The following is a 144,179-nucleotide window of genomic DNA, read 5'->3' as shown; positions in this document are numbered from 1 at the left end:
CCAAAAGTACTAGTAGATTAATCATACAATACTCATTAAAGGTTTAAATTATAGAAACAAATACTTGCTAAATACATGTTTGCTCTGACTGATTGCGCACGCGTATGAGCGCTTCCAATTTTTTTGGTCAGCTTTTAAAGGGATCCCGTAATTCTTTCTTAGATCCTTAAAACAAAAATCCTTGATTAAGCTCATGCTGCAATGATAATTATAAACCTTTAGGTCAGTCAGGAACCCCACGACTTTTACAAGCCGATCGCCTGTCTGATTATCAAAATATTTATGATTGAAAATCGAAATCAAATTTTGCGTTTGCCAAACGGTTCTCATAACACAACAGTCTATTGGGGGGAACGAGAATTGAAAAACCGGTCACTCAAAGGTTTTTACTTTTTTGAGGCACTTCTTGATCATTTTGAAGAGTAATTTTTTCTTCTTCAATATAACACCATATCCAGACACTGATAACACGTAGGGCAGTGCATCTCTGATTTAACATTGTTACACGATCTCTTTTAAGATAAAGGTGAGTTCTGGTCATGCGATTGCATTGTGAAAGAAAATTATTTTGTGGAATGGATCAGAAAAAGTTGATCATGTAAGTATTGGTGTGTACTGCAAGGTTCTGGGTCATCAAAATCTTAATAAATTTGGCCCAGTCTTGGTAAAGTAATAAGCACTGTACACAGAAAGATGTGTATGGGACTACACAAATTGTGTCGGGGGTTACCTGCCTTGACTTCCTTATCTTTCTATGCTCATTACTCAGCCAGTATACATTTTCTACTGGAATTGTTTGGCAAATGACATTTATTTGTAATCTTGAACATTCAGCGTAAGTTTCGTTTGATTCTGTGAGAAATTAATTTATTTTCTTTCTTTTACCAGAACTCAAGTATATATATATCTTTAACGATTCCGGAATTAGCGCAACCTCATTGGTTGTGCGCGTCAAAATTTGATTTTGCAATGACTACCATTGCAGATTTAACGATAATACTACTTTATGTATCATTTTTAATATATTAAGTACTTAATATTAGTTAATTTTGGTTATAATAACTAGTTGTCCAATTCCGATTCAAATACATTTTTTTTTCGGGAGAAAAGACCTATAAACATAACAATTAACTACTGAACAGCATATTTGCTCTGCAAATGAATTTAGAATGGGATTTTGTTGGTTTTTATTGTATTAGATTTTGGAATATGTTGCTGTTTTTCTTTCTGTAATTAAATGTCATCCTATGATAATCGATTACACATCCAACAAAAGTCGGCCGTGCATAATTATATGCACGACCGTCTAGTAGCCCTGCTAGCCAGACGGGGCTCCCGTAACCTAAGGGCGCTGATACCGAGGAAGTACCGCTCCTTGATTTTATGACGGATCAATGTACCATGATTCAGGTTAGATTGGACAGGTTTGAAAGGAACATGGAGACACAATTATTGGACAGTAAAAACCGCGTGATGCAATTGGAAGCTAAACTGACCGAAATGGTGGATTTTATAATATATATATATATATTATATTAATTCAGTGAGGAGATTGATCAGAAACCCGTTACACAAATCCTTTTTTTTTCAATGACAAATGACAAAAAACAGTGACAAAGCTGGTGATAACCAATCAGAAGCAAGGATTTCAGTAGCTTGTAACAAAAACTGTCATGTGACACTCATGACGAGTTTGGTGAAATGCCCCCTAGGTGACTTGGGAGTTGGAGAGGATCAATGTATACACAGCTCGGGTAAATTCGTTTGTTCTCGGGATCCGAGAGAGAGGCAGCCGGGGAGCGCACATTTTTTTTACACAACTGTTTAGCCATTTTCGCGAAAAAATTCCAAGAAGTGCTCTGGTGAAAGAGTCTAGGTCGTCAGCGCACGCACGTACACCCAGGGAAGGGAAGATGATAGAAAGGGGAAAACAAGGATAGTGGAGAGGATATGGAGAAAGAAAAACAAAGAAATACATAAGGAAAGAGAAGAGGATAAGTCAAAGGAAGAACATAAAAATACATAATTGAAGAGCTAAGAGGATCAGATATAGATTGAGGAAAGGGGAAATAGATAAAGAAGGAGAAATAAGGGAATGTGTCAGATTAAAACAAAGAAATAGATGACGAAGGAGAAAAGGATAGATTGAAGGAGAAACAAAGAAATACCTAAAACAAAAGAGAAGAGGTTAGAATAAAGGAGAACAAAATAAATACATAAGGAAAGAGAATGGGGGATAGTTGAAGGAAAAACAAAGAAATTAACGATGGAGAAAAAGGATAGATTGAAGAGAAAAAAAGAAATACATGACAAAAGAGAAGAGGATAGAGTGAAGGAGAACACAGAAATACATAATGAAAGAGAAGAGAGGATAGATTTAACCCGAAACAAATAACGAATATACACAAGTCATGTACAGCTCCAGCAATCCAACAAAACTGCTAAGGGTAATGCTAGACTCCGTCTCTAGTCGTTTGCACTGTATATTTGACTGAAATGGCTAAACAGTTGTGTAAAAAAAATGTGTCAGCCGGGGACAGCCAGATACGAGGAAAGTAAGGGCCAAGAGGGCAACGGGGAGTTATGGCGTGCGCCTGTATTCCAGTTTATAATGGAAGTTACAAATTGATTCAGCCGAGGACGCATGTTCGAAACTGAGTCATGTCTTTCGGATGGTGACGTTAAAAGTCGCCCCCCCCCCAGACGTAAAATATTCAAAACGCTGTTTTCACGAAGTGACGGTAGTGAAAAAAAATTGCATTCACTTTGCGTTACGATTTTCCTCACTACCGTCACTTCGTGAAAACAAGGACGAATTGATACACGTCTGTAAATAATCAATTGCACACACATACACAGGACCTAGGCATGTGCCTTGTGGGACGCCAGCATCATTCCTCTTCCAGATATCAGAGAGAAAGTGAACCATAATTAAAGATAAACTTTAGTACTGGTAATGCGATTGCATTGTGAAAGAAAGGTGTGGAAAGGATCAGAAACAGTTGATCATGTAGCATGTAATTATTGGTGTGCACTGCAAGGTTCTGGAGTCATCAAAACCATAATAAATTTGGCAGAGTCTTGGTAAAGTAACAATCACTTACACAGATAGATGTATATGGGACAACACACATGGTGTCGGGGCTAGTACTACCCGGATGTCCTTGTCTTTCTATGCTCATTACTCAGCCATTATACATTTTCTTCCAAAATTGTTTGGCACATGTCATTTATTTGTAATCTTGAACATTCAGTGTAAGTTTCGTTTGATTCTGAGAGAATTCATTTTCTATTTTTTTACCAGAACTGGAGATTATCTTTAAAGAACATACATTCATTATGGACGAAGATTAAGCGCACGACATTCAAATGTGTGCGTTTTCAAAATTGTTAATGTCTACTCGTTGTAGACCCATATGTGCAAATTACTTTATGGTGTCATTATTGTAATATAAAATAATATATATATAAGTTAATCTTGGTTAACCATTCATTCGATTGCTATAGGATTTTGTTTGTAAATGTTTTTAATTAAGGCTTTTTTGTATAGGTTACCCCCACTCATTACTATAATTTTAATAACAAAAATGAAAAAAAAAGAAATTGCAATTTACACTGTTTTGAACATTTTGAGAAAAAAAGTGCTGTTTTCTTTTCGTAATTTGTAAATATTTATAATGTCTACTCTCTTATAATCGATTACAGATATACGTAAAAGTAGATATTCATTGATTTTAAAAACTAACTTTATTTTCATTATTGCAAAGTTGAAAATGTGATTCGACAAGGTTATCAAAATTCAATGCTTGGAAACATTCGAAGTAATGATTATTATAAATTACAAAACGCTTAAATACAGCCCCGGCAAAGCACCTGAAGAGCTCTCCGAGCGCTGCTGAGATGTGTGAGATCCGTCACAGTATGGACATGACTTGCACAAGCAGACGATGCCACATGACATCTCACACATTTTCAGTGCCTGTGTTTTCATCTTCTCTTGAGTAATTTCTCTTACTTCTCTACCGTCAGGCTAAATGTATAAACTATTGCCTCACTCTAAACCCCGCTCATGTTTTTTTTTTTTTATGACAAATGCAGCGATACAAAAATAAAGGAATCTGTCGCTTGTAAAAAAAATAAGACGCCATTGTATATTCAGCTGCACACACCGGGGTATGTTCGGCGTTCCAAGAGGGAACAAATGCCGTCCTTAATATCATTCCGGGGGATTTACAATTTGAAAGTCTGGTTTCTTCGATTGTTAATTAACCCCTATCCTGTGTATTTTCAAGCAAAAGATGTTAGTTATCAGAATCGGGTCATATCCCCTTTTGAATGGTTTGTCATGCCATTACATTTATATACACTAAACTCATTATAATTGGAGAAATAATAGCTTTGCAATATTTATGTTCATTTATATTTTGTTCATTCTCTATGGGATGTCGTCTGCTTGGGCAGTGTTGGTCCATATAGTGACGTCATTAAACATCGTTATTTTTCCTGCGATTCTCTCGTATAGCTGTTACGGAGGTGGTTGCATTTGTATTTTTATAAATCCCCCGATATGTAGTTGACCTATAACTTGTACGATGGCCATCTGTTAGCTTACCAGTTCCTAGTGATACATCTGTTGGCATATTTGTGATTTTCTTTGAATTTCACCTTTAAATATTCTCGATTATAATGGTTATGGTTCTGATATTGATTCGCATATCTTTATAAGAGGCACCCTCGACGACGATCTGAAAGCCATGATAGGAAAAACAGCCCCACAAACATAGAAATGCCTATAGGGCTAGGGGTGATAGAAATTAAGATGACAGTAGAAGATATTATAAGGGAAAACGGATGTAAGGGCATATGAAACAACAACAACAACATAAGTCGAGGTAGAAAATTGTTTGGCAAATGACGTTTATTTGTAATCTTGAACATTCAGTGTAAGTTTCGTGTAAGTTGCGTTTGATTCTGTGAGAATTTATTTCCTTTTATTTACCAGAACTCACCTTTATCTTTATAGGTACTATGTCTCATTTTAGAGGCCCAAAAAATGAAAGGTTAAATTCCAACGGCATTTGAAAGATAATTATAATTTAGAACCTCCCTTAAAAAGTGGGGCTTGAAAATGTTTTCAAGTGGGAAAATAACTATTGGTTGTCAAATCGACTTAGGAGCTATAGAGCCAATAAGTAATAGTCTTGATTTTCAGACCATTGTACTGAATGGTCGTACGTTTTATGCTGCGCAAAGATTCAATCAGTTTAATTTTGGCCATTACAAGAAGTGGGTTATTGATGTAGACAAATTAATACTCATGTACCCTTTACAGCTAATTTTATGTATGTCATTACCAAAGAAGGAAAAAAAGCTAATCAGTCACTCAATAGTGTCTGCCAGTGAAGTTTACCATGTAAACGGGTTTCCTTGCATAATTTGAATATTATGACACTGATAATGTTTAAATTTCACAGATAGGACATACATGACATATTCATAATTCCTGCAAAGTTCAACAAAATTCGAGGTTGGCTGCAAAAGGGATATAGTACCTTTAAGATTTGGATAAGAGTTTGGGTTACAGTCTGGGTTCAGGAATATAGGGTGGTGGTCATGATTAGATTGAGATTGGGCTTCTGAGAAAGCTGTATAAGATGATGCAGCCATACGAGCTACGCGATTGATCTTCGACTCAGACTTAGCATTGACTGACCGTCCGCGCGTGCGTGATCTTGCAATTTTATTTGTAATCTATCTAACTCAAATATTTATCTTAAAGGTAATACAAAGTTTTGGGAAATTTTGAAATTGGGTGGAAAGTGATTCTTTACAATTTTGAAATATTTGGATGCCCCTGTGGATGTATTATAAGCACTAGAAAATTTAGCACCTAAAATACTTCTGCTTTCGAGAAAAATTGAATTAAAAATTTTGCCGGTGCTCCCGGTAAATTTTAATATATTTTCAAATAGCGCCTACCTACGGCCCTCCAATACTAGCTGCGACCATGAAAATCTCAGAATATGTAGGTGCAGATAATTATATAAGTTCCAAACGAGAATAGCTAATCGGTCGATTTTAGTCAAGAAACATTGTTTCTTAGTCTAATTATAATCTTGACCTTGAGAGGGAGGTATACAACATGAAGAGTGTATCATTAACAATTTCATAGCTTTAGAATAGATTTCAACCGCGACAACGATCACTGAATATTGTAGGATCGCATATGATTCCAATATGTTCATTTGAACCAAATTCATGACCCCATACCAAAGCTTTGATTACCTTTAAACGATTGAGGAATAAGTGCGCAACCTGGTATGTTGTGCACGACAAAATTAGATTATGCAATTAGTACTGTTGCACAATTCTGAGATACTACAGGAAAGAAATCATTAACAAATTATATCAAGTAAATTATATTATTTAATTTTGGTTATTATAACTAGTCATCCAATTCCGATTCATATACATTTTTTTCGGGAGAAAAGACCTCTATAAACATAACAATTACCCACAGATCAAAATATTTTTTCTAAAAATGAATTTAGAATGGGATTTTGTTGGTTCTTATTGTATTAGATTTTGGAATAAATTGCTGTTTTTCTTTCTGTAATTAAATGTCATCCTATGATAATCAATTACATATCCAACACAAATCGGCCGTGCATATTTAATATCCACGATCGTCTAAAAATAATTATATGCACGATCGTCTAAAAATAATTATATGCACGACCGTCTAGTAGCCCTGCTAGCCAGGCGGGGCCCCGTGGAACCTAAGTGCGCTGATGCCGAGGAAGTACCGCTCCTTGATTTTATGGCGGATCAATGTAGCATGATTCAGGATAGATTAGACAGGTGTAATGGGAACATGGATACAGGCGCGGATCCAGGGGGGGGGCCGAGCGGGCCTTGGCCCCCCCCCCCCCGCAAAAAAAAAAAAAAAAAAAAAAAAAAAGAGAAGAAAGGAAAAGAAGGGAAAGGGAAAAAGGAGAAAAAGGGAAAGAAAGAAGAGGAAGAAGGAGATCGGGGGGCCGAAAAGGCCTTGCCTCCCAGGCTGTTAACCCCACCCCCCCCCCAATCAAAAATAATAAGAGAGAAGGAAGGAAAGAGAAAGAAAAAAGGAAAAGAGGAGATACTGGCGTACTAATAGAGGGGGGGGGGGGGCTTGGGGGAAATCAAATTCAAACGTGGTTTATTTCTTATTCCACAACGGTGGATTACAAATAATGCTGAAATGACATAATTTCCGAAATTTTTCCTCACTTTTTAGTAAATTATACGTTTGTATGTGTTTGTTGGAAAATGACAAATTCCTAAATTTACAGCCAGGCAAAAAATATGATTCTTGGGATTCCTACATGTCAGGGCCCAAGTTACGGCGGGGATCGAGAGTCTCGAGCCCCCCCCCCCCCCACTTTTCTTGAAAAAGTATATTAAAGAGAAATAAAATAGAATGAGAGCAAGAAAGTAAGAATAGTTAACTGCCAGTGTTAACAAAATAATGAAGCATCAAAATATGCTCATCTGACCGTGATTAAATGCCTACAAAACCCCTAAGCTTCCAGGGGCTTTGCCCCCTGGATTCCATCTAGGGCCCTACGGCGGGCCCTTAGATGATCATCTGACGGTAATTTAATGCCTAAAACCCCTGATTTTCGGGGGCTCCGCCCCCTGGACCCCACACCAAATAGTGACCTGCCAGTGTCACAAAATAATAAGGTATACAAAAAAATATGCTCATCTGACCTTAATTAAACGCCTAAAACCCCTGAGCTTCTTGGGCCGGCTCCGCCTGAATGCTTATCTGACCGTAATTTATTGCCTTAAACCCCTGAGCTTGCGGGGTCGGACATAGCCTATAATCTAGGCGGAGTGCCGAGCTTTTTTCTTTGCTGCTAGACTAACCTTAAGCAGAACGTCTGATACGGCGAGACTACGAACCGTGAGCCGCGCACCGCCTATAATCACTGGTCTAGCTGAGAGGTTTTTTCGTACGAAAAACTGCCACGGATTCATGGTCGATAATAAAAAAAACAACGATTAAAGCTAGACCAGTGATTATAGGCGGTGAGCCGCTTCGCGACTCACGGTTCGTAGTCTCGCCGTATCAGACGTTCTGCTTAGGGTTAGTCTAGCAGCAAAGAAAAAAGCTCGGCACTCCGCCTAGATTATAGGCTAGGTCGGACAAGGTATCAAGATGTGTTTATCTGACCGCAGGCGCGTAGCCAGGGGGGGGGGGGGGGGCGCCCCCCCCCAATCGGAAGAGGACGTAGAAAGAAAAAGGAGCAGACAAAGAACATCTTTGAAATTCAGACAAGGATTAAGAGTATAGAGAACGGTACAACGCATCGTTTTCTTTCTCTAATAATAAAACTTCAAAGCCTCGCGCAGGAGGGGAGGGGGAGGGGGGGGGGGGGACTGAATTCAGACGAGGATTCAGAGGCGAGAACGGTAATACGAATCTTTAATGATTTAATGAAACGTAAAAGCTTCTGCGCTTCGTGCGGGATGGAGGGGGAACTAAATTCCGATGAGGATTATTTTCGAGAACGGTACAACGAATCGTCTTCTTCTCTCATGATTAAATGAAGATTAAAAGCTTCCGTGCTTCCCGCGGGAGGGGTGAACCTGAATTCAGACGAGGATTAAGAGTCGAGAACGGCACAATGAATCGTCTTCTTTCTCTAATGATTTAATGAAACGTAGAAGCTTCCGTGCTTCGCGCAGGAGGGGGGGGGACTGATTTTAGACAAGGATTAAGAGTCGAGAACTGTACAACGAATCGTTTTCTTCCTCTAATGATTTAATGAAACGTAAAAGCTTCCGCGCTTCGCGCGGGAAGAGGGGGGGGGGGGGTAACTGAAATCAGACGAGGATAAAGGGTCGAGAACGGTACAACGAATCGTCTTCTTTCTTTAATAGTTTAATAAAACGTCAAAGCTTCCGCGCTTCGCGCGGGGGAGGTACCTGAATTCAGACGAGGATTAAGAGTCGAGAACTCTACATCGAATCGTCTTCTTTCTCTAATAATTTAATAAATCTCAATTCAGACGAGAATTATTTTCGAGAACGGTACAACGAATCTTCTTCTTTCTCTAATAATATAATGAAACGTCAAAGCTTGGGAGGGGAAACTCGCCCCCCGACCCTGCACCGACCCCCCCCCCCCCGCATTACGTCACTGTTGGTCACCATTACGTACCTATATTTGGCTCGCATAATTTCAAATTTGGGCCCCCCCCCCCCCTAAGAAATCCTGGATCCGCGCCTGCATGGATACACAGTTACTGGACGATAAAAATTGCGTGGTGCAATTGGAAGCCAAACTGACTAAAATTGAGGATTCAATTACATTTAATGCGAATGAGACAGAACGATTAAAAGCAGAGGTGATACCAATATTCGACCCCAATTCATGGAGGAGAATAATCAGCAACCCGTTACACAATTTTTTTTTCAATGACAAATGACAATAATCAGTGACAAAGCTGTTGATCACCAATCAGAAGCAAGGATTTCAGTAGGTTATAATAAAAACTGTCTTTTAACGCTTCGTTGAATAGAATGTTAATCTTTCAACTCATGAAAATTTTCGCACTACTAAACGAATGTAGAGATACGCGCACGGCAGAGAGGTACGCAGTATGCATGTCAACAAAAATGCACGCCGGTGCCATATAACATCTATTGAATATCATGTGACCAACAATCCTCCAATCAAATATGACAAGGATCCACGTAGATGTTGTATAATATAGTTTATTAAGGTAAGGTAAGGTAATGTCAGTTTTTTTTTCTTCACCCTATGGCACACAACAGTTAAAAAAAAAAAAAGGGGGGGGGGGGGGTATCCTCCGATACTTTCACATAAAAACATTTTTTGGGGATGGGGGGGGGGGGGGGGGCGGAGTAACAGGGCGTAAGTGAACCACGGTAACGAACACACAATTACTATGTACGAGGATTTAGCGCACGACATTCAAAAGTGTGCGCGGTCAAAATTATTTATATTCGACTGTATTGCCGAATGACAACAAATGTAATTGAGATCGATAAGTAATATTTAATATCAAATAATATATATAAGTTTATCTTGGTTAACTATTCATTCGATTGCTATATAATTTTGTTATAATGTTATGAATTGAAACCTTTTTGTATAGGTTACCCCACTTGTCATTTCAATTTTAATTGAAGAAAAGAAAATGCAATTAACACTGTTTTGAACATTTTGAGAAAAAAATGCTGTTTTCTTTTCGTAATTCAAAATATTTATAATGTCTATTCTCTTATAATCGATTACACATATACTCTCGATTATAAAGGTTTTGGTTCTGATATTGATTCGCAAATCTTTATAAGAGGCGCCCTCGACGACGATATGACAGCCATGATAGGAAAAACAACCCCAACAGCGTAGAAATGCCTAGGGCTAGGGATGATACAAGTTAAGATGACAGTAGGAGATATTATAAGGGAAAACGGATATAAAGGAGTAAGAAACAGCAACAACAACATAATACTGCGGGCGGACACGGAACCAAAGTAAGACTTAGGCGCGGGCTGCAATTTTTGTAAACGTAGGATGGCAAGTGAAGGTCGACAGATAAGGCCTATGCAACGAATATGATCAGTAACAATAATAATAATATTCAGCTTTTATATAGCACTTAAAACATCTCGGAGAGGGTGAAGTTAGAAAAAAAAAGATTAAGGAAGAAATGTAGAAGAGGAGAGATAGAGAGAGAGAGATGGGTACAGTTACCAAATGTCATTATTTATCTGATCAACCTCTTGAGTTATGTTCCCTATGTAATATTAAGGTACAGAGTGATGAATTTCATTATGTTCTGGTGTGCCCAGCTTTCAATGAATTTCATGAGCAGTATGTTAAGAAATATTATTACAGTAGACCTAACGTTATCAAATTTCATCAGTTATTCAATGCAAATTCTGTTAAGCAGTTAAAGAACCTTTCCAAATTTTGCAAGTTCATTATGTCTAATTTTGGAAAATTTGTTTTGTCTATTTTAATATGTTAGAGTTATGGTTTAATGGGTTGTTGCCGTTTTAGTAGCATAGTGTATATGTATATAGTAGTGTTAGTACTGCCAGTTGTGATGTACATTATCATGTATTTTTTTTTTAAAGTAGACCCATATCCTAAAGCTTGCCTTCATTTGTTTGTTGTTCGCTGCCAAAGATTTTCTTGGTTTTAAAGATTTTCTGTGTGTGTTTAAAAAGAAATAAAAAAATCTAAATGAATATCATTGTTGAACATTATATATGTACTATTCAACTGTTTTTTTTCTTCCGTGCCCCAGAAGGGGCCGTTGAAGAAAAAAAAAATCACTGTCATTCTCAGTCTGAAACACATTCTATACAGGGAGATTTAGCGCACGATGTTCAATATTGTGCGCTGTCAAAATTGATCGTTATTCAAGAGTAAGAATATTCGTTAGGAATCTCGGAATTGTAATTTTGATCAAAAAAATAAATTGCAATTAATACTATTTTAAACATTTTGAGAACAAAATTGCCGTTTTCTTTTCGTAATTCAAAATATTTATAATGTCTACTCTCTTATAATCGATTACACGTATACTTTTTTTTTTTTATGGTCAGTTTTTATTCTTTTCTCTCTTGAAACAAATTATAATCATAGTAAAAATTACAATTATCATATGTAACGCTCACTGCAAATGTGATGACATTATAAATCAGTATAAATTTTTGTCGTACAAACGGCTTCAAAAGAAACTTACATAGTTAGTTCCTATACATCATATTTGAAACAAACTTTTGTTTTAACAATGTAGCAACTTATACTTCTTTTATACTGTTGTCCTGAGAGAAAAGTTTTCTTTTTTTGTTAACCCTACCCTACCCGACCTCTCCCTTATCCCGCTCCCCCCCCCCCTTAACCGGTGGACGACTGGCTCTGGGTTCCAATTGTTTGTCTAATACTCAGGTTTTCCCATTTAGAAAAATGAATAGTGAGAGTTCCCCTCATTGCTGCCAATTTCCTTTCTTCTACTTTATCCCCTATTATACTATTCTTTATTTTATTAAAAGAGGGTGGTTTTTTAAGTTCTCTATTTCTATAAATCAGATATTTAACAAGAATTGAAACATGATTCATTAATTGATATTTTCCTTTATTTCTCTCCTCTTTCCCATACAGAATTTCCTCCAAACTACAGTTATGTATTTCAAAGTCTAAAAATCTCGTGCACATTCCCCACACTGATTGTGCAAATTCACAAGTATAGAATAAATGTTTATATGTTTCTTCATCTTTTTCGCAAAATGAGCATAAGTTAGTCGAGACAAGACCAAAACGGAAGAGGTGATGGTTTGTATATAATATATTATGTATAAGTTTGAACTGAAACTCTCTTAATCGACTGTTAAGTGTACACTGTCTTAGTCTTAAAAATATGTTTTCTATTTCCTTACAGGAAAAACCATAGTTCCTTCCAATTCTCTCAAAAACCAAAGGTTTAAAATCATCTTTCTTTCTTAATTGTACATTAAAATCTTTCGATTATAATTTCGCAATTAAAAAAATAATGAATTGAAGTTATTGTAATAATATATAATAGAACTTGTCCACTCTCGTGCTATTATATATTATTACAATAACTTCGTTTCATTATTTCATTAATTTTTTTTTTTTTTTTTTTTTTTTTTTAAGGTCAGTTTTTATTCTTTTCTCTCTTGAAACAAATTATAATCATAGTACAAATTACAATCATCATATGTAACTCTCACTGCAAATGTGATGACATTATAAATCAGTATAAATTTTTGTCTTACAAACGGCTTCAAAAGAAACTTACATAGTTAGTTCCTATACATCATATTTGAAACAAAAATTCATATTTTCAAAGAAAACATATGCAGTTGTATAATCCAAATTTTTTTTGTTTTAACAATGTAGCAACTTATACTTCTTTTTATACTGTTGTCCTGAGAGAAAAGTTTCTCTTTTTGTTAACCCTACCCTACCCGACCTTTCCCTTATCCCCACCCCCCCCCCCCTCTTAACCGGTGGACGACTGGCTCTGGGTTCCAATTGTTTGTCTAATACTCAGGTTTTCCCATTTAGAAAAATGAATAGTGAGAGTTCCCCTCATTGCTGCCAATTTCCTTTCTTCTACTTTATCCCCTATTATACTATTCTTTATTTCATTAAAAGAGGGTGATTTTTTAAGTTCTCTATTTCTATAAATCAAATATTTAACAAGAATTAAAACATGATTCATTAATTGATATTTTCCTTTATTTCTCTCCTCTTTCCCATACAGAATTTCCTCCAAACTACAGTTATGTATTTCAAAGTCTAAAAATCTCGTGCACATTTCCCACACTGATTGTGCAAATTCACAAGTATAGAATAAATGTTTATATGTTTCTTCATCTTTTTCGCAAAATGAGCATAAGTTAGTCGAGACAAGACCAAAACGGAAGAGGTGATGGTTTGTATATAATATATTATGTATAAGTTTGAACTGAAACTCTCTTAATCGACTGTTAAGTGTACACTGTCTTAGTCTTAAAAATATGTTTTCTATTTCCTTACAGGAAAAACCATAGTTCCTTCCAATTCTCTCAAAAACCAAAGGTTTAAAATCATCTTTCTTTATTAATTGTACATAAATTTGTTTTGATTTTAAATCAGCTATATTAGTTGTTTTCTTCCCCAAAGTGAAATCAGTTCCAGAATTATTTTTTTCTTCTCCCTTTCTAAAATTATTTTTCCAACAAACTGGTAAACAGGCATAAAAGTGCTTGATCTTTTCAATTTGCAAAATTATAATCGAAAGAATTTACCGATTATATGTAATCGATTATAAGAGAGTAGACATTATAAATATTTTGAATTACGAAAAGAAAACAGCATTTTTTTCTCAAAATGTTTAAAACAGTGTAAATTTCAATTGTTTTTTTTGTTTTGGTTGTTAAAATTATAATGATGAGTGGGTTAACCTATACAAAAAAGACTTAATTAAAAACATTTTATTTTTTTTATTATATAGCAATCGAAAGAATAGTTAACCAAAATTAACTTATATAAATTATTTAATATTAAAATAATAACACCATGATATCATTTGAATATTAACGTCAGCAATGACTTAAAAATAATTTTGAACGCGCTGACTTTTGAATGTCGTGCGCTGAATCCTCGTACAGCATGCATGCTCGTTACTATGGTTCACTTTCGCACTGGAAGAGGATTCATGCTGGCGTCCCACAAGGCACATGCCTAGTCCCGTTGTATTCTTGGCCCTTAGTGACGATATAATGTGAGATTCTTCATCAGGGAGTCACTGGAAAAAAGTCGACGACATGTCCATTGCCGTCTCCCACGATGCACGCAACCAGCCACGTGATATCTCCCGTTCGCTATCCACTCTTAGACTAGAGGATAGGTGCAAAAACAATTTCGTTAAACTTAACCAAGAATGACGTTCAATCATGCGATTGTCCTTCAGTAAAGTCCGGCTAACCTATAGGTGTACTTATAGATAACGTCCCCCTGAATGAGGTTAACAGCGTGAAAAACCTCTGAGAAACCATTGCAGACACCTTAATGTGGAACGTACAGGTTTCGGATACGGTTTCTCGTGCTCACCGCTGCATTTTCAAGTTAAGATCCATGAAAACATTTGATCTCCCCACTAGCGACCTCGTTACAGTATACATAGGATTTGATGCTGCTTGTAAGTATCGGCTTGCATGGTGATGTAGATATACAGTAGGCTTGCGGGTGCACCGTGTGAGAGAGAGAGGGAGGATTGAGGGGTCCTGAAAAGGACTCTCGGTAATCTTTCTTGAGGGGTTTGTAGTCGCGAAAAGGACTGTTGGTATAGTCTTGAAAAAGACTGTTGGTTATCTTTCTTAGCTATAGTTCTAAGGAGAACTATAGCACTTGGAGAGGATGAGTGGCGGGAGTGGCTCGACGTTTCAAACAGGTTGACTCCTCAATCCTCCCTCTCTCTCACATGGTGCACCCGCAAGCCTACTGTATACATATGATTTGTTAGACCACTCTTTGAGTATGCCCGCCCTGCCTGGAACGGATCATTGACCAACGCCCAGACTAACAAGAACAAAAACGTGTTAATAAAAAAACGGGAACTAGGAGTTATCCTAAGACGTAATTACACATCCTATCCAAATGCCCTATCAGAGACCAAGCTTCAAACTAGCCATGCTCGCCGGGAAGAGCTATGTCTCAAGTTTGCACTACATTTTGACCAATCAAACTGGTTTGAACTAAACGTCTGTATAAGAAACACGCGGAAAACACGTATTTGTATAGAACCCAAGTTCAAAACAGATCGTTATAGGAAAAGCCCAGTCCCGTATCTAACCAGGTTAAGGCCCGGTCCCACTGCAGTTACGGATGCAAAGAGGATGTAAAACGTAAACAAATCTTGCCATCCTTTGAAAAACGCTATGCATCCGTTCTGTAGTCATTGCATACGTGTTTCATACGCTCTATCCGTCGAGCATCCGTCCACTGTGATTTCATCCGCGCAAAAAGTTTTGAGCTGCACAAAACTTTTAGAACGGATGAACTTCCGCCGTGTACGATGTAAATCCGTGACAAATACGAGCAACAAACGTTCTATGTCCGTTATCCTCCGTTAAACGTCCGCTGTTACTCTCTGCATCCTCTGGGCATCCTCGCAACTCACATCCGCTGCAGCTGAAAACGGAAAGAGGGAGGAAAGATAAGGTACATGGAACGTCTATACATCGTTAGTAGCACGGAAATAGAAAGGATGTAAGCGTATGCATCTCGTATATAAAGTATTCAAAGCTGTCATCCACTTCCATCCGCTTTCATCCGCTAGGCTTCCGATGAACATCCGTTTAACATCCCCGCTACATACTACCCACGTCCGTTATTTTCCGTTCTGTTTTCGCAAATTTTCGCAAATTTTGTCCATTTCTGGAGCGGATGAAAACGGATGGAGCCACCCTCGAAATTTTGCTCGTCCGCTGTGTCCTTTATGCATACGTTTTGTGTCCGTCGGCCAGTGGGACCGGGCCATTACTGAACAATGCATAAATTCCCCTGATTCCTGCCCGATTCCACAACTCTTATTCAGATTGCACGCCTTCTCCTGATTTAGTGGTACCGCACTTAGGTACACGTGTTCCCATGTATATTTTATCTCCTCTATATTCAAAGTTTTGCGCATCGATTTTGTTATTATCTTAGTCATGTTCAATTGATAAATTTTACTGTTTTTCTCTGTAAAGGAAACTTTGTAATTTACTCTGAAATTTCTAATCGCTGTTCCTTTGTCGTCTTACTTTCATCATAATTCTTCTTATATCCACGTCTTACAAGTTCCATTCGTTCCTCTCATCCCCCCCAAATCACTCTCTTTCTCTATCTCTCCTCTTCTGCATTTCTTCCGTACTCTTTTTTTTCTTCTAACTTCACCCTCTCCGAGATGTATTTAGTGCTATATAAAAGCTGAATATTATTATCATTATTGATCATATTTGTTGCAAAGGCCTTATCTGTCGACCTTCACTTGCCATCCTACGTTTAAAAAAAATTGCAGCCCGCGCCCAAGTCTTACTTTGGTTCCGTGTCCGCTGGCAGTATTATGTTGTTGTTGTTGTTGTTTCTTACTCCTTTATATCCGTTTTCCCTTATAATATCTCCTACTGTCATCTTAACTTGTATCATCCCTAGCCCTAGGCATTTCTACGTTGTTGGGGTTGTTTTTTCCTATCATGCCTGTCAGATCGTCGTTGAGGGCGCCGTCTTATAAAGATTTGCGAATCAAAAGTCTTTTTTTTTTTTAAATTATCGTCGCATCGTCTTAATAAACTCTTTGCAACTGACATAAAAAGCATGCCGTAACAAACTATAACTCTTATAACGCCTTAATTTTATTTCAAATATCTTATCTTATCTTATGTAAGGTTAAACTCTTAATACGCCCCCCCCCCCTCACCCTAAGATCTCGGCCGTGAAACGGCCGATCGCTGCGAAAATTTGCACGCATGTCAAGTAAAGTGTATAAAATACTATGGTAGATTTTGTTGTTGTTGAAAAATCACTCATTGCATATTTATGGTAAATTATGCAAATAAGGTCATAACATTCACCTTTTTACACATAAACCATATATTTTTTTATGTTTAAGCATTCTTTTGCACTACATGTATTTTTTTTTTAGACCATTTAACACAATACTAAGACCAAAAAAGGGAAGAGCTAGGTTATTCCTTATGTTATCTCTTGTTTTGATAATTTCTTATGCATTTCATTGTTTTTTAACTCATGTATTTTATTGGTTTTGTTGTTATATTTCATTTTTAACTACAATTCAACTATTTTGACTCCCAAAACAAACACCTAAACTTTAAACAAGACCCAATAAACAATGTTTTATGTCTTTTTAGGAAAAATGACATTTCCATATGTTTTGTACACAAATCAAGAAAATGAGCGATTTTCGGGCTGACATGCAAAAACAAAAGGTCAGGTGACTTAACTGTACGAACGATTTTCAAAAAAATTGTTTTAAAAGATGTGCAAGACTTGAAAACATAGTCAGCGAGCGGCGCGCCGCTCGCTGACTTTGGTTTTTCAAGTCTTGCGCATCTTTTAAAACATTTTTTTTTGCGAGCTTCCGTAGCTTGTTATGTATGGAGGTGAGTTCATACTGGAATCTGGGCTCGATTGAGTAGGAACAAAATAAGACGCTCCCGGGATAGGCGCTAAACAGGGGATTAAAACAGAGTGTGAGCAAAGCCTATTAAAACAAGTTTGTACGGGGCTAAGGATAGTACGGTGGGGGGTGAGCGATGTACGGGTTAAGCAAAACAAATGTGAAAAGAGAAAGATTGCGCACGCTCATGATCATGTGAGCATGCATGCACATTTTCTCAGTTAATATTTAAGCGTTAGGGGAAAAAGCGCACGACCTACGATGGCTGTGCGCTGCCAAAATTGGATAAATTTATTTTATGGAACTTCTGAAGCTGGAAGATGGATGGACGAACATAGGTACAATATTAATATATAAAATAATTAACATCAGTTAATTTTGGTTATTACAAGTAGTTATCCAATTTTTTCCTTCAAATACACATTTTCTTTTTGAAAAATATCCACTAGCATACAAATCACCCACTCGTCGTATATTTTTGGGGTAAATTATTTTAGAATGGGATTTTAAGGTTTTTATTGTATTAAATTTTGGAATATCTTGCTGTTTTTCTTTCTGTAATTAAATGTCAGCCTCATGTAATCGATTACATATAGACATAACGTGCACGCCCGTCTGTCTACAAGTTATCGGGTAAACACCCGAATGGTGTCTTTAAGACTTTTTTTCCTTTCCATTCACTCATATTTATCATTGTGCGCTGGGAAACCAGGATCTACACACAAGGCAATTTTAAATCAAACATAAAATTAGATAGGCCTAGATATTTGATGTTGTAATAATATATATGAAAGAGTTTTCTCAACTTTTGTGCTGTAAAATGATTGTAGTTTGGTTTCAATTGAGCATTCTTGTAGCGACTTTTGAAATATAAAAGATATAAGGTTGCTTGGACATGCTTGTTGGGTCAGTTGCATAGAATTTATTACAACAATGCGATGGCAATTTTTTTTTATTTATAGAAAATCTAAACCTGCAAACGCACACTGAAAATAAGTCGTACTCGGGTGCGGGCCTATTTTTTTTTGTAAACGTAGGATGGCAATATACGAGCTATACGATTGCTCTTCTACTCAGACTGGTCGCAGACTGACCGTGCGCGCATGCGTGATCTTGCATGTCCATTTGTATTTGTAATCTTATCTTTGAAAATATGGCGCACAACGTTCAAAACATTGCGCGCGGTCAAAATTTGTCTAATTTTAATCCTTAGATATAGATATGTTGTGAAGTGCTAATATGAGGGATCTATCATTAATATATAAATTAATTAATATTAGTTTATTTTGGTTAACTAGTTATCCGATTTCTATTCAAATATGTATTTGTCTTTTAGAATAGAACAAGTTTGCATAGATTAATCCACTCATCACTATTTATGCGTTGCAAATAATTTAAAAATTATATTTAAAGTTTCAATTATTGTATTCAATTTTGGAAGCATTTGCTGTTTTTCTTTCTGTAATTTGACGTCACGCTCTGATAATCGATCACAATTATGCACGATTTCTTTCATATGTGCCTATCGCTGCATAATTATGTGCATTTTTATCAATTTGGAATTGCCCAAACTAATTTGTGTTGCCTTTGCAAAAAGGAAAAGGAGACACAATTATCGGCATTTTTTTGTGTTAATTAGTCCAAATAGTTAGAGAGGAGGAAAGGAAGGGAGAGTTTTTTTTTTTTTGGGGGGGGGGTTAAAGAAATATTTTTCTTGAAAATTCTTGTAGCGACTTTTGAAATTTAAGAGATAGCAGAGGGCGTTACACAATTTTTTTTGGTTCGTGAAATAATGAAATACTGAGTGTCAAATTTGAAAGTACAAACAAGTTAAATGACAAAATCACATTTGTTCGATCAAAATCGGGTTAAAGACGAACTGAAATATCCATACATAATATACGATTTCTAATATTTGTGGTGCCCCACAAATATTCGATGATTAGAACTAGCCGTTGAAAAAAACGAGATAGCGCCTTATACATTTTATTCCAGCCAATGCCGATGTTGGCTTTTTCGTGTTGGTTAAAATACGCACAACAGCCGGCCCGTGTATTGTTATCATAAGTTAAATAACGGTCTCCGTATTTTTCTGAAAGTGGAGCTGAATTGGTATGATCGTATTGGCTTAATTTCACACATTTGGGGTTCTAAAATTTACCTTCGTAGCAATTTTAGGTCCTAAAAGAGCACGATAAATACGATAAATAAGAAAAACAGCAATAACCATGTACTTTGAAGGCATTTGCGGTCTGAAACAAAAACTCAACTATTCCTTTAAAGAGAAGGTTGGGTTCTGGGAAGAGGTGAGAAATAATTTGTGGGCGCTATCAATGTATTATGCAAGTGTGGAAGAACATCAGATAAAAAGATGTTCACTCAAAGGCATGACTCTTCAAATGCCTTAATATTCTAAATATGGCATGTAACATCATAACAATCGGAGGCGGATTTCTATGCCACATGTTCGTGTAGTCCCATATACATCTTTCTGTATAAAGTGCTTGTAACTGTCCTAATACCTAATACCGGGCCATATTTCTTATCATTTTGATGACTCCAGAACCTTGCAGGAGACACCAATACTTTAATGCTAAATGATCAACCTTTTCTCTTCGATTTTACAACGTTTCTTTCACAATGCAATCGTATGACCAGAACTCAACTTTATCTTTAAACTTTAAATATAAAAGTTATAAGGTTTGCATGCTGCAATAAAAATGACTGTCTATATCTCTCAGTAATTACTTTTGGAAGTCTAATCCTACAAAACAGTTCTTCTTCTTCTCCTTGATTTGTTTTTGTTTGGCAATCAGTCACAGTTGACTTTTTTTGCCACACACTATTTTATGAATTATTTATATAATATGTACAATTTCATGTCATAAATGACTATTTTTTAGGATTCTTTCTCTTTCCATCCTCTTTCCTTCCTCTTTTTTTCTTTTTAGACTCTATAACTTTTTTTTTTAGAGAAAATTCAATAAATTAATAATTTTGGAAAGAGACGACGGCCTAGCAAGTTGTGAATGAAAAACGCCTATAAACTAAAACTAAACGTACGTACTTGTGTTTACGCGCACGTGCGCGTTCAAATATCACCTCACGTATGCACATGTGTACTTCGCACCTACCCCCACCCTTTTCAAAATGCCATCTTACCGTATGGTTTCGAGAGTGGTCTCTGACCAAGTCGCTCTGCGGAATAAAATTAGCCAGATTGAGGCTGTTTAAAAATAAGAGGTCTTGATTTAACCCTAACCCTAAACTTTCCCATAGGCTCAACACGCACCTAACCCCAATCTGTGCCGCAGAAAAAAAATAACGCATCCGGGGCTAAGGGTAGTAGAAGGTTAGAAGGTTGCCTCAAAAAAGTAAAAGTCTTTGAGTGACCGGTTTTACCATACTCGTTTTCCCCAATAGACTGTAGTGTTATGAAAACCGTCAGGCGAACGGTTTTCAAAATTTGTAATTCCAATCATAAATATCTTGATAATCAGACAGGCGATCGGCTTGTAAAAGTCATGGGGTTCCTGACTGACCTAAAGGTTTATAATTATCATTGCATCATGAGCTAAATCCAGAATTTCGTTTCAGAATCTGAGACAAAGTTACCGGATCCCTTTAAGAGAATAAGATTGCGCTCGCTTGAGATTGAGCATACATGTACGTTTTCTACTGCCTTTTTTTTTGGCGTTTGAGTTAAAAGCACACGACAGATAATGTCATGCGCTGTCAAAAGTATGTTCTAATTGTGTATTTATAATTGCCTTATTAGTAGAGAGCATTACTAACATATCGAATAATTAATACCATTTAATGTTGGTTATTATAAGTAGTTATCCAATTTGTTTTCGAATACATATTTTCTTTTAAAATAAAACCTACTAGCATAGAAATAACCCACTTATCTTTAAATTTATTATGTAAATAATTTGATAATGGGATTTTGTTGGTTTTTATTGTATTAAATTTTGGAATAACTTGCTGTTTTTCTTTCCTTAATTAAATGTCACCCTCTGATAATCGATTACACATGCACATAATATGCACGACCGTCTTAAAAGATATACAATGCACGACCGTCTAACTCTAATAGCCCTGTTAGCCGAGGAAGTACCGCTCCTTGATTTTATGACGGATCAATGTACCATGATTCAGGATAGATTGGACAGGTTTGAAAGGAACATGGAGACACAATTATTGGACACTAAAAAAAATCGTGATGCAAATGGAAACCAAACTGACATAATTATACCTCCAATTACATTTAAAGGCATCGTTTAGCAATGTTAAATCTGAGATGCATGGCCCTACGTGTTATCAGTGTTTGTGATATGATGTAATATTGAATCCCTAAACAAATTGCGCTTCAAAATTATCATGAAGTGCCTTAAAATAAGTGTAACTCATTGAGTGACCGGTTTTACCATACTCATTTTCCCCAATAGGACAGTTGTTCCATATCGAACAAACTTTTTCACTTAAAAAAACAAATGCCGATAATTGTGTCTCCATTTCCTTTTTGCAGAGGCAACACAAATTAGTTTGGGCAAATCCAAATTGATCCAAATGCACATAATTATGCAGCCATTATGTAAGTACATATTAAATCATGCACACATATGTAATCGATTATTAGAACATGGCATCAAATTACAGAAAGAATAACAGAAAAATGATTCTAAAATTTAATATAAAAAACAAAACTTAAATGTAATTTTTACATTATTTGCGACGCAGAGATAGTAATTAGTCGATTTTTTTTTTCATGCAAACATGCCTAAATTCAAAAGACAAATATATTTTTGAATCGAAATCGGATAACTAGTTAACCAAAATAAACTAATATTAATTAATTTTAAAGATAATGAGAGATTTATTACATGACTTACATTTCCATACATCTTACTAAAGATTAAAATTAGACAATTTTTACCGCGTACAATTTTTTGAACGTTGTACGCTATATTCTCAAAGATAAGATTACAAATGGACATGCAAGATCACGCATGCGCGCGGGTGCACGGTCAGTCAATGATTAGTCTGGGTTGAAGGGCAATCGTTTAGCTCATATACTGCGTAGCTCTCTTGGAAGATTTGCGTTTTAAGACATACAGGGTACGCCGCTCTAATGGGTCACTTTTTTTCACAAACAAATCTCTAAACAATGTCCCATTTAAAAGAAAAATATCTTTAAAATGAGTCCGTTTTTACAAATTTTCTAAAATAAATTGGCGGGTGTTTGCATAGAAAAAATATGAAAATTGTGAAAAATGGGCCTTTTTTCCTCGAGAAAAATGCCCCCACATTTCAAGAAAAATATTTCTTTAACTAAAACACCCAATCTACCCAAATAAAAACCTCTCCCTTCCTTTCCTTCTCTCTAACTATTTGGACTCATTAAAAAAAAAAATGCCGACAATTGTGCCTCCTTTTCCTTTTTGGAGAGGCAACACAAATTAATTTGTGCAATTCCAAATTGATAAAAATGCACATAAATATGCAGCCATAAGCACATATGAAAGAAATCGTGCATAATTGTAATCGATTATCAGAGCGTAACGTGAAATTACAGAAAGAAAAACAGCAAATGCTTCCAAAATTGAATACAATAATTGAAACTTTAAATATAATTTTTATATTATTTGCAACGCAAAGATAGTATTTAGTAGAGTATTTTTATGCAAACATGCCTAAATTTAAAAGACAAATATATATTTGAATAGAAATCGGATAACTAGTTAACCAAAATAAACTAATATTAGTTAATTTACAAATCATTGAGAGATTCCAATAGAGTAACACTTTCCCGCATCTTACCAAAGATTAAAATTGGACAAATTTTAACCGCGTACAATTTTTTTAAACGTTGTACGCCATATTCTCAAGGATCAGATTAAAAATACAAACGGACATGCAATATCAGGCACGCGCGCACGGTCAGTCCACGATCAGTCTGAGTTGAAGAGCAACCGTGTAGCTCGTATACTGCGTCTTATACAGCTTCCTCGGAAGATTTGCGTTTTAAAGCTTATCTGCCGTATACAGGAGGGATTAGACCGCTCTGCAAGGTCACTGGACAGGTGGTTATCTCATCAACTCAACTCTCAGTTAACATAAGAAAAAGAGGATCATGATGGGGGACCAATGGTCACCGATTAGTCATTGTTTGTTATATAGAGGGCGCAAGTAGCTACCAGTAGTGCAGTGGGCCTTTAATGGGTCACTTAAAACAAAAAATCTCTAAACCAACGTGTCCCATTTTAAATGGGTTTGTTTTTTCAAATTTTCTAAAATATTTTGGCGGGTGTTTGCATAGCGAAAATTGTGAAAAATGGGCCTTTTTTCGAGAAAAATGCCCCCATTATGAACCTTAGAAATGGGTAGAGGTTTCGAGGCTTGAGCGGCATACCCCCGTCCAAACTATATCTGAGACATTGTGGAAAGTGGGCCTTTAGTTCGAGAAGAGTCCCCCCAAATGACCCTTAAAAAATGGGTAGGGGTTTCGAGGCTTGAGTGGCATACCCCCGTCCAAACTACATCTGAACCCCCCACCCCCCCGCCCCCCCCCCCCACCTCCTGGGCGTAAATCTGCGAGCGCACACGGAACATAAGACGTACTCGGGTGCGTGCCGATGTTTTGTACAAGTGAAGATCGACGGATTAGGCCTATGCAACGAATGTAATCAAATGTGTTGCTCGCCAATATACCATTTATTGCGGTCCCATCCGTTATTATTCGTGACCAGTTTCCGACTTTGCCAGCATATCAACCCGAGTTCCTTATAACCAATTATACCCTTTTTTAATTATCAAATTTATTTCGAAGTTATATTACCTAGCGCTTTGTCTCGATTATTTTATTTTACGGCTTGTACTGCAAATTACTGATGAGCTGCTGATCGCTCATGATACTGGTTACTGTGCATACTGCCGTATCCCTACTGAATATTCACTCTATACAATGACTTTGTCCGGGCTAACGAACTGCAGTATGAACAGTACATGATGCCGTATCCAGTATGAACAGTACATGCTGCTGTATCCCTAATGAATATATTCACGCTATACAATGACTTAGTCCGGGCTAACGAACTGCAGTATGAACAGTACATGCTGCCGTACATGCTGCCGTATCCAGTATGAACAGTACATGCTGCTGTCCAATGACTTAGTCCGGGCTAACGAACTGCAGTATGAACAGTACTTGCTGCCGTACATGCTGTCGTATCCAGTATGAACAGTACATGCTGCTGTATCCCTAATGAATATATTCACGCTATACGGCAATGACTCAGTCTGGGCTAACGAACTGCAGTATGAACAGTACATGCTGCCGTATCCAGTATGATTATTCACGCTATACAATGACTTAGTCCGGGCTAACGAACTGCAGTATGAACAGTACATGATGCCGTATCCAGTATGAATATTCACGCTATACAATGACTTAGTCCCGGCTAACGAACTGCAGTATGAACAGTACATGCTGCCGTACATGCTGCCGTATCCAGTATGAACAGTACATGCTGCCGTATCCCTAATGAATATTCACGCTATACAATGACTTAGTCCGTGCTAACGAACTGCAGTATGAACAGCGTGAATGTTCTTATCCCGGGATAGGAGCTTAGTACGGAACTAAGAGAGCGTGTGTGAAAAGCCAAAAAGTCAGTCAGGGGGTGAACAAAACAAGTGTGAAAAGAGTATGATGACCTATACTTACGTGATCTTGCATTTAGGCCTACATTTTCTCTAGATACAATTTTACGATTGAGTACTTTAGGCACACGACCTACAAAGTTATGCGCCGTCAAAATTTATAATATTAAGTTATTTTATTTTGAAAACGAGTAATGTGTGCGGTATTATAAATATATCCAAAAATTAACACTAGTTAATTTTGGTTACTATAAGTAGTTATCCAATTTCTTTTCAACAACACATTTTGTTTTGGCAAAAAACCTATTTGCATAGAAATAACCTACTCATTATTATATTCATTATGCAAATTAATTAAGTATGGGATTTTGTTGGTTTTTATTGTATTCAATTTTGGAATATCTTGCTGTTTTTCTTTCAGTAATTAAATGTCACCCTCTGATAATCGATTACATATGCACATATCGTCCCTATTAATATGCACGACAGTCTACAAAAAATATATGCACGACGGTCTAATAGCCCTGCTAGCGTATAGGATAGCAAGTGAAGGCCGACGGAAAAGGCCTATGCGACGAATAAGATCAATATACGACCACCTCGTAATTATTGATGATCTACCGCGTGTCCACACAACAAATTGTTTATCCCGAAACTCTATAAACAACGTCGTATAACGAATATCATCGTAGACATTCCAGGGCGTCCACACACAAGAACCGTCGTGTAAAGAATCATCGTCTAAATTCCAGGGCGTCCACACACAAGAACCATTTTATACATTCCAGGGCCTCCACACTCACAAGAAAGTAATCCCGAAACTCTACAGTGAAACGTCGTATAGGTGCGCAGTTTGCTACTGCGGTCATGAAACGGAAGCGAAAATGAGAGATCAGGTCCCGCCCCCCCCCCCCCCCCCCCCCCACTCCGAGAACGAACGGACCGCATGCGTGTTGCCAAAATGTCCTTTTCGTAACAAAAGAAAAAGGTCGACCCGTATCGACTTTACACACCGGACTTTTGCTGAAAAGGGGGGGGGGGGGGTGCTGAAAAAGGCTCGTATACAAAAGAAAAAGGTCGAGCCGTATTGACTTTACACACCGGACTTTTGCTGAAAAGGGGGGTCGGTTGGAACACGCATATGCGTACCCTAAATAACACTGAGTGGGGGGCCGGGGATCAGGTCTCCTTTCGCGCGCGCTCACGTTAAGCCCCGCCCAGTTATACCGTTCTAGTTCGACCAGTTATATACTAGTTACGTCCACACACAACTCATTCCGTGAGTCTTTTGTCGAGTTCTAGTTCGAAACGATGCCCAGACCCACGTCCGTTATACGACGTATCGTTAGTAAGCGTATACACACACAATTTCAGCGTATAACTACCCCGAAACAGTATAGCTGTACGATCAGAGGCGGCGGAGCGACTTCCAAAGTGGGGGGCACCAACAAAAAGGGCACTTTTCGGGGAAAAAGGGCACCTAAAAGGGAAATCTCAAAGCGAAAATAAACAATTTTTAGACATTGGTATATACCCCTAAAATTTGATTACATTATCAAGGATGATTTCAATATTTGTTTCTCTTTATACATCGTATAGAATATTGCTTTTTAAAGCATCATAACTTGCAGTTGGGTGTGATGGTCGAAAAAATCATTTGCGAGCGAGGAAAAATATAAGATTTGTGAGGTCACAGTGCGAAAACTACATCTTATAAAGAGGAAAAAACCAATCCTCATCGGATTATAAAAAAGCACATTTTAATAACAGCAAAATGAAAAGACCTTTGATAAGTAACATAATTATAATATCTATAAATGTGAGCGAGCGTAGCGAGCGAGCTTTGGGAGATATTGCTCTTAGTCGCTTGAAATTAGGGGCACGTTTAATGATGAGAGGAAAGGGGGACAGCTATCGAAGGGATAAGACACTTATTAGAAAATAAAAGGAGCACGTGTCAAAGTACAAAGGGTTATTATCAGAGGTGAAAATGGGGCACTCACCAGGGATGAAAAGGCACTTATGAGAATGGAAATTGGGCATTTGTCGACGGAAAAGAGGCAACCATCAGATTTTGATAGGGGCAATTATGAAAAGGGGATAGGTTCCTCATAAGAAAGGAAAGGGGCACGTATCATTGTTAAAAAAGGTTAATTATCAGAGGTGAAAAGGGGCACTTATCGCACCTGAAAAGGGGCAAACACCATATATGAAAGAGGCACTTATGAGAATGAAAAAGGGGCACTAATAATAAAGGGAAATGTGCATTTGTTGAAAGAAAAGGAGCACCGATCAGATTTTGATAGGGGCATTTATTGGAGGTGAAAGGGGGCTTTTATGAAAAGCGGAAATTATGAAGAAAAAAGAGCATTTATTAGGAAGGAAAAGGGGCACGTGTCAAAATAAAAGGGGGTGTTATTAGAGATGAACAGAGCACTTATCAGGAGGAAAAGGGGGCACTTGTCAAAATAAAACGATTGTCTCTCAGAAATGAATAGGGTCATTTACCAGACATGAAAAGGAGCACTAGTAGGAGAATGAAAAAGGACTATTTTCATAGGTGAAAAGGGGCATTTATGAAAAGGCGAAGGGCGCTTTGTTAAATGGGGGCACTTATCATAAGGAAAAGGGGCACTTATTAGAAAGGAAAGGGGGCACATGTGAAAATATAAGGTGCGCTTATCCGAGTTAAAAAGAGGTAGTTATTAAAAGGGAAAGGGGCACTTCTCACAAAGGAAAAGGGGCAATTGTCAAAGTAAAAGGGGCACCTCTAAGATTTGAATAGGGCAATTAACAGAGGTGAAGGAGGCGCTTCTATAAGTGAAAAGGGGCGCTTCTCGTATCCGAAAAGAGGCACTTACTAGAGATTAAAAAGGGCACTTATGAGAATGGAAAATAGACACTTATTGCAAAAGAAACTGGCGATTTTGTCTGGGAAAAGAGGTACGTGTAAAAATAAAAGGGGCACATATCAGAGGTGGAAAGGAGAGGGGGCGCCTTTAAAAATTAACAGGGGCACATATCAAAGTAATAGGGGCACTCTTTATGTAAAAAGGGGCGCTTCTTACAAAGTTAAAGGGGCACTCTTTATGTAAAAAGGGGCGCTTCTTACAAAGTTAAAGGGGCACTTTTCCCATTGCAAAAGGGGCACTTTTGGGGTACTTGAAAAAGTGGGGGGGGGGGGGCACTGTGCCCCCTGCCCCCCCCCCCGGCTCCGCCGCCTCTGTGTACGATGAATTTGTTGTGTTTGGACACGGGGCTAGAATAATGTTAGGAGTAAAAATGTGATTTAAGATTTGGGTTAGAGTTCGGGTTACAGTCAGGGTTCAGGATTTTAGGGTTAAGAGTCATCGTTAGGATAGAGATTGGGCTTCCGAGAAAGCTATATAAGACCAGGGAGTTAGAATGGATGGAGAAACCGTCTCGAAAGATTTTTCCTGAGGGAAAGTTATTCAGGATTAGGCCCCCCCAAGAAAAAAAAAGTAATTGTCCTCGATCGTTCTTCCTGAATAGGGGCGGGCGGGCGGATTTTTCTTTCTTTTTTTCCATTTCATTTTTTTTCTTTATTTGGACTCTTTACTTCCTATTTGTTTTCATTTTTTGTTCAAATCATGAAGCCAATATTATTATTATTTATACACAAAAAGAATCCCAACACAAATCATGAATTTCCTTGGCAATATTCATTTTCATTTTAGCCGTTTCGGAGGTAGTTTTCGGCTATAGCGAGGCAGTTTTCGGCCGCATGTACAGAGTCAATAGGGAGCGCAGACGTGCGTCATTCGTTCCCCCGCTGATCTATAGCGCGTATCCCGTGCCAGAGCTCTTCGCGCCACGTCTTATTTTTTCGTACCATACGGTGCCCAGATTGAGCTCGCGGAGGAAACCTGCGCATGCGCCCATGGTATCCGTTAGGGTGGATAATAGGGTTATAAAAATCATGCAAACCGACCTTACATCAACCCATCGTTAGCTCAATCGGTAAGGACAATGTAAAAGAAAGTTGGAGTTGTGGGTTTGAATCTCAGTATTTATCCAGTTTTTTTTGCCTTTATAAATAGTGAGGCAAAGCAATAAATAATCAAAGTCTAATTGTATGTGAGCTCTTTGCAAGCTTCCGTAGCTTGTTATTTATTGAAATGAGTTCATACTGGAATCGGGGCTCGCTTGAGTACAAACAAAATAAGACGCTACCGGGATAGGCGCCTAGCAGGGGACTAAAACAGAGTATGTGAAGAGCCCGAAAAAATTAGTCTGGGGTTAAAGGTAACAAGGAGTTAAACAAGTATTATTATAGTAAGATTGCGCACACTTGTATGAGATAGCGTACATGTAACCCTACACTTTCCCTTGTCATCTTTCTTGCGATTAAGGATTTAGCACACGACCTTCAAAGTCGTGCGCTGTCAAAATTTCAATTTTTATTTTTATATAATTTTTTTCCTTTTGCAAAGAAATTGATAGCAAGAATTGAATATATGGAATAATTAATACTAGATAATTATGGTTATTACAAGTAGTTATCCGATTTCTTTTCAAATACATATTTTTCTTTTAAAATAAGACCTACTAGCATAGAAATAACCCACTCGTCTTTAAATTTATTTTGCAATTAATTTTAGAATAGGATTTTGTTCGTTTTCATTGCATTAAATTTTGGAATAACTTGCTATTTAAAAAAAAAATTAAATGTCACCCTCTAATAATCGATTACACATACACATAATATCTTTCTTTTTCTTAGGTGGCGCTCTTCAAAGTTTGATTTTTTAAATAATTTTTACAATTCAGTCCCATTCGTAAACTTTTGTGCTTTGTTGCTTATGTTTTCGGGCGTATTCAGAATACTAGTCTCCTTCTCGTAATATTTGTGATTCTCTTCTGGAATTTGGAGATCATCAAAATTTAATGTACAGTTGAGGTAAGTTGATATTGATGGAACTGATAACTTACTAGGCCTATAAACTTGCAAGATATAGACTTCTAAGTAACTTAGATCTACTGTCTTTACAGTTTAATCTAGATCTAGATTATTTTTTTTTTATGGTAAGTTTTTATTCTTTTCTCTCTTGAAACAAATTATAATCATAGTACAAATTACAATCATCATATGTAACGCTCACTGCAAATGTGATAACATTATAAATCAGTATAAATTTTTGTCTTACTAACGGCTTCAAAAGAAACTTACATAGTTAGTTCCTATACATCATATTTGAAACAAAAATTCATATTTTCAAAGAAAACATATGCAGTTGTATAATCCAAAAATTTTGTTTTAACAATGTAGAAACTTATACTTCTTTTATACTGTTGTCCTGAGAGAAAAGTTTTCTCTTTTTGTTAACCCTACCCTACCCGACCTCCACATATGTAATCGATTATCAGAGGGTGTTTTTAAATTACAAAAGGTAAATGACAAATGATTCCAAAATTGAAAAAAAATTATGAATAACAAAATCTGTTAATAAAATTATTTGCAATAAAAATCTTATCATGCAAATTATTATCTAAATTAAAAGACAAATCCACATACAAAGAAGAAATCGGATAATAAGTAACCAGAACTAACTAATATTATTTTTTTTATATAATAATAATACGTTCGCTTTAAAGGTAATACAAAGTTTTGGTATGGGGTCATGAATTTGGTTCAAATGAACATATTGGAAGCATATACGATCCTACAATATTCAGTGATCGTTGTCGCGGTCGGAATCGACTCTAAAGTTATGAAATTGTAAATAATAAACAATTTGTGTTAAATAGCTCCCTCACAAGGTCAAGATATTAATTAAGCTATAAAACAATGTTTATTGACTAAAATTGACTGATTAGCTTTTCTCGTTCGGAAATTATATACCACAACTACGTACTCTGAGATTTTCATGGTCGCAGCTACCATTGTACGGCCGTAGGAGCTATTTGAAATTTATCAAAATTTACCGGGAGCACCCGTAAATCTTTATATTCCATTTTTCTCGAAAGCAGAAGTGTTTTAGGGGCTAAAATTTCTGGTGTTTTTAATGCATCCACAGGGGCATCCAAATATATTAAAATTGTAAAGAATCACTATCCACCCATTTTTCAAAATTTCCCAAAACTTTGTAATACCTTTAAGTTATCTGAAAATTGCTATTTTTAGCATTAATCTTTAGACGCGCACAACTTCGAAAAGTAGTGCGTCAAATCGTCAATCCTACGAGATAGACATTAAAAAGAGGACAAACAGGCGTGCAAGCATGCAAGTGCGCGTGCTCATGCACAGTAAGTCTGCGTGTTAAAGGGATCGTTTAACAATGTTAAATCTGAGATACACGGCCCTACGTGTAATCAATGTCTGTGATATGGTGTAATATTGAAGCCCTCGAAAAATTGCCCTCCAAAATGATCAAGAAATGCCTCAAAAAAGTATAAAATCTTTGAGTGACCGGTTTTACCATACTCGCTTTCCCCAATAGACTGTAGTGTTATGAAACCGTCAGGCGAACGGTTTTCAAAATTTGTAATTCCAATCATAAATATCTTGATAATCAGACAGGCGATCGGCTTGTAAAAGTCATGGGGTTCCTGACTGACCTAAAGGTTTATAAGTATCATTGCATCATGAGCTAAATCCAGAATTTTATTTCAGAATCTGAGACAAAGATACCGGATCGCTTTAAAGAGACTTGCCCGTATCTCGAAACCCTAATGACATCGTCATCATAACCTTAAAACTAAATTCCTGAAACCTGAACGTTACCCGAACTCTACCCGGAATCTTAAATAACATTTCTACGACTGCATTATTCAAGAGCATCAATAATAAGAGATGGTGTTATGATTGATCATATTCGATGCATAGGCCTAATCCGTCGACCTCCTCTTGCCATCCTACGTTTAATAAAGTTGTGGCCCCCACCGAAGTCCGACTTAGGTTGCCTGTGCGCTCGCAGTTTAATGTTGTTGCTGTTTAATATCCATTAAATCCGTTTTCCCTTAAAACATCTCCTACTGTCATCTTAATTTCTATCACCTCTACGCATTTATATGCTGGTGGCGTTGTTTTTCCTATCATGGCTGTCAGATCGTCGTTGAGGGCGCCGTATTACAAATTTGCGTATCAATTTCAGAACCACAACTTTAAAAGAAGTCACTAGTAAGTTTCCATGTGCAGAAGGCCATAATTCGCAGCAAACTCGTACGCCATTCAAGAATCCCCCCTAATATCTCAGAGAATACTCGAGAGTCTTCGGGTGAGGGAAAAGCAAAGCATTACATAAGGTCTAATGGTCATAAAACTGAATGCTAACCCTGGTGATTGACAACACCTGTTATTTGGTAAACACCCGAACGTTGCCGAATTCCCCATGAGAGCCGACTACTGAGTGTCTTTAAGTAGCTGTGCGAAGAAATTTCACAAAATGGGCAAATTATACATGTAAGGAAAGCTATTATCTCATTGAGAACAGGAATCACATTCTGATATTGATTCGCAAATGATTTTTATAACACGGCGCCCTCGACGACGACCTGACAGCCATGATAGGATAAAAAACAACAACATAGAAATGCCCAGGGCAAGGGGTTATACAAATTAAGATGAAAGTAGGAGATATTTTAAGGGAAACGGATTTAAGGGGTATGAAACAACAACAACAACAACAACAACATAAAACTGCGAGTGCACATGGAACCTAGTCGGACTTCGGTGCGGGCCGCAATTTTATTAAACGTAGGGTGGCAAGTAAAGTTCGACGGAATTTGCCTATGCAAAGAATGTGATCAATCATATCACCATCTCGTAATTATTGATGCTCTTGAATGTAGTTGTAAAAATGTTATTCAAGATTCCGGGTCACGAGAGTTCGGGTTGTATTCAGGGTTCAGAATGTTGGTGGTTAGGGTTGTGATTTAGATTGGGCTTTCTAGTAAGCTTTATAAGACGATGCGGTATACGCATACGAGCAACACGATAACTTTTTAAAGCCCCACTGTCCTACTTGTAGCTACTTGCTCCCTCTATACAGTGTGAGTCAAAAAAAAGTTTACACCTAGAAAATTGCTAATTATTTAAAAAATCATACATGAACAGTGAATTATTATACATCTTATGAAAGAGTGTTTTATCCCAGATCAATTGGTATCATTTTTGTGAGGTATGTGTTCACGCTTGGATACGACTGAGCAGTAGACGCACAATATCAATACTTGCGCGTGTTCAAAATTAACGTAAAGTAGGCTAATGCCTGTACACATGACTCTGTTAGAAAACTTATTATTTATTTATTGGTCCATATAGTGACGTCATTAAAACATCGTTATTTTCCGGCGAATCTCTCGTATATCCCAGATGCTATAGAGGTGGTTGTATTTGTATTTTTATAAATCACCCGATATGTAGTTGACCTAAAACTTGTGCGATAGCCATCTGTTAGCTTACCAGTTTCTAGTGATACATTAATTGACAAATTTGTGATTTTCTTTGAATTTCCCCTTTAAGATTCGGGGTAGAGTTCGGGTTACATTTAGGGTTCAGGATTTTGTGTTAGGGATATGATTTAGATTGGGATTTCGAGTAAGCTTTATAAGACATTGCTTTTTTTTTTTTATAGAGCAGATCGACTGTGCAGGTGTACGTGTGCGCGCTTCCATTATTTTCATTATCTTCATTTTCACTCGATTGAGGAATCGACGCACAACTCAGTAGTTGTGCGCGTTCAAAATTAAATTTTCAGCTCGATTTTAGCCGCTGAAGATGATTGTACTGATGAATCATGAAATTATTATGTTAATGTAAAATAATTAATATTAGTTAGTTTTGGTTACTAGTTAACATTTTTCTATTCAAATATATATTTGTCTTTTAAACTTAGGCTTATTCGCATAGAAACATTCCACTCATTATTTGTATTTTTTATAATTTTTAATGACAATTTTTTCTTCTTTTTGATCAATTTTGAAATAATTTGCTGTTTTCCTTTCTGTAATTTATTGTCAACCTCTAATAATCGATAACAATAATGTGCAAACATAATGGTTGCATAATTCGTCGGTGTTTTCACGAGGTGACGGTAGTGAAAAAAAATTGTATTCACTTTGCGTTACGATTTTCCTCACTACCGTCACTTCGTGAAAACAAGGACGAATTATGTGAATTTGTATCAATTTGGAATTGCCCAAACTAATTTGTGTTGCCTCTTCAAAAAGGAAAAAGGAGACATATCGTCATTTATTTTTTAATGTGAAAAGTTCGTTCGATATGGAACAGATTTAATGATATATTTGACTTTATATCCATACGTTATCTATGTTTGGAGGAGATGCTTTTTGGAATAACATTAAAGGTACTATGTCCCTTTTGCAGACAACATCAAATTATGTAGAACTTTGCAGGAATTATGAATATGTCATGTATGACCTATCTGTGAAACTTAAACGTTAGCAGTGTCCTAATATTCAAATTATGCAAGAAAACCTGTTTATTTGCTAGACTTCACTGTCAGACACTATTGAGTGACTGACTGGCTTTTTTTCTTCTTTGGTAATAACATACATAACATGAGCTGTAAAGGGTACATGAGCATAACCAACTTCTTGTGATGGCCAAAATTAAACTGATTGAATCTTTGCCAGCATAAAACGTATGACCATTCGGTACAATGGTATGAAAATCAAGACTATTACTTATTGGCTCATAGCTCCTAAGTCGATTTGACTACTAATAGTCGTTATTTTCCCTCTTGAAGATATTTTCAAGCCCCACCCCTTTTTTAGGGAAGTTCTAAATTAGTATTATCCTTCAAATGCTGTTGGAATGTAACCTTTTCATTTTTATGGCCTGCAAATGGGACATAGTACCTTTAATTGATCAAGTTTCAGTTTTCTTTTTCATTTCCACAGAACAGTAATTTTGACAAGATATCAGATATACAATTCAATAATATAATTTATACAACACCTACGTGGATCCTTGTCATTTGATTGGAGGATTGTTGGTCACATGATATTCAATAGATGTTATATTGCACGGTCGTGCATTTTTGGTTATATGCAGACTGCGTACCTCTCAGCCGTGCGCGCGCGTATCCCTGCGTGTATCTGACGTGAAGGCAATCTGAATGTAATCGAGAAAGCTTGACTTCAACTTTAATTTATCTTTAATATAAGGAGTAAAGCATAATTTTTTGATTAACGGTCTATTAGATCTTCTTCGATGTTGTATAAAACAAATAATGAATGTTTTTCATTCGTTTAATATGCAAATATTTTCATTCGTTGAAAGATTAACGTTAATTATATTCAACTCGGCTGACGCCTCGTTTAATAGAATGTTAATCTTTCAACTCATGAAAATATTCGCACTATTGAACTCGTAACCATTCATTATTTGTATAATATTCTACATGTTTTAAAGTTATGAAATAGAAAGTATACATAAATATTCAGTATAATGTTTAAAAAAAAGTATTTTAAGATAAGCCTGTGGAAATGGAGGAATCCGCTGAAAAGCAGAGCTTGAAATATTGGATCTCTCAAAATAATGTGTACGTAAACGAGCAACACGATTACTTTTAAGCGCATATTTACGTGTGTGCGTGTGCTCTTCAATACTTTTTGTCTCTTCATTTTCATATGATTGAGAAATTGACGCACAATCTTAGTAGTTGAGCGCGTTCAAAATTTGTATTTAAGATTGAGATTCAATCTAATATTGCTAACAATTCAAATGTAAAATTTTGAATATACGAAATAATTAATATTAGTTACTTTTGGTTACTAGGTATCAGATTTCTATTCCAATATATATATTTGTCTTTTGAACAAAGACTTATGGCATAAAAATAACCAACTTTTTATTGGATTCGCACTGCAAATAATTTTCAATGACATTTTTTTTTTTCAATTTTGGAATCATTTGCTGTTTTTCTTTCTGTAATTTATTGTCAACCTCTGATAATCGATTATGTGCAAACATAATATTTGCATAATGTGCATTTGTATCCATTTGGAATTGCCCAAACTAATTTGTGTTGCCTCTTCAAAAAGGAAGAGGAGGTCGAAGGATTTTGCCTATGGAACGAATATGAACAATCATACCACCATCTCTAATGATGTATGCTCTTGAATTATGTAGTAGTAAAAATGTTTTCAAGATTTCGGGTAGAGTTCGGGCTACATTCAGGGGTCAGGGTTTTATTGTTAGGGTTATGATCGAGATTGAGATCGGTCTTCCGAGTAAGATCTATGAAATGATGCGGTATGCGTATATGAGGAGCATGATTGCTTTTTATTGCAGATTGTGTGTGCACGTGTACGTGTGTGCATTTCTATTCCCTGTGTCCTCTTCTTTTTCAAACGACTGAGAAATCGTCGCGCAATGTTAACAGTAGCAAGATTGAGCGTGTTCAAAATTTATTTAGAGTTTAGTTTTAACTGAACTCTGGCACTTGTCTTGAACAAACATTTTATAATTAAAAATTGAATAAAAATCTGATAATTAGTAACCAATACTTACTAATTTAGTAAGTATTGGTTACTAATTATCAGATTTTTATTCAAATATATATTTGTCTTTTAAACTTAGAGTTACTTGCATAGAAATAACCAACTCAATATATTGTTTTTGCTCTGCAAATAATTTCTATGACATTAAAACAAAAAATTGTTCAATTTTGAAATCTTTTGCTGTTTTTCTTTCTGTAATTTAATGTCAACCTCTCATAATCGATTACATCATTATGTGCATACAAGATAATTCGCAAATTCCAAGCAGACTAAATCCTAAACGAATGAAACTGTATTCAAACCTGCAAATACTAATTACTATTAGATCCACATCGGAAATAGAACCCCCAATATATATCAGATAATTGTTTATTAGAAAAATAATGACATCTCAAGAAGAAAACAAAATATTTGGAATAATCGAAATGCTCACATGAATGACTTAATAAGCAACTTGGAAATCTAGTTCCATGAATTCCAGAGATTTTTAGTCGATTTTACTATGTAACTTGTACGTGTAAACTCTGTGTATGTGTGCCTCTCGCTAGCGCCGCTCCGGCTCCCTGTCCCTCGTGTGACGTCACGATTCAGGACCCGTTTATTTCGCTTTCAAGCCAGGGTTGGAAGTTCTGAGAAGGGTCTTGGAAAATGCTTATTGAAGTGTTTAATTAATATTTACCCAACCTTAAATCAAATGATTCGTGTTCTCCGAGATACATAAGCTCTCCTTACATGTATAATTTGCCCATTTTGTGAAATTTATTCGCATAGCTACTTTAATGGATGTGGTTCTGATGTTGAATCGCAAATGATCTTCATAATATGGCGCCCTCGGCGACGATCTGATAGCCACGATGGGAAAAACAACAACATAGAAATGCCTAGGGCTAGGGGTTATTCAAAAATGAAATGAAAGTAGGAGATTTTTAAGGGGAAACGAATCGAAGGGGTATGAAACAACAACAACATAAAGCTGCGAGCGCACAGGAAACACAAGTCGCTAAGTCGGACTTCGGTGCAAGCCGAACTTTTATTAAACGTAGGATGGCAAATGAAATGAAGGTCGACGGATTATGCCTATGCAGCGAATGTGATCAATCATATCTTGTAATTATTCATACTCTTAAATAATTCAGTAGTAAAAATTTTATTTTAGATTCCAGGTAGAGTTCAGGTTACATTCAGTAATAATTATGATGACGATGACTTGTGATTGGGCTTTCGAGTAAGAAGTACAACACGGATGCGGTATGTGTACTCAAGCAACACGATTATTTCTTTGCGCAGATTTACGCGTACGCGTGTGCGCTGCGCTTGTACGAATATTTTTTTCTGTCATCTTCATTTCATTGAGGAATTGACGCACTACTTACAAAGGCGCCTTTTTTGGGGGGGGGGGGGGGGTACTTTTAACTCATGATTATATCTTCAAAACGGAAAGACATTTCTCATTCATATTCAGCATGATTAAGGTCGATATCCGTCCTGTCAATTTCAGGTCAATAAACGCGCGCGTATGCGTACGTCCGCGCGTCAGTGCGCGCGCAACATTTCAAAATGCTCCAAATCGTCTCAAATTAATTTTGGATACGTTTCAGGCCATTTTAAACATTTCATAAAAAATCGCCCAAAACACGCATTTTTACGCGTTTTCGTTCGTAGCGGCCGAACGAAAACTAATTCCTCCTAGTGCAAATTTTGACAGGATACTCCTCATTTTTTCCGACAATTTGATACCATGTTTATCTTTTTATGACCATTAATAACGGAATCAGCGTCCATTTAAAATACATGTCCCTACGCGCGAGATCTTGTAATACATAGCTTATATGGGCAAAAACATGTCTAAACGAAATACATTATAGCTCTTTGGGATGCATGGAGACCCCCAATTTTGTTTTCATATTTCGATAGAGTTTGAGTTGTAGATATAATTTTATGTCTCATTTGGTGTTTACGTATATCGTGATATCCTCATAATGGCCTTGGAACTTAAAATACGAATTTGCATATTATGACGTCATTATATGTATGGAAAATTGATTGTATCTCTGTAAATATTGATTAATTTACTTCCAAAATTAGATATGTTGTAGCTGAGACAATTTTCTACAAGATTAGTGCCCATTGTTTGTCATTTCGATGACGTCATCATGGTTAAAATTTCAATTAAAGGCGACATGTCAGAATTTTCTTAATTTAACCGTACAGTAATCTGGCTTGATACTGTTGATTAGCGCTGTCTGCCTAATTCTAAACTGCTTAAACAATCAAACGAATTATTTTGGTTAAAAAAAAACGTTCAAAGAGCAAATTTACGAGTTAACACAAAAACAAAATAAGTCATTTTTTTCTTTTTGTATTTTTATTGTTTATATTCCTTGTGTTCTATAATTCTTGTCATCACTATTCACATAAATTATGTGTTCTCAAGCATTCTCTGCTCATGTGGTTATATTCTAATGTTGACTTGGATTGCATTTTCTAATTCTACTTATTGACTTTTGATTCTACTACATGTATTTACATTTTTACCTAAACATCCACCCTTACATAACACAATGCTTTCACGTTGGTTTTTATTGTGCATATAGTCTATGTCTTTTACATTTTCATATTTACAATTCAGTGTTTACATCATAACAACTTATTAATCAACTTGAATTCCACTGCTTAGTATAATTAGTAGTAGAAGTAGTCAGGGGCAGATCTAGCTTTTTGCTTATTGGGGGGGGGGGGGAGGGGGCGGGTGAAAAAATATCGTCCACGAGGCGCATAGCGTCGAGGCGATTTTGTTGTTGTTGCTATTTTGAACCCCCGTAAATGATGTTTTCGTGGCATCTACTAACACAAGTCTACTGTGTTAGTGCCCATCACATTTTCACTTGGTAGCCAAAGGGGGGGGGGGGGTTAAACACCCTAAACCCCTCCCCGTAGATCCGCCCCTGGTAGTAGTAGTAGTAGGAAAATTGCTTTCAACCAACAATAACAGGGAATGACACTAGCAATCGACACAGACAAAAAGTACAGTAGAATAATTTTATAATAGTTTTCTTACCAGTATCTCAGAACACGAATAACATTAGGGTGATCACACTGCCTGTGCACAGAGTCTGCCCCGCGAACACACACATACAACAGCAGTCAGTTGGTAGAAACAGCAATTTTTGTAAATTTATTTAAAAAACACACAATATTTTAATTTTTTTAATTTCACATAATATATTTCAAGCATACCTTTAATTACAATTCTGTGTAGTTTCATTGTTATAGGTATGTGGGAAATATGTTAAATGATTTAATTAGAATATTGTCTTTTCAGCCATTGTGTGACATGGCCCGCTGATCGCCCATTGACTCGCGCTGCTATTCTGCGTGGTGAAAAAAATGCACCTCAATGTATAAAACTTCCCTACAAAAATGCAATATCCTCATGTGTTTCACTCATTGAATCAATTTTTTGTTTACACTCAAGGTAGCCACAACTGTACTGGAGTCACCAGTTTTTTTTCACTCTGAAATTCAGTCTCTGTGGAATGTTATGGCCTGTTGGATGGCTTCTTGGAAAATTGTTATAAATCTTCAAATCTGACATTTTCTGAAAAGAAAACTATACCGTGATGTAGCTGAAAGTCTGCAAATTCTTATCATTTTGATCGGTTTTTCTGAATAATTTGTGAAACACATGAGCAAATAGCTGTGACGGCGATCCAAGTAATTTCCATCGCCATATTTTATTGGCATTGCAAAAATATTTGGAATTTAATGTTAATATTAGGTGTAAATATGATCTATAAATATATGATTTAAAAAATGCCAACAAAATGAACAGTTTGACTTTCCTTTATATATAATTAGCTGAAATGACCTAATTTGTATATTTGATGAATATTCATGATTTTTTTTTCTTTAAATAAAATATATTTCCATACATGTCTGATATACATAGGTTTCACTGATGTATCATGTTCGGTTTTGATTTGATTACATATGCGCATATTGATTAGGCGGACTTAGTTATTTTTACAACTTTTTCATATCTGCAGATTCGCAAAAATGGCAAAAATGACTTATTTTGTTGGTTTCTGTTTTCAAAACGGTAATAGATATATGAATTTTCTTTTTTGTATTTTTTACCACAAAGATGATATTTTAGTGTCTGATAATTTAATTTATTATTTGTGTCCGGGAAAGTGCAGAATTAAGTTGTCAACTTTGTCAAATTTTGCCATTTGTGCCAATTATATCATTTCGGGCAGGTTTTTCGGTAATTTTGCGATTTAAAAAAAAATGGTATAAAATCACAACGCATTGATCGATTTCAATTCTGTTTCTTGTTTTTTGAAGCTTTCATAAAGCTTGATCATTTGCAACCATCAAATAACATGTGTTTGTTGTACTTATTTTTGGTGCGCTATTGGTACTATGTCCCTTTTGCAGCCAACCTCATATTCTGTAGAACTTTACAGGAATTGTGAATATGTCATGTATGTCCTATCTGTGAAATGTAAACGTTAGCAGTGTCCTAATATTCAAATTATGCAAGGAAACCCGTTTACTTGCTAGACTTTACTGTCAGACACTATTGAGTGACTGAATGGTAATAACATACATAAAATGAGCTGTAAAGGGTACATGCGCATTTGTCTACATCAATAACCCACTTCATGTGATGGCCAAAATAAAACTGATTGAATCTTTGCGCAGCATAAAACGTATGACAATTCGGTACAATGGTTTGAAAATCAAGACTATTACTTATTGGCTCTATAGCTCCTAAGTCGATTTGACAACTAAAAGTAGTTATTTTCACACTTGAAAACATTTTCAAGCCCCACCTTTTTTAGGGAAGTTCTAAATTAGTATTATCTTTCAAATGCCGTTGGAAGTTAACCTTTTCATTTTGTTGGCCTGCAAATGGGACGTTGTACCTTTAACATGATGGAATATGCTTTCGCGCTTTATGGCATACGTGTATATACATGACTCATCAAATTTTCCTTTGTTTTTAAACTTGCATCGAATCATTCAAAACATAATATTATATTACTAAAATCGTTATCATCAGACACCTCTGCAGAAGAAAAAAAATGCAATATTCGAAAATAAAAAATATATTATTTGTAGCTCCATGATGTAAGAGGTTTTTTTTAAATACATCAATCAAATTATTCAGAAACTGACAGTGCTTCAATGACGGAAGATCAGTATAATGAATCCATTTAAGGAAACTAGTCCCATACCCTGACTTTCACGTTTTGGTGGGACCTAAGGTCTTCAACTTTATTTACCCGAATTTATCAGACTTCTGCTAACCATGGTATTTCAAAGGGAATCTTTCTACTGATCGCTGATATCAAGGTTTTGGGGAATAACTCGAGTAGACATTGTGAAAACGAAGAAGGAGCGCAGGATGAAAATAAGCCATGATATATTTTGATAACTTTTTTGTCCTTATACTAATTACATTATTCAGAAAATAGCAATAGAAAACAAATTTCAATGAAGAGGATATTTGTATTCTATTTGGATATACGAGAGGAAGCGCCCAAGTCCATCAGCATAGATTTTCGTTCTCCAGTTTTTAAGATAAATGTTAATATTTCAGAATAATTGATACATGGACATGTATTATGTAATGAATTTTGCCCTTTCAAAATTATAAAAACCTTTTTTATAAATCAAAATTATTATGATGGACTTGGATCTATCCTCTTCTCATGTATTCAATTCTTAATCAGCCCAATTATACTTTATTTTGTTTTATCATAGTACCGTTGACATAATTTTTCTCTTCGGCATCATTCACTTCTTCGTAGTTAGCTTCTTGATCAGGTTCTTGGTAGGTATGAGGGTCGACAGTATCATCGTAGCTCTGATCATCGTTATTACAATCTTGGTAGGTATGGGTGATAGTATTTAAGTCTTGGTAGGTATGGGCGTCTGTCTGTGACTGATCAAATACAGGGTTCTCATACTGCGGAGACGAATCGGACTCCCTCACTTTAGACTTAGTAGTGGCTGATTCATTGCTGAAAAATAACAATATTAAAGCATATATAAATTGCATTAAAGTGGAAATTCAAAGAAAATCACAAATATGTCAACTAATGTATCACTAGAAACTGGTAAGCTAACAGATGACCATCGTACAAGTTTTAAGCCAACTTCATATCGGGTGATTTATAAAAAAATCAAATACTACGACCTCCATAGCATCTGGGATATACGAGAGATTCGCCAGAAAAATAACGATGTTTTAATGATGTCACATAATGGACTATTACTGCCCAAGCAGATGACATCCAATAAAGAATGAACATAATTGCAAAACCATTATTTCTCAAATTATAATGAGTTTAGTGTATATAAATGTGATGGCATTTCAAACCATTCAAAAGGGGATAAAAAAAAATCGTTTCTGATAACTAAAATATTTTGTTTGTAAATACACAGGATAGTGGTTAATTAACAATAAAAAAAAAAACAGAATTTCAAATTGAAAAAACCCGGAATGATATTAAGGACGGAATTTGTTCCCTCTTGAAACGCCGAACATACCGCGGTGTGTGCAGTTAAATATACAATGGCGTCTTATTTTGTTTACAAGCGACAGATTCCTTTATTTTTGTATCGCTGCATTTTTCATCAAAATAAAACTTTGCGCGGGGTTTAAAGTGAGGCAATAGATTATACAATTAGCTTGACGGTAGTGAAGTAAGAGAAAGAACTCGAGAGAAGATGAAAAAACAGGCACTGAAAATATGTGAGATGTCATGGGACATCGTCTGCTTGTGCAAATCATGTCCATCCTGTGATCTCACACATCTCAGCAGCGTTCGGAGAGCTCTACAGGTGCTATGTCGGGGCTGTATTTAAGCGTTTTGTTATTTATAATAATCATTACTTCAAATGTTTCAAAGCATTGCATTTTGATAACCTTGTCGAATCAAAATTTCAACTTTGCAATAATGAAAATAAAGTTAGTTTTTAAAATCAATGAGTATCTCCTTTAATGAAATACGTGATTTGAAAATCATCAACTCCCGATAAATAGGTATATAGAAACACGTCAACATGAGGTGTAGGAATTAGTGTGGTACTTTTGAAATACATGTAATTTACATAATAAGTATTTTAAACAGGTTGCCATTAAATTTGAAAAGCGTTATGCTTTGGAATACTTTGGACAACATTACAACAAAAGGAATTAAATAACTTAATATTTTTTGTGTATAAAGTACAATCTTAATTCAGCTTGTATTCTCATAACCATACGGTTTAAGCCCCTTGCGTGGAAGAATACGATGAGAATCGACTGATGAGAACGAAGGGTTAAGAACAAGGTAACTCTCTAACCTTCTTCGCTTGTAAAAGATGATGATGAGAACTATAACGACAACAACCACAAGAATAGTACCAACAGCGCTTCCTATTCCAATGAAAAAAATTGAAGAACCAGAAGTTGGTTCTGTTGGAGAAGAAACAGTAGGTGAAGAGGTTGTTGTGGGAACTAGGATGGTAGTGAAAAGAATGACATAAATTAGAAATACCAAGGTAGCATCACAGATAATGGTTAAATAATATATAAAGACCCTATGATTCGAAGTAAGCCGTTTGGAAAGTCTTTGCAGTCGTAATGAAAACAAATTGATACCATACCAGGTCCTGTTTGTGATTCTGTGCTTTGCGGAGAAGCTTGCGTATTAAAAGTGAATGGTGTCGTTAGCCTTATCTCTAAAAGAATGAAAAACAACGTTTAAATTTTAGGTTTAACACTAAAAATAATTCCTTAAATAGCAGGTGGGCTAGAGTGGCAAATTAAAAGAAACATCGAAACTAAAGTTGAGAAAAATATAGATAGGCAACTGTTTGAGGATTATAGAATCAGACATTATAGCTCTTGGTTACTACAAAGCCAACCCCCAGATGTAAATTTTAGAGAATTGAAGTATTCTAAAAGTCCATTTTATTTATTAGGCGTGCGTTTTTCAAAAAAAATCGAATGATTTATACGAATTAAATGTTGTGCCAAAATTACAAACTTTAAAACGAATCTTGGGAATATGGTCGATGAGAGACTTAAAACCATTGGGTAAAATTATTACTGTATACAAAATTGCCATTTCCCAACTTATTTTTATTTCATCAGTATTACCGAAACCCACTGAATTTATTACTTCATGAAGTTGAATCAATTAAATACTCTTTTATTTGGAATCGTGAATCAACCAGACAAGATAAATCAGAAAACAATTATAGCAGATTATAATGAAGGGGTTTGAAAATGTTACATTTACCGTCAACTATTATGGGACTCAGGGTCGCATGGGTAATGAGATTGTTAAATACAGAAAATAAAGGCAACTGAACACGTTTTTTAAATTTTATATGATGAAATTAGGTTATGATTTATTTTGAACTTGTAGTTTAAAAAGTAAAGTGCACTGAATTGATGAAAATTGAAAAAAAAAATTGGTAGCCTGGAGTGATGTTACTTTTCTTGAGAACCCAGGTGATCATTTTATTCATAATCAAATTATTTGAAATAACTTATGTATCATAATAAATGGGAACGTTTTTTAAAGTCTGATTGGATAAATAATGGCGTAATACAAATTAATCATTTATTACAATACGGTCTTTTTTTTTCATTATGATGAATCTGTGCATACATACCATATTTGATGTAATTTCATGGAGTTTTATTCTGTTACGAATGCTCCCATTTTCGAATATGAACCAGCATTAAAATTTAATTGGTACGTTGAAAAAGAAAACTAAAATATGTAAATTAATTCATAAATTGTGCATTTATAAAATAATTCAAGTTCCAATTCTTCACAAAGAAAGTGAAACTCAACATTATTGGGGCTATGGGTAGGGGGCAGTTCACATCGACACGGTTTTGATCCTGGGGCCTCACAGTTACGAGGCCATTGCTTTGCCACTGAACTATGACTGTACGCAGCGGGGGCTATGGGTAGGGGGCAGTTCCCACAAAAAAAAGCCAAATGCAATCAATTATCAATAATTCATTGCATTTCCCCCCGGCCCCCAACATAAAAAAGTCTTCTGTACGGCCATGCATCATGGCTGAAGGCATGGGCAAACAGAAGATTTTTTTCTGATGGGGACCGGGGGGAAATGCAATGAATTATTGATAATTGATTGCATTTTCTTTTCTTTTTTTTATTTGTGGGAACTGCCCCCTACCCTACCTCCCGCTGCGTACAGTCATGGTTCAGTGGCAAAGCAATGGCCTCGTAACTGTGAGGCCCCATGATCAAAACCGTGTCGATGTGCTATATTAATGCCCTTTTGTGGGGCATTAATCCTCATTACTGTCATTTATGACTTAAGGGCATAGGTCCCCTATTTAATAAGCATAGTAGCATACACGTGCTTAAGCAGTCACGCAAACCAAACACTGACAAATTATTATTCAATAAAATCTGAGAATGTATATTATTACCTAGATCTGTTAAGAATAAATCATTGTCAAAAAATTTCCATAAATTGGGGTAAAAAAAATATTCCAACTTTATGCGCATCAGTGTAATTACCATATGACAGGTACCAAGATGGTAATTTTGAGTATTAGGTGATTGTACGAGCGTAGATGACGAGATATAATTGTAATTTCAATGCTTAGTTTATTATTGTTACTTTCATCAATTTTTTAATTGATTTTATTATTATTATGTTTACTGTTATCATTATTAATATTATCATTAACTTTACCTTGAAGTTCACACATAGTGCCTGTGTAGCCAGGCGGACAGGAGCAGACGAATTCCGAATATTGATTAACATCGTCGCACGTTCCGCCATGTTCACATGGATCAGAATCGCATGGAAATACTGGCAAAGACATTGAAAATATATTACATTTTTGAAGTATTTTGTAAAAAAAATAGTGCTTTCATAATATCGGATCCAGCAATATTTTTCTTTGCAAAACACAAGATGTGTACATGTATTTCAAAAAGTTCAAGCAAGCAAGGAAAAAAAAAAGTAAATGATTTTTTTACAATTATTGTTTGTGAAATAAAGACTAAATGACATGAAACAATATAAAATCATCATAGTCATCATCATAATCATTACAATTATGTAATATCATTCTCACCAATGAGATGACAGATCGGACCAGCGAAGGAAGGAGGACAGATACACGTGAATCCTCCACCAGTCTGTTGACATGTGCCACCGCTCAGACAAGGGTTAGGATCGCAGGGGTTTACATCTAAATAAACAACAACAACAAATTGTATTAAGAGTAGTGATACTAATGAGAAGAATTATGCTTTGATAATAGCGACTACAGTATCGCATGGAAATACTGGCAAAGACATTGACAAAATATTACATTTTTAAAGTATTTTGTAAAAATATTGCTTTCATAATATCGGATCCAGCAATATTTTTCTTTGCAAAACACAAGATGTGTACATGTATTTCAAAGAGTTCAAGCAAGCAAGAAAAAAAAAGTAAATGAACTTTTTACAATTGTTTTTGTTATCATCGTTTGTGAAATAAAGACTAAATGACATGAAACGAAATAAAATCATCATAGTCATCGTCATAGTCATTACAATTATGTAATATCATTCTTACCAATGAGATGACAGATCGGACCAGCGAAGAGAGGAGGACAGATACACGTGAATCCTCCACCATTCTGTTGACATGTGCCACCGCTCAGACAAGGGTTAGGATCGCAGGGGTTTACATCTAAATAAACAACAACAACAACAACAACAAATTGTATTAAGAGTAGTGATAATAATGAGAAGAATTATGCTTTGATAATAGCGACTACAGTATTAGTTTTATAACAATAATAATAATTATAATTATAATTGTTTTAATTGTTTTAATTTTATAATTAAAATTTATATAAATGTAATATTATTATTATAACAACAATTACAGCAACAATAACAATAATAATTGCAATGATTGTATTAATCATAACAATAATTACAAAGATAACAATAATAACAACAGTTGGATTTTTACCGCATATTTCAAAGGATATGGTCTAAAAGCAAATTTAGATGAATTGCAGGGGTTATATTTTGAAGAAGTCTTGTGAAGTACTAAATATTAGAAATGCATGGGGTTTATTTTAAAGGTGTTGGGCAACGGATTGAAATGATTTGAAGCAAACCAGATATTTAGGGAGAACAGTTAACCCAGCCACGACCATTGCCCACATTTTGGGGTTCGGTTATGTTAAACAAAACTCTGCATTCAGGGTCTTTAGAATTTTAAGATTCTTGACCGAAAATGGTTTTTCAAATGTTGCTTAAAGCCAGGATATTTCATTGACGGAATAGTAGTATTAAAATCCCTAAATTACCACTATACTAAGAAGGAAATGTAAGTGGTACCAATTTAAAAAGTGACACAATATCCCCTAGAAATACTCGTCCTGAATATACAATTTGTGAAGATAATCCTGAAAATATGCAAAATTTTGAATGCTCCCCCCAAGTGTTTGAAATAAAACTACTTACTCTGAATGGTAGGTCCTTGGACCTTTACCCAAAATGTTTGATATGCTTGCACAAATGTAGCTCTGTAAAATAAAAGACATATACAAATGAATTATAAACATACAAATGAAATGAATGGGTCGTATACCAATCAAAATGCGTTTTATATGAACAAAAAAATAAAGATAATATGTTTTCAATATTTTGCTGCAAACTTGTCCCATCTGCTCTTCCTCTCGTCTTATTCTCGCTCTTTATTTACTCGTATCAATTTACATAGCGTAAACACCCTTCTAGCTCCTATCAGATGAATATTTGGTATAAAGCCTTACATGTTGTATGGAAGGTAAAGATCATTTTTGGAAACGCCCCCTCTCAAAAAATGAAACGGAAGCTCTTATTACCAATCATGTGAAAGAATATTGATATTGATTTATATATTTGGTAAATTATTATATCTAATTGGACCTGATAGATATCGCGCACGTATCGCGTAGTCCCATATACATCTTTCTGTGTACAGTGCTCGTAACAATACCAAGACTGGGCCAAATTTCTTATCATTTTGATGACACACCAATACTTATATGCTAGATGATCAACCTTTTCTGATCGATTCCACAACGTTTCTTTTACAGTGCAATCGCATGACCATAACTGGTCTTTATCTTTAACAAGACATCTATATATAACCCTAAATGATACATTAACCGGACATCATAAACTCTGGTATATGACGCTTACCCTAACCCTTACCCTAAATTCAAAACAATATAACTAATTAAACTAATGACTAATGCTTACTAATGATTACACCTATTGTTTCTCGCGAGGCCTTTAAGTTTCCACTGGCTGCAAACGAACGTAGAGGGCAGTAAGTATATTAGATGCTGCTTGTAAGTGTCGGCTTGCATGGTGATGTAGATACAGTAGGTTTGCGGTTGCACCATGTGTGTGAGAGAGAGAGAGAGGTTTGAAGTGTCCTGAAAAGGACTCTGACTCGGTAATCTTTCTTGGAGGAGTGTAGTCCTGAAAAGGACTGTTTGTTATCTTTCTTAGCATATAGTTCTCAGGAGAACTATAGCGCTTGGAGAGGATGAGTGGCTCGACGTTTCGAACAGGTTGACTATCCGTCGTCAGGATAGTCAACGGATAGTCAACCTGTTCGAAACGTCGAGCCACTCATCCTCTCCAAGCGCTATAGTTCTCCTGAGAACTATATGCTAAGAAAGATAACAAACAGTCCTTTTCAGGACTACACTCCTCCAAGAAAGATTACCGAGTCAGAGTCCTTTTCAGGACTCCTCAAACCTCTCTCTCTCTCACATCCATGGTGCAACCGCAAACCTACTGTATAGTAAGTATATTATTCAAATGCTCTGCTAATGACCATGTCTACTTAATGACTCACTTTTCACTACAAATGTCCGTCTAAAGACGCTGTAAGGGATATAGTATATTGTATGTAAATGTACTAAGTTTCTTATGATTTTCTCGAACTGTAATATTTGTTAATGCTTTTTAAACTCACACGACCTTGACATCAGATATTTTAGTTGTAGGCGCAGTCCACACAAACTCATTCGTCACACCTTTGACGGCATTGTTCCTATGCGTCACCACGTTGTTACTCGCTCCGTCACATGACCTGGCCTGGAAGTTCGTATCTGAGGCCGACACATTCCAAGACCCTACAATGCCATCATTGTCTACTTGCCTCATTTGCAAGAGGATTCCCTTAAAACCAGGAGAACCCGAAGCCGTGCTCATGGACACTGCAATTAAAAAGGACAACGTTCATTATTTCTTTAGTCCGGCTTGGCTTTGAGAATGCAACCACACATGTAAAAAAAAATATTTGTGTATGGTAATTGGGTACTACAGATTGTAAGGGAGGAGAGAGCCAACTTTCACTTTCTGATCATTCAGAAGAAAAACATAAATAGTTTACAAAACTGGTGAAAGTAAATAATATTTGCTACATCGAAGGTCATCACATCACACAGAGCCATGATGATAACTGTTAGACGGCTCTGATCATTTTAACTCAATTTATGTAATGGAGAATCAATTTTAGTTACTTCCTCGTTTAATCGATCTGTCCTCATTTAATGATACGAATTAAAAAATGCACTAGTAGTGGTCTTCACCACAGGAGAGAGAGAGAGAGAGAGGGAGAGAGATAGGGGGGGGGGGGGGCGAAAGAGAGAGAGAGACTCGATCCACATGCAGTTGTTATTCTATAATGATGATTATGTTGCAGAAGATTAATCACCTTTCTGTATCACCTTTGTATAGAGTATGTTTAAACCGTATGGGGGTATTTGGGAATCATGCTATCTCCGAAATTACTGTTACTAGGTTTCAGTGTTTGGTTTGTCCAATGCCTACCTGTGATTTGCTGACTGGCCGAGAATGTGCTCACATCAGCTGTCATAGTGTAGGGACTAGGACTAATCGAAGCTGGGATCTGATGACCAGGGAGCATGCTACTGCATATTTCAGGGTTGGTGGAGACCGGCGCCCCTGATGCCCGAGCCTCGGTGACATGCCCGTAAGATGCTACTAGCAAACAAATCAGGGCGAGCCTAGCCCATCTCGGGACGAAGCATTCATCTCCTCTCATCATTGCGTCGATGAAAGTGCCCTTTTTTTAAAGAAATAATACAGAATGTTCCCTTATTATCTGTCTCTCTATTTATTCGTATTTGATGGAGAAGATATTATTTTTTTATAGAACCATGTGAAGTCACATCATACAAAAAGTAATTGGAAAGTGAAAAGTGCTTTACATAATGATTTTAATAACTGGCATGTTGACTAGTTGCTTTCACTCACTCGAGTAAGGCAGGTAACAATAGAAGCAGAATGTCGCCTCGTCTGCAATAGGCAATAATACAAATCTTGAAGACAGTTGTGCAAAAGAGGTGAAACTGGGAGATTTATAAAATAGTAATAACTTGAAACAAAATACGAACCTTTTTCAGATATGTTCCTGGTTATCAATGAAGTGAAGACAAATTAAAAAGAACGTTACTCTCTGTGTTCCAGCGGATGAGATGGTGGTGCAAAATTGATACACATAAATAGCATGCGTTTTCGTATTTATCATAATAGCTGAATGCGAAATGTATTCATTCTCTCCTGTTATAATAACAGTGTTGAGAATGTAGTCTAAGTTCCAGAGTCTTTTCTCTAGCTTTGTTTTATATAATCATCAGAACCAACGGATAAAGGAGGAAGAAAGGTACTGCGTACCTTATTTCGTACCAATAAGTATTTTTATGCCAAGAAAAATATCATATCCACTTAATTGAATGCAAAAATGTGATATTTTTATTTTTTAAAGATAATATTCCAAATGGAATTAAACTAGCAGTGTGAACGAGAGAAAGAGTCATGCATAGCTGCCATGTCTACACAGATTGTATTGGAACCTGTGAAATATCTCACCCGTTTGATTGGGCTACCTACGGAGGTCATGGTTGTGATCTACTTTCTGTATTTTTCGCTTTGATTTGTTTCAGAACTTTGTGATGGTTCACTTTTTCCTAGAGCTATCTTTTCTCTGAGCTATTGTCTGTCATATTTCTTGAGGTGTGAATGGCCTTCCAAAGATATTGCGCAATTAATGACGTATCGGTAGACTCAGGATGTGGGTTGTGGTCAAAAAGAAGCCTCTAATACAGATTCCGATGTGATGGCTGATCTGAAAGAATTGCATATATCTTAATCACAGATGTTTGCAGATATTCATCATTTTTGGTTTGTACGTGTCTCTTTATTCGTCCCTCCCCTACTCTCACTCCCTCTCTTTCTCTCTCACTCATTCTCACTCTCTCTCTATCTCTCTCTTTCACTCTCTCCCTCTCTCCCTCTTCCCCCCCTCTCTCTCTCTATATATATATCTTTCTTCCTCTCTCTAATTCTCACGACAGCCCCTTTCGTTTCCTCTGTTTTATCATAATATCCAACAGAGCCATCAAAATAAAGATTTTATGCAAGACCACCAAATTCGTCCTCATGACGAATCAAATTTCTAGTTTGTTCCTATGATAACTTAAGATCGTTTGTGTTAATTTCTTTCAATTTTGGCACAGTTATAGGTCATTTGCATGAGACGTGAAAGGAACATTTTCAAGGTCATCAAATTATCGTGACGTCATCCAGGCGCCATTTTGTGAAATCACATTATCCATCATATCTTCATGATGCGTACTCAAAGTTCGTTCATATTCATATTACATATACTTCAGGTCAAGGGTCAACAGGTCATGTCATCAAAGGTCAAACAAAGGTCATGACGCGCGTAAACGCGCGGGTAAAAATTAAAAATTGCTCAAAATCACATAACTAATAAACGAGAGTACGAATCAGGTCATTAAAAGCAATTCAAAATTTTGCGCACTTATGCGCGCGCGTTTCCGCGCGTAATGGTATTTTGGAACATAGAATCGCCAAATTTTTCCATCATCATATTTTTCACATTTTCCCAAGCATTTTGATACCTTGTTCACCCTTTTCTGAGCATTGATAACGGAATGAGCGTCCGTTTAATATACATGTCCGTGCGTGCGAGCACTTGTAATACATAGCATATATGGGCAAAAAACATGCCTATACAAAATCCATTGTAGCTCTTTACGATGCAAGGTGACCCCAATTTTGTTTTCATAATGTTGATAGAGTATGAATCGGAGATATAATTTCATGTCTCATTGACCCTCAATTAACTCATGACGTCATCATAATGGCCTCCGAACTCAAAATTTCAATTTGCATATTATGACGTCTGCATATTTTAGGAAAATTGATTGTATCTCTGTAAATGTTGATCGATTTTCTTTCAAATTTTTATATGTTCTAGCTGAGACAATTCTCTACCACGTGTGATACACTGTCGCTCATAAAGGTGGAAAATATTTTTGTTTTATCCCAATTTATGGAATTATTTTCAAAATTATTTAAAAATAATAGATCTAGATAATAGTATACATTCTCAGATTTTATTGAATAATAATTTGCCAATGTGTGTTTTGCGTGACTGCTAGAGCATGTGTATGCTATTATGCTTATCAACTAGGGGACCTATGCCTTTAAGTCATAAATGACAGTAATGAGGATTAATGCCCCACAAAAGGGCACTTATATAGCACATCGACACGGTTTTGATCCTGGGGCCTCACAGTTACGAGGCCATTGCTTTGTCACTGAACCATGACTGTACGCAGCGGGGGCTAGGGTAGGGGGCAATTTCCATAAATTAAAAAAAAAAAAAAATGCAATAAATTTTCAATAATTTATTGCATTTTACCCCGGTTCCCAACATAAAAAAATATTTTGTGTGCCCATGCCTTGAGCCATAATGCATGGCCCTCCAGACGATTTTTTTAAAACGAATTGAGGGGGTATGAAACAACAACAGCATAAAGCTGCGAGTGCACAGGAAACACAAGTCGCTAAGTCGGACTTCGGTGCGGGCCGCAATTTTATTAAACGTAGGATGGCAAATGAAATGAATCGACGGATTATGCCTATGCAGCGAATGTGATCAATCATATCTCGTAATTATTCATGCTCTTGAAATAATTCAGTAGTAAAAATGTTATTTTAGATTCGAGGTAGAGTTCGGGTTACATTCAGGGTTCAGGTTGTTAGTAGGGACTTTTAGATTCTGCACGACGAGAACGCGGACTGCCCTTTCAAGGCAATGTGACGTCACTGCCAGAGCCTTAAAAGGACGTCACATTGCCTTAAAAGTGCAGTCCACGTTCTCGTCGTGCAGAATCTAAAAGTCTCTATTGTTAGGGTTATGATGACGATGACTTGAGATTGTGCTTCCGAGTAAGATATACAACATGGATGCGGTATGTGTACTCAAGCAACACGATTATTTCTTTGCGCAGATTTACGCGTACGCGTGTGCGCTTGTACGATTTTTTAATTTTTTTTATGTCATCTTCATTCCATTGAGGAATTGACGCACTATTCTCGATAGTTGTGCTTGGTTAAAAATGATGGTAATTTACTTTTAACCAATTTTCTGATAGCCCAGCGGGAAGCGTATCATGTTTATGTAAAATAATTAATTTGTGTGAATTTGGAATTTCACAAACTCGTTCGTTCGTTCGTGTCTCCTCAGATCAAGATAGTTATGTAAAGTTCCTTAACTAAAATTAAATTAAATTACATCAAGTTCTTCCATCGCTCGATTGCTGCAATGGCCGTTTCATTAACTTGAACAAGGGCCAGGTCTTCATCTGTGCATCCCGTTCCGCCGCACTGCAATTGTGGTCCATCGTCTGATTCTCTCCGCAGTCGCAGAGGGTATCTCCTTCATGGGCATAGCCCCATCTTGCCATATTGACCTTACACTGCCCCATTCTCGTCCGCATTCGATGTAGGCATTGCCACTCCGGCCACTTCAGGTTAAGTCCTTTGATGAGTACGGGCTGGGCTGATGGTAGAGGATTCTGTTCAGGTGGTGGGACAGAATCGAGGAAGCTGTTTCGGGATATAAGTCGTTTGTGGGGTTGTAAGTATCCGTATAGCATGTGTCTGTCATATGTCGCCTGCTTCATCCGTTCCTTTAGGCAGGTGTTAGTGCGCCTTTGGTTAGGAGATCCAATGCCAGCGAGGTGATATATCTCCTCAACTTATGTTGGTTTCAGGCAGCCTGTTATCTTTCGATATGTGTTATCGAGTGTGGTGTCAAGCTTCTTCACATGTGCTGATCTGCTCCAAACTGGGCAAGCATATTCTGTGGATGACATGCAGATGGCAACAGCTGCAGTTTGTACAGTTTTGGGGTCAGCGCCATAGTGTGAAGATGCTAGCTTCACGATGATGGCATTTCGAGATTCTACTTTACCTATTGTCTTCTCGATGTTTTTCTTAAAGGATAAAGTGCGATCGACTTTTACACCTAAATACACTGGATGCTCGCAGTGGTTTAGCTGCACATTGTTCCACTTTAGCTTCAGTTCTCTCTTTGCCTCCCTGTTCTTCAAGTGAAAAACACACACCTGAGTCTTGGATGGGTTTGCCCGTAGGTAGTTTGCTCTGTAGTATTCCGAAAGGCTTGCGAGCGCTGTGTTGAAATGAAGTTCAACCGCTTCGAAGGTACTATTGCTGGGCTGTGCAAACTAATCTGTGTTTACTCTTCAAAAAGAAACAGGAGACATATCGTCATTTGTACGATTATCTTTCTGTCATCTTCATTCTAGTGAGAAATTGACGCACAACTTTCAATGTTGTGCGCGTCCAAAATATATAGCTTATTATAGCCACGTTTATGTAATTTAACATAATGGAAGCGCATCATATTTATATTAAATAATTAATTTTAATTAGTTCTGGTTACTAGTTATCCGATTTCTATTCAAATATGAATTTGTCTTTTTGGTTGAAATAATAATTTGCATGATTAAATTTGTATTGCAAATAGTTTTAATATGAGATTTTGGTATTCATTATTTTTTCAATTTTTGGAATCATTATTCATTTTTCTTTTTGTAATTTAATGTCATCCTCTGATAATCGATTACACATGTGAATAAATATGAATTTTTGTTTCAAATATGATGTATAGGAACTAACTATGTAAGTTTCTTTTGAAGCCGTTTGTAAGACAAAAATTTATACTGATTTATAATGTCATCACATTTGCAGTGAGAGTTACATATGATGATTGTAATTTGTACTATGATTATAATTTGTTTCAAGAGAGAAAAGAATAAAAACTGACTATAAAAAAAAAAAAATTAAATTAAAAAAAAAAAAATACATAATCGTTCCATAATTATGTGCATTGTATCAATTTGGAATTTCACAAATTTGTGTTGCCTCTTCAAAAAGGAAGAGGAGACATATCGTAATTTGTTTTTTTAATTTGAAAAAGTTCGTTTTATATGGAACAGCTGTAATGATGTATTTGACTTTATATCCATACCTTATCTATGTTGGGAGGAGATGCTTTTGGGAATAAAAATAATAATAATAATAATATGACAAATTTATATAGCATTAATTGATCCAGGAAAGGAGCAATTGGTAAATCACTCTTTAAGTCTGGAAAAGTATTTGATTATCATGGGAAGAAAATGGAAAATGTGTCTCCTCTTTCTTTTTCCAAATTGTTACTAATGCACATAACTTTATGCAAACATTATGTATACATGTATGTATATGTATGCATGTGCGCTCGCAGTTTTACGTTGTTGTTGTTGTTTCATACCTCTTAAATTCCCAGTAGGATTGACGGTCTTTAAAATTTCTTTAGTCATTTCCTTATGATTGTGGATTTTGCGCACGGCCTTCAAAGTTGTGCGCCGACAAAATTAGTATCGTAGTTTACTACAGTCTTTCAAATATGTTGCGTTAATTTAGATCAAATAATGTATTATAACTATATATAATGAATAATATTAATACATTTTGGTTAACTAGTTATCCGATTTCTAATCGAATACATATTTGCCTTATGGATTCAAACTTATCAGTTAAAAATATTCCACTCATCATTAAATATGTATTGCAAATATTATTTTTTTTTTAAATTGTTATAGTAATAAGTTTTTGAATAATTTGCTTTTTTTCGTTATGTAATTTGAATGTCACCCTCTGATAATCGATTACGTATGTGCATAATATTGTGTTGTAGGTTGTGTTTTGTAGACAACTCATAATTTCAATTCTGTATAATAACATGTTGAGAAATATGAAACTCACTTTTTTTGTTTAGTATTCAGTCTTATTCTGAAAAAAGCAATGCTTGCATTAGTTTTGGGGATGAAATAACTGTTTTGTAGGGTTACATTTTCCTATATGGTTGAGATATGTTTTAGTCCTACACATTGTGAAATTATGAACGATAAATTATGTTGTATTTATGTTCGTTTATCAAATGATACAAAACTTAGGTATTATTATGTTGCGATTTTGTATAAACTATGTTATGTAAGAAAAAGAAATCGGAGTTTTGAGAAATGAAATCAATGAATACGAAAAAAGTCCAGCTGCCTGATTTTGTTTTCCACTTTTAAAATCTAAATCCGGTATGACGCGATAGACAAAGAAAGAGACGACGTTATGGCTTTAGAGCACGAGAGAGTAGAAAGTGGAGCGGCTGAGACTCGAACCTCGGACCTTGTGATCCTCGTCACGCATTTCAAGGGTCGAAAACGCACTCACGCACGACGCGCGCGCTAGGTTTAGAAAAACGCTATACCTCAAATAAGACTATATCCAAAAGACAAATATATATTTGAATAGAAATCAAATAAATAGTTCACCCAAATGAATTAATATTATTATTTCAATTTAAAAACAGACAAACCAATCAAAAGAAGTTTGAGCAAAATCGGATAACTAATAAGAAAGTTATGAATTTTTGAAAAGGTATGTAAAAGCCATGTATGCATGGTAAGCCATAATGCTATCGCATAATTTTGTCTCCGTTTCAGCGTTGAGGGCGTGTTATTTTCTCAGCTGCAAAGAGATTCGATCATACACAGTATGTCCTCCGCTGATTTGAGACGCGACATGGAAACAATCCAGGCAGTGGACAAAACACCAGTTTACGGTTGTATCAGTGCGCATGCGCAGACATGGGCGCCATTTCAAATGGTGAGTAAAGCAAATTATGCTGATATCACTGCCTGCGCGCTGCGTTGTGCGCGCATAATTTGCATGGGCGCAATCTTATTTTACGCATAAATACCACTGACCTCTAGGTCATTGGCTTTGTTTACTCGCCAATTAAAATGACGCACACAACTGTAAACTGGTGTATTAGGCCCTAATTCACAAACCCAGGCTTGTCGACAAACCTAGGTTTGTGTGCGTCGATCATATGACGCGTTTTTACGCTTTTTTACAGACCAAGGTTTGTAAAAACGCGTCGAAACGCCTCATATGACGCACGAAAACCTAGGTTTGTCGACAAACCTTCTTTGTGAATTCGGGCCTTAGTGTTTAGTATGACCTATAGGAAATTATTATTAAAGGAATCGTAAAAACAATAATTGTGACATTCATTCCCGGCGATAGCTCAGTCGGTAGAGCAGTGGTCTCGTAATCCGGTGACCCGGGTTCGAAACCAAGTCGATGCGCTAGTGCCCTTGGGTAAGGCATTAATCCTCATTACCAGGTCCCTCGGAGAGAACCTAAAGCCGTCGGCCGTCTGGTTGCTTACTAATACTAACATGCATTCATGCTTTCTTAGCAGTCAGGTAAAATAACCACCGCCACCCATACTAACGTTATTGTTACACAAAATCGAAAGTCAACCAAGCACCACCTAACTATAATCGGATGAATCGATTACATTTACATTTCTTCACGAATTAACCCCCAAAATAAAAGTTTTCATTCAATAAATAAAACTTTAGCACATGCGTTATCTTTATATCAGTGATAATTATTTTATAATAGTCATTGATATTTTAAAGCTAATTTTTATACCAATACAAAAAAGTTAACTCTAATTATCAAAGTTAACGTTTAAAATTATGTGTTTTTAATCTTATATGTATTATGAGATACTTGCACTTAGTGAATTATGTGTACGTCTAACTCGCGTACTCTCAATATCGACTAGGTCGGTTTTCAATTTTAGAACGGGTCTTTGTGCTCCCCGCGCAACGCCCCCTATCAAAATCTAAAGAGGATCAATCTGTATTTATTAATAAGCCTGTGTACTATGTTTATGTCACTAACATTCTTTTATAATTAACCGTTCTCGTATAGCGCATAACACATAGTATTAAAACATGTCACTATGCGCTCTAGAGAAAAATAAAACAGAATACAAAGACAAGATGTACTGAGTAACAGACAAAATGGATGAATTAAATGTTAAATAAGTGCGTCTTTAAAGCAATCTTAAACTTAACAATGGAGTCAATGTTTTTTTTAATGTTCCGGGAGATTGTTCCATAAAGTTATTGACGACGGAATGGATTTATTTTCATACAGGAATTGTATTAAAACGTATTTGCAACCATCATATTTAGGGTGTATGTAACTATGACTTAACATTTCTTTAGGATTGGAATAGAAATTTTGGAATTTTAGTACAAAGTAAAAAGGAGGGGGCTGTTGATACACGTCACATAAATACCAATTTGTGTTTGATTGATCGCAACTTCGAAGTATTTAACTTTCTAATTTGTAATCGGATTTTATTCAAACTTTCACTGACCTTTTCCTCTCATTCCTGCTTCTATAATTATGTGAAATCATTGGTCTGCTAGTAACAAGTGAATAAAACGATTCACAACAAGGAATGTGTGTTTTAAATTTGATTACATTACGAAAATGGTGTGTGTGTGTGAACATTTTCGCTGCTTGCAAAATTTATTTAAACACGTCACATGATATTTTATCAACTGTACAGTGTAAAACCAACTGTGACGAAATGAGCAAAGCTGGTGGTTTTTTTTTGTGTGTGTGTGAGAGAGTATTTATGTTTTGTAAGCAAAAGATTGAAACATACTTACACTTGTTCTGGGAGTGTGTACATGTTCAAAGGTTATGGCAGAATTAAGGTCTGTCGACTGGGTGGATATTCATATAGGGTTGTCCGGTTATTCCCCACGAATAAAGATATCTAATACAATTATTTTTGCAATGAAATATTGGATATATAATTGCAGGTGAAAGTCCGCAAAATTGTCTTTGGGTGATTTTCAAAAAGTACCGTTTAAATTGTAGCCCTCCTGCATCTAATGTTTGTTAATTATGCATTCAATATATTTGTTTAAATTTAATATATTTGTTTGATATCGTTTATTATCTGTATAAAATTATAAACACTTGAAATATTTTATCAAGCCATATTATGTTCATGAAAATGTATGATAAAAAAAGAAAAAAGATGCAGAAACCAATAAATCAAATCAAATCAAATCAAAATAATTAATTCAATTTGTGGGTATTCTGAGGAGGCTAGGAACAGTATGTGGTACATGTTTCGAAGTGTCATCAGGTGGTGTGTGTATGTCGTATGGTGGGGATGGGGGTAGTAGTGTGTGGATGTGGATGAGGGTGTTAAGAGTGTGTTTAACGGGGTAGGGGGTGGGGGAATAGACACACAATTATCTCAAGTTAACCTTAATATTCTTAATAATTTATTTGAAAATATTTTCTAAACAGTTTATGGAAATGTACTTTTGTTTTCCTTCTTATTGCAATTTATGTTTAATCCAAAATATCAATGTACAATGTATTCAGATTTGTTAAGAATGTTTTGTACAATATGTATTTGATTTAAAAGAAGAAAAAAAGTTATCTATGAAAAAAAAAGTATCAATCATATATGATTAATTATGTCTGGGGAGTGGGGACCGACCTTTATGCCACCATCAGACAGACGTGACTCAGTTTCGAACCGGGGTCCGCCTGAGTCAGTTTGTAGGCGAAGACAGAGAGCTGACCAAGTGTACGTACCGCTAGACCAACTCACATCTCCCATAGACGGTCTCACCATCTGAGATGCATGGCCCTAAGTGTTACCAGTGTCTGTGGTATGGTGTAAAATAAAAGCCCTAACAAATTGCGCTTGAAAATGACCATGCAGTGCCTCAAAGAAATAAAAATCTTTGAGTGACCGGTTTCACCATACTCTTTATCCCCAATAGACGGTAGTATTTATAAAAACCCGTTAGAAAAATGAAATTTCGATTTCCAATCATAAATATCTTGATAATCAGACAGGAGATCGGCTTGTAAAAGTCATGGAATTCCTGACTGACCTAAAGGTTTATAATTATGATTGCAGCATGAGCTAAATCCAGGATTTTGTTTCAGAATCAGAGGCAATGTTACCGAGTCACTTTAAAGTAATTTCCTGTTTCAATTTTCTTGTTATCCAATACAGTTACAGCAGTGGGGGCCCTTAGAATGCTCGCAATGCCAATTTGCAGAGCTAAGATGTCTAAACTGATCGGGCCGGACGAACAAGGTAAGAATTAAAGATGAAGTTGAGTTCTGGTCATGCGATTGCATTGTGAAAGAAACGGTGTGGAATCGACCAGAAAAGGTTGATCATCTAGCATATAAGAATTTGTGTGTATTGCAAGGTTCTGGAATCATCAAAATGATAAGAAATTGGCCACGTCTTGGTAAAGTTACAAACACTGTACACAGAAAGATGTATATGGGACTACACGAACAATTATTATTATCATTAATATAATGATCATCATGATCATCATCGTTACTACTATCATTATCATTATCATCATCTACTGTCATTCTTGTTACCATAGTTATCATTGTTATTATGATTATTGTTATTATAATCATCATCATCATCATCGACATTATATTTATATGTAAATACAAAACAAACACATTTTACATTTCATATGTATAAACAAATTAACAGAAAAAATCTTGCCAAAGAATGGAACTAGGCTCGGCTAGCACTGGTGCTAACTTCTTGTTCCCATTAACAACTTCACCTAAATATAGTAATATACATATTTACGTATACATCTTTTGTACGTTTAATAGTATGCATATGCATGTGTAAAAATATCGTTTTAAAACCATTACTTTTCAATCGACATTACTCTTATGTTATGTATACATGTATCAGTATTATTGTTTGCATTGTATGATTGTCATATGTACTGTCATTATTGTGATGTGTTGTTGTTAATAAATTCAAATTTAAATTCAAATTCGAATTCAAACATTATTATTATTTTACGTCCTTTCCTAGGGATCCTGTTCGCCTGCAGTGGATGCATTCAAAGCGTCGGGACGCTCCTCTCACCAGTGATCTTTAATGCCCTTTACCCTTTGACCTTAAACGTGTCATCTGGATTCGTCTTCGTTGTCATGGCAATGACCTTCATCATCCCTATCGTGATGACATTGTAAGTTTCATGAGAAGGTTCTTGTAAAGATGACATTCGTGAGGTGTTTTTTTTTTGCGTCAGGTTGGACGAATATCCTACGAAAAATGTGTTATGTGGCAGTTCGATTGTTTCGAATAAGAATAATAAAAGTACTACTACTACTTTTACAACTAATAATATATTAATATTAGTCATAATAATGATAACAATAATAATAATGATAATGATTTGATAACAATAATAGTAATATTGATAATAATAATACAAATATTACTAATAATATCAATAATGATATCAGTAATTATAGTAACAATAAAAATACTAATAACAATAATAGTATTAATAATAAAAACAGCTACTAATACTACCACTGACTTGTTCTATCTCTACAACAACAACAACAACAACAGCAACTAGGCTACTACTACTACTACTACTACTACTATTCATCCTGCTTTTCTACTCATCCTCCTCCTACTGCTTCTACTACCACATTAATATATACATTGATTGATAAATGATTGCTAAATCTTCCGTCTCATTTTTTTCTTTTATTTATCCCTCTCTCCACACAGTGCTCTCCAGATTGACGATAGAAGAACTGCCATTAGTTACATATCCGTGCAGAGCGAACCGACCATCGAGTAATAACCGACAGAAGAACTACTATTAGTTACGTATCCGTGCAGAGCGAACCGACCACCGAGTAATAACCGAGTAATCCTGAAGATCAAACCGACCACCGAGTAACCGTGCACCGACTTACCGATTAGTTACGTATCCGTGCAGAGTAAACAGACCACCGAGTAATAACCGAGTAACCGTGCATCGACTAACCGAAGGCTGACCCCACTGCTTTTACGATCCGTCTACGTTTTGAATTTCTAAGATATAAGAAGAAGCCTGCAAGGGGGGGGGGAGATCGATAATATAAAGTGCAATCGACAGAAGTGTTTAAAGGTAATACAAAGTTTTGGGAATTTTTGAAAATTGGGTGGATAGTGATTCTTTACAATTTTGATATATTTGGATGCCCCTGTAGATGTATTAGAAGCACTAGAAAAATTAGCCCCTGAAACACTTCTGCTTTCGAGAAATATTGAATATAAAAATTTACCGGTGCTCCCGGTAAATTTTGATAAATTTCAATTAGCGCCTACTGCCGTACAATGGTAGCTGCGACCTTGAAAATCTCAAAATAAGTAGATGTGATATATAATTTCCAAACGGGAATAGCTAATCGGTCGATTTTAGTCAAGAAACATCGTTGTATAGCTTAATTAATATCTTGACCTTGAGAGGGTGCTATACAACATTTTGAGTTTATTATTTACAATTTCATAACTTTAGACTCGATTTCAACTGCGACAACGTTCAGTGAATATTGTAGGATCGCATATGCTTCCAATATGTTCATTTGAACTAAATTCATGACCCAATACCAAAACTTTGTATTACCTTTAAGGTCACTATAGGTGTATTTGGTATTTGTTTTCCAAATCACGATATTAAAAAGAAAAAGAAACAGAATAGAAAAGTACTTATACAATCAAGAATATAGTAAATGGCTGGATGGCCCACTCAGATTTGCTAATATGACAAAACAGTACTTCCTTGTGGTTCAGAACTCAAATAAAAATCGAACTTTAACAATTAAAGTGGTAAAATTGAAGTCATCTAGAAAACACATCTAAAACTGTAATCACCCGCAACAGCTTCGGCAGAATAGGCATATCCCTTTACAACATAAAGCATAGGCCTAATTGAGTTGTTAGATTCAAATTTCTGAAAGGAAAATTCCAGTTATTATTTTGACAATTTAATATGTAAAGGTTAGTCATTGTATTGACGTGGTATTAAGACTTTACTCTGTAATTCTAAAATAGTTTGTGAGGATATACAAAAGAGGACGGAATTGCACTAGTTATTTCAATATCGTTCTTTGCGATCTTCATATCGTCGCACGGCTGGCAGAAGGGCGTTAGCTCGAATTTCAGGTCAAAAATCGATTTTTGATATTTCATGTCATTTAATAGAGTTTTCAAAGCTCTTTCAAATGATGTGATCGAGATGGCATAAAACGAAGTAAATGATTACGTAATCGACAATAGTAAAAGGGCGTTAGCACAAACTGTCAGATATCGCGCTAAGCAGAAGGGCGTAAGCCCTCTACGCCCTTTGCATATTAGGCGCGAGCGTAAATTTTGATCAAAGCAGAAGGGCGTTATCGCGAAGCTGACGTCTGCTAGGCCTGTGGTAAGCAAAATAACTGCTTCTTCTTTTAAATAACGTGTTGTAAATGTCAAATTATCTGGAAGATTTGATATATTTGGTCACACTGATTACATTATGATTAGGATCGTTAGAATATTTTGATTTTATCGGGTAAAAATGCGATGTATAATGATGATAATTAATACGTTGCCCCATGTATTGATTTATATGGTATCACGGGCAAGTAGAGTCATTACGCATTATCATTGACTCTCTGTGCTGGGGTGGATGTTGAGTGGCATTGACTCTATGCTTTGCTGGAGTGGGTTGCAATGGAAGCGCTCCCTTGAAGTTGAAGGCCTCCAAATATGAAGTAGATCTAGGTCTAGCAACTAGCATCAAGCCCCAAGTCAAGGGTGATTTTCGAAAGTGCGTTCCACGCAGTTACTAGCTGTCCCGAGGGAAAACGTCAGTTCCGGTAGAGTTGGGTGCGGGATGTGATGTTGTTTGTGTGAGGTTGTTCAGTTAGATCAAGATACATGTACAGTATGTAGGAGTAGTCGTCAATCTATAGATCTATGTGCCGTGATAATCATTTCACTGTTTTTTCGCTCATGGAAAGACGAGACAAGACAACAATTTGTAAAGACAGTGGTACGGATTGAAATTTGAAAGCATGCTTAGCGTAGATCTACAAAATTAGTTAAATAAATGCCAGATTGTTAGTAGTATACCGTATTCAGGTATTATTATACCAATTGCAACAGTGCAAGCAGATTCTAGACTCTAGAGGTCTAATACTTTTTATTGTTCAAATTAAATTTGCAAAAATGATAGTAGTCTACAGATATGAAAGGAGAATGGTTTGAATTTTGATACCTTTGTCTTTTAGTGGCTTTGTTCAAATTTAATCAAGGGCAATCTCAAATGATAGTTGCATGTCTAGAACTCAAGTTTCTACTTTCCGCTACAAGTATTGGGGACGGTCAATTGTAAAGTAGCTTGTAAGTTAGATTAGATCTACTTTCAGTCAAAATTAATGTAACCCTTTTGTTTCCCTCACTTTGTCAGGATTTGCACAGCTAGGCTACAGCATGGAGCAAACAAAAGAATTGCTTGTTCAGTGGAAAAAAGATGGCTCCAAAAACCGTGGTAGTGTATGGAGATATATTCAATGTCCCTGTAATCCAATAAAAGGGACAAAAGTCTTCATGCCTTGGAAAGGCAGGAGATGGGAGGGAGTTGTCCTGTCAGTGGATGATGAGTCTGAGGAAAGTGATGATGACAGCATACCAGATCAACCAAGGCTTGACGTTGGAGATGTCGGTGTCGGTGTCAGAATGACAGGTAATGTATAATACTATTGATGAAACAGTGTTGGCCTACATACTATTCTGTTTGGTTTGATAACAATATGACAGCAATCATTGAACTGAAATGCTATTCAGTATCCAGGGGCGTCTCCAAAGGGGGGGGGGGGACGCGACACCCCCCCCCCCACCTGTCAGGATATTGTCGGTAAAATTGCGCTGCCCTCGTGAAAAAAGAGAAAAGTGGGAGGGGAAAAAAGTGAGGGAAAGAAAAGAAAAACAAGAAAAGGAAAAGAGAGGAAAGAAAGGGAAAAAAAGAGAAGAAAGAAAGAGAAAAAAGAAAAAGAGGGAGGAGAGGAAAAAAGAGAAAAGAAGGAGAAGACAGAAACAAACAAAAAAGGGGGAAACAAAAGAAACGCGGGTGAAAGAGAGGAGAGAGAGGGGAGGTAAGAGCCTGAGAGAGGAGGAGTGGGAGTAAAAGAAAGAGGGGGTTGTTGGGTGGAGTCTCGTCGAGGGAGCAAGAAAGACATGAGTAAATATGTTACTGTGTCGGGTCAGCTGTGTCGGTATTCTTGCTCGATCCTCGTGTACTATATCAATGCAGAAGTTTGAAGTCGGTGAGGTTTATATTGTCGGTCGGCTACAAGTTTTTTTCCCTACGAAATGTGACTTTTTATCCGCTGCGATGACTTCGAGAGTGACTACGACTACAAAACTTGTATTTTCTAGAAGTTTCACTTTCCTATAATATCAGCTAAAGAAATCAGAGGTTTAAAATTTTCGGGGAAACTAAATTCAAACAAGGATAAAGAGTCAGCTATAGTACAACGAATCGTCTTCCTTTCTCTATATTTTGATGAAACGCCAAAAATTCTGCGCTTTGCGCGAGAGGGAAAACTTAATTTAGACGAGTCGAGAACGGTAGAACGAATCGTCCTCTTTATCTAATAATTTAAGGAAACGTCTAAGCTTCCGCGATTTGCGCGGGAGGGGGGACAACCGAATTTAGAAAAGGATTAAGAGTCGAGAATAGTACAACGAATCGTCTGCTTTTCTCATAATTTAAGGAAACATCAAAACTTCCGCGCAAAAGCGCAGGAGGAGGGAAACTGATTTCAGACAAATTAGGGTTAAGAGTCGTGAACGGTACAACAAATTGTCTGCTTTATCTAATAATGTAAAGCCCCACTGTCCTACCTGTAGCTACTTGCTCCCTCTTTATAGAAAACTTCCCCAATCGGTGCCTGTTGGTCCCCCATGATCCTCTTTTTCTTATGTTAGTTGAGAGTTAATGAAATAGCCACCTCTCAGTGACCTCGCTGTGTGGTCTAATCCCTTCTGGCCCAGTAGTATTGACGGTCTTTAAGGAAATGTCAAAGCTTCTGCGCTTCGCGCGAGAGTGGGAAACTGAATTCAGACAAATAGGTCTTATAAAGAGTAGAAAACGGTACAACAAATCATCTGCTTTCTCTAAAAAATTAAAGGAAACTTCAAAGCTTTCGCGCTTTGTGCGAGAGGGGGAAACTGAATTCAGACAAATAGGGCTTATTACGGAGTCGAAAACGGTACAACTAATCGTCTGTTTTCTCGAATAATTTAAGGGAACGTCTAAGCTTCCGCGCTTCGCGCGAGAGGGGAAAACTGAATTCAGATAAGGATTAAGAGTCGCAAACGCCGGGTACAACAAATCGTCTGCTTTCTCTATTAATTTAAGGAAATGTCAAAGCTTTCGCACTTCGCGTTAAAGGAGGAAACTGAATTCAGACAATTAGGGCTTATTAAGAGTAAAAAACGCCCAACTATTCGTCTTCTTTCTCTAATAATTTAATGAAACTTTAAAACTACCAAGCTTCACGCGAGCGGGGGAAACTTCATTCAAACAAGGATTAAGAGTCGAGCATATCAACGAATCGTCTACTTTCTCTAATAATTAAATGAAACATCAAAACTTCGGCGCTTCGCACGGGAGGGGGAGAACTGAATTCAGATAAGGATTAAGAGTCGAGAACAGTACACCGAATCGTCTGCTTTTCTCATAATTAAATGAAACGTCAAAGCTTCCGCGGAAGGTGGAGAAACTGAATTCAGACACGGATTAACAGTCGAGGATGGTACAATAAATTGTCATATTTTCTTAATAATTTAAGGAAACGTCTAAGCTTTCTAAGGCGTATCACCCACCCCCAATTAAAAATGATACGCTTGCCCACTACCGCCCCTCCCTAAAAAGTGCTACGGTGTGTCTGCGTGCTCCCAAATCCGTACGGAGGCGGTACTCACCACGTACCGATACCCAAATTTTGCACACGTTTTTGCACGTAGACAGCACGCACTTGCAAGTACGGCGGGATGTGACCACCGAATTAGTTGACGAAATAATTCGTATATTTATGTCGTCGAGGAAAATGACCATTTGCGCATACACAAGTACTATAGATAGTTCATATGATAAACAATTTAGATTTTTACCCCAGGTTTATAGGGTTAAATTTGTAGATATTGGGACATTTAATTTTGTCGGTAATTGGTGGCTAGTTTTGTCGGTAATCGTTGGCCTCTACACCCCCCCCCCCCCCCCCCACTGAAGAAGGTCTAGCGACGCCCCTGACAGTATCATGATTTCTAAATGAATATTTCTGAATTATTTTCATTGTAGACCATGGACCTCTACCAGATCAACCAAGGCTTGACGTTGGAGATGTCGGGTCACAATGACAGGTAATGTATGATACTATTGATGAAACAGTGTTGGCCTACATACTATTCTGTTTGGTTTGATAACAATATGACAGCAATCATTGAACTGAAATGCTATACAGTATCATGATTTCTAAATGAATATTTCTGAACAATTTTCATTGTACATCATGGACCTATACGAGATCAACCGAGTGTCGGTAGGCTTTATGATGGAGATGTAAAGCAATGAAAAGTAATGTCACGAAGAAACATTGTTGGCTTACATACTTTCCAAAATTATTTGATGATCATTGTTAGCTTTTATTCATATGCAGTAAGTGTCATTTTTAAAAAAAGTTTTCATCAAATTTTCAATTTAGTAAAGTTAAATATATCGTCAGTGGGGTGACAAAACCTTGTATCTCAATTTGTGTACCTAATGGCCTACGACACCACCTGATAAATCCATGGAACGCCTTCTCTGTTTTTTTACAAATTCCACAAACACCCTTAAACTAAACCTCGTAACTTTAACCCCCTTTGAAGCTGCACTGACAAAACCTCGTAACATAAGATACGTAATCCCTTTTTCTCGTAACTCACACACGGCCTAACAGTACCGAAGTTAGTGTATTCAAATCCTCGTAACTTATTCAACCAAATACTCGTAACTCATTCAGAGTTGAAAGTAAGAACTCGTATCTCAATTTGAATAAAAACTAAAAACTTGTATCTCAATGTAGATAAACGCAAAAACCTTGTAACTCACTTTTGAATACAAAAACTATTATTTTACTGTATTTCAACAATGACATTACAAATTGTATAAATATTCCAGTTTTAAAAAGAAAAGACGGTGTCACAGCACTAAATTTGTTGAGACAGGAAAGTTTTTTCGCTCTCCTGAAAATTCATGATTTTTGAGATACAAGGTTTTGTCACCCCACCGATGATATTAGTTATTTAGTCCTATTAATAAACCAGACTGAGATAGTTGATGAAGTGATATTCAAGTTTTTCTTTGTTTTCTATATTTTTGTAACGTTCTCTTTTTATTCATAGACATGCCTCATTGAAGTTCAAATGTGTCAACATTTCATATGTTTACATGAAGTGTTTAGTACATGCTCCCAGTGTCTTGTTTCCCTGTGTGAACACCACTTCAAAGAGGACAACCCATGTGCAAACCACAATAACTATGCTGTAAGTTAAACTAGCGTTATGTTGATTTCACTAAAAATGCCTTATAAATTATCGTAAAGCCCTTATACAGTATTGATATGGTCAAAAAGAAGTTATAAATCCATGATAATTGTTACATTATTCCTTAAGCTGTTTCTGCTAGTTTGCTTGCATTTTTTGAAGATGTTGCAATAGTTAAAAGTATCTGCCCCCCCACCCTGATAATTGTTTAAAATCACAAAAACAATAAAACCGTTAACTTTAAAGTCATTGCTGCCATGACAATTTCAGGATATGTTCAAAAAGTTCTCAAAAAAGAATGTAAGTGGCACTCCCCTGGTTATGGGTACCGGTATATTTAAGTTTTGACTGCGGCAAAGCTGAAAGATGAAGGTATCATGCTAACTATATTACAAAATATTACAGTGCTCTCTTTATAATATTATTCCTGGCTTTACATATTTTTACTACCATAGCATCTACTTCAAATTCCGGAGAGGTTTTCAGAAGATCATCCAGCGATCGACACAGTTCTGGAATTGATGACGGTTGTTCCCTTAGCAATCGAAGTGCAGGAGACAGTTGACATAGTTTCAAGTTATCCAAGCAGACAGTGAAGGTAGTACTGAAAAATATTAATGTCTCAAATGTCACCAATTTGAGTTTGTAGTTTACAGTGGGCATTGTCTTTAGGAATTATAAGTCAGTTTGTTGCAATTATGCTGTTGCAGACACCTCTACAATATTCATTAATCAAAACAACAACCTCTTAAGCTAACTTTTGAACCATTTATTTCTCCTACAATATTTACTTCAAAAATGGGTTTTACATTTCTATGTCATAAAGTTTATTCTTGTGTACTTTACAGAGAGTGGCTTCTACACAGAGATATTGGAGAACGTCCTGAACAAAGTGAGGTAAAAGTCTGAAGCTTTAAAATGGTTGCCTGTTACAAATTCTGCCAAGGGAGTGGAGAATTTTCTTTGAAAAAGATAAATGTATTTTAGTTGTACCAGAAAATGGCTGGTGTACATCTCTTTAGACAGAGTAAATGGAATAATTGCTCTGCTTCCCTCTGATGGAGGGGTTCTGGGATAAATGACCATGCAGACGTACTGCAATTCTCTTCTTTCTCCTCCCATCTCTCTTTCTCTCTCTCTCTCTTTCACTCCCTTATTTCTTGATGATGGCTGGGTTTAAAGGTGGGGTAAGGGGAGAGAGTGAATGTATTGGTTCATTAAATCAAGGCAAGAGAGGAGAAGCAAAAGGAGAGAAGCATGTCAGTCAGATTGCAAGGTTACAGTCATTTACATTGACTTGCTGCAGTGTTGACTCCTTCATCCTTCACCAGTACTTTTACTTTTATAGAATTTTGCACTCTGTACAGTTCAAAGCATGAATATGTTAAACTAATATTTTGTCCACCACTTTTATATTTTTTATTCTAATACAGAATAAGAGAGCCAGGAAACGTATTGCAGATCCCAACAGCTGCTAAAGTTTCACTTATTGTCATACTTTTTTGTATCGCCTTTGATAATGCTGAAATATTTTTGAAGTATTTTCTCTTTTGTTAACTTACTGCACAGTACGTTAACTGCAGAATACACAAAGTTCTTTTAAGAGCTACCATGTTGTACTTTCTGCCATAAACGTGTGCTACAGTTTCACTTATTGTCATACTTTTTTTTTTATATCGCCTTTGATAATGCTGAAATATTGTTCAAGTATTTTCTCGTATGTTAACCTACTGCACAGTACGTTAACTGCAGAATACACAAAGTTATTTTAAGAGCTACCATGTTGTAATTTCTGCCATGAACATGTGCTACAGTTTCACTTATTGTCATACAATTTTGTTTATTTGCCTTTGATAATGCTGATATATTGTTCAAGTATTTTCTCTTTTGTAAACTTACTGCACAGTTTTTAAAACTATGCTACAAAAGCTCACTAGAGCTAGAACAGATTCAACGCAGAATACAAAACTTTCTTTTGAGAGCTACCATGTTGTTCTTTCTGCCATGAGCATGTGCTACAGATAAGTTCCAATTTTTATATTTAATCATGATTCATTATGATTGATTAATTTTGAATGATTGTACATGGAATTGTAAAATGAACTGTACAAAAAGGATTCCAGTTATATTGCAAAGAAATAAATTCAGTCATTACCATGACAGAAGTGTTCATCTTAACATTTGATTGCTTTGTGCTATTTAGCGTTTATTCTTATATAGTTACATTTGTTCATGGGAAAAATGTGTCCGAGAGAGTAATGTACTAGAATGGAAATGACTAATGCGACAAGAAGATAGACACGCAACTGCAAAAGAGGGGTAACAAACGATTATGAGATGTGTTTAATGGAGAAAGAAAAAGAGAGATAGACAGAGAGAGAGAGAGTGAGGGGGTGTTCTTGTTTGCATGAGAGAGAGAGAGACAGAAAGAGAAAGAATTGAGAAGAAATTGTACATAGTGCTTGGTGTGCCCCCCCCCCCCAAAAAAAAAAGTATACAAATATACTTTTGATTATTGACAACAATATCCAATCAAACTTAAATCACATATGAAGCACAACGTACAGTATACAGTTGTAGACATAAAGGGCATTCTGTAACAAATTAATGCATTTCCTGCATTCTGTGAAGGATTAAAGATAAATATCAGGATGGGGCAGAGTGATGTGATCAGTGTAATTTTATTTTTTACTCTATTACTCTTTGAATGTATTGACCTCTTTGTATAGAGATACGAATAAGAGGAAATATAATAGAGTTCGAAATCATGGGAATAAATTCCGGAAATCAGCATAAAGTAATTATTACTATTTGAAATTCCAAATAGGTTTAAGGAAACATGAAAAATACCTTGGATACTACAAGCGATGTACTTGGTTAATGCATTAAGAATTACCCTTGCATAATAATCAATAAATTGCCGTGATACATTATGATTTAAAATAAATTGCTGATAAATTTAATGAGTTTTTTGTAAATATTGGAAGCGAAATCCGTAAAGCATAACCTAATACTATTAATTAATGCTAAAACAAAAGCAAACGAAAAATCAAATTTGATATTTTATCATCACAAACAATTGCATGCGTCTGCTTTTTATTTCAGAAAGTCTGAATGACAACACGCTCCATCCGGGCTACACCATGCGCGTTACGCCCTTTTACAAGCTTTACGCGCCGAAGCGTATCTATTTTACTCAAAGCAGAAGGGCGTTACGCGGCTTGCGCCCTTTAGCATGAAAGAAGATGCGCAATAATGCGTTAAGCAGAAGGGCGTTAGCACTAAATCGCCTCAAACTTTTATAAAACTGACTTATTTCCGGGAAAAAATGTCTTGTCGTGTTCTGCTTTAACATTTCTATTAGTCTTTTAAGTTTTAAACCAAATTTCGGGACGGAAAGCAGTTTAAATATAAAACAAATCTTTAAATGCGAATAACTCGAAAAGTAGTTTTCGAGTCGATCGCGCGCTAACGCCCTTCTGCCAGCCGTGCGACGATATAAGCCTCTCATAATAGGCCTGTTCTGATCAGCTCGAGTTTGCCAAATGGCCCGCTATTTCTGAATCGGGAAATTAGCCCGATCGCGAAATAGCGGACTTTTGGGCAGGTGAAGACACAAATAGCGGGCTGTTTTCTCGGAAAATCTTTCCTAGAACTCTTTGGCTAGGTTGCAAAATTAGCCAGCTATTATTTTGTCCGGTGCGTTTTCACAAGCCCGAAGACTCGCGGTATGCGCTAACACTGAATAAAATTCTCGAGCTGATGAAAACGCGATTTCTTATTTCCCGAATCAGAAATAGCGGACTATTTGGCAAACTCCAGCTGATTAAAACAGACCTGAAGGGTAGTGTTAACTTTTATGATGATACATCGGGTAGATAATGATCATACCCTCTTTATAATAATCATCATGAATGTCTTATCTGTGTACTGTCATTTTCACAACGTGTATGGTGTTCATGAGAATGCATTATATTCTACTGCTGTGCATAAAGGATGCATTATATTATGCATATTATGTTAACCATAAAACGAAAGCTGAATGATCGTTAATTCTGAGTCTAATTTCAGTGCATGAGAGTAAGAGAGTATGAGAGAGAGAGAGAGAGAGAGAGAGATGGAGAGAAGGAAAGACTCAATGGAGAGAAAGAGAGATAAGAAACAGGAGAGAGAGAGAGAGAGAGGGAGGAAGAGCGAGAAAGAGAGAGGGAGAGAGGGAGAGAGAGAGAAAGAGAGAGAGAGAAAGAGAGAGAGAAAGAGAGAGAGAGAGAGAGAGAGAGGAGAGAGAGAGAGAGAGAGAGAGAGAGAGAGAGAGAGAGAGAGAGAGAGAGAGGAGGGATATATATATATATAGAGAGAGAGAGAGAGAGGGGGGATATAGAGAGAGAGAGAGAGAGAGGGAGAAAGAGGGAGAGGGGTGGGGCGGGGGAAAATCGGAAAGAAGGTGTTGAAACATCTCGTAATAGATCGACATAATTTTTTATTGTTTTTTGTTAGTTTTACTCGATTTTTTGGCCAAGTTCTAAATTTTGTATGACACTAGAAAAGATAATTGCAATTAGCACATTCGAGCATAACGATGTTATGAAAAGACTTTATCGTGTTGCCACTTCCCGTCTTATCTAAGTAAACAGATATCATTTTTAGTCGTATAAAAGTTTAACTATTATATGTGAACAAATACCAATTTTAAACATTTTTTCCTTTCCTTTCGCAAGCGCTGTTATGAATGTGGTTAGTTAACCACCATTTTACTTGTAATTTTGGCGTGAAAAGATTTGCCTCTTTTCACAAAGTTTGTAGTTTCTAGCATTGCATTAATCTTAAAATGAAGATAGTGTTACGGGCCGGGAGGGGCGCATATTTTTTTGATCAGTGGACGTTCACGCCGTTCAGAATTCAATTCTTGATATCAAGAAATGATTTTCTGTTGTAAAGTAATGGTAATTCTTGATATCAAGAAATAGGCATAAATGTTAAAAACGGCTTGCCGTAAACACGCTTGATCAGTGGACGTTCACGCCGTTCTCGTCCACTCAATAGGGACTTTTAGATTCGCACGAAGACAATGGGGATTGCTACGGTCGACGCCCTTTTAATGCACTGCCTTGAATGGACGTCACACGTATCAGTCCACGCAAATCTAAAAGTCCCTAATCTAAAAGTCCCTAATTACACATGATTATGAACACAAACCATTAGGAGAAGCTGCCATTGTTCCTAAATAACTGTTCGGATTCATTTTCGCATTCTTTTTCTTCTTTCATGTACCAGATTTAATATATGCACCCGTATAAATGTAATTTGATTTAAGAAAGAGGAACTAAATTTGTCGATGTCTTTGCCTCCTTTTTTAAAATTGAAATATAAATGATTATGTTAATTATGTCTAACATGGGTACAATCCCTATGGCTTAGAGACTTCTGATAAAGTTAAGCGCTATATAAAGTAGATATAATTATTATTAGACATCATGACTGTCCAAGCTGTTGAGTACCTGACTAAGGCAACACCTGGGGTTCCATGACACATGCTCCGCCGACGATTGCTCCGCCGACATTTACTCCGCAAAACGCGACAATTGCTCCGCGACATTTGCTCCGCGACATTTGCTCCGACGTCAAATGCTCCGCCGACAGGTGCTCCGCCGACAGTTGCTCCGCCGACAGTTGCTCCGCCGACAATTGCTCCGCCGACAGATGCTCCGCCGACAATTGCTCCTCCGACAATTGCTCCGCCGACAATTGCTCCGCCGTCAATTGCTCCGCAAAACGCGACAATTGCTCCGCCGACATTTGCTCCGCCGACATTTGCTCCGCCGACATTTGCTCCGCCTGAAGCGACACTTGCTCCGGTGACATTTGCTCCGACGACATTTGCTCCGCCCAAAAAGTGTCCCATTAAATACAAATGCTACTAGTACTACGACAAATGCTTCGCCGACAATAATTTTTTTTCACGGGTTGTTTTTGTTTCTTTCTTTTTTTCTTCATTTTTTGAATGCATTTCATGACATTATGTAAATGAAATGAAATGAATGAATGTTGATAATGTGGGAGGAAAAAGCAGTTGCCTAAAAGTCATTTCGAATATACTTAAATAACTTTCCATCTATCACTGTACGTCCCACATAATGTACACTAAACACTCATTACATGTCATGGGAAGTTTTTTTTTTTAAAGTAGAGCAGCAAGCCACATTCCCCAATACGCGCATACCTCCTAGTTAATTTCAAACAGCTCATCAATATGTAAGACCTGAAATAACCTCAATGAAAAAAGAAGACTAATAACATGAGAGGAAAGAAAAGAGCAAAAAAGACAACCGTTTTTTGCTATTCCCCATAATGTTTGATTTAAAAAAATAAAAAATAAAATTATAGCTCCTTACGCAAGCTCCGGCGAAAGATAATTACTCCGCTCAAAATCTGTTTCATGTATTACTCATTAGCTGATCCAAAGCTCAAGGCTATCTCTCTCTCTTTCTCTCTTTCTCTCTCTCCCATGCTCCTCCTTTTCCTGTTTATGACCGTTTTCTTGTCTTCTTTGCTCTTTTCTTTCCTCTCATGCTATTAGTCTTCTTTCATTTCCATCACTTCTTCTCTGCTCCCCCTCTCGAGTTCTATTTCTCTCGTGAAATTGAAACGTAAAGTAATACAATCATGTAGTACATTCTTGTTTAGAATAATATTTTCAATAATATCCAGTCCATTTTCTAAAGGTTTCTTTCCTTTAGTTAAGTGTATGTAGCTTTAATATATATATGTTAGTGTGCAAAACACTCCGTTTCATTCGAGTACTTTGTTTTCACTAAATAATTTAAGGGACTCACGAAGCCACCGGAAGAAGAGCAATTGGCTTATCATGAAGAACTAACATCAAACTGCAACAAAATGATTTGTATAAATGTGAATAAGCAGAAAGGCTGCCATCTCATTTTCCCGTCTGAATGGGTTCTCTTCCTTACGTATATAAGTGCCCTTATTTTCTAAACTTTTTTTTTATATTTGTGTGTTTATTAAATTTTCAATCATATAAAAATTACATATTTACAAGTCATTGGTAATAATTAGACAAACAAAAAAACCAATATGTATAAGAACAACTAACAATAATGAAAGGACAAGAAAGTTATAAAAAAACAACATTATAGTAAAAAAAAATACACTGTACACATATAAATCATAGTTTGAACTCCAGTGCATAAAGGGGAGTGAGGGGGCACAGGAATAAAAGTTAATTCAACATGAGTATCATAAGTCAAATCGCCATTTCTTAAAATATCTTTTTGTTTCTTTATAAAACTCTTAAAAAGATCAACATTAATTTTGGTAAATCCCCCTTACTTATTTTCTAAACTTCCATGATGACCTATTACATTGTATAATGCTTTACCTAGTAAGATGCATTGATCGAGGTAATTTCAGGTATTACATATTGATGAGCTACTTGAAATTAACTAGGAGGTATGCGCGTATTGGGGAATGTGGCTTGCTGCTCTACTTTTTTTTTTAAACTTCCCACGACATGTAATGAGTGTTTAGTATACATTATATGGGACGTACAGTGATAGATGGAAAGTTATTTCAGTATATTCGAACTGACTTTTAGGTAACTCCTTTTTCCTCCCACTTCATCAACATTCATTCATTTCATTTCATCTACATTATTTCAAGAAATGCATTCAGAAAATGAAGAAGAAAAAAAGAAACGAAAAAAATAGGTGTAAAGAAAATATTGTCGGCGAAGCATTTGTCGTAGTACTAGTAGCATTTGTAGTTTATGGGACACTTTTTGGACGGAGCAAATGTCGGCGGAGCAATTGTCGCTTCAGGCGGAGCAATTGTCGGCGGAGCAATTGTCGGCGGAGCAAATGTCGGCGGAGCAAGTGTCGCTTCAGGCGGAGCAAATGTCGGCGGAGCAAATGTCGGCGGAGCAATTGTCGCGTTTTGCGGAGCAATTGACGGCGGAGCAATTGTCGGCGGAGCAATTGTCGGCGGAGCAATTGTCGGCGGAGCATCTGTCGGCGGAGCAATTGTCGGCGGAGCAACTGTCGGCGGAGCAACTGTCGGCGGAGCATTTGACGTCGGAGCAAATGTCGCGGAGCAATTGTCGCGTTTTGCGGAGTAAATGTCGGCGGAGCAATCGTCGGCGGAGCATGTGTCGGGTTACCACACCTGGACAACACAAGTACTGGATTGAGCTAAATATTAATATTCAGATAAAATTTAGGAGAAGCCTTTCAAACAGACTAATCCTTTCAAAATTGGTTCTAATTATGAACGTAATTTTCGATGTACGAAGAGTTTCATTGTTTTATAAATAATTTTATTATACGAAAAAAATTGGTGGAAAAATTTCTAAAAAGAATTTTCTTTATATTTTATTCATTTTTTTAGCAATGATTTTCAATTTATTTTGTATTTTTGATGATAACAAATCCTAAAGTATCTTATTTCAAATTGAGTTTAAGTATTTTGTTTCATTTTTTAAAACACTATTTCTTTAGCGATTTTGACGACAGAAACTTGGGGATTGAATTGAAAGATCGATTCAAAATGTTAGTAGAATTTGGGTCATTGTGTACGTAAGTGAAATATAGCGAAACAGACAGACAGAGATAAATAGACATACATAGAGAGAGAGAGAGAGAGAGAGAGGTGGGAGGGCTGTGACCGTTTTATAGATGCACCTCGCTTAAATTAATTTTTAATCAAGATTTTTTTTCTGTTATGAAATTACTGTTAGTGTTCGATTCTTTCCACTGTCGCCTTGAATTCTTTGTAGGCCTATGTTGTATAATTATGTACAATACTCCGTCCAGGTGACAGAGTCAATAGCCCAGTTCACGGTTAGCACATTTCCCAAATGACCCCAAATATCCACAGATCTTCCAAATATGAAGAGGTCCAACGTTTTTCATATTGGAATAATCTCTTTTACAGCGATGAAGGTGCTATAAATAGCCTTTAATTGTTTCGCAGAAAAAATCTTGATTATTAATCAATTTTAGCGAGGAGCATTTAGAAAACGTTCATACCCCTCCCATCTCTCTCTCTCTCCCTCTCTTTCTGTCTATGTATCTCTGTCTGTCTGTTTCTCTATGTTTCACTCACGTACACAATGACCCAAATTCTACTGAAATTTTGAACCCGCCGCTTGGCATGAGATTCTGTTCAAAAGCGGGTTTAAGAAAGGAAATAAGTCTGACGTCCAAGTTTTCCCTCGCTAGACATAATCGTATCAGAATTGGTAGAAAACGGACCAATTTTATTATCTCGAATTAATTTTTCTTGTAGTATTTAATAAATACAAAATAAATTGAAATCATTTCTAAAATATTAAGAAAATTCTTTTTAGAATCTTTTCCACCAATCTTTTTTGTATAATAACATTGTAAATAAAAAAAAAAAAAAAAAAAAGGATAAGCCTATTTGAAAGGCTTCTCCTGAATTTTATCTTAATCATTATTTAACTTTATCCAGTACTTGTGTTTTTTATACAGGTACTCAACAGCTTGACAAGAATGTTTAATAAAATTATATTTGCTTATATAGTGCTTAGCACTTATTTTATCAGAAGTCTCTAAGCCATAGGGGTTGATCCCATGTTAGACATAATTAACAAAATCATTTATATTCCACTTTTAAAAAAGGGAGGCAAAGAGATCGACAAATTTAGTTCCTCTTTATTGAATTAAAATAAATTTATGACGGTGTATATATTAAATCTGGTAGATAAAAGAAGAAGATGAATGCGAAAATGAATCCTAAAAGTCTTTAGAACGATGAAAGCATCTCATAATGGTTTGTGTCTGAGTATGAGCAGATAAAAGTCATTGTAGACCAAATTGTGAAATACACAGAAACAAAAATACTTGATACGTGCTCATGAAAGTTCATTTATGCACAAGCAGTGCATTCCATGATACACAGGTGCAAGTATTCTTTGAAAAGGGGAAAGAACGGCTATTTATGTAGCACCTCCATCACAGTAGGAGTGATAATATATCAAAATGATATTCCACCTTTTTGAGCGACAGTGTAGGTTAACTTCAATGGAAGGTTATACATTTACACAATTTAATAAATAAGAATTTATTGAATCGATCTTTCAATTCAATCCCTAAGTTTCTGTTGCCGAAATCGCTTACGAAATAGTGTTAAAAAATATAGAAACAAAATACTCAACATGAATTAAGATTTTTTTCTTTTCTTTTTCTGGTATAATAAAACAAATAAAATTGAAAAACATTGTAAAATATGAACAAAATATATATATTTTTTAAATTTGTGAGATCTTTCCACCAGTCTTTTTTGTAAAATAATATTATATAAATAAAAGTACGTTGTTTATGTTTACGACTCGCAGCGCCAATAAAGTAGTCAACATTTTGGAAAGGGTGAGCCTGTTTGATCGGCTTGCCTTTAAGTTTTTCTTTATCGTTATTTAATGTAGGTCAGTGCTAGTGGAGCCTTTTGACAAGGCCTCATGACTCTGGCTATTTTCCACCCCAATCAGCGGCTGAGATGAATCTAGAGACCCGTGGTGAACGCTACTCGCTCTGTCGTTCACTCGGGTTTTCGCGATTAGTCTCTTTTTAGTCGCTCGGCGTCTATCAGACATGTGGCCTTGTTTAAAGGCTAGTGCTAGTGTTGTCTTTGTTCGAGTATTCAAAGCTGGGTCACGTTGCCTATTGATGTTCTAATGGAAACACTACCAAATATATACTTGAGTTTTCCCATGTAAGACATCAATCATTAACATAGTCACTTGTTGTTCAATTCGATAAAGGGAGAAAAAGAGATCGAAAAATATAGTTCCTCTTTCTTGAAGTTAAATTACACCTGCACATGATAATATATAACCTGGTACACAAAAGAAGAAAATGGGTGCGAAAATAAATCCGAAAAGTCTTTGAGGAGATGTATTTCGTATTAAGCGTTGTATAAATCTAGATGACTATTATTATCACCTGGGGGGGGGGGGGTGTCTCACAAAACTTGTCATCAGTGACAAATGACAGTTGTTGTTATAAGCTACTGAAATCCTTGCTTCTGATTGGTTAACAGCAGATTTGTCACTGATATTTTTCATTTATCATTAAAAAAAGGCTTTGTAAAATGGGTCCCAGCCATAATGACCATCAGTCTTTGGGGGAGATGTATTTCGTATTAAGCGTTTAATACATCAAGATGATTATTATTATCATCTGGGGGTGTTTCACAAAACTTGTCATCAGTGACAAATGACAGTTGTTGTCATAAGCTACTGAAATCCTTGCTTCTGATTGGTTATCAGCAGATTTGTCACTGATATTTTTCATTTGTCATTGAAAAAAGGCTTTGTGAAACGAGTCCCAGCCTTAATGACCATCACCACCAATCTCATGTCATCACCGTCATACTCTCATAAGCCATCATCACATTCTCTTTGTATGCAGAGTCAGTAATAATTATGAGTATTTTTTTCATTTTTTGTTTCCATAGGTTTGTATTCATTTCTCTCATAAACATATTCACTAAAGGTAAAAATTGTGTAACACAACTTGTAAACTTGGTACATAATTGGGCAGCCTCACTAGACAAACCACGCCCTCCACACATTGATGCAATTTTTCTTGACATGTCAAAGGCTTTTGATAGAATGCCTCACAATATCCTCCTATCCAAGTTAGCAACCCAGTACAATATTCGTGGTAACATATGGAAGTGGGTACGTTCCTTTCTATCAAATCGGCTCCAAAGAGTAATGTTCCTGGGTTCTCTCTCTTCTTGGAGTAATGTCCCTTCTGGTGTGCCCCAGGGTAGTGTAATTGGACCGCTACTTTTTAATCTATTTGTCAACAATGTTATCTCTGATGTTTCCTCCGATCTTTTTCTTTTTGCTGACGATATGTTACTGTTTCGTACAATTCGTTCACACGATGATGAAATGCAATTGCAACATGACTTAGACTCACTCCATCAATGGACAATTACAAATGGCATGTCATTCAATCCATCCAAAACGAAAGTGATGCATATAACTAGGAAGCGGAACATCCAAAATGCCGTCTATACCCTGGGTGACACACTGCTTTCTTCTGTCACTTCTTACAAATATCTTGGTATTGTAATAGGTTCAAACCTCTCTTGGAACATTCAGGTTGATGCAATTACTGCACGCGCGAGTCGTCTTCTTGGGTTTATAAGAGTTGTAGCCCGTGGTTCGTCCACCTCTGCTATATTTGCCCTCTACAAGGCCTTGGTACTGCCAATACTTGAATATGGCATCCCTGCATGGCATCCCAATACCCTAAAACAAACACAACAATTAGAAAGAATCCAACGTATAGCAACGCGCGTTGCTCTTAAACAGAGAAGAGGAGAAATGCCGTATGAAGAAAGGTTAAGGGTTCTCAACTGGTCTACCTTGTCAGCTCGTAGAGATTATCTTTTATGTTCATTTACCTTCAAATGTCTGTACTTTTGTTGTGACTGTGAAACACTAATAGAAAACATAGCCATTAGCAAGAGACGCCTCTTTACACTGTCCTTCATTCATCAGCAATCACGAACACAGGCCCTGTTCCTGTCCGCTTCCCGGAGATTTCCTCGGGTATGGGATGAATTACCGTTAGAGGTTAGGGATGCATCGGTGGTCTCCTCACTTTCATCCTTTCTACTCTCTATGAAGCGGTCCCTTCTCGATTCTAACTAATTTTCAAACTGAGAGGGGCTTCCTCACTGAGAGTGGGGGATTCCTCCTTTTCTTTAATAATCATTGTTTATCAATATCCAAGAACTTATTGAAACACTGGATTCAGAATGTTACTTGTTTAATTTTTTTTTTTTTTTTTTTTTTTTTTTCTCTTTCAATGATACAATGAATATATTAATTGAACCTGGAACAATGGTCCACATTGATAGCTTCATATCCACATTATGCCACTCTTCTTAAATGATAACACCATAGGCCCTACTCAATATTTTGTGAATGATTATCAATCCTAATGCTTATTGCACCTTTAATTTCTGCAAAAATTGTACATTATTGTGGTACATGACGTTTTATAATTTCCTTGATTGTATAGCCCAAAACAATATTTACGCTCTATTCATATGTATATTTTTGTTATATACAAGAAATTGCTGGTAAGATTTACCTTGAACAATTACACATCTCTTCTTTTTTCTTTTTAACTAGAATTTCTTTGAATGAGACACCGTTGGATCAATTGAATAATGACGATTTATGTTAATTGTGTTCTGGTTATTTTAAGTTTTAAGTTTTTTCTACATACAAATCTTAAAGCACTCTATTCATTGCAGCTTCATATCCTCTTAATGCATTTATCGAAATTTAATTTAATCATGATTTTCTGAATGATTGTTTGTAATTATTTTGTATACTTATATAATGTGAACCTTGCAATATATTCTATTATGTCTCGGAATGGCATGTGAGGGTGCACATGCCCCCGGGCAACAGGGAAGAATTTCGCTTTTGTGCACCCTGACCCACATGCTATTCCTTCTTTATCTTACTTTGTATTTTTCCTATTTCACTCTGTATACACCTATATACACTGTACATGCTGAATGTGTTTTTATGGTCGAATAAATAATAATAATAATAATAATATATAACATTGTATAATTAAACTAACAAAATAATTTTCACATAGGTCTAAATAAATTTGCAAGTGATCTTTTACATTTACATACGAGGATACAACTACAGTTACACATTTACAGATGAAAAATATTCACATAAACAAAATTATATTTTCACATTAAAAAAAGATTAAAAAATCGCAAATAAAGTTTGTACTATTTTTCGACCAGTGTGCTTATAAATCTCAAATTATTTCTTTTCTTTTCCACAATATTTTGCTTTCCTCTTAAATTTCCTTCAGAGAGAGAGAGAGAGAAAAAAGGAGGGTTATGATAACAAAAACAAAAAATATATAAAAAGAGAAGGAGCTAGAAAACACCTACTACCCCCGCCCTACATAATGCTAATTAGAATTCGATAAGCCATCATCCTATCCTCTTTCTATGCAGAGTCATTAATAATTATGATTAATGATAATTAGATTTCGATTCATGAAAACCTCATACTCTACAGAAATCGAAGTATTTTATTTAAATCCTAATTCAAGTTCCTGTAGCCAACATTCCATGATTATTTTATTTAATAAATGTTCTTTCTCCATTGCATGGTCTTGTTACTATCTTTATATTTCGAGAAAAAACACCCTGATTTATTGTACATATTTTACATGGCTGTTTTTTAATGTCAATGAGGTTCGTGAAAGTAAATAAATTGAATTGAAATGAATTGAATTTAATTGATTATTTTATTTTACTAATTAGTAATTTACATCCATTGATAGTAATACAACAAAAATGAATATATATATATATATATATAATACACGCAACAAAAAAAATAGATCGGCAATACAATAATTCACGATATTATTACAATTAATTCACAGACATAAATCGACGTAATTATACTTATAACAGCAATGTTATTAATTATAATGACATTAAATGATAGCAATAATGGTAATGATAATCATAACATATACCTACTTATAACATGAATAATGATAATGATAATCATATAAAGAACATACTATTCAATGATTCCATTAATAGTGATGATAGTCATAAATTAACAATTCATTCTCCTTGTACGTCTTTAAAATCTCATACTATACTATACTACTCCGTTTTCACCTCCTATAATACCTTTTAAATTCAGACCTACTATACTCAGTAAGGGAGACTATTCACATACTGTACAAGCTATGCTTTTTATCATAGGCTACCCACATTTTACACTGTATTACCTTGCCTGTCATATATATATATATTTAGAAAGTTCATATCTATTTTCCTTACATTATACTTGATTTAAAGTCGTTAGTTTTTTGTAATCTCCGCTTGAAATAAAAAGTGTTTTGATGTAGAACAAATAAACTTCAAACGTTGATAACTTGAAGAATGATAAAAATAATGATAATAAGATCAAGTAATAGTAATAATAATTAATAGCGATGCTAAGTATACCCACACGTTGTGTGGTCAGAAAGGTGGGTTATCCGGACCTGCGATTTCAAACAAAATTTAAAATGATTTTTTCCCCCCTCCACACTAGTTGTAGCTAATCATAAGTTGTTTAACAACAAATTGAATGTACCATGTGATTGAAGTTTTCTAATAAACAAAAATAATAACAGTAATTTGAAGCAGCTTACAAGCAATATTTCATGAATCTGGCTGATAAGAAAATTACTCATGTTGAAAATAGATTTAAATGACAAATAGTCACGAAGATTGCCAGTATTTGATAAATATTTTTCGTGGGATCAAAAAGAAAAAAAAGAGAAGGCTTTATTGTTGTTTAGTGTCCGGACCATTCAACCCTCCATACGACTACTACTCTCTTAAAAAAAAGAGTGAATTTTCACTCTATTTTCACTTTCTTGGAAGTGACGTCCGTGATCACTTGTTTAGGAGTGAAAATCGATTGATTTTAGAGTGCTCTCTAAAAAGAAAAGAGTGAATGTTCACTCTATTTTCACTACATTTTCACTCTCCAGAGGAGTGACGTCCGTGATCACTCGATTTTTTTAGAGAGTACTGCTGATAATAATAACAGTACTAATACCACCAAAACAGCAACAACACTGATACTAATCATAATATTTGTTATGATAATAATGATGATCATCATCGTAATATTAATAAAACATGATAGCAAGTACTTTCAAAAACTCAAACTAACGCAGTGTCAATAGCCTATTGTGCATCACCTATTGAAATATAGGAATTTATAAAGCGCCACTATCTAGAGAGTGGCGCTTTATTAATTCCTAGATTGGATTGGATTGGAACATGAGTACATGACTGTTAATAATAAAAATAATAATAATGATAATACTCAAAACAGTCATAACAATATGGATAAAAACATGCTATATTCAATGCAATACACAAGCAGGTAAATTGTCAACACAATCGATTTAATATGCTTTACCGTTTGTAAGTTTCTTAACATTTAATCTTATTTGAAGTTATTTATAAATACACGCTTGTACAATTATATTTATATATTTTCCATATATCATTCAAACATATTGCTCCGTTTAGTCTCATTTGACAACGCCCCCTATCGTCAGAGTCAGAAGGCTAACATGTTAGCCTATGGACGTTAAAAAAAAAAAAATCGTTAAAAATTCACTTTTTGTTTAAACGAAAAGCACATCCACCCCGACGTAGGTTATCACTAGCTCTTTCAATGGAACCCTCATGTCTCATTGACTTTTGAAAGTTTACCCACTGTAATTTGATCAAAATTATAGGTCAAGCACACGAAGGATAAGAAGAATGAATATCATAGATCACTTCTGCTTGGTTCATTATGTCCATTTCATCCACCGCCCCCCCCCCCCCCACCGTAATTTTTCCATTTAGTAAAAGCAAACATTTTGCCGAGGTAAACAAAAACATGAATATTCATGAACGGTCAGACAATACAGCCTTTTAGTACGTAACGTATAGTGAATGGGAAAGGGCGATGATCCGTCCAGGAGGTAGAGGTCAGTGGTTTATGCTGGCAATGTTCCAGCGAGCGAAAATGAGACAACTGGAGCCATATGTTGGTTTTTCCATATAATATACCCTTGTATTTTAGAACAAAATATTAAAGGGGTGCGGCATTGCAAATACTGGTTAACGCCATCTACGACTTACTCTGGACAACTGCACGTAAATGAATGGACTTGATTAACGGTAGTCAGCGACTTAATCTCGGTCAGCGCGCTAGCGTCGTCCGTAGTCGTTTCATACCCGATGGGATACGAGTCAGGCCACGGGAAAGAAACGTAGTCTCGTCATGCTACACTCCCTTTAATGTACCATGTGAATGAAGTTTTCTAATAAATAAAAATGCAACTATAGCGATGATGGTAATAATATAGAATAAACTAGGATTTAAAACCTTCATGCAAGCAAAGCTCTAAACGTGGCAGTTACCAGTGGGTCGGTACGAATAGCGATAACTAATATCAAGACGAAGACTAATACCATGGCGAGACGGTCAAGCACTTTCGCGATGAACTCCATATCAGTCACCTGAAAAGAGAGAGAGAGAGAGAGAAAAAAAATCATGTTGTGGGTTCGAGTCCCAACACGGTACTAATTTTCTTTGGCAAGACATTAATCTACATTTGCCACTCTCCACCCAGGTGAAGTTAATGGGTACAACTTCTTGAATGCTTAAGCGCCTTATTATGGCACCTGAGCTACAGTCGGGCATTCATAATGATAGCCGCGCTCTTCAAATGGCCCTATACACCAGTTTACGGTTGTGTGCGCCATTTTAATTGGCGAGTAAACAAAGCCAATGACCTAGAGGTCATGAATTTATGCGTAAATTAAGATTGCGCCCATGCAAATTATGATGACATCACTGCCTGCGCGCTGCGTTTTGCGCGCACATCATCATTTGCATTGGCGCAATCTTAATTTACGCATAAATACCACTGACCTCAGGTCATTGGCTTTGTTTCAGAGCCAATGACCCGAGGTCAACTGTCTGCGCATACGCACTGATACAACCGTAAACTGGTGTATTATTCATCATTTTTTAAAACTTGTGTTATTGCTTTGATCCCAAATTCTAGGAATTACATATTATACTTGTGTAAAGAGAGCAGAAATCATTAAAAGTTCTGAGTACAATTTCAATGCAGTACATTGTGGCCCCCATGGCTAAGAACGATTTAATTCTCGCTACCCTAAATAGGTACGAAAATCTCGAAATTCGCGAGACGAGGTAATTTTCACTCTCTCGGGTCGTCACTACAACTTCCGGTATAGAGTCCCATCCCGCTGGCGCTAGCGCCTGTGTTCGCTGTGCAGAGTTTTCACGCACGCTAAAATCGATGCCAATCAGTGTAATTTGTACAGATTATAATATATGCATTAAATTTAGTTTGTTTTTATTCAATTTGAATATACAATAAAAAGCAAAAAATAGTTTACAGGAAAGATTTTATTTTTATTCATGTTTTTTTTCTGTTAATCTAAAAGTAAAAAAAAAAATAATTGTCTTAAAATTGTGCATGTAGCGACCAGCGTCACAATCACGAGCAGACGATACAGTAAACAGTGTAGAGACAACACTCAGTTCATGTATTTCTCGTCGACCACAAAATTGATTAAAAAAACAGTTTCGGAACTTTAAAAAATCTTAACGGACAGAGGAATACCATGCAATGGAAAGCTTCGGGCAGAATTAGTGACTTTAGCACAAAAGGCCGTTAAACTCTACCGTGAAAGAGAGGGTTGTGATCACGAACTTTCCGAGCGAAAGCGACGCTGTGTTGTTGTGGAGGACGGCACAGGAAGCTGTAATGTCGAAAAGCTATCCCATAATGCAATGCGCGTTTTCAGGATTTTCCCCGGATCTCGGCAGAATCGCTATTTGGGGTAGCGAGAATTGTATTGGTAATGATTACAGTATCTAGATTGGCAACGCAGTGTGAATCTTGTAATCACCATCATTTGTTAATTTTATATACGCTTGAAATAAACAAAAAAACTAATATGTAGAACTAATATGAAATAAGAATAATTGGTTCCAATTTGAGAATGAAGAAGTGATTTACTTGGACTTTCAGAAAACTGTGAAATGCTATAAATAAAAATAGCGTAGCCCACTGCATGAATAAACGGTCAAAAAACAAATTGCACATAGTGGATGATACAGCAGACGAAATTTCTCTACACGAGGTAGATTTTAGACGTACTGTTGTACACAAGCTAATCAATATACCTGAGAATCGTCCCCACTTTCTTCGACCGGGTAATGTTGTGCACGATGAACTGGTGTGTGTGCAGCAGTGTGATCGAATAGCTGTACTTCAGTCGTTTCATGGGTACCTTTATCTTCCATGGAAATATCTGGGGGTGGGGGAGAAATATTAAAGATAGGTTGTTTTCCTAAATGTTGCCGGTCAGTTCATTTTGGGCTTTCTTGCCTACGTAGGAATCTTCAGCTGTGATTATCGCCATTTGTGGAATCTAGTACCACCACCAGCATCGCTACCGATAAACCAAAACCACAAACACGACTGCCCTCACTATACCACCACAATGCCCATTACCACCACCATAACTATCATTACCAGCACCACATCTACTACCACTACCACTACCATTAGGGGGGAGGGGGGGGGGGCTATAAAGTTGATGAAATGTGAAATAACAAACGAAGGCATATTATCATCATGACCAAAATGGGTGTAAGAGGGGTTGTATCACCTCTTTCTATGTGGACTTTCCCTCTTCCCTTTTCTTCTTATTCTTCTTCTTCTCCCTCTCTCTTTTTCTCTTTCTCTCTTTCTCTCTTACTTTGTTTTTTCTTTCCTTTTAATTCTTAGCCATTCTATTGGGGCGCCCCATACCTCTGTCGTTACTGACCTTCGGCAGCAATCCGGGATCTGCAACATCGAAGCGGTTTGGACAAGGTGAGAACTGGCAACACGTCAAAGAAGAATCGCCTCGCTGCGGAATTCTTCAAAGACCACTTTTTGAAGCTCAAGTTTGACACAAGCATTGACCAAACGGTGATGGCTGTGATGAGAGCAAACGATGACACGCAGAAATACACGATGAGGGGTTCGTCAGCGGGGTTCGAGGTCCTCGGCATGATGTCGGTGATGATGATCTGAAAGACGGTGTTGCCGAGGACGAGCGAAAGGGACGCCGAGACGCGTTCACCGCTCTTGATAGGAATCCAGAAAGTGGAGAAGGCTAAGATAATAAAGAGAACAAGCGGGCACAGGATGTTCCGGAGATAGAAGTTCGGTTGTCTCTCAAGGAAGATAACGATGTCTAGGAAAGGCGTCCGTTTCCCACTAAAGGCGTCCTGTTTCTCACTTGCCTCGGATTCCATTGCATTAACTCGCCATTCGGCGTTATAGTTGGCCAACGAAAGAGCGAGTCCGGGGATTAACTTGATATAAACACTGTTGATACCTTCGAAAGGTAAAAAAATGAATCAACAGTCAATCGTGGAGGTTCAAAGGCTTTTACACATATGGCACGGTAAACCGCCACAAAAATCCGTCGCCGTTTATTATTTTATTTTTTTAACGTGCAAATGAAAGGCAAAAATTGACAACTGCGTGCACCAATGGTCCTATACGCGTATTTACTGAGCTGTGTGTTATATCTTTTACTTTTGTAGAGTAGCCTAATGTATTTAGATCTAACGTTAGAATATTCTACGCCTAGATCTAGTTAGATCTAACTTAGATCTATATGTTATATCTATCTGTACTTTAGATTTAAACTCTATTGTAGGACTGTATTGCCGTCCCGTCTTATAAAACAAATAATGAACATTGTTTGTATACAGAAATGTGAAGCGTATTACACTTTACGTCATCATAAAAAAAAACCGCCACGGTTTTACCGCGTCATATCTGAACGAGGCTTAATGGATACAACAGGGGGGTGTTTCACAAAACTTGCCATCAATGACAAATGACAGTGTATGATATAAGCTACTGAAATCCTTGCTTCTGATTGGTTATCAACAGATTTGTCACTGATTTTTGTCATTTGTCATTGAAAAAAGGCTTTGTGAAACGGGTTCCTGAGTGGACCACAACATACGAAATTCGAATCCCAGCCACGTACAACACAAACGTCCTTTGGCAAGAAGTTAATCTACATTTGCCACTCTCGACCCAGGTGAGGTAAATGAGTACCTGGCATGAATACACCCTTTCGCGGTTAAGGTCGCCATTTTAATTTGCGCGTAAACAGAGCGTCATCAATGTTTTCAGATGCGCATGTATTGTCGCGTCATTGCCTGCGCTGTGCGCTCACATCATATTGACCTGGGCGCCACATTAAATTGCGAGTAAGCAACTTTGTTTACTCGTAATCTAAAATGGCGCCAATGTCAGCGCATGCGCACTCTTGTAACCGTGATCGGGTGTATACATTCGTTAGATTGCTAAAGCGCCAAAATGGTCCGGCACCTTTTTCTTTTTCTTTATTTATTTTATGTTACAAGAGACTCTGATATTTTGTTATATCGTCAAAGTACTTTGCCTTTCTTTCTATGACCATTTATAGCAGGATATTCTGTTAAACCCTGCTATATACAGTATTTATCTGTTAGTTTTCATTATCCTTCCACAATAATTCAATAATTATTACCTAGCGGAAAGAAACCAACTCCACAGTTGTGTTTTCATTAGCCTTCCACAAATCATTCAATAATTATTACCTAGCGGAAAGAAACCAACTCCGCAGTTGTGTTTTCATTATCCTTCCACAAATCATTCAATAATTATTACCTAGTGGAAAGAAACCAACTCCGCAGTTGTGCTCATCGAATGGAAACTCTACCAGAAGTACCGAGCAGATGGTGCTGAAATACATGTTAGACTGCATGTATGCTGTTCCGTTAGCCCAGACCTGTACCCTATTGCCATCAGTCTGGAAAGGACTCTGTGTCTGCCCCGATCCGGCCCTGCGCAGATGAAACAATCACATCGGAATAGAATAATCCATTTCGTAAATACTATCTGCGCATGGGCAGATGAAACAATCACATCGGAATACAATAATCCATCTCGTAAATACTATCTGCGCATGGGCAGATGAAACAATCACATCGGAATACAATAATGCATTCCGTAAATACTATCTGCGCATGGGCAGATGAAACAATCACATCGGAATACAATAATCCATTTCGTAAATACTATCTGCGCATGGGCAGATGAAACAATCACATCGGAATACAATAATGCATTCCATAAATACTATCTGCGCATGGGCAGATGAAACAATCACATCGGAATACAATAATCCATTTCGTAAATACTATAATCCATTTTGTAAATACTATCTGCGCATGGGCAGATGAAACAATCACATCGGAATACAAGAATTCATATCGTAAATACTATAATCCATTTCGTAAATACTATCTGCGCATGGGCAGATGAAACAATCACATCGGAATACAATAATGCATTCCGTAAATACTATCTGCGCATGGGCAGATGAAACAATCACATCGGAATACAATAATCCATTTCGTAAATACTATCTGCGCATGGGCAGATGAAACAATCACATCGGAATACAATAATATCGTTAATACTATCTGCGCATGGGCAGATAAAGGTCATTTCTGATAAAATTGTAAAACCCACGGAGATGAATACGTGCTCATGTTATACATTCTATGATAGTTACAAGAGGGCAAACAAAAGCTTTTCATGAAGCACATACATGACTTTGGCATTGATTATATTCTAAAATACACAAAGTGGGACTTCTCAATGAGTAAAAGATCTGTGGATATTTGGTGTCATTTTGACCCATGTGCTAACTGCGAAATGGTCTATGACATATTATGGACAGCACAGCAGGAACCAAGTTTGGTTTTACTACTGAAATAAAAACGGCTTTGATTATAACAACTACAACAACAACAATGACCACACCAACGATGAGAATATGTCTAATATTGGACCTCTGACTTGTGTCGCGTTTATTTTGCGCTTATTTAAAACCATAGTTTATGTAAATGAGGGCTTAAACCATGGGTAAAATCTAAACCTCCTTTGTGAATTCGGGCCAATTCTTCGTTGTGTGAATGCAGATCATTTCAAGATTCAACAAATCAGTATGAAACATCGGACTAGATATGTGTGCCCGAGTTTTGTGTTAACTAGCAAGAACACTGCTTTAAAGGATATTTGTCTGATCGGATACAAGTTTTAAAAAATAGCCATTAGCCCGATATACATAGTTTGTTCGCCCTCTGTCGCTACCTACTCGCCAATAGCGACAAGCCGTTATTTCAGGCGACTGTGGACTCAAACAAAGTGTACCCAACTTGGGTAGCTCCTAATTAAAAGGTTATAACCAATAATGACTTTGAAATTGATTTCGCAATGAGGAGTATCTTATCCTCTGTCCAATGATACCCTATTCATAACATTTCTGCAACGGGTGAATGAGCATCAGGGTCTTTAAAATGTATTGTCAAAATTGCCTTGTTCCAAGTTTGGGCTTAAGGAACAAATGTGAGTCAGGCCTTATGCAAGTGTTTCTTCGGTTAAATCCTTTTAAACGTTAAATTATGCCGCTTGCTACAGCGCTTCATCGTTTAAAATAATGCAATGTATCTGGGCTTTCACAGGACCTTGTTCCAATCCACGGGATAATCTTTAACTATTTTATACATCATATTTAATTATGGACACCTTTTTTGTCGACTGCCTTATAGTCAATAACTCAATATAAATAAATGAGCAATTGTTTTTGGAATGAGATAACACAAACATACTGGCTTTTGACCCACATTCATTGCTTTAGCCTAAACTTGGAAAAAGATGATTTTGACAATACTTTTTGAAAGGCCTGCTGTTTAGTCATCCTTGGCAACACAATTATGAAAATGGTATCATAAGACAGGGTACTAGTTTTCCTTATCAATAAAATATAGCTCAAGGTCACATAGGTTATAACCTTTTAATTAGAAGCTACCAAAGTTGGGAACACCTTTTCTATACGCACTGTATATAGTATAATTACCTGTTAAACATTTGCAGTGGTGGTGTCCAAACTGAATTCAACGGAACTGATACCAGAGAGATATTACCATGGTCCTCAGGACTCCAGACTAAGCGATGATCGTGCCACAGCTGTTTCATGGAAAGCGAAATAAAATACCTTGTCGAAAATCTGACCAATTTAACAATATCTTCAATGTGATCTCCCCCATATACTTCCTGCAAGCCGATAATTGCGTGATTGTCTGACAAGGCCTTAGCTGGTAGGCATTCTTTGAACAGTCGTAGAGGCATGTGTCTCCAAAATCCACGAAGATAGCCCTAACTCTAGCCCCAAATGTCTTATTTTCAAGCTATCTGCTTACAATGACAGTCCTTCTTCCGCAAATAATTGTATAATGTTTGATGAAATTAAGTATATATGACAGTTTTTCATTTCGTTTTTGAAAATAACAATTGTTATGTATATTTGCTTATAATGATTCACTGTCTGAATAAATACTTATTGTATTCTATATTACTATTATCATCGAAAAACTGTGTACTTATTATGAATGCAGAAGAAAATCAAATCAACCCTAGCCCTAACCCCAACAGTAACCCTTGTACTAACTGATGCACTAGGCAGTGGCGGATCCAGAGGGGAGGGGGGGGGGGGCACAGCCCCCCACCCCTGGCAAAAAAAAAGAAGTAACAAAAAATGGTAGCCACAATGTTACCTTTTTAAAAAACAAAAAAGAAGACGCTTATTCGCCGGCTATTTCGCCGCTAAATATTTTCTCTTGAATTGCCCCCCCCCCCCCCCCCTCTTGTGCCCCAGCTCTCGTCGCCGGCTGGATCCGCCCCTGGCACTAAATACTGTACGCCAAACATGGTATGGAAATTAGCCAACTTAGCTATATTACGTTAGTCAGAAACACGCTTCTGCCATTAATTATAATATTGTCTATTTTCAGTTTCAGCAGGTAGGGAGTATGAGAGATCGAGATCGTATTAAAATGAATATCTTAAAAATTACACGTTTTTCAACTGTTATCATACTTACGAGGTTCAAGAACGAAATGCCATGTAGTATACCGTTTTTGGTATCCTGATAAAACAAAATTATGAGAAATTTTGTTATAAAATTATCATTTCTGCAACTTTCTTTTTATTTTGTCTTCATCTCAAGCATTCATGTATTCGCTGTTATGACCTTTAAGAACTCAATGACAAGAACTATCCGTGTTTTAGTTTAAAGTTGGTTTGTCCCTTTTGCAGACTTAAAAACCAGGGGCCCGTTTCATAAAACTTGTTATCTATAACAACTGCTAAATTTCTATGACAAATTTGCTCTCAGCCAATCAGATGCCATGATTTCAGTAGCTTATAACAGAAGCTTGTAACTTGTTATTGATAACAAGTTTTATGAAACAGGGCCCTGAAATACCATGAATCCAAAGGTACATCGTAAGGTTTATTATTAGGAACCTCCCATCTAATGAAAACAAAATGGCAACTGGCTTTCAACGAATACATTTTGAAAGTTTATTCAACTTATTTATTTTTTAGACTTGAAAAAATAGTCGTAAGTAATTGAAAATTAACTCAACCGTTTTATCTGTTGATTTGAGAAAAAAGTTTCAGAACCTAGGACTGTAAAAAAATCACACACGATATTGTTGCAGGATATATTTTAAACACTCACCAAGTTTCATTGAGCTTGCACAAGCTCGCAAAATGGAATTGCTGCCTTTAATTAAGTGTGTATTTAATATAAAGGCAATTGTGTAATACACTGTTACCCATAAACAGCATGAGTAAAGCACGGTATTGAGTGATCACGCTTAAGGTTAGCTGGAACAGGGTTAAGTGATTTAAACGAGAGAAAGCGGAAATGTAAATAACGAGTGACAAAAAGACAGAGATAAATATATAGAGAGAGGGAGAGAGAAGGATAAAGAGAGAGAGAGAAAGATAAAGAGAGAGAGAGAAAGACGGAGAGAGGGAGTGAGAGAGGGAGAAAGAAAGAGAGAGAGAGAGAGAGAGAGGGGGGGGGGGTAAAGAGTTAAAGAGAGCGAAAAAGAGAGATAGAGAAACAGATATATATATATATATAGAGAGAGAGAGAGAGAGAGGGAAAGAGAGAAGAAAGGGGGTAAACGAGTCAAAGAGAGTGAAAGAAAAAGAGAGAACAATAGAGAGAGCTTTTGCGTGCTGGTGAGGCTCTTTCGCACTGCCCAAGATCACTGCACGAATTCAAAAGTGGTTGTGTGTATAACGCATAACCCTATGCAAATATCCCTTGTCAAACAACTCTTTAAAGCTAAGCTTGAGCTCTGGTATGGGAATCATATTTTGAGAGAAAATAGCTATGATTTCTTCTGGATTGTTTATCCTGCAATAGATTGTTTTTTTGGAACCAGTGAATTAAAACAAAAAATGCGTAAAAACTTACTGGGCATATAATAGTGGCCTGCGTTAAGCACATTGTGTCGGGCCTAAGTACCCGAATCTTTTCTTGCTATGCTCATTACTCAGCCACTATACATTTCATACCAATTTTTGTTGACACATGCCACTTCATTTACTTGAATTAAACCTTATATGCTTGAGCGCTAGTTAATTTGGCAGCTCGGCTACGATAAGGGCAATATGTGTAAAGCGGCATGAGCGTCAGAGCCTGGCGGATACCGGCGCTGTTTAAATATCCATATCATTAACTCATAGCATGCCATGAGGCTGCATGCCTACCGTTATAGTGCATTGTACATGCGAGAGAGCCGTTGCTTCAGTGCCTTGTGCGTGCAGGCATGCATTCGTAATAGCAGTTATTGTTCATGCTCACTGGACTGTGCTGTGTGTTTGGCACTCGCTATTCATAGAGCCACCGCGTTAATCAGGTTATCTCAAAATAAACTTGGCACGGAGGGATTTGGGGCTTGGCACAATGGGGATTAGCCCTGTGGCATGATAAGAGTTAATGTTATTATTCATAATAATTATGATGATGGTGATATTAACATTAATATCTAATCAACCAAATTATCATACCAGATCAATAATAGAAAACAGGTAGAAGTTGATGATGACCTCAATGGGACCATCTTGCGCTCTGTAAGGTACCTCTCTGATGTCATATCCGGTGTCCAAAAGGTCACGGATAAGCTGACCTTGAGCAGTCGGTGGAATTGCTGTTTGTAACAAATACAAAATAAACACAACAACAAATAAATAAACACAAAAATGATTGCACCAGACCCGGTTCAATTAGTATAATACGTTGCTTCTGACTAATCTTCGTGACTTCGGTTTCGCAGAGACGTCATCATTACTATCATAGCAATAATCATTATTATTACTAGTATTATTACTTTTATCATTTCCATTATCATTATCATTATTATTACTAGTATTATTACTTTTATCATTTCCATTATCATTATCATTATTATTACTAGTATTATTACTTTTATCATTATCATTACCATTATCATTATTATTACTAGTATTATTACTTTTATCATTATCATTATTATTACTAGTATTATTACTTTTATCATTTCCATTATCATTATCATTATTATTACTAGTATTATTACTTTTATCATTTCCATTATCATTATCATTATTATTACTAGTATTATTACTTTTATCATTATCATTACCATTATCATTATTATTACTAGTATTATTACTTTTATCATTATCATTATTATTACTAGTATTATTACTTTTATTATTATCATTACCATTATTATTATTATTACTAGTATTATTACTTTTATCATTATCATAACAATTATCATTATCATTACTAGTATTATTACTTTTATTATTATCATTACCATTATCATTATTATTACTAGTATTGTTACTTTTATCGTTATCATTACCATTATAATTATTATTACTAGTATTATTACTTTTATCATTATCATTACCATTATCGTTATTATTACTAGTATTATTACTTTTATCATTATCATAACAATTATCATTATTATTACTAGTATTATTACTTTTATCATTATTATTATCATTATCATCATTGTTATTATTATTATTATTATCATATCATTATAATTATTATTATTATTATGTTATTAACATCATTATTATAATCATTATTATCCGCATTTTAATTATTATTATTCAATCATTAAAGGGACTTGGTAACATTGTTCAGATGAGAGATAGTGATGCTAAGGTAGTGACTTCAATGCTAGATATACATTTAAAGATAATCTGAAAATTTGAGTGAAAACGAACCATTATTAATGATACAAATTGGAAAAAAATTACATTTTAGGTGAATGTAAATCGTCACAAGCAATAAATTGGCTTTAAATACCATTCCAGACATTTAAGTGTTGACAGATTTTTAATAGCTTGTTTTACTTTTTTGTATGTTTTTTTTAAATGGAAAAACGGGTTGGGAGAATTTACTGTTAATCACTGTTAAAGGGTGTCGCCTTCAAAGAAAACCATAGATATCTTCGTGGTTTTTAGTTTTTTTTAAGGATTTTTAGTATAGTAGAAGGAATATAATAAGTAAAATGTTATACAAAAATTAAGCAATTTTTTGAGAATTTTTTTAAAGGTTATGATTCGTAAAGTAAGTGAAATTAATAAATTGATGAATATACAAAATTATTTAACTTAGAATTTTACCTATACAAACGGCATATAAACCGTTGAAAGAGTGAATGAATAAATAACAATGAATAAATAATCTAACAAATAAATGTTTTGTAAAAGAGCCTGCTACTCACCACTTGTAGTAACTATATTGATATGACTAAAATACAGGATAAGGGTAGCGACATAGAGGAATACACTGCTGGTCCACATGATGTCACTTCATAGAAACGCGTCACAATCATGGAAGAAACGGTATATGGGTTTCGGATCTTAGTATTCGCACGTATGAGGTTCGAGTCCCGAATCCAGAATGCCTTGTCCCAATCAACAACAAATTGAAAGAAATTTAAACCAAGAAAAATTGTTTGCACCACCTGTGCTAACGTGCGACGTACGCCCCGTGTGGTTCATAAGGCTGCTGTTTGACAGTAAAAGACATTAGACACACTGGCACGATGCAGAAAACAGGCTGAACAAAAACACCAACAACCAAAACAAACTAACATTATGTCGAATGTCCAAGAGGCATTAGGAATAGGTAACGTGTGTATAAGCCGTCACGTTACACGTGTATTTCTTGCATGATGAATGTATGTTTAGCCTCAGCCACACCGCCAAACCTACTTCACACCAACCACTTCGAGCTGGAGCATTCTTGGTGATTCAATTTTGTGTCCGGTGTGTTGTCGGTCTGGTGTTGGTCTCGTATCGGCCTGGTGTTGGTCTGGTGTCGGTTTGGTGTCGGTCTGGTGTTGGTCTTATGTCAGTCTGGTGTTAATCTGGTGTCGGTCTGGTGTCAGTATGGTGTTGGTCTGGTGTCGCTATGGTGTCGGTCTGGTGTCAGCCTCGTTGGTGTAACTTGGGCATGCTCTGTTATAACAGCGAAATACACCGGTCACTCAAACTAAAACTAAATCGACACCAGATAAAAAGGCCATGCACAGAGTCCCCTCTTCAATCGCAAGTTTGCAGACTCTTATCTCTTATGTACATAGTTGTGTTTGAGATCAATCCCAAATAACTTGCGACTAATCGGAACTGTTTATTAGACAGGGCCTAGGTCAACACCAAATCGAACAAAATACTTTGCCCCGAATATATATTTCTGATTTCTCGTTAACTTAATGTACTCAATTATACTGAATTGAATTCAATTAATTTAACTTCACTGAATTCAATTTAATGCAATTATACAATTCAATTCAACTCAATTCATTTCAATTCAATTCAATTCAATTCAATTCATTTAATTCCAATTCAATTCAGCTCAATTCATTTCAACTCAACTCAATTCAAATCAATTCAATTCAATTCATTCAATTCAACTCATTTCAACCCAACTCAATTCAATTCAATTCATTTAATTCCAATTCGATTCAACTCAATTCATTTCAATTCAATTCAATTCAATTCAATTCAACTCAATTCATTAACTCAACTCAATTCAATTCAATTCATTTAATTCCAATTCAATTCAACTCAATTCATTTCGACTAAATTCAATTCAATTCAACTCAATTCAATTCATTTAATTCCAATTCAATTCAACTCAATTCATTTCGACTAAATTCAATTCAACTCAATTCATTTCAACTCAACTCAACTCAATTCAATTTATTTAATTTCAATTCAATTCAACTCAATTCATTTCGACTAAATTCAATTTAATTCAACTATAAGAGTCGATCGGTTTGGAGTTGGTTGGGCCGTGTGGGCTGGGCCGGATGAGACTAGTCTGCAAGCACAGACCCTAATTTGACACTTTATTAAAAAATCATTGTGCCTTGAGAGAAGCCTAGCCCAGCTACCTACTGGTTGCGTGTCAGGAGCAGCTGGCCTATGTTAGTCTTATAGTGCAGACTCTCTTTTACGACTGATCAGGGTTTGTGCTTGCAGACTAGGATGAGACAGGGAGTAGGGACTTGTCTTACACGAATTTAATTAACCTTGTTTGTTTAACATCAAGCCTTACAATACCCGTACCCTCTTAAGAAACGGACATTAGACAATGCAAGACAATTATGCATTTGAAAGGGGTCATTTGGCAACGGGCGAAATTTAATAATAATTACATAGCTATTAGGAAAACTGCATGATAACGTAATAGATGCAATAGTTAATGTGTATTATGAATATGAATGGTTTCGGGGAGGGGGGGGGGGGGGGGTGGACTGGTGACAAAAGGAGAGATAATTATCTTCACTTTCAGAGTATTATCTTTGAGTGTAGATCGAAGGCCTTTTAAAGAATAGAGCTAAGTGGCGCAATTATTAAAGTATACTAAGTGTCTCTGTGGAAAACCAATTACAAAAATACGTTTCCATGTCTGACAGACGGAGAGCTATCTCTTGAAAAATCGTTAAACACACACAAAAAAGAACGGATAAAAGAATCAGAAAAAATTAAAACAAGGGGGGATATTTGTATGGTGTCTGTCTCACTCGGCATTTTTGCTGATTTACAAAATATCTTTTAATTTGTCTAAGTACTACACAAACCCGTAAGAAGTCCAATGCCTGGACTGTTTCTTTTCGAGGGTTGTTTTGGGGGACCGCGCGATGAATGGACACACCGCCCTCTGTGTTGGATACTTGTAAGAGAGGAGGACATAATACAATAAATATTGATCATAACAAAATATATAAAAACGGAGAGAATCTGGACTAACCCGTAGAAAGCTCTAAGAATGGAAACAAAAGGCTCGCCTCGCTCGAGATACTCTAGGTACGCATGTCACGAAGGAATCTCTCTTCAAACGTGTTCGTGTGTATGTGCGTGCGCGTGTGTGTGCGGGTGCGTGTGTGTGTGTAGTACAGCTGATTACAAGCAAAATGTGCACCTAATCCGGTTCCTTGGTCCATTTAATAAAGTAGACCCCAAAATACAACAAAAAATGAGAAGACACGATTTTTTCTTCTTCTTCCCCCTTTTTGTGTTTTACTTTCTTTTCTTTTATTCATTGTCAGATTTTGTTGCCCCTCCCCCCACCCCCCGAAATAACATTATACATTTATTGGACATTTTCATGGATTATTCTTGTAATTATACATAATATTACATAATTACATAATTAGGAAAATCTGTGCAGGTGTTATAAATGGTTGAATCTAGTTTGCAGTACAGCCAATATTTTCAAGCAGGATATAAATTTAGAGCGTGTACGTGGTATAGATGGTGAGCTGGGAAGAGAGAGAGAGAGAGAGAATTAGAGGGGAGAGGGGGAGACAGAGAGAGAGAGAGACAAAGAGACTGAGAGTACATTTAAAATTTAGTAACATCAAATTGAGAGACTATCGGAAACATCGTAGGCCTACATCTTATTAAAGGAAGAAAGGAAATACGGATAGAAAGATCGAAGGCAGAAATGAATTTTAAAAAAGGAGTAAGGAGAAGACAGAAAGAAAGATAGTTATAAAATAAAAAAGAAAGAAATGATAGAGAAGGACGACAGAGATCAATTAAAAAATTCCGAAAAATGGAGTGTCCTACTTGCAAATACATTTGTAGGTTGCGCTATACAGTTATTTGCGAAATACACGTACAAAGTATTGCTGTGCTGATCTGAGCTGATCACCTTTCTCTGCACGGCTTCGCTGATATAGCCCCCACTCTCTCTCTCTGTCTCTGTCTCTCTTTCTCTGTCTCTCTCTCTCTGTCTCTCTCTCTCTTTCTGTCTCTCTCCACTATCTCCCCCTCTCTCTCTCTTTCTTAAATTAATGTACTTCGTCCCCTCTTTTTAACACACTCTATGTTCACGTTGTAGTGTCAAAAGAATTGTCTATACGTCAAGTTTAAACAAAATAGTTATTTTTCTATATTTGCATTTCATCAGCTATTGAGCACATGTGATCTATTTCATATTTTATGCTATGATATCTAAAGACATTTTACATAAACGCTTTACCATATTTTCATAAAATAGATTAAAAAAAAGGAAAGCTTTAATTGTATTAAAGAGCAAGAATGTCTTCAAAAGACGATGCATTTATTGGAGTAGGGGCCTATACAAACAATCGATGAATCGTAACTACCACATATTAATAAGTTAATTCATCATAAGATGAATATGTTCAATAATTTCCGTACATCACTAGCACTATCAAACCTCATCATCATCATCATTAACAACAACAACAACAACACGAAAAGCATCATCATGATCATAGGTTCACAACGTCGCGTAAAAAAACAAACATGTATAATTATGGTAGAAAAGAGGTCGTGCATAATGTATATGCATGGCTTTAATTATTGACGTCATCATATACTATACAAACTACAATGCGTAATAGGGGCGCCGATTTTCTTGTCATGAGCCGGGATTACAAGTCATAGCATAGCTAGTTGCCAAGCGCAGGTAAGCTGGGGGCACCCCCACCCAGGCTTCCCCCTCCCGAGCCCTGGACCTTGCCCTTATTATATGCGTATCCAAGCCCCTTCCCCCATATGACTATTTACATACTTTGTGTAAAACAAAAGCACAATGACACTCTTTCCCTTTTCAACATCACTTTTCGGACACCATAATTACGGTTCTACGACACCTACCCTCGGATATCCACCCCCAGACAACTACCCCCTAGGACAACTCCCCGAACAGCAACCCCCGGACAGCTACCCCCTAGGACAACTACCCCCTAGGAAAGTTATCCGGGGGGGGTAGTTATCCTAGAGGATGGTTATCGTAGGGGGTAGTTGTCTGAGTGTAGTTGTCCGTGGGTATTTGTCCTAGGGAGTAGCTGTCCGGGGTTTGCTGTCCGGGGGTAGTAGTCCTAGGGGGTAGTTGTTCGCATAATTACATATGATTATACTACAATGTACTACAATATATTTGCAAAACACAGAATAAGATTTTGGTTAATGAGGAAAATTAGTTTTTTCGTCAAAATCAGTAGGAGAACAGTTTTTAGACGTATTTACAAGCTTCAAAAGAACGATGTATGTATATTGTTTTGTAAAAATCAATGGAATTCAATTAATTCAGAAATTACTGCGCAGCAATAATTGTCACAGGAGCATGCGTTAATATGTATAACAATCTTAGAACAATTCACTAACCTATTACAATACACTCTTGGTTACATAATGATCTAACTTTCAGAGTAATATGCTTCAACCCTTGCATAAGTTGCATTTATCACTACTTAGTTAATTAAAAACTTGAGTTCTGGTAAATATGAAAAAATTATTTCTCACAGAATCCAACGAAACTTACACTTAATGTTTAAGTTTACAAATAAATTCATGTGACAAAATTGTTTGGTAAAAATGTATAGTGGCTGAGTAATGAGCATAGAATGATAAGGAAATCCGGGTAAGTAGGCCCGACATCATGTGCTTACACAGGTCACTGTGTACAAATGGGAGTTGTGGTTTTTATTGAAGATGATGCCCAGTACGTTTTTGTGTGTATATTTTTTTTGTACTGGTTCAAAAAACCAAAACTGCGGGATAAACAATCCAGAATAAATCATAGCAATCTTCTGTAAAAAATGATTCCAATACCAGCAGGGACAGTGAAGCATCTTTCAAGGTGGGGGGGGGGGGCACCAACACAAAAAAGGGGCGCTTTCTGGAGAAAAAAAAAATGGGGCACCTACAAAGGAAACCTCAAATCGAAAATATATAATCTATATATAGGCCCTTATACCCCTACATTGTGATAAGATTATCAGGGGTGATTTCATTGTTTGTTTCTTTCTTTGCATGTTCCAAGACAATGCTTTATAAGCATCAAACTTTGCAGTTGGGAGTGATGGTCTTAATATTAATTTGCGAGCGAGCTAAGCGAGCAAGCAAAACTTCTAAGATTTGTGAAGTTGCAGTGCTAAAAATAACATCTTACAAAGAGAATAAAACAATCCCGATCATGAGAGATAGAAAAGATCTTAAATAAGAAAAAAAATTATATTAATTTAAAAATGTGAGTGTGGGTAGCAAGCAAGCTTTGGGTGAAATTGAAGAAAAATTTGCTCTTGGTCACTTTAAATTAGGAGCACATTTTTGGTGAACAGAAAAGGGGACACATATCCAAAGTAAAAATGACATTTATTAGAAAGGAAAAGGAGCTCGTGTCAAAGTAAAAATCGGAATTATCAGAGGTGAAAAATTGGACACTACTCGCACCTGATAATGTGAGAGATGAAAAAGGTCACTTATTAGAAAAGTAAAAGGGTGATTATGTGAAAGAAAATGGCACTGATTAAAAAGGCTAGAGGCATGTGTCAAAATAAAAGGGGCACTTATCAGAGATGAAAAGGGGCACTTATTACAAAGCTAAAGGGGGCACCTCCCAAATTTTAATAAGGGCACTCACCGGAGATGAAAAGAGGCACTTTAAACTGTCAGGATAAAAGGTACATCTCTCAGATTTGAAAAGAGGCAATTATAAGAGGTGAAGGGGCAATCACCTGAAATTAATAGGGGCACTTGTGAAAATGGAAAGGGGCACGTATTACAAAAGGAAGTTGGGCACCTATAAGATTTTAATAGAGGCATTTATCAAACGTGTGAAAAGGGGCATTTATGAGAAAGGGAAGTGGCTCTGATTAAAAAGGAAAAAGGGCATTTATCAGAAGGAATAAGGGCACTTATTGTAAAGACAAGAGGACACGTGTCAAAATAAAAGAGGGCACTTATGTTAGGTGAGAAGGGACACTCTTCAAAGATGAAAAGGGGCACTTATCAGAAGTAAAAGGGGGCACCTTTCCTATGTAAAAGGGAGTACTTCAGGGAAACTTGAAAAAGTGTGGGGGGGGGGCAATGCTCCGCCGCCTCTGCATACCAGAGCTCAATATTAGCTTTAAAGATGCCTCTTAACGACTTCCTGCTGGCGGCGGGTATTTTGGTAAGAAGAAGATCTTCTTTCCTATCCCTTGCTTGATAATCTGCGGGGTCTGCAGGAATAGCTGTCGTCGCTGCTGGTAGACCATATATCCCTCCTGGCGTTTCACTCTGTCCGTTACCTAAATGAATGAATGATTATGAAAAGAAAAAATATTTAAATTTTTATCAAATAGCTCTTATAGATACAAAGGTATGATTGGCTGTCGCATCACAAGAGAGAAATGTGGAATGGAGGCGGATCTAGAATTATCTACCCAGTGTACACACGAAACCCATCCCACTCCCTTCAAAGTAAGAAACAAGGGGGAAAGAAGAAGAAGAAGAAGAAGAAGAAGAAGATGAAGAAGAAGGAGAAGAAAAGAAGAAGAAGGAGAAGAAAAAGAAGAAGAAGAAAGTTAAGAAGAAGAAGTAGAAGGAGAAGAAGATGATGATGATGATGATGACAAAGAAGAAAAAGTAAAAGATAGCGGGAAGGAAGAAGAAGAAGAAAGAAAAAACTTTGGCTGAATACCATTCGTCTCTTCTTATACTTTCTTCTTTTTCTAGCTGAGCCATTAAGCCCCATCAGCACCAATGCTCTTCTTCCTGAGGGCCCCGCAGCTGTTATTACCCCCATCATCTGGCAGATAGGTCTATACACCTGGGGAGAGTGGCAAATGTGGAGTCATGTTTCGCCCGAAGACGTTAGTGCCGAGATTCGAACCCTCAACCCTTGGAATGAGATTCCAGTGAATGAGCCACGACACCTCCCCTGAATGGGCGACATAATGATGGGGGGGGGGGGGGGGGCATCAGGGGGGTTCGGAACAAAACAATAGAATTCATTCATTATTCATATACTCTCTTAGGGGAATTTGTCCCTGTGCCCCCCTGCAGCCACGCCATGTACCGCTCATCTAAAACAAAGTCGAAAAGAAAATGATGTACTAAAAAAATAAACCTTTGTCATGATGTCATCGAGATGGTGGTCGTGTGCACTGGCGATCAGCTCTTCACAGAGGGCCTGAATGAACCAAGATCCGTTCTGTCGGTGCCGTAGTGAGAAATAGCCTGTTAATGAGAGTATAATCATCGTAAGTGTACAGCAACTTCTTCATTTTACTGCTCTCTCTCCCTCTTCCCCTTCTCGACCTTCAATCTCCCCCTCTCTCTCTCTCTCTCTCTCTTCCCATTCTCGATCTTCAGCCCCCCTCTCTCTCTCTTTCTCTCTCGCTATATCTCTATTTGCCCCCCTCTCTCTCTCTTTCCCTTTCCCCTCTCTCTCTTCCTCGCTTCCCACACCCTTATCTCTTTCTCTTTATCTATCTCTCTCTCTCCCTCTGTCCTTACCTTCTCTTTTCCTCTTCCCCCCCTCTCTCTCTCTTTCGTTTTCTCTGTCTCTCCCCCCTCTCTCTCTCACTCTAACTTTCACTCCCCCATCATCATTTCTTCCCATACCTTCAGACGTGGATTGAGCAATGTACATATCAGCATTGTCCGCTACACTGCAGTCAAATTCCACTTCCCCTCCTCCAACTCTACCCGGTGATGTCAAACATGCTTCATCCTTTGTTACCATGGTAGCCCCTCCATCCCCTGCTCCCCCATCAGTCCCGACGAAGTCTGTACATATTCCATTATCCACTCCGGAGCTGGAGATAGATGGAGCACTCGGCGTGATTTTTTCTGAAAACAATAAGAAGAAAAGAAATTCCAAAACTTAATTGGCAAACAACTCTTTGACTTCTGCATTTGTCATCGGTGAACGTTGTATTCAAGTGGTGCAGTCAGTGGAAGCGATAAATACCAAAAATAATGTATGTGTGAACGCGCAGCTTTTTCTTTTATTTGACCGTGCCGTTTTTTAAATAGTCGTTTTTATTCACCATTACTTTCTTCATAGGGTTATGTGCTTGTGAGTTCGCGGATTTGATATTAAGTTAATAATTGTTAGATGGAAGAATAGACTAATTCGAAGTTAGCACATGGTTCAGATGACCCAAAATATCCATCTATAACATAGATAAATCCCACTTTGTGCCTGTGGAATAATCACAGCTAAAGCCATGGAGGTGATTCTTTTTTGCCCTTTTGAAAGGATTTCTTCCACCTGTGTTCAATAGAATGTATCATATGTGCATGCATTAATAGTGATTACATAACTTTCGTAAATCGTGAGCATGTTTCCAGTATTAGTGGATTTTACAATTTTGTACAGGTGACCTTTAGCTGCGCATGCGCAAATTATATCTACGAATTGGTCTTATACACCAGTTTACAGTTGTATCAGTGCGCATGCGCAGACAGTTGACCTCGGGTCATTGGCCCCAAAATTGGGGCCAATAACCTCTGACCTCTAGTATTTATGCGTAAATTAAAATTGCGCCCATGCAAATGATGATGTGCGCGCACAACGCAGCGCGCAGGCAGTGATGTCATCATTATTTGCATGGGCGCAATCTTAATTTACGCATAAATACATGACTCCTAGGTCATTAGCTTTGTTTAAAATGGCGCACACAACTGTAAACTGGTGTATTCCGGTCCTGATGTCTTACATGACAAGCCGTTTTAATACCACTGATATAGATTAATCTTGCACTGGGAACAGTCGAATAATCTTGAAGTATATCTTTCGCATATATATCCTATAATACATACAACGTGGCACATGGAGATTTTGTTATGTGCCATGATTATAAAGAATTAACACTGAAGAAATTGCATTCAAGAGATGTGCCCGACATAGCACTACTGTTTGCATAGTGAATTCCATCTATAGAGCTGGTATTTTGCATAACAGGTCATTCAAATAGTTGGTAACCAAGAGTTCGCAGAGAAACATTCATAAATTGAAATACATTATTAAACAAGAACATTCCTTCAATTGCAATCCAGCCTTTGTAATGAATTCAGTTCGTTTGAATGAAAGCAGACAAATTTATTAACCAGAATGGTGAAAGTTTGAAATAAATTGGACAATAATAAGAAAGTTATGAATGTTTGAAATACGATATGCGAATCTCAAAGTGGCAGTTTGGTCGGTGGATTGTGACGCAGTTACGAATTACTCCCCCGTTTGTCATGTTCACACATTTATTTCTTTTCTTCTAGGACGGTACCTTCTCCCTTTGGGCACTACTCTAAATATCTTATCGATAACGTATTATAGGTCTTCTAAAAAGAGACATTAGCGATTCAGCCAATTCGAAGAGCCCATATTCACAACTTTCCCATTTGTTGTCCGATTTTATTTATACTTTCACCAGTCTACTTCTCTAATTGTTTTGCTTTTCTCTAGAGTTGGATTTCCCTTTAATAGGTTGTTTGGTGCTTTTTTCTCAAAAGTAATTGCAGTTGTGTTTGACCTGTTTTGCATTTTTTCAAAACCGTATGTAACTGATTCGATAATGAATGCTACGCTATGCTATGGAATGTAAACCAACAGCGTGATAATTTACTGTCTGTTTATCTCGCCCACATTGTTGTATACTATGAATCAGATATATGTTGATAAGAATCTATACTTGTCTTGTATTTATGTTTGGCACATCTGATTGATTTGCAGGGTTTTCTTTATGCGATGATGATGATCAACAAATAAATGGGCTCATCACCCAACCTACCATCAAGCTGCTCTCAAGTTTCTTTATTGCTGCCTTATCCGTATTACGACAGTTATGAATCTTGTGAATCGATATTATTTTTCATTGTGGAAGAATCGCACAGTTTGTTTTTATACTTTACAGGAACGATCTTCCTAAAGTAATGAAACATTGTAAAATGTCACTTCATATGCTGACGATATTTGCTTCATCAACAGACCCCAGACAAATGCATGACGTGATTAACGAGCATTTAGCCTCTTAAAAAAAAACTGGTTAACTCATAAAGAGCTTTTATTAAATGTAAAACAAATGCAAGCTGAATATAGGCTCTAAGCGTACGACCAAATTATTTGGCAATGTTAGTATATAGTAACATATAGAGTATATAAATGCAACTATCTAGGTGTTATTATTGACAAGGAATTTGCTTGGAGACCACATATTGACACTATTCGATCTCAAATCTTACGAAACCGTTTTATTTATTTATTTTATTGTTTTATTATTGAAATATATTTATTCAGGATAACAAGAATCAGATATTCATTGTAGATACAAAATCTGTTTTACATCATTGTCCTGAACAGGATAAAAATGTAGTACACGGAAATATAAATAATGAATATCACCAAAGCTCACAAGCAAAGGTAATAACACTACAAAACTAAGATATAAGAGTATACGCATTAAAGTATTAAAAAGCACAACATTAAACAAAAAAACGACAATGTAATAATTAAAATTAACAGCGAAAAAATAAGGAAATTAGTAGAAAGTAAAGAAGGAATAGAGAAAGAAAGAAAGAGGGGGAGACAGAAAGGGGGAGAGAGAGAGAGAGAGAAATAAGCCATGTCAAGAGCAGTATATGAATCGGCATTGTATCCCACAGCTTTAAACAAAATTGTCCTTGTACAAACGTTTTAAAACATTGATAGATTTAGCATTTTGAAAAGCAAAAGGTAAACTATTCCAGACTTTACCACCAGCGCATCTAAAACAATTCTTAAAACATTCAAGATTAGGCTTGGGTAAAACAACATTTAGCGTATTGGCAAGTCTAGTGTTAAAACCTTGTCTGTCAAAAACCATTTCCACTTCATTGCATAATTGTACTGGGGCTTTTCCATGAATACAGTTGTACATTATACATGCTATGCTCATTATATATGCTAAGGAGAACCACCGCTACTCTTTTACACTTTTTACTCTTTTTACACCAACTTTTTGAAAAAAGCTAAATAAACACTGCCAGTCAATTGTTGAATAACCTCCCTCAAAATGTGGAAACGCAAACCAAACTACCGGCTTTTATCATATGCATTCAACATATTTTTCCAATGAGTTTTTTTTTAAGTTACCGAGATTTTGATCATGAAACTGTCTGTTCGTAAATACCGTCTGTATGATTTTTCTGTTTTCCCTACTACTACTTTTGTTATTTCTACTCAAATTGTTTTGTTTTTAAATAATAATTTGTGTATTACTTGTATTTACGTTTTTTAAATCTGTATTCATCCTTTGTAAATAATTTGTAACTACTATGTTATTTTTTGTAATGTTGTCTTCTTCGTTTACGGACTTGCTGAAAAAAGCCTTGCCGCTGAAAAATGTTTTTTTTATTACCGTTTTGAAATAAATAAAACAAACCTCCACGGCAAGCCTGGAAGATCATGATCTTTGGTTTCCCAATCAAGGCTGGGCAGTTGTTCCCAGAGAACATATCCTTGATTTCCTTTACGGTCACAACCTCCTCGTCGGTACCCTGAATACCTGCCTCCTTTCCGTGACTCATGAATACCAGAACCACCGAAGTATGAGAGGATAAGATCTTCTGGGTTAGGCTCTTCAGCTTCTGTCTGATCCCCTTTAAAGTGGATAAGGGTGAACAATATAAATGCTTTGATAATGCATGGAGCTGGCTCTGTGTGCGTGCGTGTGTGTGTGCGTACGTGTGTGCGTGTGTGCAGTGTGTGTGTGTGTGCTTGGTTGTAGTGTGTTTGGTTGGATGGGGTTATTTGTTTTATGTTACAAATGATTTCGTTTTTGTTTTCATCTATTGTAAAATCTATGTAATGAAAATGTTTTGAATTCATGTCAAGGAAAAACAACTGTATTTTATTTCTAAAATTAATTTTGTATTGTTTGGAATCAATACAAAAAAAAATGAAAAAAGAATTGCGCGGTCATTGATAGCAGGTACAGCCTCCGTGACTGATGGTCCGACAGGCCGACAGCTCTCCAGCTATACCGACAATGCCGGTTTCTTAATTGTGCCGTTTGACAAAAAAAATGTAACGGCCCATGAGACTGCCAACCCACAAGTAAGACTCGGACAACCGACATTATCCGTCTAACCACTTTTCAGAGGATTCACGAAACCGACAGCTCACGAGACCGACATTTTTCTTCCTATATTTCCCCTTATGATTTTTTTTTGGTTAGTTCTTCAGGCCCCAAAACACATGGTTTAGATATGATGTGGTCTAGCTAGTGTATAACTCACCTGACTGTACAGTGTGAGTCAAACAAAAAATTTACACCTAGAAAATTGCTCATTATTTTAGAAATAATCTATGAACAGTAAATAATTATTATACATCTTATGAAAGAGTGTTTTATTCCGAATCATTTAGTATCATTTTGTGTGGTATGTGTTTACGCTTGGATGAACAGGAGGCATTGTTTGCGAGAGTGCAAAAATCGACTTGCGCCAAAGTTGCTTATGTGATGTTTGAATAAAACATTTGGGAATTGGATATTAATTCGGTTTTTGCAGATCCAAATAAAAGCCCTAACAACATTAATCATGCCACACATTCGAATATAAATTATGAACGATCATTTGTGAGCGTGTGTGTGTGTGTGACTTTGCATCTGCAAAAAGCATTTGCAATGCATTTCATTTGATACATTCAATTCATTCTCTCACTCTGATAATCCCAACATAATACATACTGTGGGGCATCACTTTGGCGCAAGTCGATTTTTGCACTCTCGCAAACAATGCCTTCTGTTCAAGCTTTATATAAGCACGGATTATTATTATTATTAGTAGTATTATTGTAATCATTATTATTAGTATAGTAGTATTATTGTTATTATTATTATTATTATTATTATTATTATTATTATTATTATTATTATTATTATTATTATAGTAATTATTATTATTATCATTATAAGTATACCAACAATCCTACCTCAGCAGTGAGATTTTGAGCTTCGTCTGCCGTATAGCCAATCTCGGTGAAGACATGTTTTACATTGGCTAAGTCAACATCAGACCCTTTTCTTTCCCTCGTTCGATCGGGACCGAAGAGGTAGTTGTTCAAGACGAAGACCAGACCCTTATTGCGTTCATCCATCGTGTAACACTAGATAAATAATAGTTATAATATTCGTTACAATACATTATCTTTCTTTGTCGGAAATCTATCAGGAGGGGTAAATTTCCCCCCACTTGCCCAAATACGCTAGTGAACAAGGAGCAATGAAGAAGAAAAGAGGGGGGAAATATTTAGTAATGGACTAACCTCTTCCCGGTTGAGTTGTTGATCAGATGGAAGGGCTGGGGAGATGTGCCTGTCTTTATACAACCCATCAACATCAGGAGGAATATCTGTATGAAGAGTGAGTGAGAGAGAGAGAGAGAGAGAGAAAAGAGAGAGAGAGAGAAAAAGGGAGAGAGAGAGAGAGAAAGAGAGAGAGAGAGCACTAGAAAGAGATAGAAAGGGGACTAGAAAGAGGTGGAGAGAGATGGGAAGAATGGAGAGAGAGAGAGAGAAGAAAAAGAGAAAAAGAGAGAGAGAGAGAGAGAGAGAAAGAAGAGAGAAAGAGAGGGGAAGGGGTGGTAGAGAAGAGAGAGATAGAGTAAGAGAGATGAGTGAGGGTGGGAGAAGAGAGAGAGGGTCAGAGAGAGAGAGAGGGGAGAGGGAATGAGAGAAAAAAAGAAAGAGAGAGAGAGAAAAACAAAACAGTGTACATGTGTGTGTAGTGGTGTGTGCGTGCGTGGGTGTGTGTATGTGTGTGTTAGAAGGGGTGGGGGTGATGGAAAGAGCGACTATTTGTCAAACAGACGGTGAATCCGTACAAAATGATTTTAATTCACAACATTCCTGTTCATCATCTTAGCCCAGAAAGTAGCCCTTTATTTACCCCGAGTGTTGATCAGCACAAACCACCGGAACATGATGATCACAGAGACATTCGCAAAAACAACCTACCTAGTGCAATTATGATAGCATCGCTCACCAGCTTATAAACATGTGCGAACATTAAAATGAGGTTTTTAGTCATCCAAACATGGTGATTCAAATAACTGAACTTGATTGAGTTGATTTTCGAAATTCTCTGCGATCGTGTTTTGGCGGCAAACACACAACATCTCATGATCCATTTGAGAATTCAAACTACTTCTAGATAATATATATTTTTGAATGTCAGTAAACGAGGAAATTTCAAAATAGGTGAAAACTATAATGTTGGACCTGTGCTCTTAGACCGATGAAATAATTATGGCATTATGAAATAATTATAAATAGATGAAATACGAATACGAAAGAAATTAAAGAACATTATTCAAATCAAAAGAAGATGCAAGTTTTAAAGTACGAATTCGACTTCATTTACCTCATACCAGGATATAGGCATTACAAAAAATATATGTTAATGGTACGTCATAACATGATGCCATATTAATACAATTAAGATAAAATGCAAGTAAGGGCCTCGTCTTTATAAAGAGTTGCGATAGATCCGTATTTAATTCAATTTCAATTCGTTTCATTTTCAATAAAAACCATATAAAGATATATACAATGATAAGCATTTGGAATATATAAGAACATAAATATAGGAAATCAAAATATAAGACCAAATGGCCTTGTGGAGGCATAGTTCCCCGAATCGATCGCAAGTCCTTCAATCAATTACAAGTTTGCAGTCTCTTATCTCTTTTGTACTTCGTTGCGATTACTATCAATCGCAAATAAATTGCGATTAATCGCAACTGTTTATAAGACGGGGCCCGGAAGAAACCGCTACATACCAACAATATCGTCTTCCACTGTATTTTCATCAAGAACACGGTACTATAAGAAAGTGAAAAGTGTATTAATTGAGAAACTTTTTCGTATATCCAGTACTTCATATAAATGCAAATATAAAATTGACAAAATCGTATACAAGAACGATTAAAATAAATTAAAACACAATTTTTTTAGAAAGTAAATGAATCCGAAAGTTTTAAACTTAAAGGTATCTGAAAGTAGTTCAATTTATTGAGCATTTCTTGGCAATTTCTAAAAAAACTAAATGAGTCTAATTCCCAATTTTGTATTTTGACCTGTCTAAGAATAAATTCAACAACTAGTATATGATGACCCGAAATTTGCTCCCGGCTTAATTTCTTCAAAGGTATACCATGTATACTGGCTAGGTTGTGATTATGATTGGGTCTGTGGTAAGGTTTATGGTTAGAGTTAGGTAAATATGTAATTAGGTATAGTGTTTGGTCCCGGGCTGAAGTTAAGAATTCGATTAGTGTATGGTTATTTTTGACGCTGAGCAAGTTTTGTAGAATAAAACAAAAAACAAAAGAAATAGAAACATAAACAGAAGTTATCTTTGCTTCTTTCTGTCTCTCTGTCTCTCAATATCAGGGGCAGCGACTTCTTTTCGAAATGCTAGGGACGATGGAGCAGGGGCATAATGAACAAAAACGTTGGGAGGGGGGGGGGGGGGGTGTGCAGAAAGAAATCCGCATCATACCCGGTCTTACATGTTACATGCAGGCCCCCGCGGAAAGTTTTTCAAAGTGTGGGGGGGGGGGGGGTCTAACGTATTAAAGATCAGGTGGGGCAAAGCGAGCGAAGCAAGTGGAACGTAAATTGGTGTAAAGTCCAGGGGCAAAGGCCCAGCGGGGGTCAAGGGGCATAGACTCATGAAGCTCAGGGGTTTTAGGCATTTAATAACGGTCAGATGAGCATCCAGAGGCCCGCCTTAGGGCCCCCTTGTAGGGTCCAGGGAGGGGGGGGGCAGAGCCCCCGAAAGCTCAGGGGTTTAAGGCATTTAATAACGGTCAGATGAGCATCCAGGGGCCCGCCTTAGGGCCTTGGTCGGGTCCTGGGAAATACCATGCCATTTCAGCAACATTTGTAAATCACTGGTATCGAATCAGAAATAAACAACGTTTGAATTTTATTGAGGGGGCAACTGCCCCAAGCCCCCCATCATTACGCCAGTCCGAGGGAGCATAGTGTACGAGAGGGGTGAATGTGACGGAAGTGACTACCCCCCCCCCCTCCACAAGTTTTTAACGTTTTGTGGTATTAACAAATTACATGCCTTAGCAAATCTATAGTATAAAAACAAGCGATATAATTTTTTCACGCTTCACTTTTCTACAATATTTACTTGTACGCTTTGAAGGATGTAGGCCTATGCTTGGGAGCGAGATGATTTTTGCATTTCATTTTTCTAAACGCAACTCTCCTGGGCCCTCAATAGCCTAAAGTTTGTTGCAGTCCTTAGTCAGTATTTGCTATACACTTTTTGTTTGCACTTTTTCAAATTTTCCAGGGAGGGGGACGTGTCCCCCCCCCCCGTCCCCCCCGGGGTCGCCGATCCTGCTCAATATATATATAGGCCTTAGGTATAAATACCTGTAGTCTGTCATGTCTGTGACGTAATTTATAGATGATGTAAATTACTGGCAGAAGGAGTAGGGGGACGCCTAAGAAGCCAATAAGTCCAAACTTCCTAAATGCTGTAAGATAAAAAAAAAAAAATTATTATCTAATGACTTATAGTAGACAAATATAAAATGACCCTCGAGGATCTAGCTAAAACTATTGCTATTGATGTTCCTGAGTGCGAATAATTTTAGCTTGTTCCGCGAATGAGTCATTGTATATTCGTTTGATATCCCTTCCACCTGTATTATTCCTTGGACACTTCTGTAATAACATGTACCGTACTCACATTCACATCCCATTCTAAAAAGCAATACAAGAAAATTGCACGACTCTAGTGAAACTTTGAGGTGTTGTAAATATTTTAGCTGGCGCTATACAGGTACTGCAGTAGTGTAGTGCAGTTACTGCGGCTCGGCATAAATTGCACGGCATGACCGCCGTGACAACGCACGAGTTGGCCGCTGGAGGCATTTAAAATCCCGTACGCTCGCTGAATTTTGCCAGTTTGGGAGGGGGCGGGAAATGGAATAGTTCACTTTTTCCCAAGGGAAAAAGTGAACTGTTCGTGACGTCAGCAATACAAAATGGACTACTCGGCAGGAAACGTCTTTTCTAACAAAACTATTGTTGTTCTTGTTGTGTATACAGCTAAATGCAACAATCTTACGATAAGGGATATAACGTGACAATGTATTTTGTACTATTGATACTGATGTTAAAGGCAGGGTATTCTACTGACACTACTTCAGATATCAAAGCGGTTTATTGTACATAAAATCAAGTAATAAAATGAGGAATTTAGGCTAAATACGAAAAACCTTTAAAGCCCATCTGTACTAGTTTACAGGAGGGATTAGACCATCCTGCAAGGTCACTGACAAGTGGTTATCTCATCAAATCAGCTCTCACTTATCATAAGAAAAAGAGGATAATGGGGGACCAATTATGGTCACCGATGAGGAATTGTTTGCTATATAGAGGGCGCACGTAGCTGTAAGTAGTGAAGTGGGGCTTTAAAGAGCTCCTATTTGGAGTCCTTCCATACACAAACTATTTAGCTGTGGGACTTACTACGTGATGTCTGAGGAAGAGCAGAAGTAGAAGGAACTGTCTTCGGAGTGGAATGACTCCTTGGTGTGGTAGGACTAGGACCTTTCTTTGTGGTTGGGTTGTCCTTGGTGGTAGGACTCCCAGTGGTCCCAGAACCCTTCTTAGTCGATGAACCCTCCGACGTCAACGGATCCTTAGTCGCTGGAGGACCTTGCTGTGTCGTCGGATTTCCCGTTGAGAGAGCATTCTCAGTTGTGGAAGAATTCATCTGCGTGGTAAAAACCCTCTTTGTGGAAGGACTTTTCTTTGTTGTCGAGCGTGGTGAACTAGTCGTCGTATGAAGCACATGGTTTGTCGAAGATGCTGTTATAGTAGTCGTGGTGATGCGTGTGGTTGGTTGTTTATTTGCTGTGTAATAAGACAACCGAAAATTACTTAAATCGGTTAAAACCCACCAAAATGAAATGAATCAATGTATCCTTCGGCCTATCGCGTCGTTTATGTTTATGCAAACAAGGTTTAGAAGAAAAAAACTTATTAGCCGTGAACTATCAAGTAATCCATCACTGGCAATGTATAATATCATCCCCAGATTGTTTAACTAAAAATTATAATTCACAGAAGACAATAATGATAACGATAAAAATATAAGATTGGTAAGGCACTAAATCCACTTGAAATCAAAATTTATCGAAAGACAGAAAATCACATAAAAGCACTTTTCCACTAGAATAAAACATGAATAGGATGAATATAACATTCTCATGTGGTGAAGTTCATTGGTCAGCTTTGTAACGGCTCAAATCAAGAAAATCAAGAAACTAAAATTAATATTTTCGTATATATCAGAAGACATTGGTTTAAATATAGACTGCGTGAATTAAAGTTTGCCTTTTGGTTTGATGGTTGTTTCCACCTGGCTGCTATAGAGCCTGTGCATGCTTGTAAGAATACAGGGGACCGACGGTTCCAGATCCTCTCGAAGGGACTTGATAAAGGGGATTAGTGCCTTCTCATAGAACAATCGATCATTCTCTTGGTTTCGAATCTGGATCATCCAAGCTACTAGACCATTGCTCTACCACAGAGCCACCTTGCCTCATTCAAGACAGGCATATAGGCCCTGTATCTTTCGGCTTACTTCGAATCATCGGGTCACCGCGTCGAGTCGGGTGGTCGAGTTACCCGACCCTTGTGAAAACACGCCCCTTTGTATGCATGAAACGTCAGGGGGGAATTATGTGTGAAATTAACCCCACTTATCCACAAATCGTCATGTCCAATTTACCCGACACTAACCCTACGGCAAATCTAGGAAGGGTGGTGTCCTCAACGTGCATATTCCCATGATATTCCGCTCTCGTTTCAAGAAAGGTCGTGTAACCCGACTATCCAAACGAACGCGATGATCCGATGATTCGAAGCAAGCAGTATCACCATGACAAGCTTGTAAACCTACCTTGGCAACGAGGGAAGACATTGGATAGAGTTGTATTTGGCTCGCACTTAATGGTATGATTTCCAACCATGGTATAGCTAGCACCACTGCAGGCAAACTCACATACGGTATCACACTTGATGCCTTCTCCCGGAGGACAACTACCTTGGATGAGCACGAGTGGGGATGAATAAGCTGGCACCAAACAGGAAGTGGACTCTGAAGAGGACCAGGAAAATACAGCTTATCAAATTATACGTTCCCTGTCGTTTTATAAATATGATGGGGGTTTGCTATCCGGACACTTAAAGGTTTTGTATAACAATGTTTCCAGTTGAGATGCACCGGGCCCTACGTGTTATCAGTATCTGTGATCTGGTGTAATATTGAAGCCCAAAACAAAAAATTGCGATTCAAAATGATCATGAAGTGCCTCAAAACAAAATTTTACAGTGTCCGCTTTTACCATACTCAATTTTCCCAATAGACTGTAGTGTTATAAAAACCGTGGGGAAAACGGTTTTTGAAATTTCGAATTCCAATCATAATCGGCCAGCGATCGTCTTGTAAAATTCATGGGATTCCTGATTCCAGCATGAGCTAAAACAAGGATTGTTCGGATAGGGCGCTGTAAACCACCGATAATAAATTGAACTTGACTTGAACTTCATAAAATATCTATGATTTTTTTTATCAAGAAAGAAGGGATTTTTTTACCTTTCATCTGCCCTGCAGATGTCAGCCTGTCAATCAATACATTGGTGGCGTCCCGTAGAGCATCTTCCATGGTAAAACCATCCTGCACTAGGACTATCATCCCACTCTCTTCATCTTTCACAACAGCATCATAACAATAGGACGACGGGATATCTAGAAATACCCGCTTCCTTGTCATTTTCTTGAGACTGCGACACGATACTCGGGCCTGAAGATTTAGAAAAATAAGAGCCCTACTCTCCCCGGATTTATTTGAATTTGCTATACATGTATTTCATGCACGAGTATTATTTATCGTCGTTTTTAGACCATCCCAATTAAAAATATCAATGCACAATAATATATTTTTCACTGATGTTATCTATTTCTCTTTCGATTTGCCATAGGGTTATCACAAAGTGTCGGGTAAATTGGACCAGACCATTCGTAGATGAGAGGAGTTTATTTTAAAAACGTAATCCCGACATTTCGTCATGTTTTCATAAACTTCAAAGGTCGGGTAACGTACGCGACCACCCGATCCGACGGGATCGGGATCCGATCCGAGGTCAGCCCCATTGAATACTGATGACTGGTTGATTGCCATTCTTTGTTACGAAAGGTATTAATCATGTTTATACTTTGTTAGACCCTCGAGGTAAAAACAGATTTGACATTTGTCCCAATTGCCCTTGATAAATGTATCATAATAATGCGTGACAACATTATGTTTATGTGATCTACAAGTTAAGACTATAATGTTTATACTGAGAGAGGGCGCTAGAGAACCCCTCTAATCAGAGCCATCTATACACAGAGTTTGGCCAACCTGGTTCGAGTTGGACACACCATGGCGACTACTGCTTTGTTGGGCAAGCACAAAACAAAAGAATATACGCCATGGTGTGACCCAGTGAAATCAAGTTGGCCAAACTCTGTGTATAGATGGCTCTGCCTCCAATTAGTGTACCTTACCTCCAATCAGAGCCAGCTATTCACAGAGTTTGGCCAACCTGGTTTCACTTGGTCACAACATGGCGTATATTATTTTGTTTTGTGCTTGCCCAACAGAGCAATAGTTGCCATATTGTGGCAAACTCGAGCCGGGTTAGCCAAACTCTTCTAATCAATGGTACTGCCTCCAAGCATGCAGTCAGGCAAATTAAAAGTTTGGTACAGGATATCATCGTTTGAGATGTTATTTATGACAAATGACACATGGTGGCAGCAATGAACCATTGAATAGTATTTTGTAAGTAGATATAAGAATATAGTGATTAAATGTAATATTACCAAACCCGTCTCCTCTTCCGAAACAAAGCAGAAAGGAAACGTGCAACTATCATACCACACTGTTTCTGTCTCTGTGCATGATAGAAGTGATAGAAATAGATAGAAGGGCGTTGCTTTTAATTACTTTGTAATCACTTAGATCTCCATTCATCTCCTTGTGCTGGTCTCTGCGGCCCAGATCTTAGTTAAAGTTCGATTGAAATCCTAATATAAGTTGATTCCTGTTGATGTGTATGGCTGCATACAATTAATATTTGATTATTCAAACATCTAAATATATTTCATTGATTTTTAAATATTTTTTTAAAAATAATTATCTCAGACCTGCTAAGCTCCACCCTAAAAAATGCTCCAGATCTCATTTCCCTGATGACATTATCTGTCAATCATTAGTGAGCTAACAAGAGACAGTATTTGGTATGAAGTTCACCAGAGCTGACCACCTGTTTACAATAGACCATATACAATACCAACATAGGAGTTGATATATCAGACGTGCTGCAGCATCACAAGGAAAGAAAGGTAATGCATGAAAGAATGCAATTCTTTTGTGAGCATGTGCTGAGCTGGGGCAAATTACGTTCCACTGTCTCTTGTTAGCTCACTAATGATTGACAGATGATGTTACAAGATGAATGAGATCTCATTCCCCTATTACGCACTTAAGAGAAACACAAAAATCCGTATTTTTGTACAGGACAAACGGGAGAGTTGTTGATTATTATACGTCACAATCCAATGCCCAAATTCGTAATTTGACATTAGCATATATTTAATGATCTTACATTTCAAACATTCATAAATATCTTATTGTTGGCCCGATTTATTTCAAACATTCTACTTTCTGATTATATTACTTTTCAGCTTTCATGAAAATGAATTTGATACAAAGTGTGTATTGTCCTTTAGGCGTTTGTTCAAATTCGGGGTTTTACCATTATTAGGCATGTTCATGACGTGCCCAATGGCGTAGTACCTGATTGAAATTTGCACTCCGATCAGTTCCACCAATAAGGACGCACATTTTAAATTCTGCATTTTCTTTTAAAACCCTCTAATATACATCAATTTATGCTCTAGCTGTAATATTCAATAATTTATATGGTTTGTTTGTATTGTTTTGATATTTGCTGTACTTGGGATTTTATATTTATTGTGTTTGTTTCACAACCATTTTTTTCATTGTTATTTTTATAAATCGTGTTCTAAATAAATGAATCTATTAATCAATCAACTAAATTTGAAACCTATATACACTAGAAGACTGAAACATTCACTGCATTCATTGTCTTCCACCCCTTGTTATGTAAACTTGTTTTCAAAAGCGTTTAATGAGAGTAAATCGAACCTAGCCTACCTTTGTCAAAATATGTGTGGGGTGGGACGGGTAGGACGTCCATTGGGAGGCCATTATCCAGGGACTTCTTTGTTGTAACCCGGGTTGTAGCGACTTGTGGCACAGGATCACTCTCTATGCCATCCGCGTGATTAGGCCTGGCGTGTATACAACCTTGTGTAAAGTTACACAAATAATTTGTAAATAAATGTAAAAATAACGGAATAGAATATGCTAAGGGGGTCACAATCAACAATACCCGCTCTTAACCCCAATCTACATCAAGACGAACAACGCGAGGGGGTGGGGCGTTTGGGTCTAGGGGCTGCATGATTTTTAACCGCCATAGCATCGTGCTACCTCCAATTCGGGAAGCGATGTGCTCGAATATGTAATCTCAGGGGTTTTCATTTAGTGTAAACAAATTTGCTGTTGTTCCCCTTCTTCCTATTCTTCTTTTTTTCTTCTTCCTTCTTCTTCCGACGTTCTTCTTCTTCTTCTTCCTCCTCTTCTTCTTCTTGTTTAGTTCCCGTTTTTGGTTCTTCATGGTCCTCTTTCTTTCTTTTTTTCTCTTTCGTTTGTTCTTGGTATGTTTGTTGTACTTACCAAGCATATAATTGAGCATCGTTAAGATGAGGACCACCCGATTATAGTTCACAGTTGTCATAATCATCTTCATGCATGGCAGAGAGAAAATAAATCAAATAATGATGTAATAATAGCGACATTTAATATCATATATATTACACACGTATTCAGAATAAATTAATAATATATAGGTAGAAAGTACTCTTTTTTGTAATACATACATATAGCTTATTTATTGAAGTATTTGAAAATTTTCCCCATACATTATAACAATAAGAAAGGTATGGCAGGATCAATGTGTTATATAAATTGGTTAAAATTCTCAGAGGAATGAGAGGCCTAATTCCCTAATTCTATACAATACTCCAATCGCACGTGCTATTTTTCCAATGATTTCATCAATATGACAAGACCAAGTCAGGCTATCGTCTACAGCAATTCCAAGAAATGTTATGCAGTATAATTTATCAATCTTGTAATTATTGATGTATATATCCTCAATTTCATAATTAAGATATCTATTTCTTTTCTTAAACATCATACATTGAGTCTTTTTTTAATTGATCATAAGCTTGTTCGCTGCAAACCATTGGTCAATTTTTGGAATTTCTGTACGAATAATGGCATTTAGAAATCTTGAGTAAAGACGACTTGATATCACCCAAGTAAACAAACTGACTTCTGTTATTCAAATAGCTTTTTATCCATTCTAGACATACTCCCCTTATTCCATAATATTCTAATTTTTTAAATAATATGCCATGGTTGATACTATCGAATGCTTTAGAAAGGTCAAGGAAGATACTAAAGGCAATATGTTTACTTTCAAAGGCATTGTTTATATTATCAATAAATTCTAGTAACGCCAGGGCAGTAGAATGTCCTGAGCGAAACCCAAATTGTCTATTATATAGAATATTATATTTATTTATGAATGACATCAATTTAGTATAAACTAATTTTTCAAAGATTTTGGCAAAAATGGACAAAAGAGAAATAGGTCGATAATTTGAACTTAGATTCTTTTCTCCACCCTTATAGGCAAAACTTTTGCTAATTTCAACTTGTCGGGGAAGTGACCACTTTGTAGAGATACGTTATAAATATAAGTTAAAGGCATAGCAATTATATGTATCGTTTCTTGAGAACCGGCTTTGGAGTCATTAGGGACTTTTAGATTCGCACGAAGACATTATGTATATGCTACGATCGACGTCCTTTTAATGCACTGCCTTGAATGGACGTCACACGTATCAGTCCACGCCAATCTAAAAGTCCCTAATGTCATCATATCCTGGACTCTTGCCATCTTTTAGTCCTAGTACTATAGATTCCTTCCAGGTACCAAATAAATCATATCTTGCCCAAGAACATTAGTGCCTTGGTGGGACTGGAACCACGAACCATGCATGTCATCCACAGTCCGCTGACGTATCCACTACACCTCTACAAATATAGATAGGGGCCTATACATTGAATCACAAAACCGTTCTAGGGTAAAATAAAATAACTCCTTTACGAAAGAGATGTAACAAACTGGCCCACTGGTGGGCAAAATGTTCAGAATACACATTAATATTGATTCATGATATTTATCATTCTTTGACTACTCTCAATGGTTGATTTATTGTCACAAGTAATGTATTGAAAGGGCCAACCTTGAATTGATGTTGATAACACTCCAATCATTCATTTTTTTAGATTGTTGCTATGCCTGATTGAATCCCTTTTTTTTTGGGGGGGGGGGGTAATAAATGAAATGAAATGAGATGAAATGTAATTGAATGGAATGAAATAATAACATACACCACCCTTTCGTAATCTATTTGTTTATATATTAATACATTCATTCATTTATTCATTTTTTTAATGATTTTGTTATATATTTGTTTATCATGTGTTCTTTATACAAGGTAGTATCTTCAGTACATAAAAAATGTTTTGTAACAGAGCCCTGTATTACATATAACAAACAAATGACAATGGAAAACAATAAACAAATTAATGAATAGTAAAATATTACAAAACATGAAACAAAGCAATTGCGAAAAAATAGACCGATAATGGCAAAAAAGGATTAGACTTTTGATCACGATACATAGTTCAGCTAAAATATAATTGTATTAAAATACATATAACAACACAACGGGTGAGTAGTTCGTGATCCGTTTACTTTAGGGACTTTTAGATTCGCACAAAGACAATGTGGATTGCTACGGTCGACGTCCTTTTAATGCACCGCCTTGAATGGACGTCACACGTATCAGTCCACGCCAATCTAAAAGTCCCTATTCAACTACCTTCCCCATTCGTATATAAATGACTATAAGTCGTCCCCCTCCCCCACCCTATGCGGCTATGCGCAATCCGTTCATCAGAGTAATTAGGAAACTACTACTTTCGATACTTAAAGGCCAAGTCCACTCCAAACTGATAACAAAATTGGTAATTTGTGTAGTGATTTCCATTGTTCTATAGTTTTACATACTTTTTCAAAAATTCATAACTTTCTTATAATATTAGTTATCCGATTTTGCTCAAACTTGATTTAAGTGATAAATTCTGACAGAGGCAGACGTGTGTTTGTGGTGCTCCGTAAATTCCCATATTTTGTGCGTTTATTGTGCACTTTCTTTTGACTGTTATACATCTACGTCTTGGAAATTTTCCTGTGATTGTGGACATTTCACTCTTTTCGACGGTATGTGAACATTTTCCGAGATATATTCGTTTTTCGTCAATTTTAATCCAGTTTTTTGGCGAATTTATATTTCAAATTTGAACATTCTGCGTAGCATCAAAACAATTGTGCGCAGAAATATTGCGCCATACTAGTTAAGTTACGCAAAGGACCAGCAGATACCAACCCATCAACGCTTCATGTGACGTAACCATGGAAACTTTGCCAACAAATTTACGTGGACTCCGCGTGAAGCAACTACGTGCTGAGTTACAGAAAAGAGGTATGCATACAAACGGAGTAAAGGCGATCCTTCTTGAAAGACTAGAAAATGCAGTAGGCCTAGACGAAATAAGGAACACGAATGCCGCTGGTGATGTAGATGAAGATAAACATGAAAAGCCTGATGATGTCTTCAATGATGACGCAGACTGCCGACAACTACTGCATAATGTACTGAGTGAAATGAAAGGCTTGAATAGTAGGCTCGATACTATCGAGAAGAAGTTCAACAATCTATTCGAACAGCATACTTCTACTTCTACTTCTACGACGATACTCAGCAGGATCCATAAGTCAGGATGTATTGCAAGTGAGAAGGAGAAGGAGACAGAGAAGGAGAAGGAGAAGGAGCAAGGGAATCTGAAGGCACAACAACAAGTATCTAGGCCTACCACCAAATATTTCCCGACAATTGCTACGCATAACCGGTTTGAAATATTATCCGATAACACGAAATCAGACAACAGTGCCAAGAGTGTATCAATGCCAATGAAAGATCAACTTAATGAATACAAGGCCAAGCACCTGAAGTTTTTCTCCAAAACCAACATCACCCATCCTGAAGTTCTCTCTGATGACGCAACTGATGACAGCGACGCAACTGTTGACAGCGACGCAACTGATGACAGCTCAGGCCGATCTTTGTCAACACCTACTAGTATTACTTCTACTTCACCACCATACCATGAGCAGATAGAGGGATACCGCCACCGACATAGTGTGATCCGCAACAAACGAGATGTAATTGTGGTCGGTGATTCCATGATTAAACACATTGACGGAAGACATCTCTCCCGCAGCAAGAATGTGAAGTGCGTCTCTTTTCCCGGTGCAAAAGTGAGAGACATCTTCACCTCTTCACCTTGCGAGTTTCTCAAGCCAGGGGGAGAACTGATCATCCACGCTGGCACCAACAACATCACTGAGGGTGCTGGTGAAGTTTGCCACCAAATCACAGACCTCGGCAAGTCTGTTGCTGCCGAGGGGTTTAACGTCTCAGTCTCTACGATCATCCATCGTAGAGGGGAGAGTGAAGCGGACAAGAAGCGGGTTGATGAGATCAACTATCTGATGGAGTTGGCAGCCAGCGAGAACAGATGGGGCCTCATCATCAACAATGATATCAGCGAGCAGCATCTCGGGCGTGATGGCGTTCACCTCAACAGAGCCGGTCAACGAATCTTGGCAGGCAACCTGAAACACCTCATCAACAGTGCTGACCAATCGACAACACGAGGCCATGGCTGGACTCAACGGTCGTCCGATCAAGTTACAGGCAGTGAACCTGGAGCAAGGCGGCATCAAGCCATCTACCGAGAAAACCAGAGTCTTCATTCTGATGAGGAAAAAAGCAGCCCCGTAAAGTCCTACGCCGAAGCTGTTTCTGGGAGATCTTTGGATTTCAGTGCAGTCAAACAGAGGTCACGACTGAAACCAGCCTTCAGACCATCCAAGGTGGACATGAAAGACTGGGCGAATTATCTTCAATTTGTAAGAAGGGTATTGAATTAAGTGAAAGTTTGACAAAATCTAGTGATGATCCGAAAATTATAGTTGACGGTCGAAAATATAAGTTCCCTTGTGGGAACTGTGATAAGCCAGTCAAATGTAATCAACACGGCCTTCTGTGTTCTTATTGTAAAAAATGGTTTCACACTAATTGTCAAGCTATCAGTTTTTCAGAGTACCGCAGGTTATATTATGAATGCCCTGATGAGAAGTGGAATTGTTTAACATGTTGTCTGCCATCTTTTTGTGAATCAATATTTACTGACGATTGTTTAGAGAAAGAAAGCCAAAACGAGGATAGACTAAAAGAAAACTATTTTAAGGTAACGCGCGTTACACCTGAAAAGCAAGCGATAGCAAGAATAATTCAGCCAAACCTCAAAGATGAAAACACTTCTCTTTTTCAAGAATTTGAAGAAAAGTTTAAAATTAAAGGTCTTCATTTTTTACACCTCAATGTGAGGTCTATTCTAAACAAGATATCGGAACTTAGAATTCTTTTTAAAAGAAAAAGGCTGTCTATTATTGCTTTCACTGAAACATGGTTAAACAATTCCATAAATAATGAAGAAATTGAAATAGACGGATATAAAATCATACGCCATGATCGATCCTCTGGCTCTGGAGGTGGTGTATGTTTCTATATCAAAAATGATATTGCATTTAATATTATGGATGCTATAAGTACTGGAGATACGGAATCCCTGTGGATAAATTTGCTTATACCAAGATCAAAACCAATTGTTGTTGGCGTTCTGTATCGACCTCCGAAAAACAATTTGTTTATCGAGAAATTGTCCAATATTCTTGATACATTAAAAAAGGATGACGAAATAATTCTTTTAGGAGACATGAATATTTGTCTTCTTCGCAAATCGCCACTGGCTAAAAAATATATTGACTTGTTGAGTCTTTATGGGTTTAGTCAACTCATTAAAGAGGCAACACGCGTTACACCTACATGTTCTTCTCTATTGGATCATATTGGTTGTACCAAAGAAAATAAAATAAGTCAAAGTGGTGTCATTGATCTAGGTATTAGCGACCATTATTTTACTTTCTGTACACGGAAAAATGTTAGACTGGCTATAGGTCATCACAGGACTAATGATATCAGATCCATGAAAAAATATACAGAAGAGTCTTTCAATCTTCAACTATCTGTTGTTGATTGGTCACGAATAACTGACTGTACAGATGTAAATGAGGCATGGTCAATATTTCAACATGTTTTTATCTCAAATTTGAATATGATAGCGCCACTGAAACGGATAAGAATAAAACAAAGATCAGAAACTTGGGTGACTAAAGATATTCTTTCCCTAATTCAAGAGAGAAATATAGTATACAAAAAATGGAGGAAAAGAGCAAAAGATGAGAAGCTCTATAAAAGATACAGAGTATTAAGAAATATGGTCCAAAGAGAGGTGAAAAGGGCTAAACTCGTTTACTTACAAAACAAGATAGAAGAAAATAAACAAGATTCGAAAAAACTTTGGCAGAATCTAAAAAGCTTAGGATTGAAAAATAAGAAGCGAAAAGAACAAGAATCTGTCATTAAAATTGATGGGGAATTATGTCATGATAAGATGGCCATCGCTGATGAATTCAATTCTCATTTCACAAATGTGGCTGCCAAATTAGTAGACAAACTCCCCCCTTCCAAAGACTTTTTCAGCGCAGACAATGATTGTATTCGTGACTTTTACGAAAGAAAAGGTGTACGTGAAAACAGCTTCGAGTTATTACCAATCAGTGAACAATTTGTTTTCAAAGAGTTACGTAAGTTGAATGTATCAAAAAGTACTGGGTTAGACTTGATTCCAGCTAAATTTCTAAAAGATGGTGCGAAGGTTTTATTTAAGCCTCTAAGTTACTTAATGAACCTATCTATCTTGACGAGTACTTTTCCAGAGGATATGAAAATAGCAAAAGTGACTCCACTTTATAAAAAGAAAGATAAAACTGATGTTAGCAACTATAGACCTATTAGTGTTTTAAGCGTAGCATCAAAGATTCTAGAAAAATCGGTCTGTGTTCAAATTGAAAGATACTTCAAAGAAAATGATATAATTTATGAATTTCAATCTGGTTTTCGACATGATTATTCGACTGAAACATGTCTAATTCATTTGACTGATTATTTGAGGAGAGAAACTTCCCAAGGGCGCTTTGTTGGTATGGTGCTCCTTGATCTGCAAAAAGCTTTTGATACAGTTAATCATTGCGTCTTATTGAAGAAGTTACAACTAATGGGTTTTGATAAGGCAAGTTTAGATTGGTTTAGATCCTACTTATCTAATCGGCACCAAGTAGTGGCCATTCATGATATTCGTTCCAAACTAATGCCTATAACTTGCGGTGTTCCTCAGGGAAGCATTTTAGGCCCAATTCTATTTTCAAGTTATATAAATGATATGTGTATTTGTATAAAAGACTTCAAACTATTATTGTACGCAGATGACAGCGTACTACTCTATTCAAATCCTGATCCTAAATATATTGAGGAAAAGCTCAGTGAACAGCTGTCTACGTGTGTCGATTGGATGACTGATAATAAGCTTTCTTTACACTTGGGAAAAACAGAAAGCATTTTATTTTGTTCTAAAAGTAGTTCTAAAAAGTCATTTGAATTCAAAGTGACACACAATAATCAAGCAATCAAGAGAAAAGAGTCTGTGAAGTATTTAGGCATTGAGTTGGCTAGCGCAATTTCATTTTCATCTTTAGTAGAATCAGTTGTAAAAAAAGCAAATTCTCGTCTGAAATTTTTGTACAGATATCAAAGTTGTATGGATTTAAAAGCAAGACGTACACTCTGTTTTGCTCTTATTCAATGTTTATTTGACTATGCTAACCCTGCATGGTATAGTAACATAAACAAGTCAGATCAAAAGAAGTTGAAGATTATACAGAACAAAATGGTGAGATTTATCAACTGTTCTGGTCCAAGAACTCATGTTGGCTACAGCGAACTTTCTAAAGCTGGTTTTCTTGAAGTCGACCAAAGATCAAAACAACTGGTATTGCATCATGTGCATAAAATATACCATACTAGGTCGAATCATTATATTCGATCCAACTTCGATCTTGTTACTGACGTACATGATTATAATACAAGAAATAGACGATTCAACTTTAACTTACCTGAAAGAGTAGGTAGTATTGGAAATTCGTTTTATTACAATGCCATAAAACATTGGAATTCCCTTCCCAATGGTGTAAAAGAAATAGGAAACTATGATCATTTTAAGAGGAAATTAAAGGAATACCTAATACTTGACAGTCAGAGAAGAGAAGTGAATGACATGTTATATGATTGAAATTTTTATTCTTCTGTCGGTTCATACTTTTTCATGTTGTATATACTTATGTTTTCGTACGTTATAGAATTTCTACAAATTCATCATTATTTTCCTCTTCTTCCTTCTCCTCTTTTTCTTCTTCTCCTTCTTCTTTTTCTTCTTGTACTTAATATCATTTCTATCATCAGTTTAAATGTTGTTATTATTATCTTTAATAAGTAGTTCTTTTAATTTTCTTATCTGTCTGTAAATATTACTATTTTAACTTATTAATTTTATACATGTCTGTAAGGGACCCCACTGGAAATAAGCTCTCGAGCTTTCGTGGGTTATCCTGTTCAAGCTGACTTTTTTTGATCTGTTATTATTGTATATTGTTGTATGTTGGAAGCTTGTCGAATAAAAATCAATCAATCAATCAAAAAAAAAAAAAAAAAAAAAAAAAAATCAATCATTGTTTTGTCTGAGTTTTCTGCTTCTATTGAAAGTTATTTTTGGAGTGGACTTGTACTTTAAGTTTGCGATATCATGGCTCGTAGTAGGTCCATGGTGAAAATTATATGTGCATTTAAGTCATTAATTATGATTTATAGCTAGCAACATTGTTTTCATTCTCTCAAATCTTTTAGCGCCTGTATATGTCAGGGGCAATATTTTGTGGAAAATATTCATGAAAGTATGCAAATAGGAGATCGGTTTCGACTCTGCCTAGTGCCAACGATCATGCCACATGATCGAAATGACAAGACCGGGAAATTATCACTGTTTTTTGTCAAATAAACATAGCCAAATTTCATACATGTTATATCAATTTTGTTTTAACTACTAGACATGGCATTACTTATTAGAAATTCCAATGACTTAAATCTTTGATATTACTACAAATACTGATCTTTTTGATTTTCTTTCGACAACCACCTCATGAATTATTGATGTTCTTGACATTTCGATTTGTAGAGAAGCAATCTTTATAACATGTACTTCCGGAATAAATTGCAACTGTCTTTTTCCTTTTCTTTCTTTTACAACATTTCTGAATTCATTAATTTCATGTTTTATTTAGGCCTACTCTGAATCACAAGTTCCAGTTTTACAATTCATTTCATTGAGTAGTTGGTCTTATTAATTAATTGTTATATAGGTTTCAATCTTATTATTTTCCAAAATGTTAACAATGCATTTTATCTGTATATTATATATCAGGAATCGTAGTAAGACAACATTTTTACCAGCTTGTATTATTGCTATGTAACTTGAAGTCTTCAACCTTAATTTAAAGATGAAGTTGAGTTCTGGTCATGCGATTGCATTGTGAAAGAAACGATGTGGAATCGACCAGAAAAGGTTGATCATCTAGCATATAAGAATTTGTGTGTATTGCAAGGTTCTGCATGGAATCATCAAAATGATAAGAAATTTGGCCAAGTCTTGGTAAAGTTACATGGGACTACAAGAACCCCTTGAAAAAAAGTACTGCAAGTACTGCGGTATTACTGCAGTAATACTGCAGTAGTACTGCAGTACCTGTAGTACATTATGTGGTACTTGTAGTACCTGTGGTATTACTGCAGTACTACTGTGGTACTATTGCAGTAATACTGCAGTAGTACTGCAGTACCTGTAGTACATGTGTGGTACTTGTAGTACCTGTGGTATTACTGCAGTACTACTGCGGTACTACTGCAGTACTACTGCAGTACCTGTAGTACAATTATGTGGTATTTGTAGTACCTGTAGTACCTTTGGTATTACTGCAGTATTACTGCGGTACTACTGCATTATTACTCCAGTACTATTGCACAATTTGCGGTACCCATGGTACTACTACAGTACTACTACTGTACTGCCGTAGTACTCGCAGTACAATCTGCGGTACCCATGGTACTACTGCGGTACTACTGCAGTAATACCGTAGTACAATCTGCGGTATATACCATGGTATACTCTTCTTAACCTATATGAATAAGTAGTTTGATAGCTATAGATTCTACATATTTCTTACTATTTTGTCCCTATTCTTTTCGACTTTTGAGATGTCGTCCTCGTTTTGTTTATTATGTTTCTGGATTTAGATTGTTCTCACTGCCCATTTTCTTCCTATTTTTTGGGTACGTTTCTGGACTTATATTTTTCTGACCCATTTTTAACTTATGTTTCTGGACTTCTGAACTAGTTTTTAATCTTTCATTATTTCCTGGCTATTTACCTTATATTATCAATACTTCTTTACAATTTATTAGATTTTTGCTAGTTGCCTTTAATTTCTTATACTTTGGGGGCTTTCTTCCACTAGCTGTATTTGATATATATACTTTAAGAAATCATTTACCAACATTTGTTTGTCAATATATCATAAAAAACTTGAGATTTATGAAAAGTGCAAATTTACAAACAGTGAACGAAAAAAAATAAAAAATGAAAGGCATAAATATTATCAAAAAAGAATGAAATACGCGCCTATAGTACCCCAAAACAACAGCATGTAACAACTACTTTTAAGTTTGTTTGTCATTTTGTTGGCTCCTTTCCATTTCCTCTATTGATGTACCATCATTCTTCTGTAATTAGTTATTTATTCCTTACTTCCGTCATTTTGTAGCTATATTCCTGGCATCTCTAATATTTAATTTTTTCTAGCTCTTACCATTTTATATTTGTGTAATTTCTTTCAATTTCTTTAATACTTCTTCATGATATTGATGGCTGTAGCTTTGCGGGGAAGGTGTTGGTCATAAATTACACTCTTTTAGAGACCCCTTCAAAACAATCTACCTAAACTGTTAAAAACCCAGGAAATTAGCCAGGAAATAATGTTTCGATGGTTGCCCACCATCAAATTATGTTTTTTTTTAAACATTCAGTAGTATTAAAAGAAATTCAACAAATTGATATTGATAGTATATCTTTTTGTGTAAATACAAATTAGTTCAAAGATGATTCAAAGAAATGCCCTCAGAACTCGACTTTCCCTTTGAAATATGGGAGCATAATTTGATTGAATGATCATTTAATTAATTAAGATAATTCTGATTTTATCTTTGAATTAAATGATCTATCTGTCTATTTTAATCTGAATCAAGTAAAAGGGTATCTTATTTTGCTAACTACTCCATTGTTTTGATGACCTTGAACTGACCCGATAAGATTGAATTGTAACAATTTCCCCCAAAATAAATTTACAATTATTAGCAAAGAGATTCGATCATACATAGTATGTCCTCCGTATTAGTGTGTTTGCTGCCATCTAGTGGTAGAGTGCGAACATGCACTTGATTTTCAAATTCAAACCGGATTGAGAGATTACCAGCAGATTCTACAGCAGCTTTTCAGTCATTTGCCGTTTCGCCAGATTTGTCTTCCTTTAAAACCCAGAGTATAGGGGGTAAGGATTAGATTTACACCAGCAAAGAAGAATTTTAAGAGTATTCGAGAGCAAGAATTGAGGAAAGATCCAGCTCGAAACTGAATTTCACCAACCAGATCTACACTACAGTCCCACACAGCCACTCATGTGTGCAGAGAACGATCAACTTTGCTTTGCACCAGTTGGAGTGTTGGACTGTTGGACTTTAAAGATCATCATTTCCAGGAGGTGAGTAATAAGATAACACATAATACAGAATTGTGTTTGCTTTCTGCAAAAAATTAGGAAATTTGATTAAGTAGAGTAAAGGAGGGGGTAGATCTAGATTCTAATCGGTCCGTTGGCGTTGCTGGTTTTCAGCAACGGATGCATGTGTAGAGCCGGGGCCGATAATTAGATAACTTAGACACCTATTATTATATTAGAAGCTCAAGTAAGGTTTAATCCTACCATTGCTTGTAGAACTGTAGAATATCGAAGACTCGATGGTGGAGCTCCACGAAGCTACGTAGACTCGAGATCCAAGGAGACCATAGCAAAAGGTAGCCTTAAGGGCTCTCTCGAAATGTTTTTTTAATGATATTATTCGAGAGAGCCTTAAACGGCTCCCATACCCCTGCACGGAGAGGCATGTAAACAAAACTCAAAAGTGGTCCAAAATCACACTTTCGCGCACCCGACCAATATTGGACAGTGGCTTTGATAAATTTTGTCCGAGTTTTGGTCTTAATTAGCGCTTTAATTTCAAAATCGGATCTAAAAATAACAAAATAAGAGCAATTTTCTTACCAGACCGATACAGCTCAGCTCCCTTTTCACGTGTACCGTGTGAATTCACGATGTCTACACAATGGTGATGACCTCTGACTAGCACTTCGTAAATGTGCTGCTTCCGTATAATGCGCTGAATAACACTCATACAGCGCATTATACGGAAGCAGCACAATTTACCCACAATTACGGAAGTGCCAGTCAGAGGTCATCACCATTGTGTAGACATCGTGAATTCACACGGTACACGTGAAAAGGGAGCTGAGCTGTATCGGTCTGGTAAGAAAATTGCTCTTATTTTGTTATTTTTAGATCCGATTTTGAAATTAAAGCGCTAATTAAGACCAAAACTCGGACAAAATTTATCAAAGTCACTGTCCAATATTGGTCGGGTGCGCGAAAGTGTGATTTTGGACCACTTTTGAGTTTTGTTTACATGCCTCTCCGTGCAGGGGTATGGGAGCCGTTTAAGGCTCTCTCGAATAATATCATTAAAAAAACATTTCGAGAGAGCCCTTAAGGCTAGCAAAAGGCGTGTTGCGCGGTTGCTAGTCTCAGTTCAAATCTGATGTACCCAATAATCGACCTGACCGCGGAAACTACCGTGGGTGTCGCCCAAATGCGGGACTTACGCGCATATATCCGCCAGAGCCGTATTGGCTCGGGCTGAATCACTACACAGGGTACACATGCCATGGTACATTGCATTATAGCATATCACATATCCCACACATGCCAGAGTCACTGAAGAACCACATTTGCAATGGAAAATTTATCCTTTAATATCACATTTTAGCGATGTAATCGGCGGTCCCGCTACCTGAATCTGAAAATCAAGTATTTTACGCGTGTCTGTAAGTGTAAGGAATATGATGGGTACCATAAAATCAAATGAGCTGTATTTCAAGTATTTTTCAGATTTGGAGCCTGATTTTGTGTGATTCGCAAGCTCAAAAGTATCTCATCGCATGTATTAAATCAATGCAGCCACTAGCTGGATACCGCAACGCACACACAAGCACACACACTAATTCAGATTCCAATTTCCGATCACCGCAGAGGTAGTTTTCGGCACGGCGAGCTCCGGCGTGGGATACCTGCTCCAGCTGCTAGTGCTATAGATCAGCAGGGAAACGCACAGCGCTTGCTTGCTTCCTATTGACTTTGTACATGCGGCCGAATACTGCCTCGCTGGGCCGATAACTACCTCCGAAACAGCGAAAATTGAAATGAATATTGTAATGGCAATTCATGATTTTTTTTCTTGGATTCTTTTTTGGTTAAATAATAATATTTAATAGTATTTGCTTCATGATTTGAACAAGAAATGATAATAAATAGGAAGCAAAGAGTAAAAAAATTGGATTTTGTCTTAAGTGGCCGAAAACCCCCTCCTTTACTCTAGTCTAGATCTCATTCTTCATCTTACTTTTGATTTTTTGTAAATTTTGTTCATGAAAAAATCCAAACGGATCGCAATTGATGATGATAGTAGATTTACTAGATTATATTCCCTACTGTACAATACTGCGTTTATGAAAACGATTCAAACAGCGGCTGAGCGGGTTGGGTCACATGTTTTTCGCAATGTAAATACTAAATAAAAATTAATGGCAAAGTTGATTCTTAGAAGTTAGAGAATCATACATTGTGTTGTGATTTTTTTTTCTCCATCACAATCGCACATTCAAATGGTTGTGCAGACATGCACATGTACGTGTATGTGCATGCATCATTCATGTAGTGATCTGTCCAGTAATCATAGTAGGAAAGTAGCTAATAAACCCGGTCCCCTCACGCCGGGGTTGGAGGGACCACAATGGTGTTCCCAAAATCTCTGGTGAAGGGGTACTTTTAACGCAACAAAGTCTGGCCTGTATTGACTTATATTACACACCAGAGATACATGTAGGGGGGTGCTTTAACAAATTTGGCCCGTATTGACATTACACACAGGAGATAGGGGGGGGGGGGGGGGGGAGGAACATGCATACGCGTACCCTAAATAACACTGAGTGGGGGAGGGCAGGCTCATCAGTCATCATAATTCATACATGTATATAGTCATTCGGGCATCTCATGTCATGAATTTGCAACTACAGTTGTAGTTGTAGTTTTTATATGAATTTCATTTGTAGAAGTGTATGCCACGTTTAACTCATAATTTTCGCTAGATTCAATTTGAGAGCATAATAGAATTTTTTATTTATTTTACAGGGTACATGCATCTTCGGCTGCGGGAAAGTCATCAACGTGGACTGTGTGGCACTGGCACCCTCGTCTTCCACTGAACATGCAGTCTTAATTTGTAAGACTAAACTGTCCAACACACATCGAGGAAATTATGCAAGACATGGGTGAGAGTGTGATAATTCATCTGTATGGGATCCCTATAGTGGAAACTGGAAAGCTTTTTATTATGCCAGTTATGCCGACCAACAGCGTCCCGTACGTCACGCAGCACATTAATTACAATAAAAATTAATTAAAAAATTGGTCAGAACTAAAACTTTCCACAAATGAACTAGCCCATAATAGCCATAGACTCATACCAAAAGATAGCCATATAAATAATTTCATCTGTTGTTATTTCTTGTTTAAAGTCTCTAAATGTCCCGTACGTCACAATCCAAATAGCTTGGACCTAATCGACTCAACTTTTCAGTGGAGTGGACTTTTACTTTAACACTTCTTTATGTGTATATTGAAAAATGTATACCTTTGCCTTCACATGTATTCATTTATAACGGTACATGTACATAATTTTAAAGAATTCTTTTTTAGACTATTTATTTTTGTCATGACATTTCATTGAAACTTGCCAGATAGCCTTGCTACTGGTATGATGTAACCCTTTATAGTCATCTTTAAGCTGTTCAATAATGGTTCACGTTTATCTGCCAGTTTTACCAGTATTTTATCAGCAAAAATAGATATGTTTGTTTAGTCCCATATTAACATCTTTCTGTGTACAGTGCTTTTAACTTGTGACTTGTAAAGTCTTGGTCAAATTTCTTATCATTCTGATGATTCCAGAATCCAGAACCTAACTTGCAGTACACACCAATAAATATGCTAGATAATCAACCTTTCCTGATCCTGTTTATTTCACAATGCAATATTTTATCTTTAAGCTGTTCAATATTGGTTCACATATATCTGCCAGTTTCACGACTTTTAAATGACATTGTTTATTGCACTCTTCAAACAAAAGCTGAGGGAAGAAGATTGTTTTCATGTTACTATTTTTTCTTCTTCTATTAAATGTGAAAATATCGAGTTATTAACTCATCCGTTCACTTGCTGATGCCAAAAATTTTGCTAAAATGTATTCACTTAATAGTGTAATCTTTCATTGTCTGCTGAAACTAACTTGTGTTCAAGAAAATATGTATTTGCTATAATTACTTTGTAATTAAGAGTAGGCCTACCGGTAATAAGATTCCACTTGCCTGGTTAAAATGTCATCTTTTGTAAGTTTCCTCTTTACCATCGGATGACTTAGTTATATATGTTACATTCTTTTATATGTAACCTAGCTAAAATAGTAATTTTGTTCAAAATGTGAGATTCAGGATTTTGGTATTTCCTAATGAGGGTATCTTCAACCCTCTGCGTAATTTTAAGCTTCGGAAATCATGTGTACAGTGTACATGTATGCAGTGGCGGATCCAGGGGGGGGGGGGGGGGGGGGCCGGGGGGCCCGGGCCCCCCCCCCCCCCCCTTGAGAAAAAAAATCATGTAAAATCACGTGATTTTTACCTTTTTTGGGGGTTGGGCCCCCCCCTGGCGCTCAAGGGGGGGGGGGGGGGGTGCAAATTGAATTTTTTTTTGAAGATCAAAAAAAAAAAAAATGTGCTCACTAACCCCCCCCCCCCCCCCCCCCCCCCCACTGAGCGAATTTTTGACCGGCGCGTTTTTCAAATTTTCGGGAGCAAAAAAAAAAAAAGTTGGGCCCCCTCCCCTAAGAAATCCTGGATCCGCGCCTGCATGTATGTAAATATGATATTTTTTTTAATCAAATGAAAATGATCATTTTACAGCATTTCAATAGAAGCTGTTCTTTGTAGTGGCCCATTTTCTCCCTGACTTTGACTTTAAATCTGCTTCAGCACTGTTCTAAATCTTGGGTGCTCGTTTTGAGAGGGTTTACTTATTTGAAAAATTATGCACCATTTTAAGGTATTGACTTCTACTTTAATGTCATGTGAAAATCAGCACAATCCTTTTTTTGACCTATTGGTCGTTTTGTGGTGTAAGGTTCATTGTCCAGTATCGTTTTGTAACAAATGATTATAACATAATACTAAAGGTTGCACATTTTTTTTTTTTTTTTGTGACTTGGAGTCTTGGACATTTTTTTGTTTTTTTGTTCATAATAATCAAAGTACATGTAGTTTCATATGTTATACTTATATTTACTTCCCCTATTAAAAACTGTGAATACAACAATTGGTCCTTGTGTATGAAGCTGGAACACATTTGTTTCAAGATGTTATTGCAGTTTCGGAAAAGTATATTTGATATGTAAACATTCATAACAAACAATTATTAGGGATGCCAATTTTCAGGCCCTAGCGAGTTACTTTCAGAACATAGTTTACATGTGTTTTTTTGTACAAAATAGCTCATTCTACAGGGGTTGTAGGTGATTTGCAGGCCCTCTGATCAATTCTAACTGGCATCCCTGAATTATAAAATCTTCAAGGAAAAAGTTGTTTTCCTATTATAATTAATGTTTTTGTTGGTGATGTACAGTATCAGTTATACAGTTATTTTTCATGTAAAGTTATGATATCTGCTTTTGCCAAAGAGTTTGTGTAATTCATAGAGCAATCTGTCATTGTGTGTGCAGCTAAAACTAGTTAGTCATAGTATTTTGAAAGTACAATGTTAAAGTAGAGGAAATAGTTAAATACCTAAACAAATGTACATATTTACCTTAAAAATAAACTTTGTTAAAAGAAATTCTTTTTTCTTATTCTTGTTAAAAGGTTCATTAATTTGTGATAGTTCTTGTATCGTGTGAGAAGGATGTGCACAGATTAATCAAAGCCAGCTCTGCAGTTGAAAACCCAATTAATTTACCGGAGATAACTGAATTTTATTCCTGATCGTTATATTGCGCACAGTTGACATGAAATTTGCTGATCAATTGTATTCTTTCTGAACTGGCTTTGTTTTTTCACCCTGCTCTACAGTGTGAAAACGGTACCTAGAACAACTTCCATACAATTTGTATTAATGTACACAATTTTTAAATTTTCAGATATTTCCTGGAGGACATTCAGATTGTTATGATTGACATCCACCTTGCAAGTAACTTTACTGCATTTTTTATATCTGGGATGTACTGCTGTAGTACCACAGTACAAGTGATTCAGTAGTACCGCAGTGGTACTGTAGTATAATTACTGCGGAAGTACTGCATCAGGTACCGTGGTAGTACCGCGGTAGTACCGCAGTAGTACCGCAGTAGAAGTACTGCGGAATTACTGCAGTAGTACCGCGGTAGTACCGCAGTAGTACTGCAGTATAAGTACCGCGGAAGTACTGCAGTACAGGTAGCGCGGTAGTACCGCAGTACCGCAGTACAAGTACCACGGAAGTACTGCAGTACAAGTACCGCGGTAATACCGCAGTAGTACTGCAGTACAAGTACCGCGAAAGTACTGCGGGACAAGTACCGCGGAAGTACTGCAGTACAACCGCGGTAATACCGCAGTACAAGTACCGCGAAAGTACTGCGGGACAAGTACCGCGGAAGTACTGCGGTCCGCAGTAATACCGCAGTAGTACTGCAGTACTTGTTCCGCAGTACTACCGCAGTAAATATACTGCGAAAAGCGACCAATTTACCGGAGTAAATGTACTGCGAGTACTGCGGTAGTACCGCGGTAATACCGCAGTAATACCGCAGTACTTTTTTACAAGGGACACGTGGCGTAAAAATCCTACCCCGGATTTTTACGATGTTACATGACATATTTAGAATATGAAGGCATTTGAAGAGCCATGCTTTTCAGGGAACATGTCTTACCTGATGTTCTTCCACACTTGCATAATAAGAATGATAACGCTCACAAATTATTTTTCACCTCTTCCCAGAACTCAACCTTCTCTTTAAGTTTTATCTGTTACACTAGTGTAGATGTGCAATTATTCTGCTTTTTAAAGTGAACCAGTAACATTGTTGAAGGTTGATGAAAAACCTGCGTAACTTTTGTATCAACTGTTACTTATTATATTACTTTTTACTGAACCCTCTTTTACTAACCCTCTAACATGCAAACAATCCTGACAGATTTCCCAAACTACAAAGATATTTATGATTTTCTTTGAAAGCGTCACTGTGCGACACCCTCTAACAGTAAATTCTCCCAACCATTATTAAATGAACCCAATCGTTTTTCATGAAAATAAGACATAAAACAGGTTTTAAAAAATCTGTCGACTCTTAAATGTTTGAGATGGTATATAGAGCCATTTATTTGCTTTGTGACAATTAAAATTCACCTATAATTTATTGAATTACAACAATAATAATAATACTAATATTTACTTTTATATAGCGCTTAATACAAATGTCTCTAAGCGCTTTACAATATACTATTACCCCGGTCATTGGATTCAGTGCTTGCCCGCACACACTGTGTGCACAATCTCCATTATAATAATATAGTTCGGAGAATTAATGAATCGCTTAGATCAGTTTTTCACAATTTGTATCATTAATAATGGTCTGTTTTCACTTATCTTTAATTGTACATCTAACATTGAAGTCACTACCTTATGGCACCATCTTCTCTCACTTGATCAATGTTATCTAGTCCTTTTAAGGCAAAACATTTTGTTTAATCATTTTTAAATTGAATTAAATCCCATCAATCGTCTCATCATTACCAGGAAGTATTCATCCGGTTACTGCATGATTTGATCAAAATAAATTGAATATAGAGATCTAGCGGATATCGATGAAATACTAAAAATTCACAAAACTTACCTTATCAATTTTTCTCAAAACGTTCGAAGTGTTTCTCAAGAATTATATAGCCTATAATGCATACGAATATGATAAGAAGCTCCTGCAAATGCAAGCGCAATGCCGTGTAATGGAAACTGCTGCAATATTACGATGAGCTTATTGTGTGCATGTTCTAGCTCTATTTCCTCTTTCTATCTGCCTCTGTCTACCTCTCTCTCTCTCTCTCTCTCTCTCTCTCCCTCCCTCCCTCTCTCTCTCCGTATCTTTCAGGGTTAGGTCTTTTGATCATGAATAGTACAAATATTTCCATTGCTGACCTAATTGTCACAGAACTTACAGGGGGAACTCCGTTCTTGCGAAACTTTCATGTTCATTTTCGTATTTGATTCTTTTGTTTCTTTTCTCTCGACCTTGACGTAGTACGTTTGATTGTGTCTATTTTGATTGTGTCTAGAGTTTTAGACTTTGTTAAAGATCAGAGTAAAAAGATTTCTGGCAAAACAAAGATATCCTTATAGTGATGTCGTGGGGTGGCTAAAACTGTACTGCATAGCAGAGGTGCACCGTGTTATATACGGAGCAAAACCAGCGAACTCAATGAAAGCTCGGGGACACCAGATCTGGCTTCAAGTCTTTATTAAAGTTTCCATGTATGAAGAAAAACAACAAAGTCAAAAACCTACCGGCAGTCACCAACCACCCACATGTCTAGAACACGCAGGAAACAAACATGTCAAGATGGACATTTTTTCTTGACCGGCTGTGATTACGTATATACATGCCCGACTTGCACCAGAATCAGAGCATGTACTGACCTAACTCGTCACCACGCTGCCGAAATTCATTGAAACCATTTGACCCCATATTCCGCCGTAGCAGAGCTACTAAAATAAAAAAAAAAATAATAATAATAATAATCAAGAAACTTCTTTTACATGTCAACTACTACTACCTGCTACTGCTGCTGCTGCTGCTGCTACTACTACTATACAGGCTATGCAAGTTTTACTACTATACTAATTCTCTATTACTCCTACTACTCCAATAATTAGTGACCTGCCAGTGTCACAAATAATACATCAAAATATGCTCGTCTGACCTTAATCAAATGACTAAAACTCCTGAGCTTCCGGGGGTTCCGCCCTTCGACCCCCATCCTAGAGGCTGTTCACGCCGCAATGAGATAGCGCGGTCTATCGTAGCACCCCCTTTTTTCTAGCGCGCGCTAGCCCGCGCTATCTCTCGTGGACCACCCCCAAGAGGTGCTCCAGTGTTGGCTCGTCGTGGCTCGCTGTTGGGCGGACCGAAACGACGTTGTACCTTCCAAACCGCGGAGATAGCGCGGTCTAGCGCGCGCTATCTGTGCCGGTGTGAACAGCCTCATTGAGGCTGTTCACACCGGCAGAGATAGCGCGGTCTAGCGCGCGCTCTATCGCGCGCTAGGCCGCGCTATCTCTCGTGGACCACACCCAAGAGGTGCTCCAGTACTGGCACGCCGTTTTGGCTCGCCGTGGCTCGCTGTTGGGCGGACCGAAACGACGTTGTACCTTCCACACCGCAGAGATAGCGCGCGCGCTATCTCTGCGGTGTGGAAGGTACAACGTCGTTTCGGTCCGCCCCACAGCGAGCCACGGCGAGCCAACACTGGAGCACCTCTTGGGGGTGGGCCACGAGAGATAGCGCGGTCTAGCGCGCTAGACCGCGCTATCTCTACCAGTGTGAACCCGAGCTACGATAGCACGCCGGATTTCATCGTTCTACACGCGGGACATTTTATACTCATTCTATTTTGGTGCGATCTGAATCTGAATCGGTACAATAGGCCATTTTCGTAATGTAACCAAATTGAAGTGTTTGTGAAGTGCCTCAATACAAAGTATTTCATTCACCTGATAGGAATAATAGTATTTCAATAGTCAGAATGCAACTGCATATATTAAGTGTTGCTAGGTAGGTCAAGCCATAATGTTTGTCTAACCTGACAACAACTAATGTATGCAGTTTGGATTCTGTCTATTGAAATACTATTATTCTTATCAGGTGAATGAAATCATTTGTATTGAGGCACTTCACAAAGACGTATGCATTAAATTTGGTTACATTACGAAAATGGCCTATTCAACACTCCTAATTAGTAATAGCGCGCGAAATCTTTGTCCGCTCTTACCTCATGACGTCACGCGTCATGACAACAGGACCTCTCAAAAAAGGGGGTGCTACGATAGACCGCGCTATCTCATTGCGGTGTGGATCTGGCGAATGCCAATGGGCGGACCGTGGGTCGCGCTACGATAGCGCGATCCACGGTCCGCCCACGGTCCCCCCTTGCGGTGTGAACACGCCCCTAGAGGCCCTAAGGTAGGACCCTGAATGCTTATCTGACCCATGAACAAATTTGACCCACATTCGGCCAAAAGCTCAATGAGTCATTTGTGTACCTCCCACACAGACGACGAACGTTCCAGTGCACTAGAGCGTAACACCAAGGTACCGGACTCGTCGATTTTTATTAAATAGGGGTTTATCGTATAAAACTGGTGAGAGTGTGAATGCAACACCGCTGTACGTGTGTGACTTGTCAACTCTCTGTCTCTCTCTGTCTCTCTCTCTCCCCTTTTCTTCTCTCGAAAAAAGGAAAACAAATCAGGAAAATATATATGTATTTATAGTAGATGCAGATGCCATCACAATGCATAAGTCCATTGTCATCCCTCCGTCTAAGATGGGCGGGATCACCCTGCAATATGAATACGCCATTCCTTCACTAGCAGACCGACCATAAATATTTAGGTCTGCTCTTGCAGCGAGTTCATGTGCCATTAATTTGCTAAATTTCAGGAAAACTAAAGAATCCAGTGTCTCGTGAGAGATATAATGACAACCCTACACACCTTTTTTTCGTAAAAGATCGTCCATAATATCTAAATTCCTTCAGTAAATTGCTGAAATCAACGTACAATGTGTCTTTTCCATCGCCGGAGCTGAGTCAAATTTGGTGGTAGAAATACGCACGGCTGCGAGCACGGTGTGTAAGCCTCATTGTCCGCTGTGTAAAGACTTCGCTTGCGCACCTGCATAAATTATAGAGGTCGATGCGTAAGTCTATAAAAGCAATTTTTATTGGATTGAAATTGGCCCTACTTTCTCGACAACCAATCAAATTATGTGTTACATCAGACGAAAGGGGATTATATACTCTACGTTTTGGCATCCGAGACCACCCAATAACAAGTAGTTACGAGCATTATCTTCTTGAAGTACACAACCCCCAGTGAAAAGGCGAATTTTCCTGTGACCTCCATAGAGAAATCACAAATTGAATGATTGTTGTCCATTTTTGAAGACGAAAAGGCCCTATTTTCCAGTCTATAAATCAGTTCAAAATTGGTATCAGTGGAAAGAACAGTATTTGTAAAATGCCGAAAATCCCTGAGTTTCATGGGGCTCAGCCCCATGGACCCCACGCCAATTAGTTTCCTGCCAGTGTCATGAATAAGGTATCAAAATATGCTCATCTGATCATAATCAAATGCCCATACTCCCTGAGCTTCAGGGGGCTCCGCCCCTTGGCCCCCACCGGGGCTTTGCCCTCTAGATCCCACGCCAATTTACGCTACGTTCTACCTGATCTTAAATACTTTAGCCCCCCCCCCCCCTCCCACTTTGAAAAGTGTTCAGCGGGGCCTGCATGTCAGAGTGGTGGTGATGCGGATTTTTCTTCTACCCCCGGCCCCCCCCCCCCCAAAAAAAAAGTTTTTGCTCATTACGCCACTGCTGGTCACCGTTACGTAGGCCTTACAATATTTGGCTTGCAGGATTTCAAATCCCCCCCCCCCAAGAAATCCTAGATCCGCGACTGGTGTAAGGGA

General features: G+C 36.8%; 4 protein-coding genes and 2 long non-coding RNA genes across 7 annotated transcripts; 2 read left to right on the top strand and 4 right to left on the bottom strand.

Moving 5' to 3' along the window:
- Window positions 1–46,913: 46,913 nt before the first annotated feature.
- LOC105440860 (neurocan core protein-like) lies at window positions 46,914–50,170 on the bottom strand. The gene is made up of 4 exons (XM_030994069.1): window positions 49,908–50,170; window positions 48,398–48,459; window positions 47,493–47,609; window positions 46,914–47,121 (listed from the first exon to the last, which is right to left on the bottom strand). The coding sequence occupies exons 1-4, from the start codon at window positions 50,144–50,146 to the stop codon at window positions 46,985–46,987; spliced, it is 555 nt and encodes a 184-aa protein (XP_030849929.1). The 5' UTR covers window positions 50,147–50,170; the 3' UTR covers window positions 46,914–46,984.
- Window positions 50,171–61,235: 11,065 nt separating this feature from the next.
- LOC100889632 (proton-coupled folate transporter) lies at window positions 61,236–63,146 on the top strand. The gene is made up of 3 exons (XM_030994068.1): window positions 61,236–61,340; window positions 62,106–62,262; window positions 62,820–63,146. Exons 1-3 carry the CDS (start codon window positions 61,280–61,282, stop codon window positions 62,890–62,892), a joined length of 291 nt encoding a protein of 96 aa, XP_030849928.1. The 5' UTR covers window positions 61,236–61,279; the 3' UTR covers window positions 62,893–63,146.
- Window positions 63,147–64,207: 1,061 nt separating this feature from the next.
- On the top strand, window positions 64,208–71,828 carry LOC115927206. 2 transcript variants are annotated; one of them, XR_004065503.1, is made up of 5 exons: window positions 64,208–65,805; window positions 68,425–68,486; window positions 69,510–69,650; window positions 70,106–70,248; window positions 70,499–71,828. It is a non-coding gene; the product is annotated as an uncharacterized LOC115927206 (long non-coding RNA). The 2 variants fall into 2 exon arrangements; XR_004065502.1 differs by having other exon boundaries at window positions 70,106–71,828.
- A 19,198-nt stretch (window positions 71,829–91,026) lies between these two features.
- Window positions 91,027–94,356, bottom strand: LOC105440862. The gene is made up of 3 exons (XR_004065410.1): window positions 94,308–94,356; window positions 93,285–93,394; window positions 91,027–91,203 (listed from the first exon to the last, which is right to left on the bottom strand). It is a non-coding gene; the product is annotated as an uncharacterized LOC105440862 (long non-coding RNA).
- Window positions 94,357–102,527: 8,171 nt separating this feature from the next.
- Window positions 102,528–113,404, bottom strand: LOC105440861 (caspase-3-like). The gene is made up of 7 exons (XM_011671430.2): window positions 113,366–113,404; window positions 111,852–111,937; window positions 111,519–111,692; window positions 109,966–110,182; window positions 106,169–106,396; window positions 105,672–105,781; window positions 102,528–104,850 (listed from the first exon to the last, which is right to left on the bottom strand). Exons 3-7 carry the CDS (start codon window positions 111,681–111,683, stop codon window positions 104,701–104,703), a joined length of 870 nt encoding a protein of 289 aa, XP_011669732.1. The 5' UTR covers window positions 111,684–111,692; window positions 111,852–111,937; window positions 113,366–113,404; the 3' UTR covers window positions 102,528–104,700.
- Window positions 113,405–114,160: 756 nt separating this feature from the next.
- On the bottom strand, window positions 114,161–119,010 carry LOC105440863 (integumentary mucin A.1-like). Its single transcript, XM_030993634.1, has 5 exons — window positions 118,219–119,010; window positions 117,523–117,720; window positions 116,085–116,471; window positions 114,981–115,084; window positions 114,161–114,256 (listed from the first exon to the last, which is right to left on the bottom strand). The coding sequence occupies exons 1-5, from the start codon at window positions 118,394–118,396 to the stop codon at window positions 114,161–114,163; spliced, it is 963 nt and encodes a 320-aa protein (XP_030849494.1). The 5' UTR covers window positions 118,397–119,010.
- Between the last annotated feature and the right edge of the window lie 25,169 nt (window positions 119,011–144,179).

Source organism: Strongylocentrotus purpuratus, unplaced genomic scaffold, assembly GCF_000002235.5.
Source record: "Strongylocentrotus purpuratus isolate Spur 01 unplaced genomic scaffold, Spur_5.0 spur5_scaffold_20, whole genome shotgun sequence".
Taxonomy (NCBI): domain Eukaryota; kingdom Metazoa; phylum Echinodermata; class Echinoidea; order Camarodonta; family Strongylocentrotidae; genus Strongylocentrotus; species Strongylocentrotus purpuratus.
Note: the sequence above shows the minus strand (reverse complement) of the source record. Positions and strands in the feature narration are given on the sequence as shown.

What these genes read in the sequence shown, in the direction of transcription:
- LOC105440860 (XM_030994069.1), bottom strand. Translation starts at nt 50,146, where the DNA reads ATGAGCACGGCTTCGGGTTCTCCTGGTTTTAAGGGAATCCTCTTGCAA. An exon ending in ATATCTGATGTCAAGGTCGT is followed by an intron (nt 48,460 to 49,907) that starts GTGAGTTTAAAA and finishes TTTATTTTACAG; the next exon opens with AGCTACATTTGTGCAAGCAT. An exon ending in TCCGATCTGTCATCTCATTG is followed by an intron (nt 47,122 to 47,492) that starts GTAAGAATGATA and finishes TTGTTTATTTAG; the next exon opens with ATGTAAACCCCTGCGATCCT.
- LOC105440863 (XM_030993634.1), bottom strand. Translation starts at nt 118,396, where the DNA reads ATGACAAGGAAGCGGGTATTTCTAGATATCCCGTCGTCCTATTGTTAT. An exon ending in TGTCTTCCCTCGTTGCCAAG is followed by an intron (nt 116,472 to 117,522) that starts GTAGGTTTACAA and finishes CTTATTACACAG; the next exon opens with CAAATAAACAACCAACCACA. An exon ending in ACAGACATGACAGACTACAG is followed by an intron (nt 114,257 to 114,980) that starts GTATTTATACCT and finishes GAGCTTCATGAG; the next exon opens with TCTATGCCCCTTGACCCCCG.
- LOC100889632 (XM_030994068.1), top strand. Translation starts at nt 61,280, where the DNA reads ATGCTCGCAATGCCAATTTGCAGAGCTAAGATGTCTAAACTGATCGGG. An exon ending in GATCGGGCCGGACGAACAAG is followed by an intron (nt 61,341 to 62,105) that starts GTAAGAATTAAA and finishes GTCCTTTCCTAG; the next exon opens with GGATCCTGTTCGCCTGCAGT. An exon ending in ATCCCTATCGTGATGACATT is followed by an intron (nt 62,263 to 62,819) that starts GTAAGTTTCATG and finishes CTCTCCACACAG; the next exon opens with TGCTCTCCAGATTGACGATA.
- LOC105440861 (XM_011671430.2), bottom strand. Translation starts at nt 111,683, where the DNA reads ATGGATGAACGCAATAAGGGTCTGGTCTTCGTCTTGAACAACTACCTC. An exon ending in TGCTCAATCCACGTCTGAAG is followed by an intron (nt 105,782 to 106,168) that starts GTATGGGAAGAA and finishes TCTCATTAACAG; the next exon opens with GCTATTTCTCACTACGGCAC. An exon ending in TCGATGACATCATGACAAAG is followed by an intron (nt 104,851 to 105,671) that starts GTTTATTTTTTT and finishes TCATTCATTTAG; the next exon opens with GTAACGGACAGAGTGAAACG.